The sequence below is a fragment of the Nymphaea colorata genome, chromosome 1 (assembly GCF_008831285.2).
Source record: "Nymphaea colorata isolate Beijing-Zhang1983 chromosome 1, ASM883128v2, whole genome shotgun sequence".
Classification (NCBI taxonomy): Eukaryota; Viridiplantae; Streptophyta; class Magnoliopsida; order Nymphaeales; family Nymphaeaceae; genus Nymphaea; species Nymphaea colorata.
In genome coordinates, this window is record NC_045138.2 from 17,341,228 (window position 1) to 17,455,716 (window position 114,489).

The 114,489-nt window shown below is 37.4% G+C and overlaps 7 protein-coding genes and 1 long non-coding RNA gene across 32 annotated transcripts; 5 read left to right on the forward strand and 3 right to left on the reverse strand.

Annotated features, from left to right (window-relative positions):
• Positions 1-1,754: 1,754 nt before the first annotated feature.
• LOC116266947 (barwin-like) lies at positions 1,755-2,676 on the forward strand. The gene is made up of 2 exons (XM_031648472.2): positions 1,755-2,038; positions 2,399-2,676. The coding sequence occupies exons 1-2, from the start codon at positions 1,775-1,777 to the stop codon at positions 2,564-2,566; spliced, it is 432 nt and encodes a 143-aa protein (XP_031504332.1). The 5' UTR covers positions 1,755-1,774; the 3' UTR covers positions 2,567-2,676.
• A 7,407-nt stretch (positions 2,677-10,083) lies between these two features.
• Positions 10,084-14,592, reverse strand: LOC116261077 (ATP-dependent kinase-like protein notR'; the record flags this gene model as incomplete). The annotated part of the gene is made up of 11 exons (XM_031639718.2): positions 10,084-10,364; positions 10,481-10,509; positions 10,598-10,659; positions 10,750-10,836; positions 11,923-11,996; positions 12,325-12,383; positions 12,460-12,490; positions 12,653-12,845; positions 13,480-13,557; positions 14,361-14,404; positions 14,485-14,592. Coding segments are annotated over 11 exons (858 nt in total), but the record flags the coding sequence as incomplete, so codon positions are not given.
• A 6,067-nt stretch (positions 14,593-20,659) lies between these two features.
• LOC116245687 (F-box/LRR-repeat protein 17) lies at positions 20,660-25,856 on the forward strand. The gene is made up of 11 exons (XM_031617195.2): positions 20,660-21,305; positions 21,547-21,648; positions 22,706-22,850; positions 22,946-23,130; positions 23,634-23,738; positions 23,861-23,958; positions 24,323-24,570; positions 24,644-24,710; positions 24,835-24,920; positions 25,225-25,323; positions 25,412-25,856. The coding sequence occupies exons 1-11, from the start codon at positions 20,758-20,760 to the stop codon at positions 25,478-25,480; spliced, it is 1,752 nt and encodes a 583-aa protein (XP_031473055.1). The 5' UTR covers positions 20,660-20,757; the 3' UTR covers positions 25,481-25,856.
• Positions 25,857-27,900: 2,044 nt separating this feature from the next.
• Positions 27,901-28,807, reverse strand: LOC116245726 (major pollen allergen Lol p 11-like). Its single transcript, XM_031617239.2, has 2 exons — positions 28,560-28,807; positions 27,901-28,468 (listed from the first exon to the last, which is right to left on the reverse strand). The coding sequence occupies exons 1-2, from the start codon at positions 28,711-28,713 to the stop codon at positions 28,149-28,151; spliced, it is 474 nt and encodes a 157-aa protein (XP_031473099.1). The 5' UTR covers positions 28,714-28,807; the 3' UTR covers positions 27,901-28,148.
• Positions 28,808-32,082: 3,275 nt separating this feature from the next.
• LOC116246133 (uncharacterized) lies at positions 32,083-32,863 on the forward strand. The gene is made up of 3 exons (XM_031617839.1): positions 32,083-32,332; positions 32,420-32,517; positions 32,601-32,863. Exons 1-3 carry the CDS (start codon positions 32,207-32,209, stop codon positions 32,692-32,694), a joined length of 318 nt encoding a protein of 105 aa, XP_031473699.1. The 5' UTR covers positions 32,083-32,206; the 3' UTR covers positions 32,695-32,863.
• A 1,758-nt stretch (positions 32,864-34,621) lies between these two features.
• Positions 34,622-80,717, forward strand: LOC116264575 (uncharacterized). 24 transcript variants are annotated; one of them, XR_007574977.1, is made up of 10 exons: positions 34,622-35,090; positions 35,230-35,592; positions 35,751-36,092; positions 36,787-37,059; positions 47,085-47,317; positions 47,450-47,534; positions 48,666-48,749; positions 79,998-80,238; positions 80,321-80,418; positions 80,510-80,717. It is a non-coding gene; the product is annotated as an uncharacterized LOC116264575 (long non-coding RNA). The 24 variants fall into 24 exon arrangements; XR_007574998.1 differs by lacking the exon at positions 34,622-35,090 and having other exon boundaries at positions 35,098-35,592; positions 35,751-35,896; positions 36,020-36,092; positions 36,890-37,059; XR_007574980.1 differs by lacking the exon at positions 34,622-35,090 and having other exon boundaries at positions 35,098-35,592; positions 47,077-47,317.
• Positions 80,718-105,744: 25,027 nt separating this feature from the next.
• LOC116261164 (uncharacterized) lies at positions 105,745-106,480 on the forward strand. Its single transcript, XM_031639830.1, has 3 exons — positions 105,745-106,087; positions 106,175-106,272; positions 106,387-106,480. Exons 1-3 carry the CDS (start codon positions 105,758-105,760, stop codon positions 106,478-106,480), a joined length of 522 nt encoding a protein of 173 aa, XP_031495690.1. The 5' UTR covers positions 105,745-105,757.
• A 1,748-nt stretch (positions 106,481-108,228) lies between these two features.
• Positions 108,229-112,095, reverse strand: LOC116268195 (exportin-2-like). 2 transcript variants are annotated; one of them, XM_031649967.2, is made up of 2 exons: positions 109,125-112,095; positions 108,229-108,613 (listed from the first exon to the last, which is right to left on the reverse strand). In XM_031649967.2, exon 1 carries the CDS (start codon positions 112,005-112,007, stop codon positions 109,125-109,127), a length of 2,883 nt encoding a protein of 960 aa, XP_031505827.1. In that variant the 5' UTR covers positions 112,008-112,095; the 3' UTR covers positions 108,229-108,613. The 2 variants fall into 2 exon arrangements, with proteins under 2 accessions (XP_031505827.1, XP_031505824.1); XM_031649964.2 differs by having other exon boundaries at positions 108,229-108,633.
• Between the last annotated feature and the right edge of the window lie 2,394 nt (positions 112,096-114,489).

The window sequence follows — 114,489 nt, forward strand, 5'->3', positions numbered from 1 at the left end:
CGGCAGTAAAATAAAAAAGTCCGAGTGACTTAGATAGCAGGCTACGAATGCTAGAGGAAATTGGCAACATGTGAGAACCAGCACACCCTATGTTTCAAATGCAAGTGCATGTGAAATGTAAAAGTGGTCAAGTATGAAACCTATTTCAAGACCCAGTAGAGTCATACAGCACAGTATTATCACCGAATTACCTTAGGGCTCCTATCAACCGCATCTCCCTGTGCTGCGGTATCATCGATCAACTTCAACACGTTAGTCAAAAATAATTCGTACAATACCTTATTTAGCAACATACAAATTACGTTTGCAAAAACAAGTTATTGCACATCAAAACTCATAGACGATTATTATAGCTGGCATTCTGAGGTAAGTATCTATATACATCTAAAAATGCAGCAGAAGCTTGTACAAGTTCTTTTTGTTGCTTCCATGGTTAATCCACCAACCCATACTTCGCGGACTATCGGCACATTAATCATCAGAATCGTCACTTTCACTTCTAACAGGATCATCATCAGCCCCTCTTGTACCAGTATTCTCTGGCTTCTCAGGTGGTGCATGTCTGTTTTTAGCGCCAACGTCATTGGCATCTTCATGCTCCGTAGCTTCAGTGCGTGAACTGCGATTTGTCAAGGTCTAACAAGAAATTTAAATGAAGTAACCTACTAGGAGAAAGTCCAAAGAACCAACAATACAGAAACCAAGACGAATCTGAATCCCAGGAAGAACACATTTTTTTATATTGACATAGCCTCCTGATTCTGAGGCACACAATCACAGAACCAGTGGAGATGCTCAAAAAGGGAAAAAAATACTGTATAGATCGTATCACAGAAAAAAAAAAAAGATGACATGAAAAAGGATATCTACATTCTCTGTGGTACCACGATATGTGAGAATGTTGACAATATCTCTCTCTCTCAAGAATAAATTGTTGTTCTTATCAAACACTCTTTTAAGGCTGCAACAGCTGGTAGAAGTCTAGTTTGAAGATTTTGTTAGTTTCCAAAGTACCAAAGCTGATTCTAATCTGCCAATACTTATTTGCTGTCCTGGACTTGATTATTTTGCAATCTTAATCAGGCATCGTAGATGTGACATACTTTCTCATTAGAGATCAAAGTTTGAGACCTTTTCTCTACACTAAGAATTCTCTTTTATTGTTAAACCCCAATAAAATTTCATCATAGCATGACTACCCCAAACTACTGAATGATGTTTTTTGGGTTTTTAATTGTTTGACTGGCCGATGTTCGATTAGTAAATCATGAGAGGGTTTATGCCATGGCTTTGGGTGGGGGGTTAGTAGGCAGCTGATCTCCATTTCAAATGTCAATGGCATCAACTACTTATACTGCAAAAGGAAGGTCACCGACGCCAAAGTTGAAGCGTACCAGGGACATAAAGGATTAAGTGGGAGCTTCAGCTCTTTGACAATGGGTGTGTGACGCATCTCCCCTCCAATTTAGCACTTTCACTTCATATGGAATGCCACCAATCAATAAAGTTCTGTGTAGACTGTAGACCATACTTTAATATTTACATCAAGGTTTTACCCCATTAGATGCACTTTGTCATCCTTCAAATAACCACAGTCTATATTTACTGTATAGCTTACCATGGCTCCAAATAGTAAAAATGAGCAGTGACATGAAATCATTCTAAGAATATCTAAGGGCATATTGGCCATGAAGCAAAAGTTGCAACCTATAAATGGACGTTGCCCCTGCATTGCTTTGATATCGTAAGAACTTCGGTGCAGTGAAGGTCTCCTATGGCTCTTAGCTGCCAAGCAGTCTTTCTGGTGTGGGTGGCGGCCATGGCTGCCGGGCTGGCTGTGGCTCAGGCAACCACAGTCCGAGCCACCTACCACTACTACCGCCCTGTCCGTAAAAACTGGGACCTCACTGCTGCAGGAGCATATTGCGCCACTTATGATGCCGGGAAGCCGCTAGCCTGGCGCCAGAGGTTCAAATGGACTGCCTTCTGCGGTCCAGACGGGCCTGGATTCCCCGGTGCCTGTGGAAAATGTTTACAGGTGAGGGTAAAGTAATCCTTAGAGTATACATATTAAATGGCATTAGATTCAGCCCCTTTGAAACATTTCATGCCTAAAAGATAGGAATATATGAAGCATTTTCTTTTTATGAGGATGCCCATATCTAACTAAGCAGATCTCTGCCAGTTTAAGCCAAGACAAGCACCATGGTAATTGAAATATTATTGACCTCCTTTACTTCAAGGGGTGTGGCTCAACAGGTTCGGCCGGCGGCTCATCGGCAGCCAGTCACTGGTTCAAATCTTAGGTCATGGGCATGCAACAAATTAAGTTTCTTATCAATGGATGTGTACCAAAATTAGCACGATGACCTAAGTTGAAGAAGGTTTTTTGATTCAGGTGACGAACCAAGCAACAGGATCGCAGCTGAAGGTGAGGATAGTGGACCAGTGCGCTAATGGAGGACTGGACTTGGACTGGTCTGCATTCAAGCAATTGGACACCAATGGCAACGGCTATCAACAAGGGCATCTCATGGTAGACTACCAATTTGTAAGCTGTGCTTGAGTGACTAAATGGGCAGGAGGAGAAGGCAGCCCTAGCTGCTCACTAGCAGCAATATGTATCAATAAAGATGCCTTCTTCATAAAACAAAAACTCTCTCTCTCTCTTTCTCATGGTCGTATGATTGCCTCGGATCTTATATCTAAGGTTGAATTTTAATCCATGTGAGGTGAAATTCACATTTTAAGCAAGCAACAGATTTAACAACTGTGGTATAAAATAATTACCTTATGTGGTAGCTTTAGATCTCATATGGGTCCCGCAAAATTCAGATCGGACAATATCAAACTTATCCTAAATGTCTTTTATGGGGCACGTGGTGAATTTTCAACCAATTTTTTTTTTTTCGCGGGGGGTGGCTCAAAAAACATATTTTAAAAAAATTTTATATAGGTAAACTAAAATTTTAAAATTTATATATAAAAATACGAATTCTAGAAAAACTGATATACCAAGTAGCCCTCTTCCCAAATATTAGACTTATGTATATGGTTAGCTCAAACATGTGATATTTGTTTACATTTAATAGGAAGAGCCATTCCAGAAAATGAATTTGTGCGACAATGGAAGACTTTGCCAGTCGATGATTCACTACAACAATATGGTCAAACAAGATTCATCAAGGCATTATCAAAGGCAATCTGTGTGTGTGTGTGTGTGTGTGTGCACGCACGCGTGCGTGCGTTAACAAGCCAAGTCAATGTAGTGTATAGTCTGAAGATGACTCCACACCATTTCAGTATTATTGGTGAGACAAATTTTGCTAAATTATTTTCCATAATGCATGGAACCGCTAAAATCACAATTGAAGCTTGCCCAACATAATGGGCCATTAATTCGAACAATGAACTTGTTTGAAATTGAAAGAATAGGAAAGACATGTTTTTGTTCCAAAAACAAACCAAAAAAAAAGTTGATATGATTATGCTCAATTTTGTATTCATGGATTCAGAAGCAACATCTATAATGACGTCATGTTTTCTAAAAGAATAACATATTATATATCTAAAAGATAAAATGTTCTTCTTATCAAACACTCTCTTTTAAGGTTGTTCAAAATTTCAAATAACCACAAGTTATATCTATTGTATATCCTACCATGTCTAAAAATAGTAAAAATGGGCAGTGACATGAAACCATTCTAAAAAACCTATGGGCACATTGGCCATTAAGCAAGCGGTACAACCTACGTACATTAGCTCCCCAGTGAGACATATTTTCTTCATTATAATATAAATATATATTTATATATGTATTTTATTTTATTTATTGTGTGTGTATCTAAAGAAAAAAGTCCTCGAGTTGTCAATTTCCTTCCCTCGACCGAAGTCGTTGCTGTATCATTCTTAACTGGAAAGTTAAGGGGCATTATAGGAACTAACTTCAGTTCTCCACGGCGGCCCGCTGCCTGACGAGGGCCAGTGGAATCTGCCTTCATCATCTTGTCATAAATTATCAAAAAGGGACATCTTGGCCCGATCTGGGCCTCCAAAAGTCATTGTGTAAGTGCTTTTTTTTTTTTTTCATATGAGTGATGTTAAATTTATGATTACATTTATTATTGATATTATTAGAAAACAATGGTCATAAATATTTTTAAATTTTGTGTGTGCGTGTGTGTGTAGGGCGGAGCAAGGGCCGTTGGCCTTCCTTAAAAAAAATTAAAAATTACGTATAAATTTTAAGATAAATTATTTATCTTACATAAAAAATTTATATTTTGGTTTCTATTAAAATTTTGAAACTAAAATTTCTAACCTAACTCCTACTTAAGCTGAAGAAGGCTCCATACCATCTTGGTTTTAATAGTGAGACAAATTTTGCCAAGTTCTTTTTCCACAGCGCATGAAACCGCTAAAATCTCTACTATAGCTTTCCCAACATAAGGGGTCATTAATTTGAACAATGAACTTGTTTGTTATTGAAAGAAAGGGATTGCATTAAGCTTGATAAGTTCGAGGGTTGATCATTTTTAGAATTCGTCCGCAGCTTGTCTCAGTCTCATTGCTGTCTGTGCACCCTTTAGCAGATCAACAGCTATCCCTCGATTGATTTTAGATGTTGTTTGATAAACATACAATATAGTTTCATTAGTATGAAAACTGGCTCAAGCATGCCAATTGGCAATTAACCAATGTAATTGATAATACTAAAAAAAAAAAGCAATTTCCTCAATATGGAAACTGCCTTCAATGATAGACTATTTATTTTGTTTTCTTTAAAGTTTTTACACAACACCATGACTTGATAAAGTGTTAATGGTCAATTTTCTTTTTGAGTGTGAGCAGCTTCACATGCTCAATCAACAGCGATCACTTCCTCTCTCCTTTTAAGAGTAATACTTCTGTTCCACTCTCACAAATAAAGCTAAGACATCTGAAACGTTGAAATTTTATTTAGTTGCATGAATAACTAGTCTCATTTTTAAAATATAACATGGATGAAGATCTTCAGTAAAATTCAGAAAGGTGTTAAATCCAAAACATTGCCACCTACATTTATGTACTAGAGATGAATATGGCTGAGAGTAGCTTTTTTGGATCTTGATCAAGTCTTTCGGAAATAGATGAGTGAGAATAGCAGGCTATGTCAACTAAATGTGTGGTACCACGGGTGCAAGTGCCGGTGCGAATGCCGGAACGGCACATCTCAAAAAATTTAAGTGCAGCAGTGCAGTGAAGATATTTTATTTTTAAAAAAAAAATTATTATATATATAACAGAATAAGCATTTATATATTATTATTACAATTTAGTTATTAATGTATATAACATACTAAAATAATTATATTGCATAGAAAAATATCAAAACAACATATATTATATAAGTAATTGGTAATATGACATTTTAACTGGCCTCGGGTGTGAGTCGAAGCCGCACCCATGTCCGGTGTGCACCCGACTCGATGCGACTCGGGTGCGGCAGTAAAATAAAAAAGTCCGAGTGACTTAGATAGCAGGCTACGAATGCTAGAGGAAATTGGCAACATGTGAGAACCAGCACACCCTATGTTTCAAATGCAAGTGCATGTGAAATGTAAAAGTGGTCAAGTATGAAACCTATTTCAAGACCCAGTAGAGTCATACAGCACAGTATTATCACCGAATTACCTTAGGGCTCCTATCAACCGCATCTCCCTGTGCTGCGGTATCATCGATCAACTTCAACACGTTAGTCAAAAATAATTCGTACAATACCTTATTTAGCAACATACAAATTACGTTTGCAAAAACAAGTTATTGCACATCAAAACTCATAGACGATTATTATAGCTGGCATTCTGAGGTAAGTATCTATATACATCTAAAAATGCAGCAGAAGCTTGTACAAGTTCTTTTTGTTGCTTCCATGGTTAATCCACCAACCCATACTTCGCGGACTATCGGCACATTAATCATCAGAATCGTCACTTTCACTTCTAACAGGATCATCATCAGCCCCTCTTGTACCAGTATTCTCTGGCTTCTCAGGTGGTGCATGTCTGTTTTTAGCGCCAACGTCATTGGCATCTTCATGCTCCGTAGCTTCAGTGCGTGAACTGCGATTTGTCAAGGTCTAACAAGAAATTTAAATGAAGTAACCTACTAGGAGAAAGTCCAAAGAACCAACAATACAGAAACCAAGACGAATCTGAATCCCAGGAAGAACACATTTTTTTATATTGACATAGCCTCCTGATTCTGAGGCACACAATCACAGAACCAGTGGAGATGCTCAAAAAGGGAAAAAAATACTGTATAGATCGTATCACAGAAAAAAAAAAAAGATGACATGAAAAAGGATATCTACATTCTCTGTGGTACCACGATATGTGAGAATGTTGACAATATCTCTCTCTCTCAAGAATAAATTGTTGTTCTTATCAAACACTCTTTTAAGGCTGCAACAGCTGGTAGAAGTCTAGTTTGAAGATTTTGTTAGTTTCCAAAGTACCAAAGCTGATTCTAATCTGCCAATACTTATTTGCTGTCCTGGACTTGATTATTTTGCAATCTTAATCAGGCATCGTAGATGTGACATACTTTCTCATTAGAGATCAAAGTTTGAGACCTTTTCTCTACACTAAGAATTCTCTTTTATTGTTAAACCCCAATAAAATTTCATCATAGCATGACTACCCCAAACTACTGAATGATGTTTTTTGGGTTTTTAATTGTTTGACTGGCCGATGTTCGATTAGTAAATCATGAGAGGGTTTATGCCATGGCTTTGGGTGGGGGGTTAGTAGGCAGCTGATCTCCATTTCAAATGTCAATGGCATCAACTACTTATACTGCAAAAGGAAGGTCACCGACGCCAAAGTTGAAGCGTACCAGGGACATAAAGGATTAAGTGGGAGCTTCAGCTCTTTGACAATGGGTGTGTGACGCATCTCCCCTCCAATTTAGCACTTTCACTTCATATGGAATGCCACCAATCAATAAAGTTCTGTGTAGACTGTAGACCATACTTTAATATTTACATCAAGGTTTTACCCCATTAGATGCACTTTGTCATCCTTCAAATAACCACAGTCTATATTTACTGTATAGCTTACCATGGCTCCAAATAGTAAAAATGAGCAGTGACATGAAATCATTCTAAGAATATCTAAGGGCATATTGGCCATGAAGCAAAAGTTGCAACCTATAAATGGACGTTGCCCCTGCATTGCTTTGATATCGTAAGAACTTCGGTGCAGTGAAGGTCTCCTATGGCTCTTAGCTGCCAAGCAGTCTTTCTGGTGTGGGTGGCGGCCATGGCTGCCGGGCTGGCTGTGGCTCAGGCAACCACAGTCCGAGCCACCTACCACTACTACCGCCCTGTCCGTAAAAACTGGGACCTCACTGCTGCAGGAGCATATTGCGCCACTTATGATGCCGGGAAGCCGCTAGCCTGGCGCCAGAGGTTCAAATGGACTGCCTTCTGCGGTCCAGACGGGCCTGGATTCCCCGGTGCCTGTGGAAAATGTTTACAGGTGAGGGTAAAGTAATCCTTAGAGTATACATATTAAATGGCATTAGATTCAGCCCCTTTGAAACATTTCATGCCTAAAAGATAGGAATATATGAAGCATTTTCTTTTTATGAGGATGCCCATATCTAATTAAGCAGATCTCTGCCAGTTTAACCAAGACAAGCACCATGGTAATTGAAATATTATTGACCTCCTTTACTTTAAGGGGTGTGGCTCAACTGGTTTGGCCAGCGGCTCATCGGCAGCCAGTCACTAGTTCATATCTCAGAGGCACCCGCTCCTTTCAACAGTACATGCAGGCCAAGACCTAAGGCCTAAGGTCCGAGAAATGACCATGGGACATTTATGTCATGGGCATGCAACAAATTAAGTTTCTTATCAATGGATGTGTACCAAAATTAGCACGATGACCTAAGTTGAAGAAGGTTTTTTGATTCAGGTGACGAACCAAGCAACAGGATCGCAGCTGAAGGTGAGGATAGTGGACCAGTGCGCTAATGGAGGACTGGACTTGGACTGGTCTGCATTCAAGCAATTGGACACCTATGGCAACGGCCATCAACAAGGGCATCTCATGGTAGACTACCAATTTGTAAGCTGTGCTTGAGAGACTAAATGGTCAGGAGAAGGCAGCCCTAGCTGCTTACTAGCAGCAATATGTATCAATAAAGATGCCTTCTTTTCATAAAACAAAACTCTCTCTCTCTCTCTCTCGCCTTCCTTTTGTTTGCAATTAAGGTCAAACCGATATGGATGGGGAACAGATAACAGCGCGGTTCAATCACAATACGTGAGTCTACATCCACTATCAGAAACACCTCTTTCTCACTCTGTTTCTTTTCACCAACATTTATTCCACACCATTACAGACACACACACACACACACAGATTCCTCTCTTATTTATGCTCAGTACCTATTTTGAATACGCAAGCTTTTACACGTAGTTGATTTTGTGGATGTAGATTGATGTGGTGTTGGAATTATGATTTCAGAATTGGAATTATGAATGTAGAATTTTAGAATTTTTTTATCTCTCTCTAGGGCATATGTTATGAATGTTTTAATTCATGAGTTCCAGAATTTTAATTCATGTTTATCATACACGTCATTCTCAATTTTGAAATCAAAATTAGAGACTATCAAACGCACAGGGAAAATAAAACTAGAATTGCCATTCCAATTTCAATTTGAGGTATAATTTTGTTTCTAGAATTAAATTTTGTGTCTAGAATCGAAATTCAAGGTAGTCAAACACCACTTAATGCAAAACGAGGTGAACTAAGGGCTTTTGACACTAAATCAGCAATCTGCTCAGTGGTAGAAATATAACGAACTTGAAACTGATTTTGCTAAATATAGTGACACAAAAACTGAACGTCAATATCTAGATGCTTTGTGCACAAGTGGTTGAGAGGATTAACAGATAAATTAATAGGCAGTGAAAACATTTCTGCACCAAAGAATAGGTTATGTTTGCGAGGTCACCTTAAGTTCTTTCAGTAGATAAGTAAGCCAGAAGACTTCAGCAGTAGCATTGGGAAGAGAACGATACTCTGCTTCTATACTATAGTATAGAATGGCGCTGCAGAGTATCGTTTTTATCCAGCGCTTGGTGAGTATCACCTATTTTAGGGTGTCCTTGGAATAGCGTGTTACAGATACCAAACGCCCTCTAAGCGAACAACACCAATATCATGTTGAGGAGTTTCACCTTTGATAGTCAACTAGCTTAGTAATGTTGCTAATTACATTTTCTTTTGTTAGCAATCAGTTGGTGTTACGTATTTTCGTATTGCGGTGATCACTTGCCCTGGTTGGTACCTGCATGGCGAGCTCCACGGGGGTGTGTGTGTGTGTGTGTGTGTGGAAAAGAAGATGAAAAGGCAAATACAATGTGTGCCTGGTTGGTACCTGCATGGCGAGCTCCACTGGTCATGTCCGTGGAGCATAAGCAATGGAAAAGAAGATTAAAGGGCAAATTTGTGTGTGTGTGTGTATATAAAAAAATGGGACGAATTTGACAACTTCATAGGAAAGCTTTTAATGTCATAAATGCTTAGTTATCTGATTAATCAACACATCGTCATAGTTTATTCGCAGTCGTAGAGTTTTAGTAACTTTTATTAAGGCATCTTTTGTACTTGTTTCATAGAATTTAGTAGCAGGAGATTTGTCTACTGGCTCACGTGTGGATCTAAGACCTCCAAGCTGTTGAAGGGCCCTTGCCCAACAACAAATGAGTGGAATTCTAGTGAACCTTTTTATTATATGCGTGCAAAATTCCCGTTTCATGGTTTCATACTTGTCGCCAAGGAACTTGGCAACAGCAGACCAGACAAAGGAGCGGATAGTGAGCTCGCGGAGGGCTGGACCTGGACCGGGCTGTATTCCAGCAGCTGCATGCCAGTGGCTGGCGCTAGCAACAGGGCTGCGTGATGATTACACCATCAATTTGTCAGCTGCTAGATAGTGATGGGGAGCAAATTTTTCTGCAGTGGAATATGGGAAGGTGCGAGGCGGCCATCACCTGCCTACACAACGCAAATGCACCAGCCTGCCTGGTTAAAAATCATATTTATGAATAAAGTTCCCTTCTTGGTGAAGCCAAATAAAGGTCAGGTTAGATGACAAACACGTGCTTACATCAAGGTAATGAGTCTAAACAATCTGGTCTGCAATAAGGAGAAAAACAAACAAGGTCTGTGCTTATTGATAGCATAAGATGGAATATCCAGAGAGTTACAGACACATCATTGATTGAAATCCACAGAGCAGATAACCAAATCCGCGTTTTTCTTTGACTTCATAATAAGCTCTGCGTTAGGTCTGTCATTATATTCAACCTAACAATCACCAAAAGAAAGGGAAAAAGTTAATATATCAAAAGATAGCCAGCACAAATTATTAATACCACATAGAAGGATCAAAATGAACTAAACACCAAATGGTTTAGGCTTACCCGCCATTCAGCAACATCTGGTGCTTTCCCTGTGAATGTCGACAGTGACGGTGGATGGTCAAGGTTTAATAAGCGAAGGAAGCTCAAACTTGCAAGAAGAGTAATGGAAAAACAAACCTGTTGCAATATGCCGATTCACAACTCGCTTCATCGATTTGTCAATGTCAATGTCAATAAACCTTAGTTGAGAATGTGGAAATGATTAGGAACATAAAACCAGGATACACTTAAGGCAACTGAGTTAAATAGCCTCTGATCAAGATGATCACCATTTCTCATCAAATACACGTGAAATATCCTTCCAAACTCCATCATCCAAGAGCAGATAATTTCCTTCTACTATAACTAACTTTTGCCTGCATTTATGTGTGTCAAGGCAAAATATCAAAAACGTTAAGGTCAATAATCCACAGAAAGTTAAAACTAGGAAAACAGAACCCATGTTTTAAAACCATTTACCAGATAACCCATTATATTTCACCATATACAGAATGTGTAACAGTAGTAGTATTTTGAGAACTAGCTGAACTGGGTTTCAGAAGACAAACAAATATATTCTTAGTATGAGCATCAAACAACACGCCATGTGCAAATACAAGTCATAGCAACAAGGCATGCAGCATCTGGCTGGACTGATTGGCTTAAGCCCTTTTAAGTTGAAGGAGGTTAACTGTATAGCTCAGGTTCAAATTATATATCCAGATTCCAATCTACAGTAATTATGCCTATAAAGTTCCAATTAGTATGGCCACTAAGTCACTAGTTTAAAGGTCACGTGTCTTCCAGTACTCCAATGCTGCAAACCGTTTTTTGTCTCAGAAATTGTAGCCAACTGGAACCCTTGACACTATATGTGCCGCTTGAATAATTATTAAACCTATACGCAGCAGCATCTGTACTTTGCCACATTCAGTTACTTTATCAAATGGCAAGATGCTTGAATTTGGTCTTCGAACTAAGATATGCACTTTTCCATGACATTGTCACGCTGGGAGAAGGGACTTGCATTTAACTCCACAGGTTTTAGCTCCAGTGAGTAAATTGAAAGAAAGTAAGAAAACAACAGGATATAAGGGATCCTGTCTCAACAAGATGGACTTTACCTAACTGAAACCTGGTCACTTGTGTGCACGAACAGGATGTTTGTTTCATTGCCTATGGAATGGTACATCCAATGGGCAGCAAAAAGCAACAAATCTGCAGAATGTCAAAATGTCAAAATGTGCCAAAATGGCATTCTGCAGCAGAACAGAAGCTCCATGTTGTTATGCAGTATCCGTTTCACTCGGCACATACATGGCCCCTCACCGGTATCCAGGAACAGGAAATCAAACGTGCCTAAGCAACATATTTTGTAACATCAAACACCTAGCTTTAGCTTAATAGAAATAAGTAAAGTTCTGACACAAATAATGAAGGAAGACAAGAGTTGATTGACTTACTTCATACCCACAAATATATCATCTTCTACAGGATCTCCGACACCATGATCAAAAGATGGTACATAAACAGATCCCTGATGGAATTAGAACAACAGCAGAAGAACGCAAAATCTAATTTCAGATTTTCAGCCAAGCTCATGGCAACAGCCTATCAAACTCAAACACACCCAATTTCTCCAAAATTGACAACCAATGATATATCCAACTCTTCATCAAATGAGTCTCCTATGTTTTCAAACATCACGAGGATACTAAATTTTGTCAAGCACAAGTATTTCAAACTTCAGTGAGTGATTCAAAACACAAAGCCTGGAAAAGGTGACTGGGAAGAACACAAACTTCTTGTACATAAGTTTGTAACCACAAACTGACACAGAAACAAGGAAAATGTAAAAAATTTACCTTTTCTTTCAAGGTCGTAAGACATGCTAGCAGTCGTACTGGATCAAACGTCCATGGAGCTGAGATTAAGGATATCAAGATCAGTATCATATTATGCTTCACTACTTTTATGCATCATAAATTGGAAAAGCTCACCTCCTCTCCTTGCATGTGCTTCGTCTGGATCCTACAAATTAAAAGTGATTAAAAAATTTAGAAATTATTAAATAGCAAGAAGATTAAGTGTATTTCCATCACCACCACCAGAAACAGCAAGATCTACAGAGTCCTCTTCATCCAAGTAACAGATAGTAAGATATGTACTCGGCAAACATTCATATATACTAACCTCCATTGCATCAAGCTGAGAGCGGTAAAGATGAAATCCATCCATTGGCACGACAGTTGCAAAATTGCTAGCTTCTACAAGACCATCAAATGAAGGAGCTTTTTGGGGACATATCATGTTCAGACGCCGAACTACTTCATTTGCAAGAGTTGACTTGCCAGCTCCAGGAGGACCAGCTAGCCCTACAATGTATCTGTTAGCCATGCATATAAAAGCAGAAAATTAAAATAAGGAAACAGTTGTACTACCCAAGTTGACCATCAAGCAAATTACTCTTTGTGCCATTCCTGGTAACCTCAACCAAAGAGACATGCTACTTGCCCTAGACTCTAAGGTGCCATATTGCCTTCATGTTTTCATACTTAAAAGTTGTGTACACCAGATGGCCCTGCATTTTTACTGCATTATGTGGATTTGTCTGAATCGACTAGTTGTTTGAGCTACTCCATTAGTTCAATTACTTAGAAACACTTTTTCAACAAAGAATAATTAAGAAAAAACAAGTTTGAGGCAGCAACCAAAAACAATGCAGTTGAAAAGACTAAAGTACACGTAAAAACAGGATAAGATTACAATTTATATCGCTATGAGGCAATGCATGATGATTAGCAAGTTCAAAGCAGCTCAAGAGGATGAGAGACTCTTACACTTAATGTTGAGTGCAGAAAACAACCCAAGTTACAAATCTTTCCCATCAATTATTACCAAATATGATTCAGTTCAAAACATAACATACTCCTAGACTTAAATTTGAAACTAGAAATATATAACTTTATCTGCCTAAAAGAAGTTTCCATTGAAGGAACAGACAGAATTCCCGTACTTACTTTGAGGTAGTCTGGTCTGATGTATCAGCCACAGGAAGAAGTCGTTCAACTAGGGCATCATATATTTCATCAATGGACCTTCGAGAAATCCGAGTATCAGCTACTCATGAATATAAAAGGAAAAAACAAAAAGAATTGCTTCAGATAGGAAGAGAAATACAGAGCATTGAACGACATATATCATATATTCTATAATACAGATGCCTTACCCAGTACGTGCATCCTCTACTCACACAAAGCAACAGAGGAGTGTCACGAATTACATCACACGAATGTATTGTCAATGCAATGCCCCCAACTTCAGACTTACTTTATAATCATTCATTTTATTAGATTCTCAGGTTCTTGCTTCTAATAAGTACATTGGATATTTTATGCTCGGTGATATACCAGTTTCCAGTATATTGTTCAGGACAGTTGAATGAATGAAGAGACATGCATGCAGGTACAATCTCCCACATACACATCCTCATTTTACAAGTATACGACTGTAGGAAATACACAACCTTTTTAAAAAAAAAAGGCTCATCATTGTAACAATAGGATTTCAAATCAAAATTTCTTGTCAACATAGTCCACCGATTTAAGAGATCAATTGCACTCCTGATCACGCAAGTTATCTTGGATTTTTACTGCCCAAGCTTAAGACTGTAATTTCCACCTTCCAAAATTTTCTGAACTCAGTATGAATACAAAACCGAGTTGCCATCAAAATTCTGTAAAATGATAAACGTCAAATACTTTTGGAGCTACCAAGGAAGGACGTTTAGAGAAATAAACAGAACATTAACCCAAATTGCCTACACTAACCAATCAGGGAACAAAAGGTCGACCATTTTACACCTTCAATATAAATCCCTCAATTCATAGCGAACGCATACCTGGCCTTTAATACTAACGCTTCCTTGTCATGACTTGAGAAAACCTATAAAAAGAACCATCAATCCATATAATATCAATTTAAAAAATGAAATAGTTACAAAATTAGAATAATAGTTAAGTCACCTTGAAGCAACTTCTTTTTTGAACAACAATCTGCTTTGACCCATTTGAAGCGTTGCCACTTTGCCATCCACGAACGTCGATTTTGCGTTTCTCCAGCAACCAACATAGTTACCCGCTTTAGGCCTTAGCCTTTCTGCAGCTAAAAGACATTATACGATTGCTTTCAAAGTTCAAAAGCCCAAAAGACTCTTAAGCCTGTCTAATCAGGAACTCGTGATTTTGGCTCAGCAGTCAATCTATGTGCATGTTCAAGACAAGGTCAGTAAAATGTCAAAAAGCGTGAGTTCAACAAACTTGCACTAAATCGCCACAAAATTTTCCTGTTTGCTGGCATTTTCTAAAGAAAAAAGAACAAATATTGAATAGCATGTAGCTCCCTTGTTCAGTATTTCTCTGCATTCTTAACCAAAAGAAAAAGGCAAACAAATCTATCCTCAACCAAATTCACGGGAATAAGTTATCCGCCAAAAAAAGTTGCCGTGAGAAAGAGAGAAATATAAACTAATTTCAATCTCTGGCCAATTGATTTTCGAAAGTACAAAGGAATGCGAAGAATGAAACGAATCGAAAAATGTCAACTGACCAACCTCTAAGAAGAGGGCATTGCAAGCACATGACGAAATTGAATAACCCATTTAAGAAAAACAAGGATTGTGGAGGGATAGCGTTGGGCTCACCTGATGCAACATTCGAGGAGCACTGTGGGGATGCAAATATGTTCCTGTCACGACCAAAACCAGTTCACGCTCTCAGCGAACAACAGAAAAAGGAAAGAAATATATATCTGCTTTGTATAAATAAACGACTCAATAACCTATTTTGAAAGAAGACTGGAGACTCCATGTCGTTGATCCGAAGAGGGAAGGAGAGAAAGATGATCAACGGGCAAAAGCAAGAAGCGAACTAGCGAATGTGAAGACCTTACTGGAATTCTTTAGAAATTCTCCACGATGCATCCATTTTGGAAAACTATAATTCCAGTGAAGCGTCTCCAAGTTTCACTTATTTCCGATTCATAAACGAATTTGATAGAAATTCGCGTAAACCTTCTCCCTCCATTCTCCGTGAAACAGAACTACTGTAATATAAATCGGTTTCGTGAACTCGTGGTAAAACTTTGTCTCCTTTATTATTGTTCCTCTAATTTTAGAGGCTGATTTGTCGTTGGCCCATTTATTTGTTTGGTCTTTGTAATGTTTTAAAAACCTATGTTTGAAAACCTCATTAAAACAGTGAGGGGTGTTTGGGTGACACTTGTTGCCTTCAAAACGAAGTTTTTAAAATGTTTGAGTACCATTAAAACTGAGTTTGAAAAAAAAAACTAGATTTGATAAAATCTGTTTTTTTTTTAATGAATGAAAAAACTAGTCTCCTTTAAATTATTCAAAAACGGCGTTTAAATATGTCACTCAAAGAAAATTTTTAAGATTGATTAAAAAACTTTGTTTTCATAGGATCCAGAATGGAAACCAAGTTTTATAAAACCTGTCTTCTAGCATCATCCAAATATGGCACAAATGGAGGGAAGGGGGGCGGTGTAGGCAATGGTCCCACCCTGGCCAATGAAAAAAAAAACTTTTACATTAAAAAAATATTATTTTTTAATCATTCTATGTATTTTTTTAAATTTAAATTCAGTTTAGTCCTATCCAGATCTAGAAGTTGCCAGTAAGCACAGTGTTTTAGAGCCAAAACGAGGCCTTGGAGGAGAATGGAAGTTGTCATCCAATCGCTCTTAAATTTTCATAAAACCTAAGTTTCCAACATGTATTAAATAAAGATATCATCCAAATGTCACACCAGTGTAAAAGGCAAATCAAAGTTGTCGACTTTCAGGGTTTGATGCCGCTTGGTGAGAGATACAAAGGCAAAAAAAGAAGCGTAGGCGTCTTTTCTTGTGGACTTGCATGTCACGTCACTAATTGTTGGATTGAACAAACTGACCCCTGGAACGTCAAATCCATTTTAGAATGTGTTTCGGATCCGGACTTGCCCATCGATTGGATGACAGGTGATGCCCAACAGCCGAAGGCTACCTTTCTGCCCTTCATTTCTGCCTTTTTGGGGTGTAGCCTTTTTGCTTTTTTTTACGTACAAGATGCTTCTCATGGCGTAAATAAACCCAACAAAAATATGGGCTGATTTTCCTTATATATATATATAATTTTTAAATTGATTTTTATGAATGTTACGTTTACGCGTCATGAGAGCACCAATATAAGTTGAAGTTGAAGAGAGCACAACTGTCATCACTAGTAGCAAGCAACAAGCACAACTCCAAATTTCAAAGAAAAAAGTAATAAAAAAAAACCTTCAAGCCCCGTTCCAAACAATAGGGATGAACTGAAAATATGTTTTTATAACAAATAAATAAATAAATCCACTTAATTCCAATACCCATATATAAATAAATAAAATTTTGCCTGGTATCATACGCCTGGCAACACTGAATTGTATCAACCAACGTTCTAGCTTTTACATGAATCCACCTATCGATATTGTATTTTGCTCATCGTATTTTTTACCATAAAAGGTCTTATTTACCATAAAAGGTCTTAAATGATGCTCATTGAAAACCCAGGGAGGCGGGCACTGGGGGTGCCCCCTCTCCTCCTCTATTAGAGGTGGTGGAATGAACTATTCACCTTTAAAAAATAAAAAAATAAATAAATAATAGTAAGGTTTAGGACTTAACTTTAACTTTTTTTACATTTTCCCCCAACAACAATGCCACTTGTGTGCTTAATCCTGAATATCAGCCAAGTGGGCAGCATTGACGCAAATTTTTAAAAAATGCATAGTATGCAGTTTATAGTTTGTTCTTTGAATTAACATAACTACATGTACACAAATGCAATATGGTGTATAATACAAGGGGATTCAAATATGTTATATAATTGATGTTGTTGAATGTTAAAAATTAAAAATTTATTACTAAGAGCACCATATGCTGTTAAAAACTGTAAGTCATCACTCATCACTTGTGCTCATTTATTTTTTAGTACTCGATATCTGGTATGCTTGAATTCTCATTCTGCACTAACACATAAAATTTAGGTTGCATTTGATAGATGCATTAACATTAAAAATTATGCTTTAGAAGATTTGGGGATCCAAGTAATTTGGACCTTAAATCGATGCTACATATTAAAACCCATTGAATTTGAGGTTAGATCGTGGGGAGGGGGTCCGACCTTAAATCAATTATTTTGAGATCCGCTCTGAAACAAACACAACTTAATTCACACATGTATATAAGAATGGTTGAAGTGAACCAAGCGAGCATTACCTTTTAAAAATTGACTCGATTCAACAAATCAAGTTGAGCTCATAAAATGGCTATTTTTAGGCGATCCAAGCTCGCACCCACTTGCTTTTTCATTTTCAATACACTATTTCAAAACTGCCCAAAAAAAATGGTGACAATTAAAGATCTCCGGTTCCAAACTTTCTTTTTAAGGTTTAGAAATACAAGTAAACATCGTCCATCTGATGTGAGTCATACACAGAGTTGTCAAATGAACAATGTATTGTTGTCAAAGTGATACCAAAACACATTAAACAGTAAAATGATATTTCTAAGTGCTTTGAATCAGATTGCTCATCGAATTCAAATTCAGCCTGCAGTTTTACAAATGAATCCGAACACGAGTGCTAGTCGTATATGAATTTGCTTTGAAAGCTAAGATGTGGAGTTGAGTTTGAATCGAGTATTATAAGTTAAAAGCTAGATTCTGCCTGAATTTTTTGGGGACACATTGTTATTCATTGTCAAATGATTCACGCAACAGTGTGTGTGCTATAGAATGTCATGAATCTGCTTCATTTTTTTTTTTTGAACAAATTCATATGACAGTAACAATGTGTTACTATTATGTACATAATATAGCTCATGTGATAGTTCAAGATTCCACCCGTCTGGTAGAAAACTTGATTTTATTGACTCAATGCTTTGCATATTAGTTTCTTCGTTTGTTACTAAGCTTTTAAATGAAATAATAGCTCCTTTAATACAACGCGGTATTTTACGTAAATCCAGATGATGGGATTGAATTGCCTGAACTGTCCTGGTGTTTGATACCCAGATCGTGTTTGTGCCCTTTTATGTGGACAGAGAGAATCAAACATGGAAAAAGCAGGCTCTGCTTACCTTTTTGTGTTATTCCGATAATTTCATGATTTTCTTTTGTTTGCAAATTTATGAGTCGTGATTTTCTTCCCCATTGATTTGGGGAAAAACAAAGAGGGCGTTCCTTTTTGGTGTATAGATCGCATCAATTTCAAAGTAGATTTCCAATGAGTTTGCATAATGTCAGATTAACCAGGTTTTTGGGGATTTCCATAAATATAAAGATTTTTCAATTCATTGCAATATAATTTCTTTGTAGAGAGACTTTCTAGAGCCGGATCATGGAGGATGGACTTTCACACGAAAACGATGTTTGTTTCCATCGGAAAAGATGATCAAGAAACTACAACAAACAGTGTGAAATGGAAATCCCCATGTAATATGCAAGCGAATTTCTCATAGTTATAAAAGATATGAGCAACATGAGAGCTAGGCATTGCATTATTGAACGAGTAAACTGGGCTTGGATATGGATTGGTAAGTTTCAAACCCGATTCATTTTGCAGCATTACTGGGTCTGGTGACGGATCCGATGGAGGGGATTGTCTGAGATTTTTTTTCCAATGGTGGAGATTGGTGGATTTATTCGAGAGATTTGGTGGATTAAATGAGATATCCAACTAGGGATATTTTCAGGCCCATGATCGAGATGCTAGGGTTAGGGCAAACTCATCAACCTACCCATTTCAGTGCATAAACGAGGCATTATTGGATCGTACTATAAACGGAACGAATCGGATCGGGTCTCATAAGTACGCCCAATCAGAACCCTTTCAAGCTTCGATGTTGCTTTGCTCCCAAATCTGAAACCAAATCCAAGCCGACCCATATCCATATCCATATCCAAACCCTGAGTGCCAGGCACGAGCCTTATCCAAACCTCATACGAGATGGTTTGATCCATTGTCCGTATCAGATCCACAGATCAGTTCAGTTTTTGATCCATCTGCCCATGAATCCTTTGTTGAGGTTCGGATGTTGGACCCGAACCGAGAAGAAGAACCGGATCCGATTCATTACTCGGGGGAGGACTCGGGAGAGTGGGTGAATGCCGCCCGTTTGTCGAAAGACCATAAGCCATTCAATAATTGAATGCCTTATTTAGCCCCAAACTGGCTTTTCTCAAAGGACGAAAGTGCCCTTCAACTAGGGTTTGGTCAGCGCGGACCAGACTCAATCCAGTGGAATCCGGGACGACTTTCCGGGAAACTGAGTTAACCCCAAGCTTAGGGGATCGGGTTTGTATAAAAGAATATGTCCCGATCCAAGTTCATCCAGTTGGATCCATAGTTAAGAAATAAGAATAGTAACTGAGCCGAGCAATTCTGTGATCGGCTCGGCTCAGCTTGAGAACGAGTAGTATAGGCTTGTTTATCTTTACGTAGACGAGCGGAGCATGAACAACAGCTTGTTGGCTCAGCTCGTCGAAATATATTATATGCATATTGTGCATATGGTGATTAATTTTGAATTTCATTAGCAACTAATTAAAGCTAAAACAAGTTGCTTGACATGGGTATGTAAAGCTTGGCATTATAGACGAGTTTATAAACTTAGTTAGGCCAAATCAAATTGCATCTTTGATTAAAATTTCATCCCAGTGAATGCATTAAATGAAGTTAACTAACTGCTTCAACCTACTCTAACCCCAAAGCTACCTTCTGATCTAGCGCTTAGAGGTTTGGTATGCAATATTTTTAGTTTTGCTTTTGTTTATTCACTATTTCCGGTGCTCAAAAATGGCAAATATTTTACTTTTGATTAAAATTAGAAAAGGGCATTGTCTTGAACAGTTAGAGGAAGTTAAAAATCACAAACCCGGGTTTGGACTCATTCACGGATGGTATGGACCCGATCCATCGACGGGCCGACTCCCATGATGTCACGAACACACACGACCCACTGGGATTCAATGGTCAATTCCCAGAAAGTGAGGGTAGGTTTGGAAATGTACTCTCCTTCCTCACGTCTCTCTCTGGAAAGTTAAAAACGCCCGCCAAATACAGAAACTCCCGCCATCTCTCTCTCTCTTCCCTCCACTATTTCTATCCTCTGCCTCCTCCTTCCCACTTTCTCTTTCTCTCTCCCTTTCTCTCTCTGTCGATCTCTCTCTCTCTAGAAGTTCTATCTAGAAGGCGGGGAAGATGCAAGGGGGAGGGGCGCCAGAATCCGGCGAGGGTGGTGGCGCAGTCCATTGCGTTCCAGCTGCCCGGCTGGCTACTGGCAAGAGGAGGGGGAGCTACAACTGTGGGAGGTGTGGACTCCCCAAGAAGGGTCACACCTGCACCTCCTCTATCTCCTCCCCCTCCCTTCACCACCCTCCATTTCTCACGCCACCGCCCATCTCCTCCCTTCCTCCGCCCTCCTCCTCCACCACAGCTGCCGCTCCCAAGAATAAGCCCCCAGCACACTCCTCCGCCTCCCGCCGTCACCTCGACTTTACTGCCGAGGTAGCTGCAGGCTCGGGCGGCGCGGTTCCGGATGGATGTCTGGCTGAGGTTCTTCGGAGGCTGCCGCCGCCGGCGTTGCTGGCTGCGGCGCAGGTGTGCCGGGAGTGGCGAGAGTGCGCTGCCCTTATCTGGGCAGCTACCGAGGAGATCCGTATATCGGTTGGTCGGAGGCCAACGGCGTCGATCGGCACTGTTCTGAAGAAATGCCCCATGCTCGCCCGCCTCTCGCTTCGGATCGAAAGGTTGGGGGAGTGGATTCGCATTTATAGTACCTTGCCTTTCGCGTTTCTTCATCGCCGATATTATTTTTGCTTTCAGTGGTCTCTTTGACCGTGGTGAAATAGCAGAAAAAGTGTTCAACTTGCGAAATGTTTTCCCTTTTGTTGGGTTTCCTGGTCGGCGACCTGATCTTAGAATACTGGTTAGGTGTGAGATGCGGCAGAACGTATAATCTCTAATGGATGTGAACTGGTTTTTTCACAGTGAGATCGATGCTACCGTTTTGGCGTATATCGCGTTCATCTGTCCCAATTTGGAGGGGTTGGAGATCCGGATAGCTGAATCTGCAGCTAATAGGATAACTGGGTTTGTATTCTTCTCTCCTGTTTGATGCTCTTCCAGTTTAGTCCCTTCACTTGGTCACGCTTGAGTTTTGGGTCTCCTTTTTGAAACATCTAGTCTCTATTTTGCAAGTTCTTGGTTAGCGTATTAGCGATTTGGCGATTATTTGGGTCCGTATTCTTTCATTACTTTCTCTCTTTGATGACGATGATGGTGACCGAACTCGAAAATCTGTTCAATCTACCTGGCCTTAACTATTCTACTCAAAGAAGCCACAAGGGAGCTCGGATGGATGCTAATGGTGATGATAATAACGATCACAGCGGCAATGGCTGCGGTGATGTTTCGTTTGTCCTGATCGAACCTTTTCTGATGTTGATAGTGGTGTATCGGGTGATTTTGGTTGTAAATCGGTTATTAATATTGATTTCTATATTGATCTGGGTGGTGCTGCTTCTACCATATACTGCATAATCCAGCTCTTTTAAGCATGGAAGGCTTATTCGATATGTTTAGGGTTATGCGCTCTTTTCAATATTTTTTCATGCTTTTTTTTGTCCAGACTATCCATTAGATGTATGCGATCCAGCACCCACGACGGTTAGAGATGTGCTCTTCTGTTTTTCCGATTATTTTCTCTTGTTTAGTTAAGTACAACATGTGATCCATTAGTTGCATGTGCCGCTGTGCACTCACGCCCGCAAGGATCTTGAATCTGTGTTTCTTGCTCTTGTATATGCTAAATATCATCCTCATGGCCCGTGTTGCACATTTACTTTATGTACTTATAATTGTACTTTACGGTCTTGATGTGGCTTTGTGGTGGTTGAGGAGGATGTCGTTTTAGGATCCCTACATTTTCCCTCTTTTTGTTTTTCCCCTTTTAGCTGTACCGCATCTGCATCATCTAACCTTTGCAAGCCTGTGGTAGTTCTTCTTAGTTCACTTTTTCTCATGACATGCGTGCAGCTCAATGACTTTGTTTCTGTCATCTTCTGTGATTTGGGTTCGTGGAATTCTTTGCTAACACTAGCACTAGCTTTCCCTCCTTCATTTCTGAGCCACAACTTTTATTCTGCAGGGATGAGCTTGGCCGTTTTGTTTCAGAAAGCAAATATCTTTCTGTTTTAAAGATTGAAGGCTGTACAAATCTTGGTCGTCTTGTACTGTACTCATCAAGTCTAGTAACCCTCTGGTTGTCAGATCTCTACTGTCTGAGTGAAACGGTACCTAGTGCTTGTTAAGTTGCTGCAGTATATCACCACTTTACTGTGCTCAAATTTCTTATGCATTTTTTTCTTGCACTGTCTTAATATTGTAGGTGCTGAACTGTCCTAGCCTGAAAGAGCTTTCTCTTGATTTTGTTCGGGATGAAAATGATTCAACTGATCTATGTAGCATGGCAGAAAATCTTGGAAGAAGCTGTCCAAGGTTGCGAAACGTACATATTGCTTCTGTTCGGCTATCTCATAACTTTGTCCTTGCACTTACCAGTGCAAACTTGAGGTTTGTATTGCTTCTGATCGCAGAACAAATTGGGGTTTTGTGGGCATGAACAGATCACTAATTGTAGCTTGAGAATGCAGTTAGCGTCATTATGATACCAGTTCGTGTTTTTTTATTTTTAACTCTTCATTTGTCAACCGTGTACAACAAGCAAGCATACATGCACACTCTCGACAGTTAGGAGGGAAAGGAAAAGCAATATTTTCTTGTTTCCTACAATGTTAAATTCACTTAAGATTTTGTTCTAAAATCTTCAGTTCAACACTGTAGCCTATATTTTGCATGTCTGCATTCTATACTTACCTTTTCACTATGTTTCGTTTAGCTTGTCAGCAAGCTTGGTTATGTTCCTTGTTATAGTATGTTCTAAGTCTGCTGTCTTTTGTCATCTGCTTTTTTCTGCAAATTGGTCAATGGTTATGCATTGCTGGAACTTCCTTTTCTCTTTTCTCGCTTTGGGATTCTCATGCCATGGCTTTACAAGTTAGTGTCTGTTTATGCAGGAGTCTACGCATGCTTGCCCTGTTGCTTGGTTCAGAAATTACAGATGCATCTGTAGCTGCCATTTCCTCAAGCTATAGTTCTCTAGAATTGTTAGATCTTAGTGGGTATGTTTGGTTCTTTTAGCAGGATATTTTTCTTCATTGTTGAAAATAATAAACATGGATGTTTATTCTATACTTAAGTTTTCTCTATATGGGTGCTGATTAGTTGCTAATTCTGTTTTCAGCTCAAGCATTACTGACAATGGCATTGGAATGATATGCAATGTTTTTCAGAGATCTCTATCCCGACTTCTACTTGCATTTTGTCCTAACATCACTTCCAGTTAAGATCTTTTGAACTTGATTACACCATGTCCTTTCCTTTGTCGTCAAAAATTGAACTTCTATAATATTTTTACCAAGTCCATTTGCATGGACTTCGGCCCAGTTGACATGTCAATTAACCTGTGAAGATGCATTTTTATAGATTCACTTCATTATGAGTTGAGAGTTGGGTCAGCTGGAGGCTTTGATGCCATGAGTGTGATGTAGGTTCTGCCGTGGACGAATTTACACAACTCTGATCTTTATTGGTCTAGAGCTGGTAGAGTTGTCTGAGCATATGATAGGCACAAAATCCTTTACTTGCTGTATTACTTATCATGGGACAACAAATATTCTAATGTGATTTTTCTGTTCTTTCTCAGGTGGGATTCAATTTGCTGCTGCTCAGTTGCCACTTCTACAGCTTATTGATTGTGGAATGCCAATACTAGATCCCTGCTCTCGTGATGATGCTTCTGATGCCAAAGGAATGTTGACAGACAAAAATGAATTGGGTCATGGCTACTATCCGAAGCCACCTGTTGTTAAATTGCAATCTATTTGTCAAAAGCTAATTATTAAGCACTCACGGTTGAAGAAACTTAGCTTATGGGGTTGCTCTGGTTTAGATGTATGTTATCCCTAACTAAAACCATTAGGATCCTATTCACTTTTTGGGGTCTAAGTGTTTGGCTTAAATGCAGGCCTTATACCTAAACTGTCCAGAGCTTCAGGACCTCAACATCAATTCATGTACGAACTTGCAACCAGGTATATTATTTAGGTTCCATTATTAAGCTCATATGTTGTTTGAATCCAATACCAAATGGATGTCAGTTAGAGTATATTGCAGGAGAGATCTTGGTTTGATTTTCGTGCAATATTGTTATTTCAGAGGGTGTCATTCTTCAATGTCCCAACTTGAAAACCGTTCATGCTTCTGGGTGCAAAAAAAAGCTGATCGGAGCAATTGAAGATCAGGTACTCTTCATACTCGCTGCATATCAAATAAATTTCTTTGAACTCCACTATTAGCAACTTTCTCAGAAGTTTACATCTGTCAAAAATTTTGGGCTTGTCTATGATCATGGATGAGTTGTCGACTTGTCTCTGTTATGCTTCCACATCTCCTTTTTTCGTCAATTATGAGTACCAGATCAAGCTCTTCCGAAACTTGGCTTCAAGCGTCTCATCTTTGTTGTATGTTACATATATTAGTCTAACAGATTACCAGTTTTCATTTGACCTTATCAAGTTTTCCCCTTCTTCCTTTTCTTTTTTGCAGGTTTTCAATGATTTTGCTAGCCTAACCAATTCATTTCAGTCTAAGCGGTTGGCTGATGGGTCCAAAAGGGTTCAAGTTCCCCAGTTTGGCATCCAACATGTAAGTACTTGTAACATGTATTCTTGATCTTTTGTATTCAGAAAAATCTATTTTTATCTTTGGCTCTCCTCTAATATTGGCATTGCAGTTGCAGTCATACGACGAGGACACCAAAAAGATCAGCTCGCGGCCCAGATGGAGGCTGAAAATTGATTAGTTAATGCTCTCTTGTAGAGTAGGCTGATAGTATCTTCAACCGTAGGGATCTGATAAGTGGCGTAGCCTGACAAATGGACGTTGATACTTGGTAATCTCATCAACTTTTTAGCATCTTGTGAGGGGGTCTGTAATTTTCCCCCCTCCCACGGTCAAGTTCTCGTGCTGCGACTTGTACCAATGTCAGGTAACGTATACCTGTTCGTATCGATCTTCGCTGATGGAAAGACTATCCTAGTATTTCTGTCTTGAAGAGGATGCCCTCTTTAGCAAGAGGGCAATGGTGTTTCTTGTATGAAATGAAACTTGATATTCCAATTTGAAATGGACATGGAACTAATTTTTTTCCACAATAAAAAATAATTGTTACATGTAAAGAGTTTCTGTTGTCATTTTTCAAAGGTTTTTTATATAACCAGAATTCTTCCTTCAAAGGCCATGCTTGATTGGTGCAAAACTTACCTGTTCCTTACTAAGGGCAATCACACACCATGAAGTTCAAGACTTTCTTCAACACTTTCTAAGTTCTTAGTCTTGAAATTGGAAAAAAAAAGTACATAGAGGGGGAAAGGGCTGTTTCTTCACTCTGAATACGCCAGGGAGCATTATCGAAGCACTTAAATTTGTCAACGAATGCATGTCTAGTCTTACATACTAGATGACTGATAACACTGCTTGTCATTTTTGGGTTCACCTCTTCCTGTTTTTTCGGGTTTAGCGAGCAATTCGCCTTCTAGGATTGACCTTAGATCTCTTTATCTCAATGTTGTAAATTTGGGTTCCGATGCTATTACGGTTTGCTCACTGATAATTGTTACCTATGATCTCGTACGTCCTTATTTTTTGACTTTTGAATCTTACAATGATTTAAAATTAAACATCCCGATATGATGTGTATTGAGCGATAAACTCCGATTAGATCCATCTTGACGTTGATACATTAGGTGATGCCTTCATTTTTCTATTTGAATGAACCATATCCAATTCAAAATAGTGATCGATGTCCAGCCGAGGGTTATCTTGATTCATCTAAGCGTATCTGCCGTATCATCAAAGTAAACCATTAAACGGGTTGTCCTATTTGAAGAGAAAATCCAATTGCATCCAATCAATTGTCAGCTTTCTTTGTCATCCAATCAATAGAAAATGTTTTCAAATTTATTCAAATTTGTTTCAATTTCATAAAGAGTAGCTTTCTTTGATTTACACATCCCATCCTGTTCTTATCACTCAAATTTTCTTAGAAGCATTTGAATATCTAGTGCGCGATCGAGAAAAGGAAGTCATGCTCGGATGTTTGTCCATTCAGATTCAAGTAGCAAAGAGAAAATAATCAATCCATATCCCAAAAAGAAACAGAAAAAAAAAATCCTGCAATCTGAACTTTATTGAAGCCTAAATACATATTAATGTGATCCTGCTTTTAATAATAAAATGAACATCCAATTTGAAAAGTTGAACTTGGTAAAGTTAAATGGGCAATTTACATTGAAGATGATATTCGATGCTGATCAAATGTTTATATAACGCCAAATGAGAATCCAGATCTGATCAGATGTCATAGAACCATATCCAAATTTCAATGTGGACTTCAATTTTTATATTTCCAATTGATTTAATGTGGTTTTATTGGATACCCAATTCAAATATGATCGATTGACATCCCTACTTTGACATAAGATCTAATATGAATTTGATGCATTTAATAATGAAGGATTTGATGTTATGCAAACGGCTAACTGCACATATTAGATAAAAGGCGAAAATATTCTTGTTAGATTGGATAATGGGCAATCCAATATGAATCTGGACATTGTTGGAATCCGCTTCCTAAAACTCTTGCATCAAACAAGGGATGCAAGGAACTAGAACATCATTTTATGTATATGGGCCGGTCGACTTTCCTAGTGAAATTTGTGGAAGAGAAAGCCTTGTTTAGGAACTTGTATTTTGTTTCAACCGGTGTTGTAAAAATCGGTTTGTGAATCGAATCGGTGAGGCTGGTGAATAGCCAAAAATATTTTAAAAAATCATTTAAAAAATAAACGAAAAAAATATATAAGAGATAAATAAAAATATTTTTTAAAATATATCAGGAAACTAGTGGAAACTTGACATGTGACACTATTGAATTTGATATAGAATTGAATTGCTTTGCCACCGATTTGGTTCAAATCACCATTCTGATAATACTGGTTTCACCAATCAACCGCATTGTATGTCCGACTTTAAGATCGTTAGTTTGATGAAGCATAAAATTATATACGAGTCTCTGGCCATTCTACATGGCAAGATCAAACCATACCGTTATATTCAAGAAGTTGAATATCGTGATGCATTGGAGATCAAAGTTTTTTACAAGTAAACCAGCTTACTTCAAATCTATATAATCCCAAATTAAGTACAGCAAGAAAAAAAAAAAAAAAGCCTTATCAAGGCAGGCCATGCCATGGAAGTTCTTTATTTCTGTCTTTCTATCAGACATAGAAACAACTAAATCACCACAAAGGATCCAACATAAGAGACCAAAAACATCACAAAAACTGTAACCCCTATAGGTTATCATTTCCTAAACAGTAACCAACATTGGGGAGAATCTGAAAAAAAAAAAACACGAAAACCCGCTTATTTCTGGGATTATCTGGGTTTTCCAAAAATCCTGGATTTTCTCACTCTGCAAGTAACTCCTGGAGCAAGGGTCCGCATTCGGGGAGGGGTTCCTTCTTCAAGAAACCAATAGAGTTCGCGTAGCGCAGGCGGGAAGGCATGCCACTGTTCTTGGCCAGGAGGACTCGGGCCCGGTTGCGGTTAGGTGAGAGCTCGTTGCAGTCAGCCATGGGGCTTTCTGTTACCATCACCTCACAGATATCATCTTCATGCTCGCCGGCCACCGGAATCTGGTAAGTTCCTGTTTCATCTGTTACTCCATCTATGACCACCTTAGGATGGTCGCCTTCGCGATCTTCGCATTCAATTTTGAGAGGCACACCTATAATTGCCCGAAAATCATTACAAGAATATGAAGAACACTAAAAACAAACACGCCCTAGAGGATTTTGAGCAGCACTTTGGATCATTACCAGAGATGTAAGTGGTCAGGTTCGTCTCGAACCCGGCTCGGCAAGTGTCGCAGTAGACTCGGCCTGTGACGATGAAATCCGAGCAGCTGGCCAATCTAACCAGCGACAAACAACAAATGGAGGCAATGGCAATAAAAGCAATGGATCTTGCCATCCTTTCTCCCTCAACTCTTTTCCTTCAATGGCCTCTTACTTCTGTCCGGTTCTAACCTCGAGACAATTTACAACGGAGAGTTTGCAGCCTCGGGCATGGTTTAAAAAGAGTAGAGCAATTGAATCTGGCAGTTAGAAGCAGTTACTCTCCATTCTCTTTATATGGTGGAAATGGATCCGACCGACCATTTCTTCGGACTCTCAAATCTAACAAACTGCTATATATAAGTTGTGAACCGAAGGAAGGGCAACAACTCGTATGTTTGGGATGCAAAATGACCAAAAAGTTCCCGAAATTTAAAAATGAAAAGCTCTCATATGAGAACAACAACAAAGGAAATGAAAAAAAAGGGGAACGAACGTTGAAGTATTTTTATTCATTAAATGACCAAAATACCCCTCACAAACCATGCAGGGTCAAACCGACGTCTAATATAAATGAAAAAAAAAAGAGAACGAACGTTGAGGTATATTTATTCATTAAATGACCAAAATACCCCTCACAAACCATGCAGGGTCAAACCGACGTCTAATATATATATATATATATGATAAGCAATGTGGTCCAATTAGACCTATATCTATTACTTAAATAATAACTGCAACATCAAGAAAAGTTTGAGGGGAATAAGCTTCTCATGCAGAAACCAGCTAAATGGTGGCATGTCATCAAAGCAACTAACGAATCAAAGATCAGTATCTATGACATGCGCTTGGCTTAAATAATAGATATACATGGCCTAAGCTTGGGAATGAATATGTTAACAGTCTAGTTATATAGTGGCCACGCGTATGATCCACATGAAAACGTTTTATACCCGCCAGCAGAGACATATAGCTAACTTAACAAATAGATTAATTCCACATGTTGCTCCCTGACAGCGTTTGATAACAGGAAAACTGGATTAATGTTACATGAATCTCTATGAATTTGTCATGATCTTTGGCACAGACTCAGAGAACATTACAATAAGCCTCCTTTATATAACAAGACAAGTTCACCTCGATGATGAAAGCATATATCTTGCAGTAACACTTATCTGTATATATGGTGGGCAAACATTGATACAGGCAAACAGAAGATAAGTTTTTTTTTCTGTCAACAGAAGCCCTTTTTCTGTTAGCGAAAATCTGAAGGTTCAGTACCTTCTGAAAAATGAGGACACCTACGACAACTATTTTCTGCTCAAATTAAAAGGTCGAGACCTGGATCCGGGGATCATCAAATTGTTCGAGTAATTTAATTACCTAACAACTCGAAAACATAAATTCATAGAGACTAATTGAAACTTAGCACGTAGTTTTTCTTTTTAATTTCTTATATTAGTCAAATGAATTAAGACATTTTTAAAATGAAACTTTTGATAGGCTGGTGTGGGCAGCCCCCATGTATCTTTACCACCGGCCATGGCTCTTCCTCGATGGTGCCACTCAAGTGCAGCAGGAGCTCCTCCTCATCATCACCAACCTTCAAAAAAGCACGGAATAGGCAAAAGCTGGACCTTGACAGCGTGATCAGCAAATGTGTGTGAGGATCTTTGAGTTGCAGAGTTTTTTTCTCAGAGATATATTGCTGGGCAACAATTCAAAGTTAATCAGGACAAGTGCATGCTTAGTCTAATTAGCACAAAGAGATGTCAGTACCCTTTGCAGATGGATGGTTGGCCGAATGAACAAAAAAACCCTCTCTTTATATATATATAAAATCAAAAGTTTGGTGTGTGTTTCTTTCCTTTCTTGAACAAGAAAGCTGCACCTAAATAAACTTTTCAGAAAAATGACAGCGAAGTGCTCTTCCAAATACACATATAAAACACATACAATACAGTTTCCATATTAACCATACAAATTTACCAATAAAATTTATAAAAAAACGTTTCATTAATATGAAAACTTCCCTCAACAATAGACGATTTATTTGTTTTCTCGAAAAATTTCAACATAAGCTCCACATCTTCAATATCGGTAAAAGTAAATATATATAGTTTAAACTATTAGTTTCTTAATTTCAATGCAATATTCAATTATATATGAATATTACTAAATATGGTTAAATATGTGAATACGAAATAATCTAATTAAGTTTGTCTTCATTAAAAGCTTGTTCGTTTCCTGTCACGTTAATCACAGTTTAAATTAGTAACCGATTGACAAAAAGATGTTTCTGTTTTCTATTACAGTTGATTCTTTTGTTGAAAACGTTCCTCTTTTTTAACATTAGAAAGGTTGCCAAAACCAACGAGTATTTAAAGGGTGTCTGTAACTTTTTCATGAATAAATATTCCCTTCCAAATGGCCCAATCGTGGCACTAATAGGCGTATATCAGAAAATACATTTGAAGCACATGTAGTTTGAAATAGCACAAATGGGCTAATTGCTAATTAAAAATGTACGACCATGGTGTGTTTTCTATTATATTCGATTCTTTCATTCAAAAGTTTTCTCTTTTTTGACTTAAGCTAGTTATTATTTTCAAATTTAATATTAGTACGTTTTTTTTCTTCAAATGGAACTTCAAATATATGCTTCATCAAAGACTGACCCAAACTATACCTTAAAGTCACATTATGTTGATAACCAATATGATTTATTTAAGTATATGTATTAATAAAACATCTGACCTACAACTTCCTTTTATCCCTCAGCCACCAACTGACAAATTGACAATTTTTTACAATAAGAATATGCTATATAGAGGGACCTAGCTAAGTGATTCGAATATTGCCTTAAAAGATTTAAAATCCCACTAGTTCAATTTGTTTTTTTAATGCATTTGGAACATTAGACCCAAATCATTCGTGTTTTTAGTTATACTTAAAGCAAAGCAAGAACAAAAATAGATTTAAATCCTCCCCTTCATCAACATTGGTAAAAACAAAGATATATAGTTTACCTTATTTTAGCTTAGCTCAATGTAATATTTAATCTTCTGTTACATTACTAAGTATAGTTAAATACGTGAATACAAAATAATCCAATTAAGTTTGTCTTTATTGAAAACATATAAGTTTTCTGTCACATGAATACTAGCTTAAATTAGTAACCAATTGGAAAAAAAAGGTTTCTAAGTGCAGAACCTTGGCTCATTTTTAACAATATAAAAAAGTGATGTTTCGACCTTTTTCTATTCTAGTCATTGAAAAGTTTTGGCTTTTTTAACTTTGGAAAAGTCCGCAATAACAAACAAGTATTTAATTTTTTTTTCAAGAATAAAATCTCCCTTTTAAAGTAATCACCCAACCGTGTTGCTCACAGGAGTATATTTGATAAAGCACAAAAAAACCGCGTGCAGTTTGAAATAGCATAAATAGGCTCTTTGCTATATAACATGGTTGCGTGACTTCATGTGGAGGTTGAAAGAGAAAACGAAAGCTCACAGACTTCTCTTTGATTCTGAGGGCGAACAACTGCTGTCTTACTGAAAGTTATATAAAGGGTGAGACAGATCCAAGAGCAGGATATTAAACTCGAGAAAAAGAGAGAGAGAGCGACTATGGCGCCTAAACGGGAAGCAAGGGCAAGTGTAGCGAATTCAAATATGAGAGAAGGGAAAGCAATATGTAATCACTTTCGGCAACGGAAATTCTGGAGGAGAAACGTTGACACACAATTTCAAACAGTACTTAGTTTTTATGTGAATTATATTTCATTTAGATTATGATTAAGCATGTCGTAATATTTTTACTTTGTTTTTTCTTTTTTGCAGCCACTCATCTCTGGGGTAACAGAAGAAGAAGAACACATCATAAAGGTGTCAGACAACGATCAGCTGGAGTTGTGCATCGCTGCCCGGCGTGATGATCCGTATGTGTTACTGCCTTTTGCTTTTTATATGATCATCGGATTTTATCTGTCATTTTTCTTAACGCTTGATCATGTTTTCTTAGGAAACTGGTGTTTTGCCTGCGGATTCCTGCAAACCTGGAAGATCTTAAACAAAGGGCCGAAGCAGCAGGTTTTAAAGTAGAGGTGGAGCCTTAGAAGAAGCATGACAGGCGCTTTCTTCATTTTCTTAAGTTCAGTTTAGGGTTCTGTAATAATGAAGATCAGACTATCTTTGCACTCTTTATGCATGCATGTGTGATTTTACAATCAGATGTGCATTTCTGTTTACTTTATACGTTTTTCCAGGTACTGTGCTGTAGTAGTTGAAGTGTGACTCACTATAATATATAGTCAATTAATGCACCTAGTTCTTCACTTCTTAGATTATTAGTTCTTAATTTTTCATTTCTTAGATCATACTAACGCAGCCAAAACTCGAAGGGGGTCTAGATTCACAGATGTAAAAGCAGGAGTCGGCTTATAGATCCATTAACCTGATCCGATTAGTCACAATGAGGACCATATAATCAAACCGCCGTATCCTTTTTTGCAGCCACTCGTAGTTTCCCATATCCAAAATTGAGCAATCATGTTATCTACATGGACCCGATCCGGAGACACGCTGCAGAAAATTGAACCATCTTGACACGTATCTGGGTTTTGAAAAGTTGATCCATTTAGGTATATGTTCAAGGTTGTGAAACTTTCATACTAATATCTTCCACGACGTTGGGCTTTCAAGAAAGATATCCATTTTCATGAACAAAAACTCCAAACGGCACTTCCTTTAGGTGTTCGAACCAGAGTCAGATATGATTTGTTAATTCCACATCCTCCCATTCCAATTTTGATGTTGACACAACCCCGATTTTGATCCGGTTCTGCAAGATCGGTATTTTTATTGGACTTAGTCTTTCGTTCCCACATTGGTTCAAGTTGGGGAGTAAGAAAACCATTGATAATCTAGTTAATTAGTTTAAGTTCAAGGGAAGTCAAGATTTTCAACCGTCGGAGCATTTTGTGAGTGTTTTATGAATCTACCTTAAATATTAAAGTCTATTCATGAAACACTAGTACTAACTTTCTATGAATTTGCACCAATCATTACAGTAGATTCAAAGTATTTCATTTGCCAAACGAGTCACGACCATTGAAGGTGGCATAATAGGGTCTGCCTGAGCTCAACTTATTAATTTCCAAAAAATGGTACAAATTAATTTGATTTACCGGCAGATTCAAGAGTGTCGCATTGTTGATAACAAAGTAGGATGTATATGAGTTACTTAGGCTGCTTTCCAAGGCATCAGTAAATACATCAAAAGGATAGGATAATGAAAATCATATATAGATCATATGTGGAAAGACTAAGACTATGCAAAGTATAACCATGATATACATAGTCCATTTATAGGGTGAGCAGAAATTACTAAGGCCCCCTCCTTCTTCTCTCAGCCCCAAGATTTAGAGCTGCTTTGGTACCAAGTGGTGAGATCTCTACATCGTGCAAGTTATGTTTGGTTAGGTACAACAAAGACAATGCCGCTATCATCTTTAGACAAGAACATTGATAACATAAATTGTTTTGACTTAGCAAGTGATCTATACTAAATTATCCAAACACCACTATGGAAACGGCAAGAGGCGGAGTTAGCCAGGATTTTTGTCTTGTGGGGGCTGAGCGGCCAAATGGAATTACATACATATGATATATACACACTTTGAATATCAAAAAATATAAATATCTGAAACATTTTCCCAGGAGCCCATTATAATTTTCTGAAATTCTAACAGAGGAAAAATTATTATTTTTGAATAAAATGACCGGTAAATTTGGAGTTGAAGTTTCAGTCTAGGAGCTCAAATAGGGGGATGCACCAGGTAGAGTATTATTCACCTACGAAATCCGAATTAAGTTCCAAGTTCTTCAAAATCCAAACTCAGTTAATTGAATTCGGTAATTGAAAAGTTGATCAGACGTCTTTTAAAACAACTCATCTGATTCAATTGATCTTTGCCGAATAATAGCGTTTAGAGGCAATATAGTATCTTGTCCACTACTGCTCATTTGTGGGAGGAGGAAGAGGCGGTGGCCACTACTGTGCGGTGCACGACATCCAGTCCTCGATACACGTTTGACCTTACCTGCCAAATACGGAAGGCCACTCTCCGTTGCTTTTCTATTTTTTTTTTAATTTTTGTTTCTTGAATCAGTAAACCAAGATTGATCGGTATTTATTGAAAAACAAGATTGATCGGTATTTATTGAAAAACAAGATTGATCGGTACTCGGTAGTTATTGAAAAACAAGATTGATCGGTAGTTATTGGAAAACAAGATCGATCTGTACTGTGGCGGTTATCCTTTTTTTTTTTAATTTTTGTTTCTTGAATCAGTAACCCAAGATTGATCGGTCTTTATTGAAAAACAAGGTTGATGGGTAGTTATTGGAAATCAAGATCGGTCTGTACTGTGGCGGTTATCCTTTTTTCCCCCGCCTTTTTTCGTTTCAAAAGTCTCGGTTCTAATCTCTGTCCCTAATCCGTCTCTGCAAGGTGCGCACATTCTTTTTCCTCCTCCTTTTGTTTCCTCTCTTTTCCTTGCGAGAATTTTTTTCGGAGACTCTGATCTTTTTTTGAGGTCGTCTCTCCCTCTCTCTGTTTACTGTCTGCGTGGCGTTCTCCGGGAGCGAAGCTTCGAAGAGGAAGACGAAGCAGTAGGGTTTTAGTCACCCAAAATCACCTTCCAGCAGCAGGAAGACCGGCTCCAATCCGTCGGAATCTCCAGTCTCTAGCCGACTGGGTCTGGGGTTCATCGACCGCCGCCGGATCCTTTTCCCGGTAGGGTTTCGCCCATCTAGTTGTTCTCCACGGGTTTCGATCTCCAGCTGGAGTGGGGTCCCCTACTGCTCCACCTGCTCCTCTGCCTCTCCCTTCTACTTTTCACCCGCCTGCACCTCCTCAGCTGGTGTTTTCGCCTGTGCGAAGCTACTGCAACTGCACGGCCGTTTCCTAAGCTTCGCTTCTCGTCTCTCAGGCCCTAATCTGTCTCTGTAAGGTGGGCGTCCTCTTTTTCTTCCGTCTTTGACATCTTTCTGTTGCCTCTGTTTTTTCCTTGCGTGATTTTTTTTCTGAGAGTATCATCTTTTTTTTTTTGGGCGGGGTCACCTCTTCCTCTCTCGTTTTCACTCTCTGTGGGGTTTTCCTGGATCGAAGCTTCGAAGAGGAAGACGAAGCATTAGTGTTTCAGTCACCCAGAATCACCCTCCAGCAGCAGGATGTCCAGCTCCAATCCGTTGGAATCGCCCGTCCCTGGCCGACTGGGCCTCGGGTTCATCAACCGCCGCCGGATCCTTTTCCCGGTAGGGTTTCGCCCATGTACTAATTCTCCACGGGTTTCGATATCGAGCCTGAGCAGGGGTCTCCTACTGCTCCACCTGCTCCGCCTCCTCCCTTCTCCTTTTCACCCGCCTTCACCTCCTCAGCTGGTGCTTTGGCCGGTGCGAAGCTACTGCAACTGCGCCGCCACTTTCTAAGCTTCGTTCTCGTCTTTGACATGTAAGTGCCTGATATGTAAGTGCATTTTGCGTGCATCTTTGACAAATTGGAACTCAAGATTCCATGTTTTCTTGGTATATTTTCTTGAGCCTTCGGAGATGAAACATTGGTTGCTGCATCGGACTGTTGGTTTTGTAATCTTCATTTGCAATTTGAAGTGTTAAAATTTCAAATCATGTGACAAAGGACTTTTGATTATGTCTTTGTGCAAAATTTTGGTTTCCTTTCTGCTTTCTCGTCTCTTTGATGGGCATCTATAATTTAAAATTTAAATACTTAAATTATTCAAGCTTCTGAATTTTTACCTCTGTTTCATTGAATTCTTAAGCAAGTCAATCAATATTGTCCATTATACTAAATATTGAAAAGACTTTGTTCAAAGCAGCCAACCTTTGATGGTGATTGTTTTGGTTTTAACCTAGATACAAGAGAACAAACTTTTTCTTCACATGGGCCATAACATGGAATCAGATTTGTTTTCTCGTTCAAACACTCATATTTTTGTAATATTTTTGTGTTGTACCTTATACCTATTTGACACATACATCAGGGGTTGTTTACTTCTTGAAGACTGGTCAGCTTGCCTACCTTTTGAAAATGGAAATGTTATAAAACTATTAGTATTTTGTTTGGTCTGGTGCGACAACTTGTTATATATGCCATGTCTTAAGCAACTATGCACCATGCTTCATAGTGCAGGTTGTGTGACCAGAATATATCCATATGCTGGTTGCTGAATCCATACTTTTCTTTGGGGAGACAATAAGGGTTCTAAGGAACCCTTGTCCTACTTTCAGGTGTGAGGCTGATCTTCTTCATCATTGAGTTCCAAGAGGATCCAACAAATATCAGGGACTGTTTGGATGCTTTCCTCAAAAGGAGCCTTGTATTGACATTAATTGTTGGAGAAGAATTGCTCCCTCAATCTGAAGTAAATAACATTGTTGGTATGCTTGAAGAATTAAAGGTACTCACCATCCATCTTTGTTTTCCTTCAAATGTTAGTATTGCTTGAATGCAACATGTTCTCTTTAATATATTGTGAATTTTATGTGTGAATTAGGCTTTATGATAGACATATGAAAAAAGTTACAGTTTGCAATCAGTTGCTTTTCTTCCCTGTATTATTTTTCAACAAAACTTTTCTGATTTTAGATATCTTGCATGAGTTTCCTTCGATCTAGTAATCAATCTTGGACAATTGTTTTGATGAAAAGAAAGAAAAGAACGAACTGGGAGTGGGAGCCTACATCAAAGGTTGCTTGCCCCGAGTTTGATAAGAGGTCATTCAAACATACTGTCCAATCATATGATAGCAGGTGGTCATCGTTGGCAGGTGGGGGCTGTTGGCAATATAATTGTGCACACATATGCAAAGGGAGAGAGCTCATGAACAAGCTAGGACTGTTCTTTTAACTTTTCATTGTCCTCCCACGCCTACTCATGAAATTATTACAAAATTAAGTGGGGGGTTGAGACAATACTAAGGGGGTGTTTGGATGACACCCTCTTCAAACTAGGCTATACATGTTTTGAATCCTTGATCTAAGACCAAAATCCAACAACTAAACCAAGTCGGAATAGAATTTTGATCCACAATGTAAATCTTCACTTCAAATTCAACACCAAATCCGAGTCAGATCAGACCTCTGACCCAACCTACTTCATGTATGATCAGTTGTAAATTTGATTGTTCATCCAAATAACCATCTGATTATTTTTTATATCCACTAGAATTGTGAAGATTTAGCCCAACACTCTGAATCCAACGTTTAGGCCAATATTTGATTAGACCTTCGATCAACACGGCGGATCTAAAACTGAAATGCAACATCTTAAACCGATCAGATTAGACCTCTGATCAAAGCCTTGTTTTGAAAGCTCTTCCAACATCTAAACCAGATCAGATTAGACCTCTGGTCTGGAGCAGTGATGCAAAAGTGAAATCTGACATCTAAATCAGATGATGATTGTGCTTGCGATCTTGCTTGTTTGTTCATCATTCAAATCCATCATACGAAGCTGATCATATTTCCCATGTGTTTTGAATACTTGAGCTAAAACCAAAACACAACAACTAAAGTAGGTGAGATTAGATGTTTGATCTACATTGTAAATCTTTATTCCGAATTGAACAACAAATCAGGGTCAGAACAGACCTCTGATCCAACCTACTTCAAGATAGATCAATTTGGTCATTCATCAAAATTACCGTCTGATTATATTTTATATCCAATTGTTCTTGTATGATGCAAGTGATGTTATTATATGATTAGATAAATGTTTGTTGTAGCATCACTTGTTTGAGAAGTTGGTCGGTAATAGTTTTAGGAAATGAGCTGTAAATGATATGAACGTTGTATGATCTCGAATGGTTCTTTGTATAGCGTTGGCAAGAAGATTGTTTTATCAACGATTAAGACATGTATTTGTTAGAAAGTTAACTTTGATGTCGCCATCAAAAGAGCTTGAATTGAAGATTTCATATTTGATATATGTCTACATGGGAAAATTGGAATATTTATCCTTGGACAAAGATATAATTTCATTACAATGTCCTTCTTGATTGTTTATTCGGATATTTGAAAGTTAGGCCACATTATGTCAAGACATGGAATTGTTGAGATTTAGCCCAACATCTGAATCCAACGTTTAGGCCAATATTTGATTAAACCTTCGATCCACACGGCGGATCTAAAACTGAAATGCAACATCTGAAACCGATCAGATTAGACCTCTGATCAAAGCCTTGTTTTGAAAGCTCTTCTAACATCTAAACCAGATCAGATTAGACCTCTGGTCTGGAGCTGTGATGCAAAAGTGAAATCCAACATCTAAATCAAATGATGATTGTGCTTGCGATCTTGCTTGTTTGTTCATCATTCAAATCCATCATACGAAGCTGATCATATTTCCTATGTGTTTTGAATCCTTGAGCTAAAACCAAAACATAACAACTAAACTAGGTGAGATTAGATGTTTGATCTACATTGTAAATCTTTATTCCGAATTGAACAACAAATCAGGGTCAGAACAGACCTCTGATCCAACCTACTTCATGAAAGATCAATTTGGTTGTTCATCGAAATTACCGTCTCATTATATTTTATATCCAACAGATCTTGTATGATGCAAGTCATGTTATTATATGATTAGATAAATGTTTGTTGTAGCATCACCTGTTTGAGAAGTTGGTCGGTAACAGTTTTAGGAAATGAGCTGTAAATGATATGAACGTTGTATGATCTCGAATGGTTCTTTGTATAGCGTCGGCAAGAAGATTGTTTTATCAACGATTAAGACATGTATTTGTTAGAAAGTTAACTTTGATGTCGCCATCAAACGAGCTTGTATTGAAGATTTCATATTTGATATATATGTGTACATGGGAAAATTGGAATATTTATCCTTGGACAAAGATATAATTTCATTACAATGTCCTTCTTGATTGTTTATTCGGATATTTGAAAGTTAGGACACATTATGTCAAGACATGGAATTGTTAAGATTTAGCCCAACATCTGAATCCAACGTTTAGGCCAATATTTGATTAGACCTTCGATCCACACGGCGGATCTAAAACTGAAATGCAACATCTGAAACCGATCAGATTAGACCTCTGATCAAAGCCTTGTTTTGAAAGCTCTTCCAACATCTAAACCAGATCAGATTAGACCTCTGGTCTGGAGCAGTGATGCAAAAGTGAAATCCAACATCGAAATCAGATGATGATTGTGCTTGCGATCTTGCTTGTTTGTTCATCATTCAAATCCATCATACGAAGCTGATCATATTTCCCATGTGTTTTGAATCCTTAGCTAAAACCAAAACACAACAACTAAACTAGGTGAGATTAGATGTTTGATCTACATTGTAAATCTTTATTCCAAATTGAACAACAAATCTGGGTCAGAACAGACCTCTGATCCAACCTACTTCATGAAAGATCAATTTGGTAGTTCATCAAAATTAATTGTCTGATTATATTTTATATCCAAGAGTTCTTGTATGATGCAAGTGATGTTATTATATGATTAGATAAATGTTTGTTGTAGCATCACTTGTTTGAGAAGTTGGTCGGTAACAGTTTTAGGGAATGAGCTGTAAATGATATGAACTTTGTATGATCTCGAATGGTTCTTTGTATAGCGTTGGCAAGAAGATTGTTTTATCAACGATTAAGACATGTATTTGTTAGAAAGTTAACTTTCATGTCGCCATCAAAAGAGCTTGTATTGAAGATTTCATATTTGATATATGTCTACATGGGAAAATTGGAATATTTATCCTTGGACAAAGATATAATTTCATTACAATGTCCTTCTTGATTGTTTATTCGGATATTTGAAAGTTATGCCACATTATGTCAAGACATGGAATTGTTAAGATTTAGCGCAACATCTAAATCCAGCGCTTAGGCCAATATTTGATTAGACCTTCGATCCACACGGCGGATCTAAAACTGAAATGCAACATCTGAAACCGATCAGATTAGACCTCTGATCAAAGCCTTGTTTTGAAAGCTCTTCCAACATCTAAACCAGATCAGATTAGACCTCTGGTCTGGAGCAGTGATGCAAAAGTGAAATGCAACATCTAAATCAAATGATGATTGTGCTTGCGATCTTGCTTGTTTGTTCATCATTCAAATCCATCATACGAAGCTGATCATATTTCCCATGTGTTTTGAATCCTTGTGCTAAAACCAAAACGCAACAACTAAACTTGGTGAGATTAGATGTTTGATCTACATTGTATATCTTTATTCCGAACTGAACAACAAATCTGGGTCAGAACAGACCTCTGATCCAACCTACTTCATGAAGCATCAATTTGGTCGTTCATCAAAATTCCCGTCTGATTATATTTTATATCCAACAGATCTTTTATGATGCAAGTGATGTTATTATATGATTAGATAAATGTTTGTTGCAGCATCACCTGTTTGAGAAGTTGGTCGGTAACAGTTTTAGGAAATGAGCTGTAAATGATATGAACGTTGTATGATCTCGAATGGTTCTTTGTATAGCGTAGGCAAGAAGATTGTTTTATCAACGATTAAGACATGTATTTGTTAGAAAGTTAACTTTGATGTCGCCATCAAAAGAGCGTGTATTGAAGATTTCATATTTGATATATGTCTACATGGGAAAATTGGAATATTTATCCTTGGACAATGATATAATTTCATTACAATGTCTTTCTTGATTGTTTATTCGGATATTTGAAAGTTAGGCCACATTATGTCAAGACATGGAATTGTTAAGATTTAGCGCAACATCTGAATCCAGCGCTTAGGCCAATATTTGATTAGACCTTCGATCCACACGGCGGATCTAAAACTGAAATGCAACATCTGAAACCGATCAGATTAGACCTCTGATCAAATCCTTGTTTTGAAAGCTCTTCCAACATCTAAACCAGATCAGATTAGACCTCTGGTCTGGAGCAGTGATGCAAAACTGAAATCCAACATCTAAATCAAATGATGATTGTGCTTGCGATCTTGCTTGTTTGTTCATCATTCAAATCCATCATACGAAGCTGATCATATTTCCCATGTGTTTTGAATCCTTGTGCTAAAACCAAAACGCAACAACTAAACTTGGTGAGATTAGATGTTTGATCTACATTGTATATCTTTATTCCGAACTGAACAACAAATCTGGGTCAGAACAGACCTCTGATCCAACCTACTTCATGAAGCATCAATTTGGTCATTCATCAAAATTACCGTCTGATTATATTTTATATCCAAGAGTTCTTGTATGATGCAAGTGATGTTATCATATGATTAGATAAATGTTTGTTGTAGCATCACTTGTTTGAGAAGTTGGTCGGTAACAGTTTTAGGAAATGAGCTGTAAATGATATGAACATTGTATGATCTCGAATGGTTCTTTGTATAGCGTTGGCAAGAAGATTGTTTTATCAACGATTAAGACATGTATTTGTTAGAAAGTTAACTTTGATGTCGCCATCAAAAGAGCTTGTATTGAAGATTTCATATTTGATATATGTCTACATGGGAAAATTGGAATATTTATCCTTGGACAAAGATATAATTTCATTACAATGTCCTTCTTGATTGTTTATTCGGATATTTGAAAGTTAGGCCACATTATGTCAAGACATGGAATTGTTAAGATTTAGCCCAACATCTGAATCCAACGTTTAGGCCAATATTTGATTAGACCTTCGATCCACACGGCGGATCTAAAACTGAAATGCAACATCTGAAACCGATCAGATTAGACCTCTGATCAAAGCCTTGTTTTGAAAGCTCTTCTAACATCTAAACCAGATCAGATTAGACCTCTGGTCTGGAGCAGTGATGCAAAAGTGAAATCTGACATCTAAATCAGATGATGATTGTGCTTGCGATCTTGCTTGTTTGTTCATCATTCAAATCCATCATACGAAGCTGATCATATTTCCCATGTGTTTTGAATACTTGAGCTAAAACCAAAACACAACAACTAAACTAGGTGAGATTAGATGTTTGATCTACATTGTAAATCTTTATTCCGAATTGAACAACAAATCTGGGTCAGAACAGACCTCTGATCCAACCTACTTCAAGAAAGATCAATTTGGTCATTCATCAAAATTACCGTCTGATTATATTTTATATCCAATTGTTCTTGTATGATGCAAGTGATGTTATTATATGATTAGATAAATGTTTGTTGTAGCATCACTTGTTTGAGAAGTTGGTCGGTAACAGTTTTAGGAAATCAGCTGTAAATGATATGAACGTTGTACGATCTCAAATGGTTCTTTGTATAGCGTTGGCAAGAAGATTGTTTTATCAACGATTAAGACATGTATTTGTTAGAAAGTTAACTTTGATGTCGCCATCAAAAGAGCTTGTATTGAAGATTTCATGTTTGATATATGTCTACATGGGAAAATTGGAATATTTATCCTTGGACAAAGATATAATTTCATTACAATGTCCTTCTTGATTGTTTATTCGGATATTTGAAAGTTAGGCCACATTATGTCAAGACATTGAATTGTTAAGATTTAGCCCAACATCTGAATCCAACGTTTAGGCCAATATTTGATTAGACCTTCGATCCACACGACGGATCTAAAACTGAAATGCAACATCTGAAACCGATCAGATTAGAGCTCTGATCAAAGCCTTGTTTTGAAAGCTCTTCCAACATCTAAACCAGATCAGATTAGACCTCTGGTCTGGAGCAGTGATGCAAAAGTGAAATCCAACATCGAAATCATATGATGATTGTTCTTGCGATCTTGCTTGTTTGTTCATCATTCAAATCCATCATACGAAGCTGATCATATTTCCCATGTGTTTTGAATCCTTGAACTAAAACCAAAACGCAACAACTAAACTAGGTGAGATTAGATGTTTGATCTACATTGTAAATCTTTATTCCGAACTGAACAACAAATCTGGGTCAGAACAGACCTCTGATCCAACCTACTTCATGAAGCATCAATTTGGTCGTTCATCAAAATTACCGTCTGATTATATTTTATATCCAACAGATCTTGTATGATGCAAGTGATGTTATTATATGATTAGATAAATGTTTGTTGTTGCATCACCTGTTTGAGAAGTTGGTCGGTAACAGTTTTAGAAAATGAGCTGTAAATGATATGAACGTTGTATGATCTCGAATGGTTCTTTGTATAGCGTCGGCAAGAAGATTGTTTTATCAACGATTAAGACATGTATTTGTTAGAAAGTTAACTTTGATGTCGCCATCAAAAGAGCTTGTATTGAAGATTTCATATTTGATATATGTCTACATGGGAAAATTGGAATATTTATCCTTGGACAAAGATATAATTTCATTACAATGTCCTTCTTGATTGTTTATTCGGATATTTGAAAGTTAGGCCACATTATGTGAAGACATGGAATTGTGAAGATTTAGCCCAACATCTGAATCCAACGTTTAGGCCAATATTTGATTAGACCTTCGATCAACACGGCGGATCTAAAACTGAAATGCAACATCTGAAACCGATCGGATTAGACCTTTGATCAAAGCCTTGTTTTGAAAGCTCTTCCAACATCTAAACCAGATCAGATTAGACCTCTGGTCTGGAGCAGTGATGCAAAAGTGAAATCTGACATCTAAATCAGATGATGATTGTGCTTGCGATCTTGCTTGTTTGTTCATCATTCAAATCCATCATACGAAGCTGATCATATTTCCCATGTGTTTTGCATCCTTAGCTAAAACCAAAACACAACAACTAAACTAGGTGAGATTAGATGTTTGATCTACATTGTAAATCTTTATTCTGAATTGAACAACAAATCTGGGTCAGAACAGACCTCTGATCCAACCTACTTAATGAAAGATCAATTTGGTCGTTCATCAAAATTACCGTCTGATTATATTTTATATCCAAGAGTTCTTGTATGATGCAAGTGATGTTATTATATGATTAGATAAATGTTTGTTGTAGCATCACTTGTTTGAGAAGTTGGTCGGTAACAGTTTTAGGAAATGAGCTGTAAATGATATGAACGTTGTATGATCTCGAATGGTTCTTTGTATAGCGTCGGCAAGAAGATTGTTTTATCAACGATTAAGACATGTATTTGTTAGAAAGTTAACTTTGATGTCGCCATCAAAAGAGCTTGTATTGAAGATTTCATATTTGATATATGTCTACATGGGAAAATTGGAATATTTATCCTTGGACAAAGATATAATTTCATTACAATGTCCTTCTTGATTGTTTATTCGGATATTTGAAAGTTAGGCCACATTATGTCAAGACATGGAATTGTTAAGATTTAGCCCAACATCTGAATCCAACGTTTAGGCCAATATTTGATTAAACCTTCGATCCACACGGCGGATCTAAAACTGAAATGCAACATCTGAAACCGATCAGATTAGACGTCTGATCAAAGCCTTGTTTTGAAAGCTCTTCCAACATCTAAACCAGATCAGATTAGACCTCTGGTCTGGAGCAGTGATGCAAAAGGGAAATCCAACATCGAAATCAGATGATGATTGTTCTTGCGATCTTGCTTGTTTGTTCATCATTCAAATCCATCATACGAAGCTGATCATATTTCCCATGTGTTTTGAATCCTTGAGCTAATACCATAACGCAACAACTAAACTAGGTGAGATTAGATGTTTGATTTACATTGTAAATCTTTATTCCGAACTGAACAACAAATCTGGGTCAGAACAGACCTCTGATCCAACCTACTTCATGAAGCATCAGTTTGGTCGTTCATCAAAATTACCGTCTGATTATATTTTATATCCAACAGATCTTGTATGATGCAAGTGATGTTATTATATGATTAGATAAATGTTTGTTGTTGCATCACCTGTTTGAGAAGTTGGTCGGTAACAGTTTTAGGAAATGAGCTGTAAATGATATGAACGTTGTATGATCTCGAATGGTTCTTTGTATAGCGTCGGCAAGAAGATTGTTTTATCAACGATTAAGACCTGTATTTGTTAGAAAGTTAACTTTGATGTCGCCATCAAAAGAGCTTGAATTGAAGATTTCATATTTGATATTTGTCTACATGGGTAAATTGAAATATTTATCCTTGGACAAAGATATAATTTCATTACAATGTCCTTCTTGATTGTTTATTCGGATACTTGAAAGTTAGGCCACATTATGTCAAGACATGGAATTGTTAAGATTTAGCCCAACATCTGAATCCAACGTTTAGGCCAATATTTGATTAGACCTTCGATCCACACGGCGGATCTAAAACTGAAATGCAACATCTGAAACCGATCAGATTAGACCTCTGATCAAAGTCTTGTTTTGAAAGCTCTTCCAACATCTAAACCAGATCAGATTAGACCTCTGGTCTCGAGCAGTGATGCAAAAGTGAAATCCAACATCTAAATCAGATGATGATTGTGCTTCCGATCTTGCTTGCTTGTTCATATTTCCCATGTGTTTTGAATCCTTGAGCTAAAACCAAAACGCAACAACTAAACTAGGTGAGATTAGATGTTTGATCTACATTGTAAATCTTTATTCCGAATTGAACAATAAATCTGGGTCAGAACAGACCTCTGATCCAACCTACTTCATGAAAGATCAATTTGGTCGTTCATCAAAATTATCGTCTGATTATATTTTGTATCCAACAGATCTTGTATCATGCAAGTGATGTTATTATATGATTAGATAAATGTTTGTTGTAGCATCACCTGTTTGAGAAGTTGGTCGGTAACAGTTTTAGGAAATGAGCTGTAAATGATATGAACATTATATGATCTCGAATGGTTCTTTGTATAGCGTTGGCAAGAAGATTGTTTTATCAACGATTAAGACCTGTATTTGTTAGAAAGTTAACTTTGATGTCGCCATCAAAAGAGCTTGAATTGAAGATTTGATGATATTACCCATGTGTTTTGAATTTGATGATATTACCCATGTGTTTTGAATCCTTGTTAAAACCAAAATGCAACTACTAAACTAGGTGAGTTTTTATGTTTGATGTATTTGCTTTGCTAATGATGGTGAATGATGTCATTGTAGTTCTCCCATTTTATTGCCCCCATTAGTTCTTGTTTCACAAATGAAATAATAAGAGAAACTTACACATGGTCATTGATGTAATATCTTTATGCTAACACAAAATCATGAACAATAAAAATCTGTCGAGTTGTTTTGCTAAATAGAAAAGTTAAAGGTAAAGAAGTAAGGTTGGACCCTGTGGGACCTGTTAAAGACTTTCCAACCTAAAGCCCTGGTGCTCTTTGGCTTTGTCTTCTTTTGCTGGAGTCTTGCATGTCAAATAGAGCTTGCTTTTTTCTCCTGTGTCACATGCTTGGGAATATTGAATAAGAAGACAAGTGCTGGTGAAGGCTGACGGATGGAAGACAGCAAGATTTTGCCAAATAAGTAACCTGGGATCATGTTATTGGTTTGCTAACACTTTCTATTAGTTTCTGTAAGTCTGCTTGCCTTTTAAGATTGCACCATGGATTTCATCATGCAGTCTCGCAGGTTGTAAGCACAAGAATAATGTGCATTCTGTGGAGAAGAGGTTGAACCTTTGCAACCACTTGTCTGGAGTCTGGACAAATCATTGTACAAAACACATTCTTGACTCTAGCAGCTAACAAGTAAGGTGCTCACAGAAGAGTGGCTCCATTAGAACAAGAATAACCACCTAAGGCCAACAGAAAAATGGAGATACCGAGGAAATGCTAACATGTTTGCCGATAAACACTTTGATGGTATCATGATTTTATCTTCTTTTCCATGTTTTATTATGTAAAATGCCATTTTTGCTCGTTATTATTGACTTTATTATGTGTTTGATTGTCTTAAAGATAACCTCTTTAGTTAATGTGTATTTGTGTTTTTAGGTGGATGTCAGAGTCTCAGGAATCTTTCGCAATAAAGTCTTCAAGGCTCACATGATATCACAGACCTTCTGAGCTTCCATCTGGAGTAAGTAGCGGTTTGCCTACTACATATTCCCCTCTTTTCTTTTTCCTTTGGGAAAGCTTCTTTACGTAAAAGGAGGATCGACTGAACTGGGTATATATTATTTTTCCTTGATAAACTAATTCAACCAACAAATTCCTTCAAGTAATTATTTCCTTATATGATTTTTATAATAAAAAGCCCTTAAAAGTATAGGGCGTGATATATAATATATATATATATATATATATATATATATATATATATATATATATATATATATATATATATATATATATATATATATATATATCACAAATATCACTATTTTTTTACCTAAATGATCGTCAATAAAGAGAAAACGTATTTAACTGGAATATTACACTGCATTTCAAAAAATGGCAAAATAAATTTATTGCAATGTCTCACAACTTTTATGTCTGTTTTAATGCCATTCTTTTCTCTTTAACTTATATTTCCTCTTTCAAAAACAAACCTGCACATGGTGAATAGATTCATAAAAATTGATAAAATAAATAATCAAATCAGGTGTATAAATTGGATTTTACAGGTTTCAAAAATTAATATTCTCACCTTTCTCGACTAATAAAATCCATTCTAGACCTTGGATTTTAATAGGATGATAATGGTTTTGTTGTAACGAGAGACTGTTCGATGGTTTCTTCCTGGTAGGTTGATCTTGTTTCTGTTGTGTCATGAAAATGTTTGATACTTTCTTCCTAATGGGATGAAGTTGGTAGTGCTGCAGGGTACTAGGGTGTGGCTTGTGTCCGAGGTTCTAGCATGACAATTAATTAAAAGTTGGATAAGGTTATCTGCAAATACACACAAAAAATTAAGTACTAAATTCTGGGATACTTTAAAAAATATTATTGAACAACTAAAATAGAACAACATGTAGCTGCGTTAGGTCCTTTTTAATCTTGAGTGTGAAGCCTGTTTGAACAATCCGGAAGTTCCCCAAGTATGAACATGGGTGCGGTAGGTGTCTGCCGGTATTGTGGAAGTGCCTTTTGTTTCATAGATTAAGATGATTTTGTGGTTCAGTACTAAGTTTATCTTTTGAACCAGCTAGGACTTGTTGAGTTTACTGAATTTGCGATCTTCAGTTTATGACGAAAACTTGGGTTTCAGGCCGGATGGAAGAAGGGTTGGACGGTGGATCTGAGGTTCCCAATTATTGGTTTTGAAAGGCTCCCTAAAATATTTTCAAGACTGGTAAAAGGTTACACCACTTAGATTTTTCTGATGTTTGTTTTGTTAATTAAAGTAGCCAACTGGTACATCATAAAATTGCTTATGGATAGAACATAAAATGCGGTATGTTTCTTTAAAATTTACGAATCGTCGAAAAAAAAATTAATTCTTTTAGAAAACTGCTGGCATATAAATTGGTATGTTTGATATTTTCCCAATATATATTTACTTTTGAAATAAAAAAATAAAACTAATTAATAATAGTATTAACAGACATTTAAAGTAAACAAACATTAAGCTTGTAAATTCATGTTGTAAGCCTATATTTCCAAAATTCATTGCATGTAATTGTTTACAAAAGTAAGTTGCTTAACTTAGAGCATGAATAAATATATATTAATTATGATTTTTCTCAAAATTCTATTAATCAGGTTTTTTAATTATAAAGTGTAATTGTTTCTTTTCGTTTTAATTTCTTTGCGGATCGACCTTGATTTTGACCAAAAAAATTTATGGAAATAATGGTCTGAATGCCATGGCCGGCCGGTTGGATGTAGTCCGGACCGGACGCCGTGTTTTTTTTCCACCCACAGTTGGGCGAGGGCAAATCAAGCACCACTTTATATAAATTTTTAATTAGTCACAGAAATAACAAATAAAGTATTTTTGTGCAAATGAATGGATAAGAAATTTAAAATGCGTAGACAGTTTGAAGTTGATTTAAGATTTCCTAAGCAATTGACATTTCTTGAGATAGATGGGCGTGCTGCAGAAACAGGTTAGGCAAAGCAGTCAATTTCACTCTGAGCTTTTACCTGTTTAATGAGAATATTATCTGCGTTAAATATACCAAACAATGTAAAACTATTATTCAGCAAGAGCAAGATAAAGAAAGATACAAAAGCCAGACCATGGTATGTGTGTGAATACGTTTGCATATAATATATTGGGAAACGGGTGGAGGAACAGAAAATTGTAGTTGAGGAACATTAGTTATAAAATTTTAAAATTTTAGGAGCACCAATATGTAAATGAGGAAATTTCACTGAAATATTCATATGAACTAAGAACTTTTGTGGGTCTGTGTGGTCAGTTGGCCACACAGTGCCCGCACTGCCTCCGCCCCTGTTAATGAATGAAGGGGAAGAATTGCAAATGAAAATACTTGCATTTGTAATACCTCCGGCCCTTCCCCTCTCCCCTCTCCCCCATCTTCGTCAGTGTTACAAAACCAGTTTTTGTGAAAAATGAGTTTTGGTCTCAAATTCATTTTCCGTGCTATCCAAAGACACTCAAAACCAGGCAACATTACTAAGTATACATAATCATATATGGAAAGTTCGGCATGTTTTTTCTTTTCTTTTTTACACCAGAAAACTGTATTCAAATAATGCCATAATACGTCATCAGTTTTTAGAAACATGACTTTGCACTGCGCTTCATATGGTACATATACAGTAGAGTTTCATTAATATGGAATTGAACTGGATTAAACTCAAAAGATAGAATTTCCTTATAATTGATAATACTCAAAAAAGTAGTTGTATTAATACGAAAACTGCCCTCAACAATAGACTACTTATTTTGTTTTCTCTAAAGTTTTAGCACAAGACAATGACTTGCTAAAGTCTTAATAGAGGCCGGTTTTTATTTTTGAGTGTCAGCAACATTGCATGCTCGATCAATGTGACCGCTAAGGAGTACATCTGCTGCTTTTTCGGACATTAAAAATGTTGAAGATTTGTGTAGTTGCCTCAATAACATGTCTAGTATAAAAAAAAGAATTAGAGCGTTTTCTCTAGAGTTTGAGTCTATTTCAAAAAGGACTTAAATCCATAATTTTTGTACCCACATTTATACTTAAGAGAATTAGAGTTTTTTTTGCGTAATTATCGATAAAAAATCTTCAACATTTTGTTTCTAAATCACCAACCAACAAATTGACAATGTTGAAAATAAATATTTGCTATAAAGAAAGACCTGAACGGTGCGAATATGATTTTGAAGATTTGGCTTTTCCCACATTTTAGAAAATCCCAAAAATCCAAGTTGTTTTCAATGCATTTGATCAAACTCAAACCATTAGTATCAAAAAGAGAATTAAAATTGATCAAAATCCTCATTGTGACCAATATTGGTAAATTAAAAGCTTATACTTTACCTTATTTAAATTTGCTTCGATGTAATATTTAAGTACATATTATCACTATAGTTAAATATGTGAATACAAATAAATTTCTTTGAACACTGTTTGTGTCTATTTTTGTATATAAAATCCACATGGTTCGCTCTTCATAGTTCAAAATCGCTGGTCCAATTTGTTTTCGATGCATTCGAAACATTTGAACTGATCAAACCATTTGGATTCTTAAGTACACTTAAAGCAAAACAAAAACTGAAATAGATTTCATTCCTCTCCACCATCAATGTAGGTGAAAGCAAAAACACATGGTTTATCTTATTTTAGTCGATCTCGATGTAATATTTAATTTTATGTTGGCATTACTAAGTGTAGTCAGACATGTGAATAAAAAAGCAATCTAATTAAGTTTATTTTGGTTTTCTCTCACATTAATCTCAACTTTAATTTAGTAACGAGTCGACAAAAAGAATCTTGGTCGGTTTCTAACAATATAAAAAAGTTGCTTTCCGTTTTCCATTATAGTTGATTCTTCTATTTAGATAGGCCAACCTTAGCACATAAAAATCGCATGCATTTTGAAATAACATAAGTGAGTTGTATATAGAAGAACATAACTGCCCTCAAACTGAAACCTCCATTTATAACCTTGTTCACATTGACTCCATAAGAAGGTTGAAAGAAGAAAAGGAAAACTCATACGGAGTTCTCATCTCTGTGACTGTGTGGTCGAAGCATGTGAGCAAAAAGCCTGCTGGACGTTATATAAAGGGAGTGGCAGACTAAGAGAATCCCGAGCGACATAGAAAGAACAGAGGGAGTATGGCGCCTAAAGATAAGAGAGTAGCATTACTGGAAGCATTAAATGGTCGCCTTCGGAACCGGGCAGTCAAATTGGGGATAGAAGAGAAAACTGTAACTAGTTTTCATGCTAACCATTTTGTACATTACATTTTTTTATCATTGAATACGTAGTAATGTTTTTCATTTTTTCCAGCCAACCATTATGGGGATAACAGAAGATGGAGACCAAATCGTAAGGGTATTGAGCAACGATGAGCTGGAGACATGCATTATTATCGGGCGTCATAGTCCGTATGTGTTATTGGTTTTTGTTTTCATATGATCATTGGCTTTTAATTATCTATCTGTTGGTTCTTTTCACCTTTGATCTTTTTTTTCTTAGGTTTTCGTCTTTTTGCCTGCGGATTCCTGCAAACCTACAAGTTCTTAAACGAAGGGCTGAAGCAGCTGGTTTTAAAGTGGAGGTGGAGCCTTTGAAGAAACTTTAATGACGCTTTCTTCTTTTTCTTAAGTTCAGTTCAGGGTTCTGTAATAATGAAGACCAGACGATCTTTGCACTCTTTATGCATGCATGTGTGATTTTACAATCAGATCTGCTTTCTGTTTACTTTATACGATTTCCCAGGTACTGTGCTTTGGAAGTTCAAGTGTGAGTCTGTGACTTAATATAATATCGTTGTCAAATGACGCCACAACTTTTTTTCTTTTGCCGGTTCTTCACCTTTTAGATTAGTTCCGTTTTTATCTTTTCTTAGATCAGAGTCATAATGAATCCACATCTGTAAATTTGAAAAAACAACATTCCATGAGCTTGTGTTTACATGAAAACAGGTAAATTAAGACTCCGAATACGAGCAAGAGTAGGATGTTGCTTTGGATGACAGATCCAGATAAATAGATCTAGATCTTTTCATATGATCCAGACAAAGCTCTCGTTTTCTACATGGTGCAAAATCCTCGGGTCTTTAAATCTTCCCAACGACCTGCAAAGTTTACAACTTCAAAGTTTGGCAGCATGAAAATCGTGTTTTCACTTGCCTAAACGGCCCACTCACCAAGTTAAGAAAACGAAAACAATATTGCTAGTCCATTGGGAACCAAATTAATTGGATCAGTCAATATAGTATGACTGGTGAGAGTCAATAAACAATCGGTCAGATTATTCTGAATTATTTATAGTATTTTATATGTTAATCTTCTACGATATCAACACTCGAATTCTACATAAGCCTGTTATGTATTTTGAAACTTAGTAGTTTGTTTAACTCAAAACTGGCTCCAAATGTGTGCTTCATTGAATGGTGGGGACATTCAATATTAAATTCACATTACATTGATGAACAATACAATTTATTTTAGTATAATTATTTATGAAACATTTGGGCTACAATTTCATCTTGTCGCTACACTGCCAACTAACAAATTAACAACCATGGACATATATATATATATATATATATATATATAGTGGCCTGAGCAGCTGGGGTGTATAGTAATGAAAATTCAGTCTTTCTGCATTGCAGGTAATTCTGCTAATCCAATCTGTTTTAAAAGTGTTTGAAACATTCAAACTCAAAAAATTGTATCTGTAGTTGAAGCAAAGCGAGACGCAAAATAAATTTAAAATTCCACCCCATCATCAATATCTGTGTACTTTATTTACCTTCTTTTGGTTTATCCCAATGCAATATTGAACTTTTCTGTTATCATTACTGAGTATACAAAATTATACAAAATAATGAAATTAAGTTTGCGAAAGGGGGATGGTTTCTGTCACAGTATTCCCAGCTTAAATTAGTAACTAATTGACAATACCATGTTTCTAATGAATGAAGCAATCCATAAGATCGTTTGGCAAACAGAACATTTTGTGGGTGTTTTGTGAACCTAACACAAAATTTAGGACAAATTCATGGACACTTAGCTTTAATGTTGCATGAATCTACACTAATCTTTGATGAAGATTGGTAGAACAGTCACGTGGTGTTCCAACTTCCAAATAGCCTCTTAGGGTTCCATCTTAAGTGGATTCAAAGGGTTTTAACTTGTGTCTATAAATTCTTAGGCTTATGGACTATCAAAAGTCAGGGTAAAGGGTCTCGTGTTTGAAAGGGACTCATTTGGGGGGATGGCAATGGGTTCAAGATAGAGTTGTCTGCAAGCTTGGCAATGGGATTTCCTTGAATGAAAACCCAAACTCTCCATGGATTTGGATTTGAAGCGCTAAAGTCAAAATTGGTTAATCCACATTGCCTTCTCTAACTCGTTTGTGAAGATTGAGTAATCCAGACACTAATGTTTTAAAGGATTTAGCCTTTTTTATTTCCATGTCTTATAAAGCAACAGAGTTTGTATGTTTTTTTTTTTTTTTTTTTTTTTTTTTTTTTTTTTTTTTTCTACGGTTGATAAAATGAGGCATTTGTTTGAGGTTATCCCGGACAAACAAACCGGAGGAAGAAAAAAAAGATTTGACTTGATTTTTCTTTTTTGGTTTTGATTCGAACACGTAGAAAAAGCATTTTCCTTTCTTGAGGCAATGAGTATGGAGGATGGAGCAGGGGTGGTGGGCATGATCGGATTAAATTGAGTTTTGGCCGTGAAGAAAAACAGCACACGATTTTGGGGTTCACTTTTAGTACATGCCTGTTACTTGTTACTAACCATGAATATGCACCTTCTCCCTTCCCCTTTAAGAGCATTTCAAATTCAGCTTCTCTTTCCTTGCATTCTTTTCTTCTCTCTTCACATTCACATTCTTCGATGCCAGCTGTTGACTAGTTTATTTTGTCGCTCTTTGATTGTTGGCTTTTTGCAGTTTATTTTGTATTCCTTTTATTTTTTAGCTCCTTTGTCATAATTTTTGTGATTGAATTTTTCATTTTATCGGTTGTATGTGCACATATAAATAAAAAGTACAGCATGTAAGCCAAAGACAAAGTGAGGAGTCAAATGCTGTTTGTTGAGATCGGAGACCGATTGAAATTCACTTATCATTCAAGTGTGCAGCCGATTCCCCCAATGCAACTGATAGATATGTGCTCACCTTTTACATTATTTAATACAGGTCCCCATCTATTTCAAGAAACTCATACGTAACTTCTATCTATAAGAAATATTAGCATTTTAATCATTTGCTGACCTTGCTGGAATGCACAGATACTGTCGGGCTTGTCGGAATAACGACGGTGGCCGTATGTAAAATTTTTGGAAACTAACTGAAACTTTACATAGGAGCGGAGAAAAAAGGTTGAAAAATGGGGAGGAGGCGGGGCAAAATCTTGATCATGGGGATATAAAAACCCCCTTGCTCACGGTTCTCCCTCCACACCTTCTTCCTTCAAAACCAAGCTAAGATTTAGGTAGCAGAGGAAGGTGCAGGCCACCATCTCCTCCTCCAGCTTCCTCCTCTTACCTTTTCTTCCCAGACGAAAATAGCTCCCCATCAAAGCCATGTCCTCCCTCTCCCACCACGATGACTCCCATAATCCTCAGCACCCCTCGCTAGCAATTGGATTTGCCAACATAACCGGCTACTCCATCATGTCTAGCCTGGCGATGGGGAAGAAGCCCTTCTGCAGCCAGGCCTATGACACACAGCAATGGAAGCTTCTCGAATGCTCCCTGGGTGGGGTGGGCTGCTTAGGCTGGCCGTGCCGACTTGCGTGTCAGTCTCCTTAGAGTGGTGGTGGTACGAAATCATGGTGGTGCTTTGCAGGCTGCTGGCGGACCCAAAGGAGACGACAGTTTCTGTGGTGCGGCCAAGACGAAAACAGTCTCGCCACCGTCGCCTCCTTTGGGTCCGCCAGCAGCCTGCAGACCACCATGATTTCGTACCTCCACCACTCTAGGCACACTGACACACAAGTCGGCACGGCCAGCGGAGCAGACCACTCCACGGAGCAGTTCATAAGCTTTCATTGCTGCGAGCCGTAGGCCTGGCCGCAGAAGGGCTCCATCCCCATCACCAGAACAGATAACATGGAGTAACCGGTTATGTTTGCAAATCGGATTGCTAGCGAGGGGAGCTGATGATTATGGGAGTCATCGTGGTTTGGAGAGGGAGGACCTGGTTTTGATGGGGAGCTCACGACTTTCGTCCTCCCTCTCCGACCACGATGACTCCCATAATCATCAGCTCCCCTCGCTAGCAATCGGATTTGCAAACATAATCGGTTACTCCGTCATATCTGGCCTGGTGATGGGGATGGAGCCCTTTGGGAGCCAGGGCTACGGCACGCAGCAATGGAAGCTTCTGTGCTGCTCCGTGGGTGGGGTGGGCTGCTCCGGCTGGCCGTGCCGACTTGAGTCTGCTTGGAGTGGTGGTGGTATGTAATCATGGTGGTGCTCTGCGAGCTGCTGGCGGACCCAAAGGAGGTGATGTTTTCTGTGGTTTTTCTCTGGTGCGGCCAGAACGAAAACAGTCTAGCCACCATCGCCTCCATTGGGTTCACCAGCAGCCCGCAGAGCACCACCATGATTTGTACCACCAACACTCCAAGCACACTGACACGTAAGTCAGCACGGCCATCGGAGCAGACCACCCCATGGAGCATTCTAGATGCTTCCATTGCTGCCTGCCGTAGGAGGCTCCATCCCCATCACGAGGCCAGATATGACGGAGTAACCCGTTATGTTTGCAAATCCGATTGCTAGCGAGGGGAGCTGACAATTATGGGAGTCATGGTCGGAGAGGGAGGACGTGGCTGCTTTGATGGGGAGCTGACGTTTTTGGTTTGGGAAGAAAAGGTAAGAGGAGGAAGCTGGAGAATGAGATGGTGGCTTGCACTCTTTCTTTTCTTCTTCTGCTACGTAAAACTAGTCAACAGCTTGTATCAAAAAATGTGAATGTGAAGAGAGAAGAAAAGAATGCAAGGAAAGAGGAGCTGAATTTGAAATGCTCTTAAAGGGGAAGGGAGAAGGAGCATATTCATAGTGGCTCCTCCTCCTCCTTACCTTACCTTACCTTACTAAGAAAGTCAGAACCGCTTAATCCTTTTCCCCTAATCAATTCACACCCTCATCCCAATCCCCATTATCATATCCATAAGGAGCCCACTTTGCAAAACCTGCACCGACAAGTAACAAGTAACAGGCATTTACTAAAAGCAAACCCAAAAATCGTGTGCTGTTTTTCTTCACGGCAAAAACTCAAATTAATCAGCTGCCGTTCATGCCTACCACCCCTGCTCCATCCTCCATACTCATCGCCTCAAGAAAGAAAAAAAGCTTTTTCTACTTGTTTGAATGAAAACCAAAAAAAAATCAAATCCAATCTTTCTTTTCTTCCTCCAGTTTGTTCGTCACCACATAACGTCAAGGAATCACATGCTACATGTTTTTGCCCAAGATGATGATGATAAAGGATATCTCAATAAGCATCAATCTGCAGGGGCAGTCTGATAGGCTCGACAAGTCCAAGTAAAAGATCTTTTTTGTGTACACAGAAAAACATTTTGAGGGCAAAAAGTTAGAAGCCTTCAGCTCTCTAGTCTTTTCTTTTTTGAATTTTACCCGTTTTTAACAAGCCAAACTGGTGACGTTTTTCCAAGAAAAAAAAGTCCCGCCTTCAATCTCTCTCTCTTTCTCTCTCTCTCTCTCTATATATATATATATATTTTAGTGCCGGAGAAGCACCAACACAAGATATCGAATACAATCCCCTTAAAAGAAAAACCCTCACCAGAAAGCAAGCAACCCAATATATTTCATCTGTTTTATTTCTTTAAGCACTACTCCTCTGGACTGGAAACAGTGACCCCGAAGTGATCATATTTTGAAAATTTTGGTTTTTGTTGATTGGTTAAGATTTTTCTCAGTGACCTTTTCTTTTCATTTTCTTCCTTCCTCAGGAGCATCAATCCACAATGAAATACAGGAAGGGTTGGAAGTAGGAACCTTTCAAAATTGATGTTGCTTCTGGACTAATTTTATGAACATGGTCAATAATCAAACTGGATGGAATTTAGCAGATTATTCTTCTTGTGGTTCTAAATCGTTTGTGGTGGTGTAACTTCCAGAAACCATTTGTAGGAAACTCTTGAAAAGATTCCCATTTCTTGTCCATGTCCTAAGAGGCTTATAACCTCTTCTCTCTCTCTCTCTTTCTAGGGGATATGCTGGGTTCTTGCATTTGGGGCATTAAAAATAAAAAATAGAAGACATGAAAGCAGAAGCACTTTATGAAAAAGATAATAAAAAATAACGATAAACTAAAAACTGAGAAGCAAATCAAAAACATATTTGAGAAACAATTTCCAACCCACTGAAAAAGCTCATTACAACATCTGTCACTAAAAATTTCCCAAAAGAGAATGTCATTAAGTCGAATGAAGGCCCAAACCTTCACTTCTCCGACCTCAATCCTCTTAGAGTTCAGGACGACATACTTTTGTTGTATCGGTTAACACCACCATTCTACCTCAACTTTCACATCGATACCTCATTATTTTTTGCAGTACAAAAAGTTGATGCTACAAAAGTTTGAATCCGGTATGACTGCTTACTGGCCCCCTCCCTCGAGAATAATATATAAGAATTAAATGGATTCACTAAGTGAGAGATGAACCAATTACTTGAAATAATCTTTAGGCTGATAAGGAAGGAGAGGATTCTCCAATCTTCCTCATCATTTTCTTCCCTATATACATTTTATTTTTTTCAGTTGTTTAATTATTATGGTCAACATTCCATGAAAAGTGCCGCCGACTTGCCTTCACATTAGTGAGGGCAAAATTTTACAATCTTCCTTACCATTTTTCTCTATATATAATTAAATTCTTTTTCTTTATTTAATTTTTATTATAAATACTTGATGAAATACTTTTTTTAAGCAATGTCTTCAAATTTTGAATCTGAAAGCTAAATGATTCTATGAACCGGTGAATCGAATCCGAATAGTTCGTGAATAAGAATTAAGTAAAGATTTATTTAGATATAAAAATTAAACAATTGAAAAATCAGTCATATATGTATATTAAATAAGTTGAAGGCAACAAGTCATTTTAAGTTTCATCCAATCACGGCCACCCAATGCATTATTGGGCAAACACAACGAAAAAAACTGTCCATAGCATCGGAGATTCGGAATGCATTGGTGTTGTGTTGTGAAAGGCCGAAGAATTTCTTTATCAACAGTGCTCTACAATTGATCAGGTGGAGGTTACAGTTTGATACTTATGTGAATGGTTCCACTGGAAAACTGTATGGGAATGGTTAAGTTCACTTTAATTTCAAAATTCACCAAAAGTACAAGATAGTTGACCAAATATTAGTGTTATAATATAATTAGAGCAGCAGCGGAGGCAATTGTGTGTGATGTAGGCAGTGCCCACACAAGCCTTTGAGAAGGCACTACAGTAAAACCATGTGGACTCTTAAAATGCTTTTGGTTTGTAAAGTACTAAAAATAGCATATTACATCCTCCAGAACAATGTAAGCATTTTACTATTTATGACTTAAACAAAAAATATTTTATTTAAAAAATTTTTTGGTTTGAGATGAAAAGGTCTAGCAAGGAGGGGTAGCTTCATCCTCTTACCTATTCGCACCCCAGAAAATCGTCAGCTCTCCATCAAAGTCACGTCCCCCCTCTCCGACCACGATGACTCCCATAATCATCATTTCCCCTCGCTAGCAATCGGATTTGCAAACATAATCGGTTACTCCGTCATATCTGGCCTGGTGATGGGGATGGAGCCCTTCGGAAGCCAGGGCTACGGCACGCAGCAATGGAAGCATCTGTACTGCTCCGCGGGTGGGGTGGGCTGCTCCGGCTGGCCATGCCGACTTGAGTCTGCTTGGAGTGGTGGTGGTATGAAATCATGGTGGTGCTCTGCGAGCTGCTGGTGGTCCCAAAGGAGGCGATGGTGTCTGTGGTTTTCCTCTAATGCGGCCAGAACGAGTCATTTTAACTTTCACCTCACTTTCGTCCAAATTTCTCATAATTTTGAATTATTTTGAAAAAGAAATAGTTTGAAAATGGGTATGATTGGTGATTAGGTTTATAAAAATATATATATTTTTAAAAAAATGAGTTGGTCTTTTCTCCACCCAAAAAGACTAAGATCATCATCTAAAGGAAGGGACAAATGGGTCTTGCAAACCAAAAAGACCAAAATCAACTTCTAAAAGGAAGTCCTTTCTCAAAAGGAGGGGCAAATGATTCTTGCCCACCCAATGCATTATTGGGCAAACCGATTATGTTTGCTGAATAGAAGTATAAATTTGTATATTAAATAAGTTGACGGCAACGAGTCATATTAAGTTTCATCCAATCACGGCCACCCAATGCATTACTGGGCAAACACAACGAAAAAAAACTGTCCATAGCATCGGAGACTCAGAATGTATTGGTGTTGTGTTGTGAAAGGCCGAAGGATTTCTTTAACAACAGTGCTCTAAAATTGATCAGGTGGAGGTTACAGGTTGATACTTATGTGAATGGTTTCACTGGAAAACTGTATGGGAATAGTTAAGTTCACTTTAATTTCAAAATTCACCAAAAATACAAGATAGTTGACCAAATATTAGTGTTATAATATAATTAGAGCGGCAGCGGAGGCAACTGTGTTGTGATGTACACTGTTGCCCACACGATCCTTTGAGAAGGCACTACAGTAAAACCATGTGGACTCTTAAAATGCTTTTTGTTTGTAAAGTACTAAAAATAACATATTACATCCTCGAGAACAATGTAAGCATTTTACTATTTATGACTTAAACAAAAAATATTTTATTTAAAAAGTTTTTTGGTTTGAGATGAAAAAGTCTAGCAAGGAGGGGTAGCTTCATCCTCTTACCTTTTGGCACCCCAGAAAATCGTCACCTCCCCATCAAAGCCACGTCCCCCCTCTCCGACCACGATGACTCCCATAATCATCAGCTCCCCTCACTAGCAATCGGATTTACAAACATAATCGGTTACTCCGTCATATCTGGCCTGGTGATGGGGATGGAGCCCTTTTGCAGCCTGGGCTACGACACGCAGCAATGGAAGCTTCTGTATAGCTCTGCGGGTGGGGTGGGCTGCTCCGGCTGGCCATGCCGACTTGAGTCTGCTTGGAGTGGTGGTGGTATGAAATCATGGTGGTGCTCTGCGAGCTGCTGGTGGTCCCAAAGGAGGCGATGGTGTCTGTGGTTTTTCTCTGGTGCGGCCAGAACGAAAACAGCCTCACCACCGTCGCCTCCATTGGGTTCGCCAGCAGCCCGCAGAGCACCACCATGATTTTGTACCACCAAAACTCCAAGCACACTGACACGCAAGTCAGCACGGCCATCGGAGCAGACCACCTCATGGAGCAGTCTAGATGCCTCCATTGCTGCCTGCCGTAGGCCTTGCCGCAGATGGCTCCATCCCCATCACGAGGCCAGATATGACGGAGTAACCCGTTATGTTTGCAAATCCGATTGCAAGCGAGGGGAGCTGACGATTATGGGAGTAATCGTCGGAGAGGGAGGACGTGGCTGCTTTGATGGGGAGATGACGATTTTGGTTTGGGAAGAAAAGGTAAGAGGAGGAAGCTGGAGAAGGAGATGGTGGCTTGCACACTTTCTTTTCTTCCTCTGCTACGTAAAACTAGTCAACAGCTTGCATCAAAGAATGTGAATGTGAAGAGAGAAGAAAAGAATGCAAGGAAAGAGGAGCTGAATTTGAAATGCTCTTAAAGGGGAAGGGAGAAGGAGCATATTCATAGTGGCTCCTCCTCCTCCTTACCTTACCTTACCTTACTAAGAAAGTCAGAACCGCTTAATCCTTTTCCCCTAATCAATTCACACCCTCATCCCAATCCCCATTATCATATCCATAAGGAGCCCACTTTGCAAAACCTGCACCGACAAGTAACAAGTAACAGGCATTTACTAAAAGCAAACCCAAAAATCGTGTGCTGTTTTTCTTCACAGCAAAAACTCAAATTAGTCAGCCGCCGTTCATGCCTACCACCCCTGCTCCATCCTCCATACTCATCGCCTCAAGAAAGAAAAAAGCTTTTTCTACTTGTTTGAATGAAAACAAAAAAAAAAAAAACAAATCCAATCTTTCTTTTCTTCCTCCAGTTTGTTCGTCACCACATAACGTCAAAGAATCACAAGCTACATGTTTTTGCGCAAGATGATGATGATAAAGGATATCTCAATAAGCATCAATCTGCAGGGGCAGTCTGATAGGCTCGAAAAGTCCAAGTAAAACATCTTTTTGTGTACACAAAAAAACATTTTGAGGACAAAAAGTTAGAAGCCTTCAGCTCTCTAGTCTTTTCTTTTTTGAATTTTACCGGTTTTTAACAAGCCAAACCGGTGACGTTTTTCCAAGAAAAAAAGTCTCGCCTTCAATCTCTTTCTCTCTCTCTCTCTCTCTCTCTCTATATATATATATATATATATATATATATATATATATATATATATATAATATATATATATATATATATATATTGTAACACCCCAAAAGTTTAGTTCCGTATCGAAGATTGTGAGGGATCTTCGAGGACTTATAAAGAGAGGATCTAATGAGATGATTGTTGAGGTTCCTAGCCTTTTTAGGTTTGGAGCCGAAACTGCTAGGGGGCGGGTTGGGATCCGCCAGACCAGGGGTCCGAGTCCGGGAGTGAGTCGGGTTGTTATATATATATATATATATATATATATATATATATATATATATATATATATATATATATATATATATATCTTTTTAATGCCGGAGAAGCACCAACACAAGATATCGAATACAATCCCCTCAAAAGAGAAACCCTCACCAGAAAGCAAGCAACCCAATATATTTCATCTGTTTTATTCCCTAAAGCACTAATCCTGTGGACTGGAAACAGTGACCCCGAAATGATCATATTTTGAAAAATTTGGTTTTTGTTGATTGAATAAGATTTTTCTCAGTGACCTTTTCGTTTCATTTTCTTCCTTTCTGGGGAGCATCACTCCGCAATGAAATACTAGAAGGGTTGGAAGCAGGAACCTTTCAAAATTGTTGTTGCTTCTGAACTAATTTTATGAACATGGTTAATTATATAACTGGATGGAATTTAGCAGATTATTCTTCTTGTGGTTCTAAATCGTTTATGGTGGTGTAATTTCCAGAAACCATTTGCAGGAAACTCTTGAAAAGGTCCCCATTTCTTGTCACTGTCCTAAGAGGCTTATAACCTCTTCTCTCTCTCTCTCTCTCTCTCTCTCTCTCTATAAGGGATATGTTGGGTTCTTCCATTTGGGACATTAAAAATAAAAAATAGAAGCCATGAAAGCGTAAGTACTTTATGAAAAAGATAATAAAAAATAACGATAAACTAAAAACTGAGAAGAAAATCGAAAACATATTTGAGAAACAATTTTCATCCCGCTGAAAAAGCTCATTACAGCATCTCTCACTAAAAATTTCCTAAGAGAGTATGTCATTGAATCGAATAAAGGACCAAACCTTCACTTCTCCGACCTCAATCCTCTTAGCGTTCAGGACGACATACTTTTGTTGTATAGGTTAACACCACCACACTACTTCAACTTTCATATCGAAACCTCATTATTTTTTGCAGTACAAAAAGTTGATGCTACAAAAGTTTGAAACCGGGGCTGACTGCTTACTGGCCCCCTCCCTCGAGAATAATATATAAGAATTAAATGGATTCACTAAGTGAGAGATGAACTAATTACTTGAAATAATCTTTAGGCTGATAAGGAAGGAGAGGATTCTCCAATCTTCCTCATCATTTTCCTCCCTATATACATTTTATTTTTTTCAATTGTTTAATTATTATGGTCAACATTCCATGAAAAGTGCCGCCCACTTGGCTTCACATTAGTGAGGGCAAAATTTTAGAATCTTCCTTACCATTTTTCTCTATATGTAATTATATTCTTTTTCTTTATTTAATTTTTATTATAAATACTTGATGAAATACTTTTTTTTAGCAATGTCTTCAAATTTTGAATCTGAAAGCTAAATGATTCTATGAACCGGTGAATCGAATCCGAATCGTTTGTGAATAAGAATTAATTAAAGATTTATTTAGATATAAAAATTAAACAATTGAAAAATCAGTCGGGAAAAGAAGAAAAATTTTTAAAAACTAAAAAAAAGAACACAATGAACTCATTTAATGCTAGCAACATTTTTTTTAGTAGCAATCAAAACGCAACGAAATAAATTAAAACTTATTGTATGCTCTATTTTAATAGAAAAAAAGGTTCAAGGGCTATTTGTAGAACTTTTGGTTGTCCTTCTATCCAGGTGGAGCAGCGGATCCATACGAAAATCACCAGATTTTTCATGGGCATTGAGTTGGCCTTCAGCGAACTGGTAAAGAGCCAATTTGATTCGAATTGGCCGATTCACCGATTTTAATAACACTGGATTTTACAATTAGGACCAAATTTTGATTCAATCTTCTTCATCGTTTTTCTCCATATATATTTTTATTTCTCCAATTATTAATTTATATGGTAAAGACTAGTGAAAAGTATTGCCCACTTGTTTTCACATGATTGGGTATGAAGTGAACTAATAAACTCTTGTTCATATAACTAAAACAAAATAAAAAATTGAATCAAATGGACCGATTCTAAAAAAATAATAATAATAAGAAAAAGGGAAACATATAAAAGCTTATTAAAAGTTAAAAAACAAAAAAAAAATTAAAATGTGAACAAAAAAATGATGTGTGTCACTTGGGGTAAGCCGGGCATTGAAATAGATTTTGGTAGAGATATAGGCAAAGATGAAACCTAAGGCATTGACTCTCAGCTTTGGGACCATTAACGGAGCTTAACGACTCGTTTGCATGAGGAACATTGTGCGAGTGTTTTATGAATCTTACTCAATTATTGAGTTAAATTTATGAACCACTTGAATAATTTTTTCATGAATCTTCTCCAATATTTAAGGTAGATTCGTAAAACAACCTCATGCCAGATAGTTCAAAAGTACCTTTCTGCATCTTATTATTGACAGGGAACCTGTCCCTACTGTTCTTTCGTTACATAGAAATATATATATACCATGTGCCCTATATAATTTACTTTTTATGTATTTTTATTTTTCTAACTTTTTATAGACTTTTAAGTGTTTTTTTATTGAATTACTTCAAATTGATCCATTTGATTGATCAATTTTTTATTTTTCGTTAATTCACCACTAGAGTCTACGTCACTTATTCCAAATCATGTGAAAGCAAGTGAGCAGTACCTTTCATATTGTGTTCTTCATAGAAATTAATTAAAATAAAAAGTGGAATTATATTTTTTGCATTTGAAAATTTTTGGTTGGTTTTGGAGTGCTCTAGAAAAATGAGTTTTTATTTTGAAATAGGAAAGAAAGGGACTCGCCCATCGGTACGGGGGTCGACCGTTTCTGGTGCCTTTACCAGAGGTAATCAACCCAATGACAATGTTTGTTATTGATGCATTTCGTTTTAACTTGAAGATATCTTTGATTGTATATGCATTGTAGAAAAATATTGAAAGTTTGATGTTTCGAATTTTTGAAAATGTTCTTGAAGAGTTGCTTAAGAATATGAAATGTTTTGAGAAAATTAGAAGGAAATCCTTATGAATATCATTGGAAAGCTTGAAAAGTCATTTTGGAATCATTTTAGTGTTCTCTTAAAACATTAAGTAGGTTTGAGATTTTGCTTTAATTCGGTTACCACCTACTTAGAGTTTCGTATCATCTTGCTTAAGTTCTGTTAGAGAGGTGCTTGTGATCATACGTGATATGAAGTGAGTGAAAATGAATGGATGCATTGATCCTATATGATTGAAAGGAAAAATCATTCATCTAGATGCATTCCTACCACAACATACATATAACATTTTTGGTTTCGTAAATATTATATATATGAAGGAAAAGTTTTTGAAAATGAATTGAGGTTGTAAACCATCAAGCATGAATCCAATATTGGGTGATTACTTGGTTTGTGGTCTTGATGAAGTCGGCAAATGAAAAATTAAAATCTTAAATGGTAAGATATTGAGAGAATGGAAAAGATGAAGGACTACATCCCAAGAGGGATATAGAGAAAAAAAAGATCTTGAAAATCATAAAATCACATATTTTGAAAAAGAAAGATATGTATTTGTATACATATATGATAGAGCTGGGTGTCAGGCCGGGCCAGCCCAGCCCGGTATGAGCCGGGTTTGGGTTGAGAAAATCCCGGCCAGGGCCGGGCCCCGGCACGACAGCCAGGCCCGGCTCGGCCCGGCCCGGCCAGTTTAAAATATATATATATATTTTAATTTTTAAATAATATTTTTTATTCTTAATAAATACATTTTATATTAAAAAATATTATTTTAAAATTAAAAAATATTTTATTAATTTAAATCGATCGGGCCGGCCCGGCCCAGCCCGATACCCACCCTTCATATATGAAAGCTTATGAAAATGATGTTTATATCAAGTGGAGAAGAGAAAATCATTTTAGAAAGAGAAAGAGAAATTTTAAAATGTAATACAAGTATATATATATATATATATATAATATATATATATATATATATTATATATATATATATATATATATATACACGAGAGTTCACATATCTTACCGTGCATTCACATATAAATGAAAAATCAAATAACTATACATGGATAATATAAAAAACCATACTCTCATGTTCCCGGTGCACTCGAGCATAGCCTCTTGACTCTAGAGAGTGAGAGCTATCTCATATGGCCGTGGAAAAGTGAGGAAGAAAGAAAACGAGAGATGCAAAATATAAATGGAAAATCAAGAACCTACACATAGATAATATATAAGCAATATTCAAGAAAAGAAATAAAACAAGATTCATAAATGAAATGAAATATTATCTCATTTTTTCATGTTCCCGACACACTTGAGCATAGCCTCTTGGCTCTAAAACAGAGTTGAGAGTTATCTCTTATGAGTAAATGAAAAAGACAGGAAAATAGGAAGAAGCAAAAGAACAACAAGAATGTAGTCAAGAAATGAGATAACATAACTCAAAAATGAAAATGAAAGATCATCTCATCTTTTCATACTCCCGGTGCACTTGAGCATAAGCTCTTGGTTCTAAAATAGAGTTGAGAGCTACCTTTTTGGCCATGGGAAGAGGAAGAAGAGAGAAATGAAAATATGAGAGAAATGAGAGGGATGATGATTACATACCTCTCATTGAGAAAATGAATTAGGAAAAATGAACAATCATGGTTGAAATAAACATGAACTCATCTTGAATGAAGCTCCAATATGATGAAGATGATTCCTCCAAGGGTTCTTTGGTGCTTTCTTGAAGAATTGTAGCTAGCTCCAAGTTGAAGAGAAATGAAAAAAGGAGGAGAGAGAGAGAGTTCAAGAGAAACCCTAAGTCTTCAAGTGAGAATACTCTAAGATTTTTCCCAAGGGCCAATCTTACCCAAGAGGGGTGAAGTGTGGGGTATTTATAAAGGATTTTGGAGCGAAAAACAAAATTTTGAATTTTTTTTTTTAAATTTCACCTCATTTTCGTCCAAATTTCTCATAATTTTGAATTATTTTTAAAAAGAAATAGTTTGAAAATGGGTATGATTGGTGATTAGGTTTATAAAAATATATATATTTTTTAAAAAATGAGTTGGTCTTTTATCCACCCAAAAAGACTAAGATCATCCTTTAAAAGAAGGGGCAAATGGGTCTTGCAAACCAAAAAGACCAAAATCAACTTTTAAAAGGAAGTCCTTTCCCAAAAAGAGGGGCAAATGATTCTTGCCCACCAAAAAGACTAAAATCGCCCTTCAAAATGAGGTTTTTTTGTCAAAAAAAGGGCAAATGAGTCTGAAATGCTTGATGTGGATTTGAATTGGGGTTTTGGATCTAATTTCGATCTGAAAATGGCATTTTCTGTTTTGATAAAAGTGCATAGTCTTTTGAAAAAATTTGGGATGAGTACATATATATAAGAGGAAGACGGCCAGGAAGATTGAAAAAATCATTTCTCCATCAATGTACGTCAAAACCAGTGACCGATACTATGTAAGGAGTATTTATAATAGAAATGAAACGACGAAAAAAATAAATTATATACAAAGGAAAATTATAGGGAAGACTGGAAAGTCGGTCGATGTTAAAGCAAGTGGGTGGTACAATCTTCGTGGAGTCTTCACCATAATAATTAAGTAAATAATATATATATTTAAATGGGTGTGAATAACTTATGCCCCCTAACCCTCAAAAAAAAAAACTTTGGTTTTTTTTCACAGTCGTTGCCTAAACACTTCAACCAAGTCTGAAATTGTCGTTAAAATACTTTGGTTTGTGAAATTAAACCTAGTTCTCCAAACAGTACTACCTAAATGCTTAAATACTCCGAGGGAAAAAAAGTGCAAAATGGATTGAAAATGAAGAATTATGCCATATCACATACAAGTGAAGAGACGTCATAATACTGAATACCAACCCGATGTTGGTCTGCAAGCTTTTCGCGAAAGATATCCATTTTCATGACCAAAAACTCAAAAAATGGATCTTTATAACTTGTTTGAACCAGAGCCAGATATATATTTTTTATAAAGTTCATTTCGTTCACATTGGTAGAGGGCTAAACTGATCTGGACCCATTTGTGCAAAATCTGCATCTCTATTGGATTTAACGTTTGGATCAAAAACCAAATAAGAGCACCATTCACCTAATTAGTTCAACTTCAAGGGAGGTCAAGAGTTCAAAACTCATGCCGGGTGCAGAATAGGGCCTATCTAAGCTCAGCAATCCTATTCTTTTTTACTTGACCAAGAGGAAGAGAGGACAAGAGAAAGAACGAAACCACATTTAACTAGAAGAGGTCCTCATGAATCGCATATATAAGAAGAAAAAAGTTACATTCTCATTCAGTTCTCATCTATTATTTCTAATTCGATTTACAAATTGGTATATGATTTGCAGGCAATTAACATGCCCATCTTTCGCCGTTGTTTTTTGCTTCCATTAACATATAGAAATGTCGATGTGGACCAAAATTTGAATCTATACTTTACCATATCTCTGCTTTTTCAGATCTGTATGTCATGTTTTCAATTCATGTTCCTTGCAGTCAAAGTAGAAATGAACATATCATTATCTTTAAATGATGTTTTCATTTGTCATATCTTACTCTCCATCCCCTAGTTTGTATGGTTTTCTTTCGAGACGGCACGTTGAAAGGAATGGGTGTTTGAGTGGCTGGTGATGCATTAGCAAAGGGAGAGTGGGCTAAGTAGGTTTGGTTTTTTTCCTCCCTCTTTTTTGTTTGTTGAAGTGTTTGTTTATTTGACTGAGCCAGGCTGGGAAGCGATTTAATGGGAAGATCTTTTTATTAGAATCTCCCGTCTCTAGTCCTTACTCTTAAATTTTATGTATTTTTGTAAAATGAAGCATAGGAAGAAATGTTTTTTTTATATAAATGCATAAAATTTAAGTCGGAAGAGGGGGGAGAGGGATTTGAAAAAGAATATCTTTCCACCAAAGTGCTACACAGCCTGGCACAGTCAAATAAAGAAAAAAAAAGAGTGAGAAGAACAAAAAAACATCTACATGTGCCTCCATTTACCTCTCTTGGTGCTCACATAAAAAGACGTGTCCACTCATGTAAACACTTAAGGTGGGTTCCAGTACCCTGTACCGGTTCCTTTCTATCCTACCGCTGGCTATCGGTTGGCCCCCAACAACAATTTAACAGACTCGTCCCATTGCTAATGCATCATTAACCACACAAACACCCCTTCCTTCCACTGTGTCGTCTCGAAAGAAAATTAGGCGAGCGGGTGCGAAAGGTTGGAATGAACAAAACTGCTGAATAAAAGTATATATATGTATATTAAATAAGTTGAAGGCAACGAGTCATTTTAAGTTTCATCCAATCACAGCCACCCAATGCATTATTGGGCAAACACAACGAAAAAAACTGTCCATAGCATCGGAGATTCGGAATGCATTGGTGTTGTGTTGTGAAACGCCGAAGGATTTCTTTATCAAGAGTGCTCTACAATTGATCAGGTGGAGGTTACAGTTTAATACTTATGTGAATGGTTTCACTGGAAAACTGTATGGGAATGGTTAAGTTCACTTTAATTTCAAAATTCACCAAAAGTACAAGATACTTGACCAAATATTAGTGTTATAATATAATTAGAGCAGCAGCGGACGCAAATGTGTTGTGATGTAGGCTGATGCCCACACGAGCCTTTGAGAAGGCACTACAGTAAAACCATGTGGACTCTTAAAATGCTTTTTGTTTGTAAAGTACTAAAAATAGCATATTACATCCTCCAGTACAATGTAAGCATTTTACTATTTATGACTTAAACAAAAAATATTTTATTTAAAAAATTTTTTGGTTTGAGATGAAAAGGTCTAGCAAGGATGGGTAGCTTCATCCTCTTACCTATTCGCACCCGAGAAAATCGTCAGCTCCCCATCAAAGCCACGTCCCCCCTCTCCGACCACGATGACTCCCATAATCATCATTTCCCATCGCTAGCAATCGGATTTGCAAACATAATCGGTTACTCCGTCATATCTGGCCTGGTGATGGGGATGGAGCCCTTCGGAAGCCAGGGCTACGGCACGCAGCAATGGAAGCATCTGTACTGCTCCGTGGGTGGGGTGGGCTGCTCCGACTGGCCGTGCCGACTTGAGTCTGCTTGGAGTGGTGGTGGTATGAAATCATGGTGGTGCTCTGCGAGCTGCTGGCGGACCCAAAGGAGGCGATGGTATCTGTGTTTTTATTATGGTGAGGCCAGGACAAAAATACTCTCGCCACGATAGTCTCCTTTGGGTTCACCAGCAGCCCGTAGAGCACCACCATGATTTCGTACCACCAACAATCCAAGCACAGTGACACGCAAGTCAGCATGGCCATCAGAGCAGACCACCCCACGGAGCAGTCTAGAAGCTTCCACTGCTGCTTGCGGTAGGCCTGGCCGCAAAAGGGCTCCATCTCCAGCCCGAGGCCAGATATGATGGAGTAACCGGTTATGTTTGCAAATCCGATTGCTAGCGAGGGGAGCTGACGATCATGGGAGTCATCGTCGGAGAGGGAGGACGTGGCTGCTTTGATGGGGAGCTGACGATTTTGGTTTGGGAAGAAAAGGTAAGAGGAGGAAGCTGGAGAAGGAGATGGTGGCTTGCACTCTTTCTTTTCTTCTTCTGCTAGGTAAAACTAGTCAACAGCTTGCATCAAAAAATGTGAATGTGAAGAGAGAAGAAAAGAATGCCAGGAAAGAGGAGCTGAATATGAAATGCTCTTAAAGGGGAAGGGAGAAGGAGCATATTCATAGTGGCTCCTCCTCCTCCTTACCTTACCTTACCTTACTAAGAAAGTCAGAACCGCTTAATCCTTTTCCCCTAATCAATTCACACCCTCATCCCAATCCCCATTATCATATCCATAAGGAGCCCACTTTGCAAAACCTGCACCGACAAGTAACAAGTAACAGGCATTTACTAAAAGCAAACCCAAAAATCGTGTGCTGTTTTTCTTCACGGCAAAAACTCAAATTAATCAGCCGCCGTTCATGCCTACCACCCCTGCTCCATCCTCCATACTCATCGCCTCAAGAAAGAAAAAAAGCTTTTTCCACTTGTTTGAATGAAAACAAAAAAAAAATCAAATCCAATCTTTCTTTTCTTCCTCCAGTTTGTTGGTCACCACCACATAACGAATCACATGCTACATGTTTTTGCCCAAGATGATGATGATAAAGGATATCTCAATAAGCATCAATCTGCAGGGGCAGTCTGATAGGCTCAACAAGTCCAAGTAAAACATCTTTTTGTGTACACAGAAAAACATTTTGAGGGCAAAAAGTTAGAAGCCTTCAGCTCTCTAGTCTTTTCTTTTTTGAATTTTACCCGTTTTTAACAAGCCAAACTGGTGACGTTTTTCCAAGAAAAAAAAGTCCCGCCTTCAATCTCTCTTTCTTTCTCTCTCTCTCTCTCTCTATATATATATATATATATATATATATATATATAGTGCCGGAGAAGCACCAACACAAGATATTGGTGAAAGCAAGCAACCCAATATATTTCATCTGTTTTATTTCCTTAAGCACTACTCCTCTGGACTGGAAACACTGACCCCGGAAGTGATCATATTTTGAAAATTTTGGTTTTTGTTGATTGGTTAAGATTTTTCTCAGTGACCTTTTCTTTTCATTTTCTTCCTTCCTCAGGAGCATCAATCCACAATGAAATACTGGAAGGGTTGGAAGTGGAAACCTTTCAAAATTGATGTTGCTTCTGAACTAATTTTATTAACATGGTTAATAATCAAACTGGATGGAATTTAGCAGATTATTCTTCTTGTGGTTCTAAATCGTTTGTGGTGGTGTAATTTCCAGAAACCATTTGTAGGAAACTGTTGAAGCAAAATTACACCAAAATATATGAACATGAGAAGGAAAATGGAAACAATCGGATCCAGAAGACATAAGTTTTCGAGCAAATTTCAGATTAATGGGGGCTGCATGAGAAAGCATGAGAAAAACGAGGAGAAAATATAGGGAAGGGATCATCAACACGAGAGCATCTTCACTCATTTCACTCACGAAATCCCGAAATTAGACAGCGAGCGAAAGGCGATTGCATACTTGTCGTGCTCTACGAGAGCAGCAGCGATGTGAGGAGAAGGAGACGCCGTCGAAGGCGACGGCGAGTATGCCATGTACCGGCCGCCCGAAGACATCTCTCTCGCTCTCTCTCTCTCTCTCTCCAGAGTCTATGGCGGTGCTCCCACAGCTCCACTCTCGCCTCTCAGTTTGCCACGATACCCAGCGTTTTATACTGCTCGTAGCAGAGAGAAAGAGTAGCTGCTCTCCTCTCCCGTAATTTTCGTGTTGAGCCGAATTAAACACGAAAATTACGGGAGAGGAGAGCAGCTACTCTTTCTCTCTGCTACGAGCAGTATAAAACGCTGGGTATCGTGGCAAACTGAGAGGGGAGAGTGGAGCTGTGGGAGCACCGCCATAGACTCTGGAGAGAGAGAGAGAGAGCGAGAGAGATGTCTTCGGGCGGCCGGTACATGGCATACTCGCCGTCGCCTTCGACGGCGTCTCCTTCTCTTCACATCGCTGCTGCTCTCGTAGAGCACGACAAGTATGCAATCGCCTTTCGCTCGCTGTCTAATTTCGGGATTTCGTGAGTGAAATGAGTGAAGATGCTCTCGTGTTGATGATCCCTTCCCTATATTTTCTCCTCGTTTTTCTCATGCTTTCTCATGCAGCCCCCATTAATCTGAAATTTGCTCGAAAACTTATGTCTTCTGGATCCGATTGTTTCCATTTTCCTTCTCATGTTCTATATTTTGGTGTAATTTGTTGTCCCTTTCCTAAGAGGCTTATAACCTCTTCTCTCTCTCTCTCTCTCTCTCTCTCTCTTCTCTCTTCTCTCTCTCTCTCTCTCTCTCTCTCTCTCTCTCTCTCTAGGGGATATGTTGGGTTGGGCTTTAAAAATAAAAAATAGAAGACATGAAAGCAGAAGCACTTTATGAAAAAGATAATAAAAAATAACGATAAACTAAAAACTGAGAAGCAAATCAGAGAAGCAATTTTCAACCCACTGAAAGAGTATGAAATTGAGTCGAATGAAGGCCCAAACCTTCACTTCTCCGACCTCAATCCTCTTAAAGTTTAGGACGACTTATTTTTGTTGTATAGGTTAACACCACCACTCTACCTCAACTTTCATATCGATACCTCATTATTTTTTGCACTACAAAAAGTTGATGCAACAAAAGTTTGAATATGGGACTGACTGGCCCCCTCCCTTGAGAATAATATATAAGAATTAAATGGATTCACTAAGTAAGAGATAAGAGATGAACCAATTACTTGAAATAATCTTTAGGCTGATAAGGAAGGAGAGGATTCTCCAATCTTCCTCATCATTTTCCTCCTTATATACATTTTATTTTTTTCAATTATTTAATTATTATGGTCAACATTCCATGAAAAGTACTGCCCACTTGCCTTCACATTGGAGAGGGCAAAATTTCACAATCTTCCTTCCCATTTTTCTCTATATATAATTATATTCTTTTTCTTTATTCAATTTTTATTATAAATACTTGATGAAACACGTTTTTTAGCAATGCCTTCAAATTTCGAATCTGAAAGCTAAATGATTCTATGAACGGGTGAATCGAATCCGAATAGTTTGTGAATAAGAATTAATTAAAGTTTTATTTAGATATAAAAATTAAACAATTGAAAAATCAGACGGGAAAAGAAGAAAAATTTTTAAAAACTAAAAAAAAAGAACACAGTGAACTCAGTTAATGGCGATTCTGCAACTGCTAGCAGCATTTTTTTAGTAGCAATCACAATGAGTTATGATTTAAGGTGCAACAAAATAAATTAAAACTTATTGTATGCTCTATTTTAATAGAAAAAAGGTTGAAGGGCTAGTTGTATAACTTTTGGTCGTCCTTCTATCCAGGTGGAGAGGCGACCCATACGAAAATCGCCAGATTTTTCATGGGCATTGAGTTGGCCTTCAGCGAACTGGTAAATAGCCGATTTGATTCAAATTGGCCGATTCACCGATTTCAATAACACTGGATTTTACAATGACGAGGACCCAATTTTGATTCAATCTTCTTCATCGTTTTTCTCCATATATAATTTTATTTCTCCAATTATTAATTTATATGATAAAGACTAGTTGAAAAGTATAGCCCACTTGTTTTCACATGATTGGGTATGAAGTGAACTAATAAACTCTTGTTCATATAACTAAAACAAAATCAGAAATTGAATCAAATGGACCGATTCTAAAAAAATAATAATAATAAGAAAAAGGAAAACATATAAAAGCTTATTAAAAGTTAAAACACAAAAAAAATTTAAAAAGTGAACAAAAAAATGATGTGTGTCACATGGGGAAAGCCTGGCATTGAAATTGATTTTGGAAGAGATATTGGCAAAGATGAAACCTAGGGCAATGGTTCACAGCTTTGGGACCATTAACGGAGCTTAACGACTCGTTTGTATGAGGAACATTGTGGAGTGTTTTATAAATATTACTCAATTGTTGAGTTAAATTTATGAATCACTTTAAAAAAAAATTCATGAATCTTCACCAATATTTAAGGTAGAATCATAAAACAACCTCATGCTTGACAGTTCAAAGTACCTTTCTACATCTTATTGACAAGCAACCCGTCCCTACTGTTCTGTCGTCACATAGAAATATATCTATACCATGTGCCCTATATAATTTTCTTTTTATGTATTTTTATTTTTCTAACTTTTTATAGACTTTTAAGTGTTTGTTTTATTTAATTACTTCGAATCGATCCATTTGATTGATCAATTTTTTTATTTTTCGTTAATTCACCAGTAGAGTCTACGTCACTTATTATACCAAATCATGTGAAAACAAGTGGGCAGTACCTTTCATATTGTGTTCATCATAGAAATTAATTAAAATTAAAAGTGGAATAATATATAGGAGGAAAACGACCAACAAGATTGAAAAAATCCTTTCTCCATCAATGTACGTCAAAACCAGTGACCGATACTATTTAAGGAGTATTTATAATGGAAATGAAATGAAGAAAAAATAAAATTATATACAAAGGAAAATCATAAAGAAGACTGGAAAGTCTACCCTCTCGTCGATGTGAAAGCAAGTCGTGGTACAATCTTCGTCGAGTCTTCACCATAATAATTAAGCAAATAATATATATATTTAAATGGGTGTGAATAACTTATGCTCCCTAACCCTCCCCAAAAAAAGAACTTTGGTTTTTTTTTTTTCACACTCGTTGCCTGAACACTTCAACCAGGTCTGAAATTGTTGTCAAAATACTTTGATTTGTGAAATTAAAAAATTTGAGAAAAAACATACAAGTGCAAAAATCGATTGAAAGGAGTACTACCTAAAAGCATAAAAAATTTGAGAAAAAAGAAGTGCAAAAATCGATTGAAAATGAACAATTATGCCATATCACATACAAGTGAAGAAAAGTCGTAATATCTGAATACCAAACCAATGTTGGTCTGCTCGCTTTTCGGGGAAGATATTCAGTTTCATGACCAAAGACTCAATAAATGGATCTTTCTAACTGGTTTGAACCAGAGCCAAATATATATTTTTTGTGAATTTCGTTTCGTTCACGTCGGTACAGGGCTAACCTGATCTGGACCCATTTGTGCAATATCTGCATCTCTATTGGATTTAACGTTTGGATCAAGAATCAAATAAGAGCACCATTCACCTAGTTAGTTCAACTTCAAGGGAAGTCAAGAGTTCAAAACTCATGCGGGGTGCAGAATAGGGCCTATCTAAGCTCGGCAGTCCTATTCTTTTTTACTTGACCAAGAGGAAGAGAGGACAAGAGAAAGAACGAAACCACATTTAACTAGAAGAGGTCCTCATGAATCGCATATATAAGAAGAAAGAAGTTACATTCTCATCCAGTTCTCATCTATTATTTCTAATTCGTTTTACAAATTGGTATATGATTTGCAGGCAATTAACATGCCCAACTTTCGCCGTTGTTTTTTGCTTGCATTAACATATAGAAATGTCGATGTGGACCAAAATTTGCATCTATGCTTTACCATATCTCTGATTTTTCAGATTTCTGTACGTCATGTTTTCAATTCATGTTCCTTTGCTGTCAAAGTAGAAATAAACATATCATTATCTTTAAATGATGTTTTCATTTGTCATATCTTACTCTCGATCCCCCAGTTCGTATGGTTTTCTTTCGAGACGGCACGTTGAAAGGAATGGGTGTTTGTGTGACTGGTGATGCATTAGCAAAGGGAGAGTGGGCTAAATAGGTTCCAACCGATGACTAGGGGGAGAAAGGAAGAGAACCGGTAGATGGGGCCGGTACATGACCCTACACACGTTTTAATGTGAGCACCAAAAAGAGGCTAAAGTTTTTTTTTTTTTTTGGTTTTTTTCCTCCTTCTCTTTTTTGTTTGTTGAAGTGTTTGTTTATTTGACTGAGCCAGGCTGGGTAGCGTTTTAATGGGAAGATCTTTTTATTAGAATCTCCCGTGTCTCTCGTCCTTAGTCTTGAATTTTATGTATTTTTTTAAAAAGAAGCATGGGAAGAAATGTTTTTTTTTTATATAAATGCATAAAATTTAAGTCGGAGGAGGGGGAAGGGGGATTTGAAAAAGAATATCTTTCCACAAAACTGCTACACAGCCTGGCACAGTCAAATAAACAAAAAAACAAGAGTGAGAAGAAAAAAAAAATTTACATGTGCCTCCATTTCCCTCTCTTGGTGCTCACATAAAATGTTTGATACTTACTTCCTAATGGGATGAAATTGTTGAACATGGGTGCGGTAGGTGTCTGCCGGTATTGTGGAAGTGCCTTTTGTTTCATAGATTAAGATGATTTTGTGGTTCAGTACTAAGTTTATCTTTTGAACCAGCTAGGACTTGTTGAGTTTACTGAATTTGCGATCTTCAGTTTATGACGAAAACTTGGGTTTCAGGCCGGATGGAAGAAGGGTTGGACGGTGGATCTGAGGTTCCCAATTATTGGTTTTGAAAGGCTCCCTAAAATATTTTCAAGACTGGTAAAAGGTTACACCACTTAGATTTTTCTGATGTTTGTTTTGTTAATTAAAGTAGCCAACTGGTACATCATAAAATTGCTTATGGATAGAACATAAAATGCGGTATGTTTCTTTAAAATTTACGAATCGTCGAAAAAAAAATTAATTCTTTTAGAAAACTGCTGGCATATAAATTGGTATGTTTGATATTTTCCCAATATATATTTACTTTTGAAATAAAAAAATAAAACTAATTAATAATAGTATTAACAGACATTTAAAGTAAACAAACATTAAGCTTGTAAATTCATGTTGTAAGCCTATATTTCCAAAATTCATTGCATGTAATTGTTTACAAAAGTAAGTTGCTTAACTTAGAGCATGAATAAATATATATTAATTATGATTTTTCTCAAAATTCTATTAATCAGGTTTTTTAATTATAAAGTGTAATTGTTTCTTTTCGTTTTAATTTCTTTGCGGATCGACCTTGATTTTGACCAAAAAAATTTATGGAAATAATGGTCTGAATGCCATGGCCGGCCGGTTGGATGTAGTCCGGACCGGACGCCGTGTTTTTTTTCCACCCACAGTTGGGCGAGGGCAAATCAAGCACCACTTTATATAAATTTTTAATTAGTCACAGAAATAACAAATAAAGTATTTTTGTGCAAATGAATGGATAAGAAATTTAAAATGCGTAGACAGTTTGAAGTTGATTTAAGATTTCCTAAGCAATTGACATTTCTTGAGATAGATGGGCGTGCTGCAGAAACAGGTTAGGCAAAGCAGTCAATTTCACTCTGAGCTTTTACCTGTTTAATGAGAATATTATCTGCGTTAAATATACCAAACAATGTAAAACTATTATTCAGCAAGAGCAAGATAAAGAAAGATACAAAAGCCAGACCATGGTATGTGTGTGAATACGTTTGCATATAATATATTGGGAAACGGGTGGAGGAACAGAAAATTGTAGTTGAGGAACATTAGTTATAAAATTTTAAAATTTTAGGAGCACCAATATGTAAATGAGGAAATTTCACTGAAATATTCATATGAACTAAGAACTTTTGTGGGTCTGTGTGGTCAGTTGGCCACACAGTGCCCGCACTGCCTCCGCCCCTGTTAATGAATGAAGGGGAAGAATTGCAAATGAAAATACTTGCATTTGTAATACCTCCGGCCCTTCCCCTCTCCCCTCTCCCCCATCTTCGTCAGTGTTACAAAACCAGTTTTTGTGAAAAATGAGTTTTGGTCTCAAATTCATTTTCCGTGCTATCCAAAGACACTCAAAACCAGGCAACATTACTAAGTATACATAATCATATATGGAAAGTTCGGCATGTTTTTTCTTTTCTTTTTTACACCAGAAAACTGTATTCAAATAATGCCATAATACGTCATCAGTTTTTAGAAACATGACTTTGCACTGCGCTTCATATGGTACATATACAGTAGAGTTTCATTAATATGGAATTGAACTGGATTAAACTCAAAAGATAGAATTTCCTTATAATTGATAATACTCAAAAAAGTAGTTGTATTAATACGAAAACTGCCCTCAACAATAGACTACTTATTTTGTTTTCTCTAAAGTTTTAGCACAAGACAATGACTTGCTAAAGTCTTAATAGAGGCCGGTTTTTATTTTTGAGTGTCAGCAACATTGCATGCTCGATCAATGTGACCGCTAAGGAGTACATCTGCTGCTTTTTCGGACATTAAAAATGTTGAAGATTTGTGTAGTTGCCTCAATAACATGTCTAGTATAAAAAAAAGAATTAGAGCGTTTTCTCTAGAGTTTGAGTCTATTTCAAAAAGGACTTAAATCCATAATTTTTGTACCCACATTTATACTTAAGAGAATTAGAGTTTTTTTTGCGTAATTATCGATAAAAAATCTTCAACATTTTGTTTCTAAATCACCAACCAACAAATTGACAATGTTGAAAATAAATATTTGCTATAAAGAAAGACCTGAACGGTGCGAATATGATTTTGAAGATTTGGCTTTTCCCACATTTTAGAAAATCCCAAAAATCCAAGTTGTTTTCAATGCATTTGATCAAACTCAAACCATTAGTATCAAAAAGAGAATTAAAATTGATCAAAATCCTCATTGTGACCAATATTGGTAAATTAAAAGCTTATACTTTACCTTATTTAAATTTGCTTCGATGTAATATTTAAGTACATATTATCACTATAGTTAAATATGTGAATACAAATAAATTTCTTTGAACACTGTTTGTGTCTATTTTTGTATATAAAATCCACATGGTTCGCTCTTCATAGTTCAAAATCGCTGGTCCAATTTGTTTTCGATGCATTCGAAACATTTGAACTGATCAAACCATTTGGATTCTTAAGTACACTTAAAGCAAAACAAAAACTGAAATAGATTTCATTCCTCTCCACCATCAATGTAGGTGAAAGCAAAAACACATGGTTTATCTTATTTTAGTCGATCTCGATGTAATATTTAATTTTATGTTGGCATTACTAAGTGTAGTCAGACATGTGAATAAAAAAGCAATCTAATTAAGTTTATTTTGGTTTTCTCTCACATTAATCTCAACTTTAATTTAGTAACGAGTCGACAAAAAGAATCTTGGTCGGTTTCTAACAATATAAAAAAGTTGCTTTCCGTTTTCCATTATAGTTGATTCTTCTATTTAGATAGGCCAACCTTAGCACATAAAAATCGCATGCATTTTGAAATAACATAAGTGAGTTGTATATAGAAGAACATAACTGCCCTCAAACTGAAACCTCCATTTATAACCTTGTTCACATTGACTCCATAAGAAGGTTGAAAGAAGAAAAGGAAAACTCATACGGAGTTCTCATCTCTGTGACTGTGTGGTCGAAGCATGTGAGCAAAAAGCCTGCTGGACGTTATATAAAGGGAGTGGCAGACTAAGAGAATCCCGAGCGACATAGAAAGAACAGAGGGAGTATGGCGCCTAAAGATAAGAGAGTAGCATTACTGGAAGCATTAAATGGTCGCCTTCGGAACCGGGCAGTCAAATTGGGGATAGAAGAGAAAACTGTAACTAGTTTTCATGCTAACCATTTTGTACATTACATTTTTTTATCATTGAATACGTAGTAATGTTTTTCATTTTTTCCAGCCAACCATTATGGGGATAACAGAAGATGGAGACCAAATCGTAAGGGTATTGAGCAACGATGAGCTGGAGACATGCATTATTATCGGGCGTCATAGTCCGTATGTGTTATTGGTTTTTGTTTTCATATGATCATTGGCTTTTAATTATCTATCTGTTGGTTCTTTTCACCTTTGATCTTTTTTTTCTTAGGTTTTCGTCTTTTTGCCTGCGGATTCCTGCAAACCTACAAGTTCTTAAACGAAGGGCTGAAGCAGCTGGTTTTAAAGTGGAGGTGGAGCCTTTGAAGAAACTTTAATGACGCTTTCTTCTTTTTCTTAAGTTCAGTTCAGGGTTCTGTAATAATGAAGACCAGACGATCTTTGCACTCTTTATGCATGCATGTGTGATTTTACAATCAGATCTGCTTTCTGTTTACTTTATACGATTTCCCAGGTACTGTGCTTTGGAAGTTCAAGTGTGAGTCTGTGACTTAATATAATATCGTTGTCAAATGACGCCACAACTTTTTTTCTTTTGCCGGTTCTTCACCTTTTAGATTAGTTCCGTTTTTATCTTTTCTTAGATCAGAGTCATAATGAATCCACATCTGTAAATTTGAAAAAACAACATTCCATGAGCTTGTGTTTACATGAAAACAGGTAAATTAAGACTCCGAATACGAGCAAGAGTAGGATGTTGCTTTGGATGACAGATCCAGATAAATAGATCTAGATCTTTTCATATGATCCAGACAAAGCTCTCGTTTTCTACATGGTGCAAAATCCTCGGGTCTTTAAATCTTCCCAACGACCTGCAAAGTTTACAACTTCAAAGTTTGGCAGCATGAAAATCGTGTTTTCACTTGCCTAAACGGCCCACTCACCAAGTTAAGAAAACGAAAACAATATTGCTAGTCCATTGGGAACCAAATTAATTGGATCAGTCAATATAGTATGACTGGTGAGAGTCAATAAACAATCGGTCAGATTATTCTGAATTATTTATAGTATTTTATATGTTAATCTTCTACGATATCAACACTCGAATTCTACATAAGCCTGTTATGTATTTTGAAACTTAGTAGTTTGTTTAACTCAAAACTGGCTCCAAATGTGTGCTTCATTGAATGGTGGGGACATTCAATATTAAATTCACATTACATTGATGAACAATACAATTTATTTTAGTATAATTATTTATGAAACATTTGGGCTACAATTTCATCTTGTCGCTACACTGCCAACTAACAAATTAACAACCATGGACATATATATATATATATATATATATATAGTGGCCTGAGCAGCTGGGGTGTATAGTAATGAAAATTCAGTCTTTCTGCATTGCAGGTAATTCTGCTAATCCAATCTGTTTTAAAAGTGTTTGAAACATTCAAACTCAAAAAATTGTATCTGTAGTTGAAGCAAAGCGAGACGCAAAATAAATTTAAAATTCCACCCCATCATCAATATCTGTGTACTTTATTTACCTTCTTTTGGTTTATCCCAATGCAATATTGAACTTTTCTGTTATCATTACTGAGTATACAAAATTATACAAAATAATGAAATTAAGTTTGCGAAAGGGGGATGGTTTCTGTCACAGTATTCCCAGCTTAAATTAGTAACTAATTGACAATACCATGTTTCTAATGAATGAAGCAATCCATAAGATCGTTTGGCAAACAGAACACTTTGTGGGTGTTTTGTGAACCTAACACAAAATTTAGGACAAATTCATGGACACTTAGCTTTAGTGTTGCATGAATCTACACTAATCTTTGAGTAAGATTCGTAGAACAGTCACGTGGTGTTCCAACTTCCAAATAGCCTCTTAGGGTTCCATCTTAAGTGGATTCAAAGGGTTTTAACTTGTGTCTATAAATTCTTAGGCATATGGACTATCAAAAGTCAGGGTAAAGGGTCTCGTGTTTGAAAGGGACTCGTTTGGGGGGATGGCAATGGGTTCAAGATAGAGTTGTCTTCAACCTTGGCAATGGGATTTCCTTGAATGAAAACCCAAACTCTCCATGGATTTGGATTTGTAGCGCTAAAGTCAAAATTGGTTAATCCACATTGCCTTCTCTAACTCGTTTGTGAAGATTGAGTAATCCAGACACTAATGTTTTAAAGGATTTAGCCTTTTTTATTTCCATGTCTTATAAAGCAACAGAGTTTGTATGTTTTCTTTTTTCCTTTTTTTTTTTTTTTTTTTTTTTTTTTTTTTCTGACGGTTGATAAAATGAGGCATTTGTTTGAGGTTATCCCGGGACAAACAAACCGGAGGAAGAAAAAAAAGATTTGACTTGATTTTTCTTTTTTGGTTTTGATTCGAACACGTAGAAAAAGCATTTTCCTTTCTTGAGGCAATGAGTATGGAGGATGGAGCAGGGGTGGTGGGCATGATCGGATTAAATTGAGTTTTGGCCGTGAAGAAAAACAGCACACGATTTTGGGGTTCACTTTTAGTACATGCCTGTTACTTGTTACTAACCATGAATATGCACCTTCTCCCTTCCCCTTTAAGAGCATTTCAAATTCAGCTTCTCTTTCCTTGCATTCTTTTCTTCTCTCTTCACATTCACATTCTTCGATGCCAGCTGTTGACTAGTTTATTTTGTCGCTCTTTGATTGTTGGCTTTTTGCAGTTTATTTTGTATTCCTTTTATTTTTTAGCTCCTTTGTCATAATTTTTGTGATTGAATTTTTCATTTTATCGGTTGTATGTGCACATATAAATAAAAAGTACAGCATGTAAGCCAAAGACAAAGTGAGGAGTCAAATGCTGTTTGTTGAGATCGGAGACCGATTGAAATTCACTTATCATTCAAGTGTGCAGCCGATTCCCCCAATGCAACTGATAGATATGTGCTCACCTTTTACATTATTTAATACAGGTCCCCATCTATTTCAAGAAACTCATACGTAACTTCTATCTATAAGAAATATTAGCATTTTAATCATTTGCTGACCTTGCTGGAATGCAGAGATACTGTCGGGCTTGTCGGTAAAACCAGAGAGAGATCCCAGCAACGGAATAGCGACGGTGGTCGTATGCAAAATTTTTGGAAACTAACTGAAAATTTACATAGGAGCAGAGAAAAAAGGTTGAAAAAAAGGGGAGGAGGCGGCGCAAAATCTTGATCATGGGGATATAATGCTCACGGTTCTCCCTCCACACCTTCTTCCCTCAAAACCAAGCTAAGATTTAGGTAGCAGAGGAAGAAAATGTGGAGGCCACCATCTCCTCCTCCAGCTGCCTCCTCTTACCTTTTCTTCCCAGACGAAAATCATCAGCTCCCCATCAAAGCCATGTCCTCCCTCTCCGACCACGATGACTCCCATAATCCTCAGCTCCCCTCGCTGGCAATCGGATTTGCCAACATAACCGGCTACTCCATCATGTCTAGCCTGGCGATGGGGAAGAAGCCCTTCTGCAGCCAGGCCTATGACACGCTGCAATGGAAGCTTTTGGAATGCTCAGTGGGTAGGGTAGGCTGCTCAGGATGGCCGTGCCGACTTGCGTGTCAGTCTCCTTAGAGTGGTGGTGGTACGAAATCATGGTGGTGCTTTGCGGGCTACTGGCGGACCCAAAGGGTACGACGGTTTCTGTGGTGCGGCCAGGATGAAAACAGTCTAGCCACCGTCGCCTCCTTTGGGTCCACCGGCAGCCTGCAGAGCACCACCATGATTTCGTACCTCCACCACTTTAGGCACACTGACACGCAAGTCAAACCACTCCACAGAGCAGTTCATAAGCTTTCATTGCTGCGTAGCCGCAGAAGGGCTCCATCCCCATCACCAGGCAAGATAAGATGGAGTAACCGGTTATGTTTGCAAATCCGATTGCTAGCGAGGGGAGCTGATGATTACGGGAGTCATCGTGGTCGGAGAGGGAGGACGTGGCTGCTTTGATGGGGAGCTGATGATTTTAGTCTCTGAAGAAAAGGTAAGAGGAGGAAGCTGGAGGAGGAGATGGTGGCTTGCACATTTTCTTTTCTTCATCTGCTACGTAAAACTAGTCAACAGCTGGCATCAAAGAATGTGAATGTGAAGAGAGAAGAAAAGAATGCAAGGAAAGAGGAGCGGAATTTGAAATGGTCTTAAAGGGGAAGGGAGAAGGAGCATATTCATAGTGGCTCCTCCTCCTCCTTACCTTACCTTACTAAGAAAGTCAGAACTGCTTAATCCTTTTCCCCTAATCAACTCACACCCTCATCCCAATCCCCATTATCATATCCATGACGAGCCCACTTTCCAAAACCTGCACGGACAAGTAACAAGCAACAGGCATTTACTAAAAGCAAACCCGAAATTCGTGTACTGTTTTTCTTCACGGCCAAAACTCAAATTAATCTGCCACCGTTCATGCCCACCACCCCCGCTCCTTCCTCCATACTCATCGCCTCAAGAAAGGAAAATGTTTTTTCTACTTGTATGAATGGAAACCAAAAAAAAAATCAAATCCAATCTTTCTTTTCTTCCTCCAGTTTGTTCGTCACCGCATAACGTCAAAGAATCACATGCTACATGTTTTTGCCCAAGATGATGATGATGAAGGATATTTCAATAAGCATCAATCTAGGCTTGAAAAGTCCGAGTAAAACATCTTTTTGTGTACACAGAAAAACATTTTGAGGACAAAAAGTTAGAACCCTTCAGCTCTCTAGTCTTTTCCTTTTTGAATTTTACCCTTTTTTAACAAGCCAAACTGGTGACGTTTTTCCAAGGAAAAAAAGTCTTGCCTTCATTCTCTCTCTCTCTCTCTCTATATATATATATATATATATATATATATGACAGAGAAGCACCAACACAAGATATCAAATACAATCCCCCCGAAAGAAAAACCCTCCCCAGAAAGCAAGCAACCCAATATTATTACCTTAAGCACTACTCCCCTGGACTGGAAACAGTGACCCCAAAATGATCATATTTTGAAAAATTTGGTTTTTGTTGTCTCAGGAGCATCAATCCGCAATGAAATACTGGAAGGGTTGGAAGTAGGAACCTTTCAAAATTGATGTTGCTTCTGAACTAATTTTATGAACATGGTTAATAATCAAACTGGATGGAATTTAGCAGATTATTCTTCTTGTGGTTCTAAATCGTTTGTGGTGGTGTAATTTCCAGAAACCATTTGTAGGAAACTCTTGAAAAGATCCCCATTTCTAGTCCCTGTCCTAAGAGGCTTACAACCTCTTCTCTCTCTCTCTCTCTCTCTCTCTCTCTCTCTCTAGGGGATATGTTGGGTTCTTGCATTTGGGGCATTAAAAATAAAAAATAGAAGACATGAAAGCATAAGTACTTTATGAAAAAGATAATAAAAAATAACGATAAACTAAAAACTGAGAAGCAAATCAAAAACATATTTGAGAAACAATTTTCAACCCACTGTAAAACCTCATTACAACATCTCTCACTAAAAATTTCCTAAGAGAGTATGTCATTGAATGGAATGAAGGGCCAAACCTTTCCCAATGAGGACGACATACTTTTGTTGTATAGGTTAACACCACCACTTTAACTCAACTTTCATATCGGTACCTCATTAACTCAACTTTCATATCGGTACCTCATTATTTTTTGCAGTACAAAAAGTTGATGCTACAAAAGTTTGAAACCGAGACTGACTGCTTGCTGGCCCCCCCCTCGAAAATAATATATAAGAATTAAATGGATTCACTAAGTAAGAGATGAACCAATTACTTGAAATAATCTTTAGGCTGATAAGGAAGGAGAGGATTCTCCAATCTTCCTCATCATTTTCCTCCCTATATACATTTTATTTTTTTTCAATTATTTAATTATTATGGTCAACATTCCATGAAATGTACCGCCCACTTGCCTTCACATTGGTGAGGGCAAAATTTTACAATCTTCCTTACCATTTTTCTCTATATATAATATATTCTTTTTCTTTATTTAATTTTTATTATAAATACTTGATGGAACACTTTTTTTAGCAATGTCTTCAAATTTTGAATCTGAAAGCTAAATGATTCTATGAACCGGTGAATCGAATCCGAATCATTTGTGAATAAGAATTAATTAAAGATTTATTTAGATATAAAAATTAAACAATTGAAAAATCAGTGGGGAGAAGAAGAAAAATTTTTAAAAACTAAAAATAAAAAGAACACAATGAACTCATTTAATGGCGAATCTGCACCTGCTAGCGACATCTTTTTTAGTAGCAATCAAAACGAGTTATGATTTAAGGTGCAACGAAATAAATTAAAACTTATTGTATGCTCTATTTTAATAGAAAAAGAGGTTGAAGGGCTATTTGTATAACTTTTGGTCGTCCTTCTATCCAGGTGGAGCGGCGGATCCATATGAAAATCGCCAGATTTTTCGTGGGCATTGAGTTGGCCTTCAGCGAACTGGTAAAGAGCCGATTTGATTCGAATTGGCCGATTCACCGATTTTAATAACACTGGATTTTACAATGATAGAGGACCGAATTTTGATACAATCTTCTTCATCGTTTTTCTCCATATATAATTTTATTTCTCCAATTATTAATTTATATGATAAAGACTAGTTGAAAAGTATTGCCCACTTGTTTTCACATGATTGGGTATGAAGTGAACTAACAAACTCTTGTTCATATAACTAAAACAAAATCAGAAATTGAATCAAATGGACCGATTCTAAAAAAATAATAATAATAAGAAAAAGGAAAACATAGAAAAGCTTATCAAAAGTAAATAAACAAAAAAATTTTAAAAAGTGAACAAAAAAATGATGTGTCTCATATGGGGTAAGCTGGGCATTGAAATAGATTTTGGCAGAGATATAGGCAAAGATGAAACCTAAGGCATTGGCTCTCAGCTTTGAGACCATCAATGAAACTTAATGACTCGTTAGCATGAGGAATATTGTGCGAGTGTTTTATGAATCTTACTCAATTATTGAGTTAAATTTATGAACTACTTGAATAATTTTTTAATGAATCTTACAACCTCATGCCAGATAGTTCAAGGTACCTTTCTGCATCTTATTGACATGCAACCCGTTCCTATTACTGCTCTGTCGTCACATAAAAACATATTTATACCATGTGCCCTATATAATCTACTTTTTATGTATTTTTATTTTTCTAACTTTTTGTAGACTTTCAAGTGTTTTTTTTATTTAATTACCTCGAATCGATCCATTTGATTGATCAAACCATGTGAAAACCATGTGAAAACAAGTGGGCAGTACCTTTCATATAGTGTTCATCATAGAAATTAATTAAAACGAAAAGTGGAATTATATATAGGAGGAAAACGACCGAGAAGATTGAAAAAATCCTTTCTCCATCAATGTACGTCAAAACCAGTGACCGATACTGTTTAAGGAGTATTTATAATGGAAATGAAATGAAGAAAAAAATAAAATTATATACAAAGGAAAATTATAAAGAAGACTGGAAAGTCTTTCCTCTCGTCGATGTGAAAGCAAGTCGTGGTACATTCTTCGTTGAGTCTTCGCCATAATAATTAAGTAAATAATATATATATTTAAATAGGTGTGAATAACTTATGCGCCCTAACCCTCTCCAAAAAAAGAAGTTTGGTTTTTTTTCACACTCGTTGCCTAAACACTTCAACCAGGTCTGAAATTGTTGTCAAAATACTTTGATTTGTGAAATTAAACCTAGTTCTCCAAAGAGTACTACCTAAAAGCTTTAAAATTTTGAGAAAAAAAAAAGTGCAAAATCGATTGAAAATGAAGAATTATGCCATATCACATACAAGTGAAGAAAAGTCGCAATATCTGAATACCAACCCAATGTTGGTCTGCTCCCTTTTCGGGAAAGATATCCATTTTCATGACCAAAAACTCAATAAATGGATCTTTCTAATCTGTTTGAACCAGAGCCAGATATATATTTTTTGTGAATTTCATTTCGTTCACGTTGGTACAGGGCTAACCTGATCTGGACCCATTTGTGCAATATCTGCATCTCTATTGGATTTAACGTTTGGATCAAGAACCAAATAAGAGCACCATTCACCTACTTAGTTCAACTTCAAGGGAGGTCAAGAGTTCAAAACCCATGCTGCTGCAGAATAGGGCCTATCTAAGCTCAGCAATCCTCTTCTTTTTTGCTTGACCAAGAGAAAGAACGAAACCACATTTAACTAGAAGAGGTCCTCATGAATCGCATATATAAGAAGAAAAAAGTTACATTCTCATTCAGTTCTCATCTATTATGTCTACTTCGTTTTACAAATTGGTATATGATTTGCCGGCAATTAACATGCCCATCTTTCCCCGTTGTTTTTTGCTTGCATTAACATATAGAAATGTGATGTGGACCAAAATTTGAATCTATACTTCACCATATCTCTGCTTTTTCAGATTTCTGTATGTCATGTTTTCAATTCTTGTTCCTTGCTGTCAAAGTAGAAATAAACATATCATTATCTTTAAATGATGTTGTCATTTGTCATACTTTACTTTCGATCCCCTAGTTCGTATGATTTTCTTTCGAGACAGCACGTTCAAAGGAATGGGTGTTTGCATGGCTGGTGATGCATTAGCAAAGGGAGAGTGGGCTAAGTAGGTTTGGTGTCTCAACCGATGACTAGGGGGAGAAAGGAAGAGAACCGGTAGATAGGGCCAGCACTCGAGTCGGAGAGTTATCCGTCTACATGACCCTACACACGTTTTAATGTGAGCACCAAAAAGAGGCTAAAGAATTTTTTTTTTTTGGTTTTTTTTCCTCCCTCTCTTTTTTGTTTCTAGAAGTGTTTGTTTATTTGACTGAGCCAGGCTGGGTAGCGTTTTGATGGGAAGATCTTTTTATTAGAATCTCCCGTCTTTCGTCCTTAGACTTAAATTTTATGTATTTTTTTTAAAAAGAAGCATGGGAAGAATTTTTTTTTTATATATAAATGCATAAAATTTAAGTCGGAGGAGGAGGGAAGGGGATTTGAAAAAGAATATCTTTCCACCAAAGTGCAACATAGTCTAGCTCAGTCAAAAAACATTTACATGTGCCCCCATTTCCCTCTCTTGGTGCTCACATAAAAAGACGTGTCTACTCATGTAAACGATTAAGCTGGGCTCCAGTACCCTGTACCGGTTCCGTTCTATCCTTCCACTGGCTATCGGTTGGCCCCCAATAACAATTTAACCGACTCTTCCCATTGCTAATGCATCATTAACCACACAAACACGCCTTGCTTCTACTGTGTCGACTTGAAAGAAAATTAGGCAAGCGGGGTCAGAAAGGTTGGAAATGAACAAAACTGCTGAATAGAAGTATATATATGTATATTAAATAAGTTGAAGGCAACGAGTCATTTTAAGTTTCATCCAATCACGGCCACCCAATGTATTATCGGGCAAACACAACGAAAAAAACTGTCCATAGCATCGCAGACTCGAAATGCATTGGTGGTGTGTTGTAAAAAGGCCAAAGGATTTCTTTATCAACAGTGCTCTGCAATTGATCAGGTGATACTTATGTGAATGGTTCCACTAGAAAACTGTATGGGAATGGTTAAGTTCACTTTAACTTCAAAATTCACCAAAAATACAAGATAGTTGACCAAATATTAGTGTTATAATATAATTAGAGCAGTAGCGGAGGCAACTGTGTTGTGATGTAGGCTGTTGCCCACACGAGCCCTTGAGAAGGCACTAAAGTAAAACCATGCGGACTCTTAAAATGCTTTTTGTTTGTAAAGTACTAAAAATAACATATTACATCCTCCAGAACAATGTAAGCTTTTTACAATTTATGACTTGAACAAAAAATATTTTATTTAAAAAGTTTTTTGGTTTGAGATGGAAAGGTCAAGCAAGGAGGGGAAGCTTCATCCTCTTACCTTTTCGCACCCCAGAAAATCGTCAACTCCCCATCAAAGCCACGTCCCCCCTCTCCGACCACGATGACTCCCATAATCATCAGCTCCCCTCGCTAGCAATCGGATTTGCAAACATAACCGGTTACTCTGTCATATCTGGCCTGGTGACGGGGATGGAGCCCTTGTGCGGCCAGGCCTACCACACGCAGCAATGGAAGCTTATGGACTGCTCTGCGGGTGGGGTGGGCTGCTCCGGTTGGCCGTGCCGACTTGAGTCTGCTTGGAGTGGTGGTGGTATGAAATCATGGTGGTGCTCTGCGAGCTGCTGGCGGACCCAAAGGAGGTGATGGTCTCTGTGGTTTTTTTATGGTGCGGCGAGGACGAAAATAGTCTCACCACGGTCGCCTCCTTTGGGTTTGCCAGCAGCCTACAGAGCACCACCATGATTTCGTACCACCAACACTCCAAGCACACTGACACGCAAGTCAGCATGGCCATCGGAGCAGACCACCCCACAGAGCTGTACAGAAGCTTCCATTGCTGCTTGTCGTAGGCCTGGCCGCAAAAGGGCTCCATCCCCGTCATGAGGCCAGATATGACGGAGTAACCCGTTATGTTTGCAAATCCGATTGCTAGCGTGGGTAGCTGACGATTATGGGAGTCATCGTCGGAGAGGGAGGACGTGGCTGCTTTGATGGGGAGCTGACGATTTTGGATTGGGAAGAAAAGCTAAGAGGAGGAAGCAGGAGAAGGAGATGGTGGCTTGCACACTTTCTTTTCTTCCTTTGCTACGTAAAACTAGTCAACAGCTGGCATCAAAGAACGAATGTGAATAGAGAAGAAAAGAGTGCAAGGAAAGAGGAGCTTTTTTAATCCAATCTCCATACTCATCGCCTCAAGAAAGGAAAATGCTTTTTCTACTTGTTCGAATGAAAACAAAAAAAAAAGAAAATCAAATCCAATCTTTCTTTTCTTCCTCCAGTTTGTTCGTCACCGCATAACGTCAAAGAATCACATGCTACATGTTTTTGCCCAAGATGATGATGATAAAGGATATCTCAATAAGCATCAATCTGCAGGGGCAGTCTGATAGGCTCGAAAAGCCCAAGTAAAACATCTTTTTGTGTACACAGAAAAACATTTTGAGGACAAAAAGTTAGAAGCCTTCAGCTCTCTAGTCTTTTCTTTTTTGAATTTTACCCTTTTTTAACAAGCCAATCTGGTGACGTTTTTTCAAGAAAAAAAAGTCTCGCCTTCATGCTCTCTCTCTCTCTATATATATATATATATAAATTTTTAGTGACAGGGAAGCACCAACACAAGATACCGAATACAGTCCCCCCAAAAGAAAAGCCCTCATCGGAAGGCAAGCAACCCAATATATTTCATCTGTTTTTTTCCCTTAAGCACTCCTCTGAACAGTGACCCCGAAATGATCATATTTTGAAAAATTTGGTTTTTGTTGATTGGATAAGATTTTTCTCAGTGACCTTTTCTTTTCATTTTCTTCCTTTCTCAGGGGCATCAATCCATAATGAAATACTGGAAGGGTTGGAAGTAGGAACCTTTCAAAATTGATGTTGCTTCTGAACTAATTTTATGAACATGGTTAATAATCTAACTGGATGGAATTTAGCAGATTATTCTTCTTGTGGTTCTAAATCGTTTATGGTGGTGTAATTTTCAGAAACCATTTGCAGGAAACTCTTGAAAAGATCCCCATTTCTAGTCCCTGTCCTAAGAGGCTTATAATCTCTCTCTCTCTCTCTCTCTCTCTCTCTCTCTCTAGGGGATATGTTGGTTTCTTGCATTTGGGGCATTAAAAATAAAAAATAGAAGACATGAAAGTAAAAACTGAGAAGCAAATCGAAAACATATTTGAGAAACAATTTTCAACCCACTCAAAAAGCTCATTACAATATCTCTCACTAAAAATTTCCTAAAAGAGTATGTCATGGAATCGAGTGAATGCCCAAACCTTCACTTCTCCGATCTCAATCCTCTTAGGGTTCAGGACGACCTACTTTTGTTGTATAGGGTTAAACACCACGATACTTTATTATTTTTTGCAGTACAAAAAGTTGATGCTACAAAAGTTTGAAACCGAGACTGACTGCTTGCTATCCCCCTCCCTCCAGAATAATATATAAGAATTAAATGGATTCAATAAGTGAGAGATGAACCAATTACTTGAAATAATCTTTAGGCTGATAAGGAAAGAGAGGATTCTCCAATCTTCCTCATCATTTTCCTCCCTATATGCGTTTTATTTTTTTTTCAATTATTTAATTATTATGGTCAACATTCCTTGAAAAGTACCGCCCACTTACCTTCACATTGGTGAGGGCAAAATTTTACAATCTTCCTTACCATTTTTCTCTATATATAATTATATTTTTTTCTTTATTTAATTTTTATTATAAATACTTGATGAAACAATAGTTCACTTGGTTTTAGCAATGTGTTCAAATTTTAAATCTGAAAGCTAAATGATTCTATGAACCGGTGAATCGAATCCGAATAGTTTGTGAATAAGAATTAATTAAAGATTTATTTAGATATAAAAATTAAACAATTAAAAAATCGGTCAGGAAAAGAAGTAAAATTTTAAAAAACTAAAAAAAACACACACACACACACAATGAACTCATTTAATGGCGATTCTGCACCTGCTAGCAACATTTTTTTTAGTAGCAATCAAAACGAGTTGTTATTTAAGGTGCAATTAAAAAAATTAAAACTTCTTGTACACTCTATTCTAATAAAAAAAAAGGTTGAAGGGCCATTTGTACAACTTTTGGTCATCCTTCAATCAATACATATATAAGGTGGAGCGGCAGATCCATACGAAAATCGCCAGATTTTTCATGGGCATTGAGTTGGCGTTCAGCGAACTGGTAAAGAACTGATTTGATTCGAATTGGCCGATTCACTGTTTTTAATAACACTGGTTTTTACATTGATGAGGATGGGATTTTGATTCAATCTTCTTCATCGTTTTTCTCCATATATAATTTTATTTCTCCAATTATTAATTTATATGATGAAGACTAGTTGAAAAGTATAGCCCACTTGTTTTCACATGATTGGGTATGAAGTGAACTAATAAACTCTTGTTCATATAACTAAAACAAAATCAGAAATTGAATCAAATGGACCGATTCCAAAAAAATAGTAATAATAAGAAAAAAACATATAAAAGCTAACTAAAAGTTAAAAAACAAAAAAAAAGAACAAAAAAATGATGCGTGTCACATGGGGTAAGCGGGGCATTGAGATAGATTTTGGCAGAGATATAAGCAAAGAAGAAACCTAGGGCATTGGCTCTCAGCTTTGGGACCATTAACAGAGCTTACGACTCGTTTGCATAAGGAACATTGTGCGAATGTTTTATGAATCTTACTAAAAAATTGAGTTAAATTTATGAGCCACTTGAATAATTTTTTCATGAATCTTCTCCAATATTTAAGGCAGATTCATAAAACAACCTCATGCCAGACAGTTCAAAAGTACATTTCTGCATCTTATTGATAGGAGCCCGTCCCTACTGTTTTATTGTCCCATATAAATATATCTATACCCAGTGCCCTATATATTTTATTTTATGTATTTTTATGTTTCTAACTTTTTATAGACTTTTAAGTGTTTTCTTTATTTAATTACTTAGAATCGATCCATTTATTAAACAAAATGAGCTATACAAAAAAAGGGAAAGGATAACAAAGAAAAAACTACTATCCTTCAGCACAGTATAACCAAAGGCTGACTCAGCTATTCCGAAAAACAATTGTCATAACACTAGATACAAGAAAAAACTAAAAATCAGTGTGGGTTAGCCAGCATAGAAACAAACGTCCCTCCACTCCTTGACGTAGGAAGTAATGAAGGATCCAAAATCAGCCGTAGGATGATCCCTTTCAATATTGACATTGTAGTGGAAATCATTGACAAGCATGTGGAACTCTGACCATATTCTACTGTTGTCATAATGTTGTTGTATCCTCCAGACAACGGCTTCGATCCTAGTGCAAATAGTAACACAACCGCCATACTCCTTAGGATACCTGAACAACTTTTCCATCTTCTCCAGCTCACCAGCGAGTACCCTGCCCCTTGGGCTCAACAATATAGCCATACCATTAGCTCCGTCACTGAAATAAGAGTTCCCAGCAACCCTCAACTTCCCAGCAATTTCGACTTGTATGACCTCAAAAAAAAGCATCTTAGAAGGTTCTCTACGCCTGGCAGAACACATAAGATTGGAAATGGCTCAAGTACGGACAGTGCCTTCCGTTTCCTTGGTCCCTTTGATACCCAAGAACCCAAGTACGGACAGTGCCTTCCATTTCCTTGGTCCCTTTGATACCCAAGAAAGTCGCCTCACATGTCGACCATACTTCTTCTTTAATATTAATGGCTGCACTAGATTTGTCTTCATGCATCAGCTTATTGCAATGCCACCAAATTTGCCAGCACATAATAGAGAATGTGATTCTCCAACACATCCTCAGCCACCCGTCATGCACCTTCCTATGCATCCATCGTTTGATTTCAAACTAGAAATTACGAGTGGGTGACTAGATGACACCGAACTTGGCCAAGATCCATTCCCAAATTCTCTGGCTACCTAGCAATGGAGGATAATATGTTCATTAGTTTATTCAGCTTTCCTACAAAAAAAGCAACTGTTATCAAGTTGGAAACCTAGTTTCTTGATTCTGTCTAAAGTGGGTAGTCTGCCCTCGCTTGCAAGGAAGCTGAACCAGTATGTACTAGATGAAGCATTTCCTTGCCAAATATATTTCCTTTATCTCTCTCTCTCTCCTTGGCTCCCCTAGTATGATCAAGAATGTCTCCAACTTCAATACAAGATTGATGGTTGTCTGTCCAAACACCTGGTCAGCTTCATTAGATAGAGGGATAGAGTCTATGTTGCCAATGAAGCCTATGCACACATCCTCAACAACATTTGTGCCCCCTTGCTCAAGAGCACTTTATTTTTAATCGAGATATTGAGTTCTCTCGCAATATTAACCAAACTATCCCCACTAATATGCTGGATAAGTGGGCTACCCTGCCAAGGATCGAGCCAGAAACGACAACGGCTGCCATCCCCAAGACTATTCTTTTGGAGGTACTTATCCTTGTACACTTTGGCCCAGACGCCATCATCCATCAAGAGTATGCTACACCTACAAGCCAACAACACGTGGTTCAAGTCCTCCACTTTGTGTAGGCCAATGCCCGCAAGATCATATGAGTTACATAGTCTAGCCCAACTGATGTGGTAGATATGCCAAGTAGACTCACCATCATTCCAAAGGAATCTCTTGCATATGTTTTCAAGTTTTTTATTAATTCTACGAGGAAGACTTCAGACCGTCATCCAATAGTGGGGGAGGGTACTCCAAGATATTCAACTGGAAGAGAGCCCATCGTCCATTGAAGCATGTTCCCTAGATCCTCTACCCTACAATCCAAAGTTTTGTCCAGGAATACAACAAATTTTTCTTTGTTCACTTTCATACCGGCGAACTTCTCAAATTGCTCTAGGATCTCTTTAAGGAGCTTGTGGAAGCCTTAGAAACCATGAGAACATCGTCTGCATACATAACTGCTCATGTCTCCTGAGAAACATTCCGGATCTTGGGAATTTGGATGTTCTTGTTGCGGACCTCCACTTGAATATGACGATTGAAGATTTCCATAACTAGAATAAAAAGGTATGAAACATCGGGTCCCCCTGTCTGAGTCCTTTAGAAGCAATGAACTTGTCCCCCAAGCGACCATTAATCACCATCTCGTACGACACTGAAGAAACACATTTTATCACTAACTCTGTCCATGTGGGGTGAAAGCTCAACACATGCATGCTTTTCTGCAAAAATTTCCAAGTTCTATCATAAGCCTTTGAGAGTTCCAACTTAAGAAAGCAACCCCCTTTCGACCAAAAATCTTTTGAATTAGCGATCTCATTTTCCCATAAAATGTTGTCTTGAATTTGCCTCCCTTTAGAGAAAACAACTTGGTTCCTTTGAACCAGTCACATGACGACATCCCTCATCCTGATAACTAGTATTTTGCAATAATCATATAAATGGTGTTGCATAAGGATATTGGCCTGTAATCCTTAACTCTGATGGCATTCGGTTTTTTTGCTATCAAGCAAATCATGTTGTGGTTAACACTTCCAACAAGTTTCAACCACATCATTTTCTATGATGCTCCAACAATCCTTGTAGAAATAGTTCGGGAAACCATCTGGGCTAGTAACACTATCCTTGTAGTTCGGGAAACCATCTGGGCCAGTAACACTATCCTTGTCAAGATTCTTGACCGCCATTGCTTTCTCCTCTCTCATGATTGGTCCTAACAACCACTGGTTTTCTTCATCGGTAACCATGTCGCCATCTACTATACCTACAAACAGTTCTCCAGAAGCTACATCAGACCCCAAAAGCTGCTGAAAATGAGAGGTACAAGCCTTCAAGATATTGGCTTCCTCTGTATGTGTTTCCCAATCAACTTCGATGAACCTTATATACCGCTTAGCCGTTGGCCATGATATGAAAGAAAGCTATGTTTTTGTCCCCCTCTATGAGCCATCTAACCCGACACCTTTGCTTCCACATTATTTCTTCCATACGGAGGAGCAAACCTCTAACCTCATACTCCTGTTTAGTAGGCAGTACCTTTCATATAGTGTTCATCATCGAAATTAATTAAAATAAAAAGTAGAATTATATATAGGAGGAGATTGAGAAAATCCTTTCTCCATCAATGTACGTCAAAACCAGTGACCGATACTACTTATGGAGTATTTGTAATAGAAGTTAAATGAAGAAAAAAATAAATTACATACGAAGAAAAATTATAAGAAAGACTGGAAACTCTTCCCTCTCGTCGATGTGAAAGCAAGGGGCTGGTACAAAATTCGTGGTGTCTTCACCATAATAATTAAGTAAATAATATGTATATTTAAATGGGTGTGAATAACTTATGCCCCCTAACCCTCCCACAAAACAAAACTTTGGTTTTTCTTTCACACTCGTTGCCTAAACACTTCAACCAGGTCTCAAATTATTGTTAAAAAACTATGATTTGTGAAATTCAACCAAGTTTTCCAAACAGTACAACCTAAAAGCTTAAAAAATTGAGAAAAAAAATGCAAAATCGATTGAAAATGAAGAATTATGCCATATCACATAGCAAAAACTCAAAAAATGGATCTTTCTAACTTGTTTGAACGAGAGCCAGATGTATATTTTTTGTGAATTTCATTTCACTTTGGTACAGGCTAACCTGATCTGAACCCATTTGTGCAATATCTGCATCTCTATTGGAATTAACGTTTGGATCAAGAACGAAATAAGAGAACCACTCACCTAGTTAGTTCAACTTTCAAGGGAGGTCAAGAGTTCAAAACTCAAGCGGGGTGCAGAATAGGGCCTATCTAAGCTCAGCAATCCTGTTCTTTTTTACTTGACCAAGAGGAAGAGAGGACAAGAGAAAGAACAAAACCACATTTAACTAGAAGAGGTCCTCATGCATCGCATATATAAGAAGAAAAAACTTACATTCTCATTCAGTTCTCATCTATTATTTCTAATTCGCTTTTACAAATTGGTTTATGATTTGCAGGCAATTAACGTGCCCATCTTTCGCCGTTGTTTTTTGCTTGCATTAACATATAGAAATGTCGATGTGGATCAAAATTTGAATCTATACTTTACCATATCTGCTTTTTCTGATATCTGTATGTCATGTTTTGAATTCATGTTCCTTGCTGTCAAAGTAGAAATAAAAATATCATCATCTTTTAATGATGTTTTCATTTGTCATATCTTACTCTTGATCCCCTAGTTCGCATGGTTTTATTTGGAGATGGCACGTTGGAAGGAATGGGTGTTTGCATGGCTGGTGATGCGTTAGCAAAGGGGGAGTGGGCTAAGTAGGTTCGGGGTTCCAACTGATAGCTAGGGGAGGAAGGAAGGGAACCGGTAGAAGGGGCCAGCACTCGAGCCTGGGCTGGCCGTCTACATGAGTGGACACGCGTTTTAATGTGAGCACCAAGAGGAGGCTAAATGAGATGCTTTTTTTTTTTTTAATTTTCTTCACTCTCTTTATTCTTTGCAAAAGTTTTTGTTTCATTTGACTGAGCCAGGCTGGGTAGCATTTTAGTGGGGAGATCTTCTTAGTGGAACCCCCATTCTCTCTTCCTCCCTCTTAAATTTTATGTATGCATGTATTTATTTATTTATCTAAACAAAGTATAAGATGAAATACTTTTTTTATATAAATAAATATATAAATACATAAAATTTAAGACGGATTCAAAAAAGAATATCTTTCCACAAAAATGCTACCCAGCCTGGCTAAGTCAAATAAACAAAAAATTTCACAAAGACAAAAAAGAGAGTGAAAAAAAAAAACATGTACATGTGCCTCCACCACCTCCCTTCTCTTGATTCTCACGCAAAAACGAGTGTCCACTCATGTAGACGATTAGGGGGGGCTCCAGCCTCTCCTACCGGTTCCTTTCTTCCATCATGCTGGCTATCGGTTGGCCCCCAACACCTATTTAACCCACTCGCCCCATTGCTAATGCATCACTAGCCACCCAAACACCCATTCCTTTCACCGTGCACTCTCGAAAGAAAACCAGGTGAGTGGGGTCCAATTATGGCCACCCAATGCATTATAGGGCGGGGATGACCAGATAAACTGTCCATGATATCGAAATGCATTCGTGGTGTGCGGTGAAAGGCCGAAGGATTTCTTTATGAGCTGTACTCTACAATTGATCAGGTGGAGGTTACAATTGTATGGGAATGGTTTCAATGGAGAACTGTATGGGAATGGTCAAGATCGCTTCAATTTCAAAATTCACCAAAAAAGTACACGATAGTTAATCAAATATTAGTGTTATAATATAATTATAGCAGTAGCGGAGGCAAATGTGGGCTGATGTAGGCTGTTGCCCGCACGAGCCTGGAAAAGACACTAAAGTAAAACCATGTGGACTCTTCAAATGTTTTTTTTTTGTAAAGTACTTAAAATAACATATTACATCCTTCAGAACTATGTAAGCATTTTACTATTTATGACCTAAACAAAAAATATTTTTATTAAAAAGTTTTTTGGTTTGAGATGAAAAGGTCTAGCAAGGAGGGCTAGCTTTCTCCAATGGACGGGAACATACGATAGGGTATAACCGTGATACGTTAAATAAAAAATAAAAAGTATATATATATATATATATATATATATATAAGTACAAATAACATTTCTTCTATGTTTCAACTTGCATATTTGTATCTTCCTTTTATAATAGATTGGTATTACAAAGAATTCGAAATAAAAACTGATCGACCCTTGTTAAGTTATAGTGAAAAAGAATCATCTCCTGAATCTAATAGGGAAGGGAACAATTTGATTCAAATCCACCTATTCAGGCCAATTCTCAGTGATTTTACGACAATGCTCTCAACCCCTTGAATAGCAAAAACAATATCAACAATAATATAATAGGGAATTGGATAGATTTCCCCAAGGCTGAGAGATGCACCAGTTCCCTGAAACAATTCTATGTAAATAAGGAAGAAGAGGATTCTCCAATCTTCATTTTCATTTTTCTCCATATATAATTTTACTTTGTTTCAATTACTTGATTATTATGGTCAACATTCCATGAAAGGCACTGCCCACTTGCTTTCACATTGGTGAGGGGGCAAAATTTTCCAATCTTCCTTATCACTTTTGTCCATATATAATCGTATTCTTTTTCTTTATTTAATTTCTATTATAAATACTCAATGAATACAACTGTTCACTTGTTTTTACCAATGTTATCAAAGTCTGTTTTTGATGGGATTGGAAAGTGATGATTCAGAATAGGTGAATCGAATGTGAATCAGAATCATTTCTGATTAAAGATGTATTAGAGACTTGTCCATATAATCAATAGAAAATCAGAAATCGAATGAAATGAACCGATTCCAAATAATTAAACTTATGAAAATGAAAAGCGTATAAAAGTTTTAAAAAAATAAAAAAAAAATATTAGAAAATAGAAGATAAATTAATTATGTATGGTACATGGAGGTGGCACCAACATTCAACTACATTTTTGCAGGACACTGGTTTTTATTACGGTAGAAGCTGCAGAAATGCGCCTGACTAAAATGAATGCAAGGAAAAATCACTAGCAATATGCCCTCAATTGTGATGTGATATATCATGATCATGCCCCATGAGGAGGACAGTGCAGGGAATCTAACTCGCAAACCCTTTTTATTAGAGATTGCTAACTAATCAAAGGCACATCTAAAATCAATTTCCGGATATTTCTTATCTTAATAACTAGTAATGACTAATGAGAGATCTTATGATTTGTAATAGCGTAATGCAACACAAGTAGACCCATCTAGCCACTCATACATTGAAATATGAGTAGACTAGGTTGGGTCAAAAAAAGTCGTTTTTGGCTCGTGTCCAGAAGGGATTTATATATGCAAGATTTCTGCAATTTTCTGTTCAGATTTGGAGGCTATCTCCCAATACACTACTTGAATTTTGATGCATTACATCGAGTAATCTGTTTAATCTTTTCTGCCCAACAAGGGCGGAGACAAAAATTTTTCATGAGGGAGGCCGAATTAAGGTTTCTAAATTTTAACTAGGCCGAACGTATCATTTTTCAAAATTTTTATATAGAAATTTTCTAAAGTTTACATGTAAATTTTCTAAAGTTTACATGAAAAATAGTTAAAAAAAAATTTAACTATTTCTCTTATTATAGTTCAGCATTCATTATGTAGTCGAGTTGTGTCAAGTTCTTGCAACTAGAACTCGACTCACTGGACATTTCGAACATACATTTGAACGCAAGCTTGACTCGTTTCTAAATGAGTCGAGTTCTGAGAATCAAGTTCAGGTCGAGCTTGAATTGGCTCGACAGATTGGGTGGAAGCTTTGGCATTCTTTGAGGCCATAGGTCAGACCCTACTCACACAAAAATTATGTTCTTTTGCCAATAACCATAATTCCTTTTGTTGGGTCAAATATTACATTTGTTTCAACTAGACTACTTTGGTTGTCGCCTATGCGCATGGCATTAAGGTATCAAAGTAAATTACCAAAATGTCCTTAAGGCAGCTGGTCGGTTTTGTATTAATTTGGGCCCTTTTCCATTTATGGCTGTGTCATGTCTGATTTCATGTGTATTTAGTTCATTTATATTTGGTCTTTTTACATCCATATAATTTGAAAATCAGGTTAATAGGAATTTCAGGGTAGATTATTCTATTTAAATATTTTATGTTGTGGTCTTTTACGCAACCAAATCTCAAATTCTACACAGGCCAGTTATTATTTTGAAACTTAGTTGTATGGTTTTTCCTCAAATTTAGCATCAAATGTATCCTTCATGATAGACTGAGCCAAATTCAATATTTAAGTGACATTATGTTGATGAACAATATGGTTTATTTTAGCACAATGATCGATCTTGTCCATCGACCAACAACTCTCAAATTGACCAGATTGAAATAAATATATGCTATAAAGGAGTACCCGAGCGGTTGGAATATTGTTTTAAAGATTCCGCTTTCTGCATGGTAGAAAATCACACTAATCCAATTTGTTTTCGGTGCATTTGGAACTTTTGAACTCAAACCATTTATATTCTTAAGCATACTTAAGGCAAAACAAGAAGTAAAGACCCTTATAGTTTACCTTATTTTAGTTTATCTCGATGTAATATTTAATTTTATGTTGACATTACTAAGTGTAGTACGATATGTGAATAAAAAATAATCTAATTAAGTTTGTTTTAATTGAAAACATGTTGGTTTTCTGTCACATTAATCTCATCTTTAATTAGTAAACAATTGACAACAAGAATCTTGGTCAGTTTCTAACAATATAAAAAAGTTACATTTCCTTTCTCCCTTGTAGTTGATTCTTTTGTTGAAAAGTTCCCTTTTTCAAACTCAACTTTGGAAAGGTTCGCAAAAATCAGCGAGCATTTAAAAGGTGTTTTTGTCTTTTTTCGTAAAAAAAAAAGTCCCTTTCAGATCGCCCAACCTTGGCACATAAAAATCACATGCATCTTAAAATAACATAAATGAGTTATTTGCTATCTTCAATACAGAAGAACAGAACAGACCTCAAACTAAAAGCTCCATTTAGAACTTTGTTGACGTGACTCCATAAGGAGATTTAAAGAACAGAAAGAAAACTCGAGTTCTTTGTGAAGGATGTGAGCAAGAATTCAAAATACCCACTGGAATTATTATATAAAGAGAGTGGCAGACTAAGGGAGGGAAATCAAATCCACAGAGAAATAGAGAGAGAGAGTATGGCACCTGAAGATTGGACAATAGAAACAGACGTATTAAATGATTACATTCAGGAACAGGCAGTCAAGTTGGGGATAGAAAAGAAGATTGAACTCAATTTTCCTGTCAACCATTGTTTGTCTTTCTCTTCTCTTCCATAGGTAAATTACAGTTTATTTATCATTCAGTATGCAGTAATGTTTTTTTCTTTCTTCCAGCCAACTATCATTGGGATAAGAGAAGATAGAGAAGGCATCCTAAGGGTATTGGACAACGAGCAGCTGGAGACGTGCATGATTATGCAGGGCTATGATCCGTATGTGTTTATATATATATATATATATATGATCATTAGCTTTTATTTATTAGGGTGTGTTTGTTTCGACAGTTTAAACAAATTGAGGATCTTCCAAACGCAACCTGAGTTCTTTTCACATTTGATCTTATTTTCTTAGGGATTTGGTACTTTGCGTGCGGCTTCCTGCAAACCGGGAAGATCTTCAACGAAGGGCTGAAGCAGCTGGTTTTAAGGTAGAGGTGGAGCCCGTAGAAGAATCTTGAATGATGGTTTCTTCATTTTCTTCAGTTCAGTTCGGGGTTTTGTGATGTTGAAGACCAGAATATCTTTGCTTTCTTTTCTTGGAACAGTCATAATGTAACATTCCATGAGTTTGTGTTTACATGAAAATAAGTAAATTAAGAATCCGAATACGAGAATGTGTTGGATGTGATTTTGGATACCAGATCTAGATCCTGTTATATGATCCAAATGTGGATCTTGTTCTACTATGCCTGACCCTCCTTGGAATGTCGAAGCTGGGAGGAGCAAAGCACTCTCTCTCTCTCTCTCTCTCTCTCTCTCGACCACCAACCCACAAACTGGCGACATTGAAAACAAATATATATTATATGCAGAAAATCTCACTAATGCAATTCGTTTTCAATGCATTCCGAACATTTGAACACAAACCATTTATAATCTTAAGGATACTTAAATCAAAACAAGAAGTAAAATAGATTTAAATCGTCCCCACCATGAATATCAGTAAAAGTAAAGGCATATAGTTTATCTCGATGTAATATTTAATTTTATGTTGGCATTACTAAGTGTTAGTAAGATATGTGAATAAAAAATAATCTAATTAAGTTTGTCTTAATTGAAAGCGGCCTGTTGAAGCTGGGAGAAGCAATGGACTCGGTCTCTCTCTCTCTCTCTCTCTCTCTCTCTCTCTCTCTCTCTCTTCCCCCTGTGTGTGTTAATTCTACTTGCTCCCATTGTGATATGGAAATAACCCGATTTGGAGCCGTTTATGCAGGATCTGTGTTTTTGTTTGAATTAGTTTTTTTGGTAACTTTATTGGTTCGGAAGTAAGAAAGCCGTTCACCTTAGTTTAAGTTCAAGGGAAGTCAAAAAGTTACAATACTCAAGGTGGCATATAGAGGACAAATCATGACTAACCCATGCTTATTATTGAGGCCTAAAGAAAAGTTGTGTGGGCAAATGTCCCATCCCGTGTGTCAGAAGTTCCGATTCCAAACCTGGGGTTCATGTAATTTCTACTTCCCATGACAAACAAATGTAATTAACTCTTCTTAAAGGTGCCACCTTTTATATGGAAATGTTTGCATATCGTTGTGCAGGAAGATGTTCATCGTGAAAATGTAAATGATTTTTCTTCATTTTTACGTTATTAAAATCCTTGCGACCTAAAAATCTTTTATAGGAATAGCAAACTTGGCACTTCAAAATTAATTGGAGGTTAGGATTTACCAGGCCATGAAAATCATGCTTTGCATAAACCAGCCATTAACTAAGTTAAAAGATTAGGGGGACCTTGGTTGCAACGGAACTAAGTTATAATAATAATAATAGTAATGACGTGACTCCTTTAAGGACCAAATTGGGGTCAATATTGTTTGAATGGGCAGAGTTAATGAACCAAGTATTGTTATGAACTCCGGACTGATTCTTATAATTTTCTTTAGGATGCGTTTGATTCCCCGCAGATCTCAAATCCGAGGGAATCTCAAATCCATGATTGCTGAACTCGACAGTTTTATTAAACAGTGGATTCAGCAGCACCCTCTCCCAACGTGAATTTCAAATCCTCATTTTTAATGTGAAAAACTTAGATTTGAAATCGGATTTTGGGAAGTGGAGGGGGTGGCCGACTTGAAAACCGCAGATCAGATCTGCAATGATCTCGGATCACCACAGATCTGAGATCCACAGTAATCAAACGTGACCCTATGTTCATTGTATGACAATATGAATAATATGTTATGCGGAAAACCAAACAATGTTTTTGTATAATATGTTATGTTGGAGGGGGTGTTCATTGATGTTATGTTGATGAACAATATGATTTGTTTTAGCACAATGATTGATGAAACCTCTAAGCTACGTTTCGTTTTGTTCCTTGACTTCCAACCCACAAAATAAATATATGCTATAAAAGGGGATCACCTGAGCGGTTGGAATATTGTTTTAAAGGTTTAACTTTCTGCATAGTAGAAAGTCTCACTCAGCCTATTTGTTTTAGATGCATTTGGAACGTTTCCATTTATATTCTTATGTATACTTGAAGCAAAACAAGAAGTAAAATAGATTTAAATCTTAACCATCATCAATATCAGTAAAAGTAAAGACAAATGGTTTATCTTATTTTAGTTTATCTCGATGTAATATTTAATTTTAATATTGGTAAGTATAATTAGATATGTGAATAAAAAATAATCTAATTAAGTTTGTTTAGTTGAAAGCGTGTTGGTTTCCTGTCACATTAATCTCAGCTTTAATCAGCAACCAATTGATAAAAAATAATCTTGATCAGTTTCTAACAACATAAAGAAGTTTCATTTCCTTTTTTCTATTACATATATAGTTGATTCTTTTTTGAAAAGTTCTCATTTTTAACTTTGGAAAGGCCAGCGAGTATTTGAAGGGTGTTGTTGTCCTTTTTTACAAATAAAAATTGTCTTTCAAATAGCCCAACTGTGGCACTAATATGTGTGGATTAGTAAACACAAAAAAAAAAAAAAAGTTCAGATGCAATTTGAAATAGCATAACTGAGCTATTTGCTATCTTCCATAAATAAGAATAAAACTGCTCTCAAACTAAAAACTCCATTTATAACCTTGTTCACATGACTCCATTAGGAGGTTGAAAGAAGAAAAAGAAAAACTCACATAGAGTTCTCTGTGACTGTGAGGGCGATGGATGTGAGCAAAATGCCCTTATATAAAGGGAGTGGCAGACCATGGTCGTGATATTAAATAGAGAGAGAGCGAGAGAGAGAGGGAAGACTATGGCGTCTGAAGATTCGAAAGCATCGCAGGAAACGACGTCTGAAAATTCGATGGGGACTATAGCGTTTGAAGATTCAAGAGCAGTACTGGAAACGTCGTCTGAAGATTCGAAAGCACCACAGGGAACGACGTCTGAAAATTCGATGGGGACTATAGCATTTGAAGCTTCGAGAGCAGTACCGGAAACGTCGTCTGAAGATTCGGGGGAGTCTGTGGCGTTTGAAGCAGTACAGGAAACGGCGTCTGTAGATTCTAGAGCAGTCCTGGAAATGCTAAATGATGAACTTCAAGAACAGACAGAATTCGTATTGGGGCCATTAAAGGAATCTGTACTTAGCTTTCACATTAACCATTTTCTTTTTCCTTGCATTACATTTGATTTATTGTTATGTATTAATGTTTTTCCTTGTTTCTAGCCAACCATCGTTGGCATCACAGAAGAAAGAGAAGTCATCGTAAGCATATGGGACAACGATGAGCTGGAGACGTGCATTATCATACAACGTTATGACCCGTATGTATTATGGATTATTGTTTTTTCTATATGAACATTGATGGATTTCTGTTTTCTATATGATCACTGGCTTTTATCTGTCAATTCTTTTCACGTTTGATCTTGTTCTGTTAGGTCTTGGAATTTTTGCATGCGGATTCCTGCAAACCAAGAAGATCTTAAACAAAGGGCCGAAGCAGCTGGTTTTAAGGTAGAGGTGGTGCCCTAGAAGAAACGTGAATGACGCTTTCATCATTTTCTTCAGTTCAGTTAAGTTCAGGGAATAATGAAGACCAGCCTATCTTTGCACTCTTGAAAGAATAAACCAGTTACTGCAGTCTGCTGTAGTGCTGTTCTGTTTCCTTTACGTGTTTTTCTAGGTACTGTCCTTTAATTGTTCACGTGTGACTCAGTATAATATATATCTTAGTCAAATTGCGCCATTTTTTTTTCTTTTGCTAGTTCTTCACCTCTTAGATTAGTTCTTAATTTTTCTTTTCTTAGATCGGTCATACTGAATCCATATTTGACAATTTGAAAAAATAACATTCGTTGAGTTTGTGTTTACATGAAAATATGTAAATTAAGAATCCGAAGATGGGTATCAGTTGGATGTCATTTTGGATACCAGATCCGGATAAATAGATATAGATCCATTTCATATGATCTAAATGTGGATCTGGATGTATGATTCCACGAGCCTCCTTGGAATGTCGAAGCCGCAAGGAGCAATGGATTCCATCTCTCTATCGTGGTAGTATTGAAGAATGTTGAGTTTGAACCGGTTCTTCTTCTCTCCCCCTTCCCTCTTCCCCCCATCCCAATCTCCACCCCCTCCCTCTCTCTCTCTCTCTCTCTCTCTCTCTCTCTCTCTCTCTCTATATATATATATATATATATATATAGTGCATGATCAGCGTATGTTCATGGGCATAACAGTAGGATTTGGGTCGTAGATCCACAGATCTTTATGTATTTTTAGATTTAAATTTAGTTTGGCCCTACCCAGATCCAAAGGTTGGACTGCTCTGGCTCCGCCACTAATTAACTCTTCTAAAAATATCTACCGATCTCTGTAATGAAGATACTCATATTGATTCTTTTTTTTAACTGCTTTGACTCGATTTAATCAGATTTTGTATACTCATCAAACTCCAATGGATATTCTGGCACAACAACATGCACCATTCATGAATAATTGGGCCTGAGTTGAAGATTGTTCTGGCATTACATATGCTTACGATGAACCTAAATCTGATTAGAGTCTAATTCATCTTTGTTTATTCTTCTCTGCTAAAACAGAAAAATATTTTATATTTTATATTGTTCTCAAAATAGGAAAATTCTACTGATAATCATCCCAAGTACGTGGTGAAAATCACAAGTTCTTGCGAAAAAATTAGTATCTATTGTTTGTCATGTAGACATCTCCATTGCCGCCTGCCGCTATTGATCTATATTGGTGAAAATTGTCAAAAGTATTTATTGTACACCACTCGAATGAAAGGCCAAAGTTTTCTTCCTTTATAGTTCCTTTTAGATCTAAAATTGTTTCTGCACCTAGGTTATCTTACAATATACCTTTCAATTCGAGTTTTGCATATGTCATTGGTTTGCATTCCAAAAGCATAGTACTCAAGAAAATCAAATTGAAGACGCATCAACATCTCGCCACTCAAGACAGCCAGCAATGCTACGCCCCTTAGAGTGGGAAATATAGACGGAATGTGGTTGGTTTCTAGTCTTAAACCTCCAGCCCACCCTGCTGATGCTAGACCAGTGAGATCAATTAAAAGGACCAAATGTCCGAATGGTGTAGTGTAGCTGGTTTGTGACTTCCAATTTGACAACTTAAACTATATTAATGTTGACCACATCATTAATGATGTCATAATAATCCGTGAGTCCAAAATTGGGCCGAAAATTGAGCCCCGAAAATACACTGTTTAAAAATAAAAATAATTACAACCCATTAAACAACAAAAAGAAAAGGAAAAAAAGTCTGAGGACAACACCATGATAGTCCAACTGTTTTGGGCTCAAACATGCGCTGGTTATATGAACAAGCCTGTGTACCATTATATTGTGCATAGGTCCATGTGTATGACATACACTTTAGGAGTGGCCCAAGAACCCAATGAAAGTAAGTCAGGAGCACAATTTGTCGTGCATTAAGCGCTGTGCACCGTGCACGATGGCGTACATGTAGATGTCTCGCTTCAAAGATGTGCCACATATGGTAGACGATGATCAGACGCCAGCTAGTGGTGCTCCAATGACAGATTCCGGACCAACCAGCAACTAAGACACTCTCTTGATGCAACATCTGCTAAGAGGAATCTTTCATCTTCAAATTCTCGAACTGTTACACCACACAGTGACCTGCTCCATCAGTAACAACCATTATTTGAGAAGCAAAATATACAGTAATTTGCACGAGTACTGGATACAAATATCTAAATGCGTCACCAAATTACATAAACTTCGAACGAGGTTATTACTATATCTACAAACACAGAGTTTAAGCAAAGTTAAAAGCAATCTGTCAGCATGCTGAATCTACACAATTGAAAGATCATAGATTGCAGCTAGAATAAATCTTCAGATGGCAACCGCATCTAAAATGGAGGGTTGTAGAAGAAGAAATAACTAAGAACATGCTAAGTAATTAAATTATAATGACAAAGGAGCCAAAATTTATGCTAAGGTTCCATTCTCCAAAATAAAATCGAGTATTATGTAAGAAGCAGTAAGGCAACCATAACAGTTTTGGCTTTTATGATCATGTAAGGCCTTGTCATCATCACACATCTCGAAGCATACAAATGTATGACTGCTTACTCCATGAATAAAAAGGAAGTTTAATTGACTACCTAGACAATGGAGCAGTTATACATGCCGCAGAGCTGGAGAAGCGCCGCCTGATTGGCTGAATCCAGTGACCCTTGAATAATTGCTGGATATTTTCCTGGTGAAAGAGTTGAAAGCCTTGCCAAACTTGTTATTACGTATTCCTTTGGATCCTTAATGGCCTCTACAGGGTCCTCTTTTTTCTTCCAAATTGCAGTGTAGCCAACAGCTTCACATATATCTGAAACTCCTGGCTCATCATCCACTCTTTCTTGCTCTGATCGTGACAGCAATGTAACAATGCTGTCAAGCAATTTTCCCCACAAAATCAGCACGGGTGGTGAATCCTGCAACAGACTAGAAGATTCACACAACAGTCCAGTTGAGGCAACCAGGCATAGTTTAACCTCTACAGAACCTGTGATTAATTTCAGATGTGGAATCCAAAGTTGTTCTAAAATCACCCCAAAAAGATTCTCCTGAACTGCATTTATGGTGTTGACTAGAGTCGAATGCCCATGTTTCACCAGGAACAGAGACATGAATACGAGCAGGGATTTTATGAATCTTGTGGTCCTCTGTTTGTGCAAGCGCGTAAACAGGGCATTCCAAATGTGAAGAACATACGGAGACATGACATCGTAGCTCAGGTTTTCAATCACCGTATTCACAACATAGAAACCAGACTCATCCGTGAGAGCAGAACCGATAAGCGTCTGGAATATACCAAGAACCTCACTTAGCCGCTGTTTCAACTCCATGGGAGCCTTTTCAAGGTACGCCTGCAGCAGCCTCACCAATGCAGGAACGTTCTCCTCTCTCAACCACAATCCTGGAGAAAGAAGAGCGTCAAAAAGCTGCATATAGGTTGCTGGTAGAGGTGGCCTGTTCATGTCCATCGCCTGACCAAAAATTTGAAGCGCATAAGGCAGAAATTCGATAATGTCTTCAACCAATATCTTCTGAAGCATATCGAACAGGCTTGGTTCTAAAGTTTTTATCAGCGAAGGGTCCTTCTCGCAAGTTCGCCTCACCAACTCAACTATCGATTCAAACAGGTAACGGTTAAAGGTTGGATTCTTCGAATTCTTGCAGACCTCATAGACTCTAGTCTTCAGACCGGCAATGCAGGCTGCAGCAAAGTCTGCATTAAACTCTGCGACAAGAAAAACACGCCATATGCATTTCATGGCATACTGATTCTCCTCGGATCCCGGCAATTCAAACACGTGATACAGGTTGGTCATCAAGGGAATCAAGAAAGGAGATATATCAGAAGCAGTGTATCGTTCCCTTCCGTCATCTTTGACGAGCAAAAGCTTCTCTATGCAATTGGCAGCATATGAGTGAACCACATTGGATTCGGCAGTCAAAAACCTAACAGCATGGGGAACGAGCTCGAGCGCCAGATTTTTTGGTATTCTACTGCGGAAGGTAGTGAGGAACTTCAATGCATCGGCCTTCAGCATCGGCTGCGAGTTCACGTCTGCGCACTTCAGCTCGGGATCGATTACCGCCTTAAAGAAGCTCCACACGTCCACCAGTTCGTTGCGGGGGTGTGAGAAGTAGACCACCAAGAATATAGCACAGTCCTTATCTTTCCAATTCTCCGTCGGGTTTGCAGCATACTTCTCCATCATGCTCTGCATCTCTGCAGACAACAAAGCCCTTACCTGCTCACGGTACTTCCTCAACAACCCTCTTACAAGGTCGCACGCTATCCTCCTTCTTGTATCCACGTCGCTCCCTTCGATGTCTCTCCTTATGTATTCAACGTAATCCATCTCGAACGACTCCTCATCGTCCTCACGAACCCGGACATTGGGGATCACAATGCTCTGACATATCAGCCGAAGAGTATCGGGGCTTGCAAACAAAGAATGGTCGACACTGGTGCTAATGGTGGTCAAGAACTTAATGGCGGCAACTGTGAGCCTGTCGCGATTAGGCATCGCCGAGACGGAGACCAACAAACTCCCCACAGCGGAAGCAAATCCCGAGAGAAACGGGCGGAATTTTTCTTCATTGTTATTCATGTAAAGGTTGATATTCGTACAGACGGCCTTCCGGAGCTTGTCCGCAACCTCACGGCCGCCGCCAGACTCGTCATTGTCGAGCAGGGGATAGGCCGTAGTAAGGTACTTCTGGAATTCGCCCATCCACTCCTTCATGTGATCCTCAAAGAATTGCGGAAGCTCGTGGGAGTTGAGAGAGAAGAATATGCGGCAACAAAAAAGCTGGCTCTCGAACCACCGGCGGAAGAGAAGGGCGTCTCCGCCGCCGCCCCCGGCAACAGCGGCGTCAATTAGGCGTCCGGTCTGGAGGAAGAGTTCGAGAAGCGGTGCGGCAAACCCGTCGACACAGTACTTGAGGTCGAGGAGGAGGTCATTGGTATAGTGCTTGGTTCGGAACTTCTTAAAGATTGAGTGAGTGGTGGCCAGGGCGCCGTTGACGGCGGAGTAGTCCAAGGAAGCGGCGCCCGAGCGGACGCTGGCCACGAGCTCAGGAAGAAGGCCCGGCCAAGCCTTTGGGAAGTCGTACTCGCCGATGACGGCGAGGGACTTGCTCAGCTGGCCCTGAATGGAGGGCTGAGACGATAGCATAATGCGGACGGTCAGGGTCCTGATCTGCTCCTTCTCGGCATCGGCGATAGCGGAGGTTGCCAAGTCCGGGGACGGCGACCACCGGGACCGGAGGTGGTTCTTGAAGGCGACGGACGCCGCGAGGCGGGCCTGGTCAGGGGCGGAGGCGGAGCATAGGAGGCGGAGAACGGCGAGTGCGTACCCGGGCCTTTCGGCCGCCGAGGCGAGGTACTCCTCCGCCTGCCGCCTGGGCTGGCGGTCCGGCGAGAAGGTTTGGAGGAAGCACCGGGTGAGAATTTCTAGCGTTTCTGGAGAGGCATCCATCTAGCCGACGATCGGAGAGAGCGCGAGACACAGACGTCCTACCGTCGGCAATGCAACGGCGAACTCCTTGCATCCGGCGAGCACACAGAAAAACTGCCCTGTTTGAATGGAGGGAAATGAAAGGACACTAACGTAACCTTTGGCAATGAAAGGATACCGACGTAATGTTTGGCAAGGCAATCTTGGAACAACCTGAAATGGGATTTGTATCTCCATTCTACAAAAAAGTTGTGTTTGGTTGATAAAGATCTTAATTCCACGGATTTTGTTCCAATTTTCTTTGATCTCTTATAAAGAATAATGATCGTTTGGTTTGTAAAGATCTTAATGCTAGGGATTTTATTCCAATTTTTGTTGATCTTTCGAAGAAAAAGTAATGGCCCTGGGAAAAAAAAATGGAGACGTAAGAATTCTCACTTATATCAACCTTATTTATAAGTAGTGATAAATAATGGGTAGCTTTCGGGGTGTCTCTATGACTTGTTTATGATACCCGGAATTTATTTCCCGTGTTTGATGAAACCTTTGAACTACAAATTCATTTTGTCATTTGCCCACCAACCAACAAATTAATAAAACAAATATATGCTATAAAGAGGCACCTGAGCAGTTGGAATATGGTCTTGAATATTTGACTCTTCTGCATTGTAGTAAATTGCACTAAGCCAATTTGTTTTAAATGCATTAACTTGGAACAATTCAAACTCAATGTTCTTAGTTATACTTAAAGCAAAGCAAGAAATAAATCTTACATCAACATGATTGAACAAATTCAAAGAAAACTATATGATATGAAGCAAGAAGAGATACAAAAGTAGGGAATCAAATGTTTTAACAAAGAGAGAGTTTATAATTTTCTTCAATAGTCGTAAAAGTAAAGGGATATAGTTTATCTTATTTGAATTATTTTCATGTGATAATAAATATACACTAATATCACTAAGTATAGTTAAATAGATGAATATAAAATAACCAAGTTAAGTTTATTTTATTGAAAGCGCGTTGGTTTTCTGTCACATTAACCTTTCCTCAAGTTAGTAACCATTTGAGAAAGAGATGTCTCCAATTAAAGGTGCATGCGTCACCTTGAACAATATAAAAATAGTTACATTTTTCTTTTACCATTATAGGCAGCTCCGCTGTTAGAAAGTTTGGTGAAAATGAGCGACTATTTAAAACGTATTTGTGTCTTATTCGTGAATAAAAATTCTCCTTCAAATCTGCCCAACCGTGGCACTTGGAAGAGTATATTAATATACATATAAAAAGCCCGACCTTGCATGTAAATCCATACAGTTTGAAGTGCTTTTTTCTGGGCTTGGGGGTGGTCCGGCTCGGATCAATAATTTATATTTAATATTATTTTATTATATATATATATATATATTATAAGTAAATTATATTTATATATTATGTTATATTAAAAGTATATATTTTTAATGTTAATCAAACCGGGTCCGAACCGCAGTTATAAGCTGCAGCCCCGCTAGCCCAATGCCCAAGATTACCAAAGTCCAAAGAAAGGAAATCACTAGACAAGATAGATTCACGTCCTTTTTATTTTTTGGAAAAGCACGAGAAAATTTCCTAGTTTCACAATGCTCAGAATGCCCTTCATCGAGTCATGTATTAAAATATCAAATTAAATGACAGAAATATCCTTAAGGAAGCTGGTGAGCTTTTTATTTGGAGCCTTCTTCTATTTATGGTTTTACTGGCACCGATTTTTTGCGTATTTAACTTACTCAAATTAGTTTGTTTGCATCCTTACAATGTGAAAATCATGGGCAACTAGAATTTCGGGTTCGATTATTTATGGTATTTCATATTATAATTTTTTTCAAATTATAGAGTTTGTCTACATAAGCGAGCTATTATTTTGAAACTTAGTTTTTTTTTTTTCTCAAATTGAACTTTAAATGTACGCTTCATTAAAGTCCAACTCAAACTTAATATTAAAGTCTTATTATGTTGATGAATTATATGGTTTAGTTTAACATAATTGAAACCTCTGAGCTACGAATTCAATTTGTCCTTCAACCAGTAATTAAGTAAAAATGTTGAAGATTTGGCTTTTCTGCATTATAGAAAATTGCACCAATCCAATTTGTTTCCAATGCATTTGGAACAATCAAACTCAAACTATTTGTATTCTTAATTATACTTTAAAAAAATGAAGAAGTAAAATAAATTTAAATTCTCACCATCATCGCTATCGGTTAAAGTAAAGGTATATAGTCTATGATGCAGTTATGTTTGTCTACATTGAAAGCGCGTTGGTTTTCTGTCACATTAATCCCAACTTAAATTAATAACCAATTGACAAACATATGTTTCTAACTGAAGGTGCATAACCTTGGTACGTCTTTTTCACAATTTAAAAAAAAAAGTCACATTTCCTTTTTCTATTATTTTCATTGAAAAGTTTTCTCTTTTTCAACTTTGGAAGTATTGACAAAGACCAGCGATATTCAAGAAACGT

What these genes read in the sequence shown, in the direction of transcription:
- LOC116268195 (XM_031649967.2), bottom strand. Translation starts at nt 112,007, where the DNA reads ATGGATGCCTCTCCAGAAACGCTAGAAATTCTCACCCGGTGCTTCCTC.
- LOC116245687 (XM_031617195.2), top strand. Translation starts at nt 20,758, where the DNA reads ATGCAAGGGGGAGGGGCGCCAGAATCCGGCGAGGGTGGTGGCGCAGTC. An exon ending in GGGGTTGCTCTGGTTTAGAT is followed by an intron (nt 24,571 to 24,643) that starts GTATGTTATCCC and finishes GCTTAAATGCAG; the next exon opens with GCCTTATACCTAAACTGTCC. An exon ending in TCGGAGCAATTGAAGATCAG is followed by an intron (nt 24,921 to 25,224) that starts GTACTCTTCATA and finishes TCTTTTTTGCAG; the next exon opens with GTTTTCAATGATTTTGCTAG.
- LOC116266947 (XM_031648472.2), top strand. Translation starts at nt 1,775, where the DNA reads ATGGCTCTTAGCTGCCAAGCAGTCTTTCTGGTGTGGGTGGCGGCCATG. An exon ending in CCTGTGGAAAATGTTTACAG is followed by an intron (nt 2,039 to 2,398) that starts GTGAGGGTAAAG and finishes TTTTTGATTCAG; the next exon opens with GTGACGAACCAAGCAACAGG.
- LOC116245726 (XM_031617239.2), bottom strand. Translation starts at nt 28,713, where the DNA reads ATGGCAAGATCCATTGCTTTTATTGCCATTGCCTCCATTTGTTGTTTG. An exon ending in CCTGACCACTTACATCTCTG is followed by an intron (nt 28,469 to 28,559) that starts GTAATGATCCAA and finishes GGGCAATTATAG; the next exon opens with GTGTGCCTCTCAAAATTGAA.
- LOC116246133 (XM_031617839.1), top strand. Translation starts at nt 32,207, where the DNA reads ATGGCGCCTAAACGGGAAGCAAGGGCAAGTGTAGCGAATTCAAATATG. An exon ending in TTGACACACAATTTCAAACA is followed by an intron (nt 32,333 to 32,419) that starts GTACTTAGTTTT and finishes TCTTTTTTGCAG; the next exon opens with CCACTCATCTCTGGGGTAAC. An exon ending in GCTGCCCGGCGTGATGATCC is followed by an intron (nt 32,518 to 32,600) that starts GTATGTGTTACT and finishes ATGTTTTCTTAG; the next exon opens with GAAACTGGTGTTTTGCCTGC.
- LOC116261164 (XM_031639830.1), top strand. Translation starts at nt 105,758, where the DNA reads ATGGCGTCTGAAGATTCGAAAGCATCGCAGGAAACGACGTCTGAAAAT. An exon ending in TGGGGCCATTAAAGGAATCT is followed by an intron (nt 106,088 to 106,174) that starts GTACTTAGCTTT and finishes CCTTGTTTCTAG; the next exon opens with CCAACCATCGTTGGCATCAC. An exon ending in ATCATACAACGTTATGACCC is followed by an intron (nt 106,273 to 106,386) that starts GTATGTATTATG and finishes TTGTTCTGTTAG; the next exon opens with GTCTTGGAATTTTTGCATGC.